At 45.5% G+C, this 144,179-nt stretch overlaps 1 protein-coding gene, 4 long non-coding RNA genes and 1 pseudogene across 6 annotated transcripts; 1 reads left to right on the forward strand and 5 right to left on the reverse strand.

Moving 5' to 3' along the window:
- The first annotated feature begins 6,483 nt into the window (after positions 1–6,483).
- On the forward strand, positions 6,484–8,988 carry LOC139357253 (uncharacterized). The gene is made up of 3 exons (XR_011610152.1): positions 6,484–6,673; positions 6,781–7,410; positions 8,090–8,988. It is a non-coding gene; the product is annotated as an uncharacterized lncRNA (long non-coding RNA).
- A 14,212-nt stretch (positions 8,989–23,200) lies between these two features.
- Positions 23,201–47,727, reverse strand: LOC105473870 (uncharacterized). Its single transcript, XR_982544.3, has 3 exons — positions 41,934–47,727; positions 29,544–29,594; positions 23,201–23,547 (listed from the first exon to the last, which is right to left on the reverse strand). It is a non-coding gene; the product is annotated as an uncharacterized lncRNA (long non-coding RNA).
- A 3,471-nt stretch (positions 47,728–51,198) lies between these two features.
- On the reverse strand, positions 51,199–75,926 carry LOC139357254 (uncharacterized). Of its 2 annotated transcripts, none has more exons than XR_011610154.1 (3): positions 75,377–75,926; positions 55,848–59,718; positions 51,199–51,284 (listed from the first exon to the last, which is right to left on the reverse strand). It is a non-coding gene; the product is annotated as an uncharacterized lncRNA (long non-coding RNA). The 2 variants fall into 2 exon arrangements; XR_011610153.1 differs by lacking the exon at positions 51,199–51,284 and adding an exon at positions 51,970–55,654.
- Positions 66,311–69,344, reverse strand: LOC105473872 (10 kDa heat shock protein, mitochondrial pseudogene; annotated as a pseudogene).
- Positions 75,927–87,176: 11,250 nt separating the features above from the next.
- On the reverse strand, positions 87,177–91,530 carry LOC105473869 (uncharacterized). Its single transcript, XR_011610155.1, has 3 exons — positions 90,049–91,530; positions 88,040–88,116; positions 87,177–87,188 (listed from the first exon to the last, which is right to left on the reverse strand). It is a non-coding gene; the product is annotated as an uncharacterized lncRNA (long non-coding RNA).
- Positions 91,531–105,984: 14,454 nt separating this feature from the next.
- Positions 105,985–107,944, reverse strand: LOC105473868 (ARF like GTPase 4C). Its single transcript, XM_011728014.2, has one exon. It carries the CDS (start codon positions 107,425–107,427, stop codon positions 106,849–106,851), a length of 579 nt encoding a protein of 192 aa, XP_011726316.1. The 5' UTR covers positions 107,428–107,944; the 3' UTR covers positions 105,985–106,848.
- Positions 107,945–144,179: the final 36,235 nt, after the last annotated feature.

Genomic DNA, 144,179 nt, shown 5'->3' on the forward strand with positions numbered 1-144,179 from the left:
CTCTTAATTGCCTTATAATTTTCATTCTTTCATTTCAAATTCCAACCAGGGAGACACACTGTTTTTGGCCTGTTCCTCTTCTTCTCCTGTGCATAGGTTGTTGGGCCTCTTGGAATGATGACCCCAGTATAAGCAGCTATGTCAGAGGAGAAAGGGGGTAAGAGGGACCATGTCATCCACAGGGAGCTACCCCTTCCTCTGAGCTGCTGTTTTATGCAGGAGGCACCACATGCTGGTCACACCTCTACAGTTCCCCAGATGGTGCTAAGGGATTTTGTTGGCCACCATTGGTCATTGGCCTTACTGGGGACAGACTCCAGTCATTTAAGGTCAAGTGTGTAGCTTCCCTTATTCCAAACCAGTCTGGCCCCTGTGATAGATGCAAATGCTTCCCTGTGAGGAAGGTGGGACGCATGCCTGGGGACAGACCCTTCCAGCTCAGGTAATTCATCTTACGCAACAAAATCAAGGTGAAGGTTGCCCCTGATACCCTCCCTAGACTGCCCACTAAACTGATTGTGAAGCCAAAACAAACCAAATAAAAACCTCAAACTCCACACAGCCTGAAAACTAGCAATAATGATGAAACAGTTGGTAGAGTTTGAAAGATGGTGTATTAGTTTTCACTTGCTATACCAGGTACAAAAAATAAACTCAGCTAAACCCTTCGATCATATGTTCACAGCCAATTAAAGGCTAAAATGTAGACAAACCCAAGTTATACAAATGTCAGAGAAAATATCAGAGAGGAAGAATCTGCTGTCTGGAAGGGAAGCAACAGAATTACGCAATGAAATCATTCAGAAAAAAATAAGTCATAATTCTTTTGAATTTAAAAAAATGGAACATGGTACTGGTGCCAAAACAGATATATAGACCAACGCAACAGAACAGAGACCTCAGAAATATCACTACACATCTACAACCACCTGATATTTGACAAACCTGACAAAAACAAGCAATGGGGAAAGGATTCCCTGTTTAATAAATGGTGCTGGGAAAACTGGCTAGCCATTTGCAGAAAACAGAAACCAGACCCCTTCCGTACATCTTATACAAAATTAACTCAAGTTGGATTAAAGGCTTAAATGTAAAACTCAAAACCATAAAAACCCTAGAAGAAAACCTAGGGTAGAAGAAAACCTAGGCAATACCATTAAGGACATAGGCATGGGCAAAGGCTTCATGACTAAAACACCAAAAACAATTGCAACAAAAGCCGAAATTGACAAACGGGATCTAATTAAACTTCTGCAAAGCAAAAGAAACTATCATCAGAGTGAACAGGCAACCTACAGAATGGGAGAAAATTTTGCAATCTAGCCATCTGACAAAGGTCTAATATCCAGAATCTATAAGTAACTTAAACAAATTTACAAGAATAAAACAACCCCATGAAAAAGTAGGCAAAGGATATGTACAGACACTTCTCAAAAGAAGACATTTATGCGGCCAATAAACATATGAAAAAAAGCTCATAATCACTGGTCATTAGAGAAATGCAAATCAAAACCACAATGAGATACCATCTCACGCCAGTTAAAATAGCGATCATTAAGAAGTCTGGAAACAACAGATGCTGGTGAGGATGTGGAGAAATAGGAACGCTTTTACACTGTTGTATAAATTAGTTCAACCGTTGCAGAAGACAGTGTGGCGATTCCTCAATGATCTAGAACCAAAATACCATTTGACCCAGCAATCCCATTACTGGGGATATACCCAGAGGATTATAAGTCATTCTACTATAAAGACGCATGCACACATATGTTTATTGCAGCACTATTTACAATAGCAAAGACTTGGAACCAACCCTAATGCCCATCAATGATAGACTGGGTAAATAAAATGTGGCACATATACACCATGGAATACTAAGCAGCCACACAAAAGAATGAGTTCATGTCCCTTGCAGGGACATGGATGAAGGTGGAAACCATCATTCTCAGCAAATTAACACGGGAACAGAAAACCAAACACTGCATGTTCTCAACTCTAAGTGGGAGTTGAACAATGAGAACACATGGACACAGGGAAGGGAACATCACACACCGGGGCCTGTCAGGGGTTGTGGGGCAAGGGGAGGGAAAGCATTAGGACAAATATCTAATGCATGCAGGGTTTAAAATCTAGATGACGGGTTGATAGGTGCAGTAAACCACCATGGCACATGTATACCTATGTAACAAACCTGCATGTTCTGTGCATGTATCCCGAACTTAAAGTAAAAAAAATTAATAAATAAAAATAAGTAAAGTAAGATAAAATGAAACAAATGGGACAAAAGGTAAAAAGAAGATAAGAAGCCAAAACCGAAGACCAAAACTCTTGGAAAAATGCTTACCACAGATAAATGGGGATGTAAGATTAATATTATTCATCTATACCAAGTACTTACAGAAAAACATGTTAATTATAGGCTTATTCAATATTACAAAAATGTAAAAACAATTAAAATATCCAATGATAAGAACATTAAATTTTTCTCCATGATAAGATGACATGCTGGAGTATAAAGGCTTTTTAGGAACATTTAATGACATGTTAAAAGTCACATAATATAATGGTATTATGGTTTGAACGCGTCTCTCAAAGTTCACATGTTGGAAACTTAATCCCCAGTGTAACAGGGTTGAGAGGTATGAGGCCTTTAGAAGGTGTTTACATCATGAGGGCTCTGCTTTTATGAATGGATTAAGGTCTTTATTGTGAGAGTGGGTTTGCTGTGAAAGTGAGCTTGGCCCTCCCTTGCTCTTTTGCCTGCTGCCATGGGATGATGCAGCAAGTCCAGGCCCTCAGCAGATGAGGTCACCTTGACCTTGTACTTCTCAGCTCCAGAACTGTAATAAATAAATCTCTGTCCTTTATAAGTTACCTGGTCTTAGGTGTTCTATCCTAGCAGCACAAAGCAGACTAAGACCAATGGCAACTAGAAAAAGAGGGAGGAATTTATGTACAATGCACTCAACTGTGTGTGCATGTATGCCTGTGTGTGTGTATATGTGTTTTGTGCATGAGTGTTTGTGTATATGTGGTGTGTTTGCATGTATGTGGATGGGTGTGCATGTGTGTACATGTGTATGCACCCATGTGTGCATGTGAATGTGTATGTATGTGTACCTTGGCAAAGCAAAGCAAAAAACATCATGAAGAAAATTATTATACCAGAATAATGACAGTGGTTAACTCTGCGTGATGAGATTACAGAGTGACTTAATAACTTTATTTTTTTACACCTTTTACATTTTCTGCAATGACAATGTACTAGTGTTACAATCAGAGGGAAAAGCTTCATAAAAAGATTTTGATACTGGAAGTTAAAAAAAAAATTACAACTCTCAGAGACACGTGGGCAAATAATGCACAAAGAGATAGAGAAAGAACCGTTGAAAATCTTCTCCAAAACAAAGAAAAGTAAATCAATACAACTTGGCATGCACGTTTTCTTCCATTGTGTTAGTAAACGTATTCATAAAAGGGGTCTCTGATGCTGCTGTGAATGCATCAGAAGTCACTTTCATTACCTGTCGGGTAGAGAACAGAACCTTTGAAAAATAATTTGGCAATATGCGTTAAGAAACTTAAAAACGTTCATGACCTTTCTCTTCTGGGAAGCTACCTAAATAAATAATATGAGAATCAAATACTGATGTATGCACCAAAATGTAAATCACATCATTATAGTAGCAGAAACTTAGGAGTCATACAAATGCCCAGTAACTTTCAAAATAGTAAAATGTTTGTAAAAAAAACTAAAGTATATTCACCTCCTGAGTATTATGCAGCCAGTAAAGTTATGTTAAAGGTCAGTTTTAGTGGCATGGGATACTCTCTGTGTATTCAGTTGCATTGTATGAATTTTTTTTTCTTTTTTACCCTTTTGTTCTTAAGTAGTGTATCAGCTGGGACCCAGCCTCCCACGTAGCTTCGGAAGTCTGCTTGGGGTCTAGGTTATTCTCTTCCTCATTCTCACCTGTGTTGCCCTCCCATGATATTTTGCTTCTAAAGAGTGTCTAGAAAACTGGTAGTGGTTGCACACACACAGAAATCCCAGACTTCTAATTTGGATTAAAAGAAGGAGCTTCAGTGTTTGCTGTGTGTATTAGTTTCTTATGGATGAGCTGACAAATTACCACAAATTTGGTGGCTTGAAATCACACACAGCAGGAAGCGATGACTCCCACCCAGCACTTTGGGAGGCTGAGGCAGGAGGCTCACTTGGGGCCCAGAGTTCAAGATCAAGCCTGGCAATATAGTGAGACCCTCATCTCTATAAAACATACAGGCCGGGCACAGTGGCTCATGCCTGTAATTCCAGCACTTTGTGGGGCTGAGATGGGTGGATCACCTAGATCAGGAGTTCGAGACCAACCTGACCAACATGGTGAAACTCCATCTCTACTAAAAATACAAAACTACAAAAATGCCACCAGGCTTGGTGGCATGTGCCTGTAATCCCAGCTACTCAAGAGGCAGAGGCAGGAGAATTGCTTGAACCCTGGAGGTGGAGGTTGCAGTGACCCGAGGCCACACTGGTACACTCCAGTCTGGGCAACAGAGCGAGACTCTGTCTCAAAAAAAAAAAAAAAAATTAGTAGACCTGGTGGTGCACACTTGTAAACCCAGCTACTTGGGAGGCTGAGGCAGAAGGATTACTTAAGCTCAGGAAGTCAGGGCTGCAGTGAGCTATGATCACGTCACTGCGTTCCAGCCTAGGAGACAGCACGAGACCCTGTCTCAAATTAATAAATAATATAACAAAATAATTTTAAAAGTTAAAAGTTTTAAAAAATAACTTATTCTTCTATAGTTCTGGAAGAGGTCAGAATCTAAAATCAGTTTCGTTAGGCCAAGACCAAGGTGTCAGTGAGCCTGCACTCCCTCTGGAGGCTTTGGGGGAGAATCATTTTCTTGTCTTCTCCAGCTTCTAGAGCTGTGTCCCTCATATTCCTTGGCCCACGGCCCCTCCTTCCAGCTTCAAAGCCAGCAGGGTAGCATCTTGCTTCAGTGTCCTATTTCCCACTTCTTCTGTGTCAAATTTCCCGCTTCCTCCCTCTTACAGGGTCACTTGTGATTACATCTAGGACCTACCCAGATAATCTTCCCATCAAAAATTCCTGAACTTAATTAATCACATCTGCAAAGTCTCTTTTGTCACGTAAGGCAACATTCAGAGGTTCCAGGAATAGGACTTAGATATCTCTGGGGGCCATTATTCAGTCTACCCCAATGTGACACATGCAAGGAATCCTGTAGCATTTACCTTCTGCTCATGATCTGCAAAGCCTGTTCAGGAAATGTGCCACACCCCTGGGTTCCTGCTGGCATATTATGAATATAGGATAACCCCCTGTTTTAATCTGTTTTATGTTGCTGTATCAGAATATCTGAGACTGGGTAATTTATAATGAACAGAACTTTTACTGGCTCATAGTTCTGGAGGCTGGAAAGTCCAAGATCGAGGGGCCAGCATCTGGCAAGGGCCTTGTTTCTGCAACATCCCATGGTGAAAGGGCAAGAGAGAGAGAAGAATTGTATGAATTTCTGTTTTCTCAGTGAAGACGGTCAAACATTGGCAAATTCATATGGTTCATCTTTATACAGTGCAGGTCTCAATGGTTTGTAAAATGCATGGAAGGAAATGCATTTGAATATTGACCGTAGTCACTCCTGACTTGTCTCTGAGTGTTAACATGATAGCTGACGTTAATCTTCCTATCTGTGGTTTCTCAGTCTAATCTAACATTTCTGTAATAAACCGTATGATTTAGTAATCAGAGGAAGAAAAGCAACACCAACACCTGCCTTCCTCCCAAAAGTCTGCTCTTAAAACAAAGAACTGCTTTTTCCTGCCTTTCCGTGAGAATTTTTCAGATAGGCAGAAAAGTAGAGAGATTAGTATACCCGTCACCTGTAAGTCTTGGTTTAACAGTTGTTGACATTTTACCACTTCTAAAAATCTTTCATTTCTGCTGAAGTATTTTAAAGTCAGGCATCATGATATTTTACACCTAAATGCTTTGGCATGCCTCTTGCAAAGATGCAGACATTTTCTTACATTTCCATTATCTTACCTAACAAAATGATCACTACCATTTGTAGATTTAAAACCTTGAAAAATTATCTTCTTGCACTTCTGTGATTTCTGGTATGTTTAACCATCGCAACATGATATCACTGCAGTTCCTTTTTTTGCTTTCCCTTAATTTTGGAGGTAAAAATTTAAAGTGAAATGGAAGATGGGAGGGAGTTTATTTCTGGCATTGCGCAGTGTGAGCCAGCTCTAAAATTCTATCTCAACAATATGCAGTTCACAAAACAATGAATATGAAGGTCACATTTCTAATGTCACACCATGCGGGAACCCAGGCATCCTGCTGCTTCGTGCCTCAGCATCTGCATATAAATATGTTCATTTCACATTTTGTGGTCTTAAGGACGGAGCGGGGAGCATGAGTACAGGTAGCAGTGGCTTAGCACACAACGAGTGGTAGAGACATGATTTTGTATCCTGTGTTACATCTTGCCAGTGGGGCACAGTTTCTTTCATAGAATAAATACATCCGGTGTTTATTACAAGTAGAAGTAACTTAGAAATACCCTTGTCTTCTCACACAGCTTAACTATGGCCCAGGAGGCCTGAGAGGGCTGGCGTTGGGTCAGGGCATCCTATGTAAGCCATGTGTCATCCATTGATTTTTGGGGTGGAAGAAATTATATATATATATATATATATATATATATATATATATTTTTTTTTTTTTTTTTTTTTTGAGACAGGGTCTTGCTGTGTTGCTCAGGCTGGAGTACAATGGTGTGATTTTGGCTCACTACAACCTCCATCTCCCAGATTCAAGTGATTCTCATGCCTCAGCCTCCCAAGTAAGTAGGACCACAGCTGCACACCACCACACTCGGCTAATTTTTTTTTTTAGTGGAGATGGGGTTTCACCATGTTTGTCAGCTGGTCTCAAACCCCTGACCTCAGGTGATCTACCTGCCTCAGCCTCCCAAAGTGCTAGGATTATAGGTGTGAGCCACCGAGCCCGGCCTTTGGGGTGAAGGGAATGCTCTTTGTGCTAACTTCTTTCTCCTTCAGTGGCCCTTCCAACATTCTATCCAGGGGGTTCACCTTTCCAGTTAGGGAACCATCTGTCAGTGAAAGATGTTTCGCTACCACAAGCTGGGAACCGCTGCCTCCTTCTTCATCGAAGCTCTCCAGAAGGACTCTTGAGGAATGAAGAACTGGAACCTGGAGATGGAAGGACTGGGCCTGTGTCCCCAGGAGCAGCTGATAACATTGCAGATTGTGCGAGATCAGTTCCTTTGGCCCTCCAGCAGGTTGGCCTCCATCGTCTGGTTCATTTGACGTTGATGCTGGCTTTCCCATCGATGGAGCAGTCCCTACAGGTTAGTCACGGCCCCCTTGGCACGCTGATCTCTGGAGTTGAGGTGGGGGCACTTCCTACACTGGATCCAGGGGGTTTTGCACGTGTTTGGGATTTGGGGAAAGATAAGTCTGGTTTGGAGGATGGGGAGGCGGCTCCCTTGGTCCCAGGAGAAAGGAAGCAGCTTTTCTGACTATGCTGGGGGAGGAGGTTCACCTAGCGCCTCCTGCAGCACCATCAAAGGGATCTAATCAGACAGGAGGAGGTTCAGGAAGTGGCCAGACTCAATGCCAGACAGGTGGTAGTGTTTGGGATTCTGAGCTGGCCCCCAGCCAGGGTAACTGGAGCAGCTGTGCTGTGGAGAGATGGGCTGATGTATACCACAGGGTGCCAGGCCTGTGCAAACCGCCTGTGCGTGCAGAGAACCTGATTACCTCCGGAGCCTCAAAAGGGCAGAGATACAATCCTGGGCATAAGAACCCATCTGAAATGCCAGGGCAGGAGAAGGTTGCAGCCTGGTGGGCTGTCTATCACCCAGACTCACGCCAAGCACACAGGGTCAGATCATGGCCTCCAGACCTGACACGCAAACTGACAGCTGGAGGAGGCAGACCCCTCTGTAGTCCCTGTCCTGCTGCTGGTGAGAAGGGCTAATGTGCTGGGCTGAGCCTGCCATTTCCAGAACATCTTAATGACCACAGCTCCGCAGGCCGGGATCGCATTACTGCACCAGGTGCTGGGAACACCCAAGACTGTGCTTCTCAGTGTGATCTCCACACACCCCGACAGCTCTGTCCTCTGTGGTAAGTGAGACGTTGACTCCATCAGAATAGGGGCAGAATTAAATGCATAGTTTCTGGAGCTAAACTGCCTGAGTTTAAGGCCAAACTCCACTCCACACTGGCTGCATGTAAACTGTAGAAAGCTACCGTGTTAGCGATCTGTGGCTGTCGAAGAAAATACCTCCTTAGTAAAACATTCAAATAAAACAGAAGAGCTGTTCAGAAGTAACTGGAAACGCTGTGGAATGCTACCTCACGCATGCTCATCGTTTTAGCATGATTTGCTAAAATGGTCTTTAACTCTGAAATATTTACTTAGAAACACACATACACACATAACTAATGGAACATGTTACTGTGCATTGTTAACACATGCTTTCCCCATGCTCAGAATGCCGCCAGCTCCGTGGGCTGCTTGCACACCCTGCCACAGAGCTCCGGCTCACTGCACGGCAGAACCCCTCGGCGACAAGCTCTCAGCTCATTACATTTGCGGTGATTTGTTCCACCAGCAAATGGGAAAGTCATGCCCTCACTGATGGCCAGGATCCGCCAGCGCACTATCCACATCCCTAGAGCTGGGATGGGTACATGGACCTTCAGGATTTCATTTCCTTCATTGTAACACACTGGGCAATAAAAATTTCTTTTTCTATTATCTAAGATATAGTTTAACTAACCAGTCCCTTCTCAGGCTGGTCTACTAATACTTCCATTCCTAGGCATATACAGAAAATTATCCTAAGGGATTATAAGGCAAATCTGCAAATATATAAATATAAGGTAAATATGCACAAATCTGTCCTGAAACTCTCCATCATCACTTGCTTTTTGTTTTTTCTCTTTCAGAGATGGGGTCTCACTCTGTTGCCCAGACTTGAGTGCAGTGGTGCGATCACAGCTCACTGCAGTCTTGCACTTCTGGGCTTAAGAGTGATCCCCTTGCCTCAGCCTCCCAAGTAACTGGAACTGCAGGCACACGCCACTGTGCCGGGCTAATTTTTTTTACAGACAAGGTCTTGCTTTGTGGCCCAGGCTGGTCTCAAACTCACAGGTGTGAGCCATTGCACTGGGCTTGGTACTCACTTTTTGAAAAACATTGCTGTGGAGGGTTTAAGCGGCATAGCACCGTGAAGGAGGACATTTCAAGGCAGGAGCCTTCCTAGAATCCCCAAAATAATCCCCACTGGCTGACCCCTTGCTCAAGGAAAACCTGCAATGAGCTTGACAAGATGGGTGCTTCATCTCTTAGATGGGGGCTGTGAGTGGCAGGGCACGAAGCTCTGGTTGCCCCTGAATCAGATGAACTTTGTGAGTGGATGCAGGGTCAGCGAGGGAATGGCGAGGGCTTGGCCATCTTCAAGGGTCTATGCTCCCGTTACTCTCAGGAGATCTGACCATCCGGAGAGCTTCCAGGTGGCAGAGGCCATCTTCCTTATCTCAGTCCACTGTGGGATGCAGTGTCAAGCTCACGGTCGGCGGCAGGAGATGCTGGATGACTTAAATTTGTTTGGCAAGCGGGATCCCCAGGAGTTGGGAGCAGCACAGGCCTTCCCTGAGTCTTGCTACATAACACAACCATCCACTGTTGACATCCTAAAAACTCAAAGAGGATTTGCTAATGTTCCCTAAGAATGTGCATCTTATGGGATATGGGTATTTCCCAATTCAGTTAGAGCAAACTCAGTGTTTTTTCAAATAAATGACAAAAGCTGCAATGCTATTTCTTGTTGTCGTTGTTGTTGTTGTTGAGACGGAGTCCCAGTCTGTCACCAGGCTGGAGTGCAGTGGTGTGATCTCAGCTCACTGCAACCTCCGCCTCCTGGGTTCCATTGATTCTCCTGTCTCAGCCTCCTGAGTAGCTGGGACTACAGGCGTGCGCTACCACGCCCAGCTAATTTTTGTATTTTTAGTAGAGACGGGGTGTCACCATGTTGGACAGGATGGTTTCGATCTCTTGACCTCGTGATCTGCCCGCCTCAGCCTCCCAAAGTGCTGGGATTACAGACATGAGCCCCCACGCCCGGCCAATGCTATTTCTTAATGTTAAACCTGGGTCTGGCAAATGGAGTTTGTATTCTGAAGCATCAAAGCATCTGAGAATTTAAAGGGCTTAAAGGAAGAGAGGCACAAAATGTTAAATCAGACCATTCCCAAGAAATCTAAGCGCAGTGGTTCACCACTCACTTCTGGAGTTTCGGCTCTCTCTCTGGCTGCTCCTTGTGGAATCCGTGGCCAGATCTGCCCTATCTCATTTCCTAAGCATTGTCTATTCAGCCTCCCTTCCCACCCTCATCCTTCCACTCTGGGTGCTCTTCCTCCTCTGGTGGGGTGTGGGCAGCTGCAGCCCAGGGAGAAGCTGCTCAACAGATTCTCCGGGTTGGCAGCTAGGAGTGCGTGGGCTGCCCCACCCCCCACTGACTGCTGGGCCAGGAGACCAGGTCTCTAATCACGGCTTGGCCTCACCATCAAAAGGTCAGAAAAGACCCATTCTCTGTCCTTCAAAGTCCCAACCTCGAGTATAATTACTAGGTGCTTTCCCTGTGGGGGGAAAAAAATGGAAATCCTGCTGCATATCATCAGCATCCTCAAGCAGTCCTGGGCTATAATTTCCTCTGCCTCAGTGCTGCGAGGGTATTGGCAAGGGATTCAGACATCCAACCTCAACCACAGGCACCAACGCGAGCGCTACAGCTCAGCACCGATACGTCATTTCTTTCTTTCTTTCTTTTTTCTTTTTCGTTTTTGACACCAAGTTTCACTCTTGTTGCCCAGGGCTGAAGTGCAATGGTGCGATCTCGGCTCACCGCAACCTCTGCCTCCCGGGTTCAAGCGATTCTCCTGCCTCAGCCTTCCTGAGTGTGTCACCCTGCCCGGCTAATTTTGTATTTTGAGCAGAGACGGGGTTTCTCCATGCTGGTCAGGCTGGCCTCAAACTCCCGACCTCAGATGATCCACCCGCCCTGGCCTCCCAAAGTGCTGGGATTACAGGCATGAGCCACCGTGCCCGGCCCAATGCGTCATTTCTATTGCCACTTCCCATGCAACATGCCTGCATCCCATTAAATTGCACGGGGAGCTACAGCACCCTGGAGACGAGTCCAGTGATCCAAGGCAGAATTTAAGGTTGGTGTTTGGAGAGCTTGGTCACAAAACATCTGAGGCTTGAATACAATGGTGGGTGGGCTGCATCATCCTGGGAGCATGGTCACAAACGTGCACCTTGGTCAGAGGAACCCCAGGACACCAGGGACCAGTGAGGGAAGAAGATGAATTTGAAAACCGTGGAGATGGTTAAAAGGCACGTGAGAGCGTGAGGGCAGATGGGTGCAGCGTTGTTAGGATCTGCCCCAGATGCAGACTCCAAACCTGCTATGCTCACAAGCCTGGGCCTTCTCATCTCACCCAGGGCAGGAATGCCTGGAACAGCGCCCATTGGAGGTTTCCTGTGGGGGTTGAAAAAGACGGTGTGTAGAAAGCCCTGCGTAAGGCAGAGCTGGCACCAGGAACCACTCAGAAATGCAGTCCTCTGTGAGTCCTAATTTCTGTTTGCATCTGGCCTGGTCACGGGTGCCCCTGAGGTTTCAGTTCTTGAGGCCCAAGTTTTCAGGGGATCTCAGAATGACCCATGTGCTTGGTTAAATGCAGATTCTGGGGTCCACCCACTACCCTGGGCCAGCTAAACTGGAATCTCTGTGGTAAGACAGGAATCTGCATCCTCAAATCACTTCCTAAGAGAATCTCATGAACATTAACATGTGAGAACCGCTGGAAGAATGCCACATTCCTCTCTCTATTCAAAGCAAAGATGGAAAAATGAATAAGGCTTTTTACATTTCCCTGACACAAAAATGGTGCAGTCATGATAGTCCCAGTGTCCCCAGATAATGTTGGGGCAGCAGAGAGGCACTGGAGAGAGAGGGAGGCAGCCAGAACCCTGGAGTTATTATTCGTCTGGGACGCGTGTGGTCTGCCCTGTATCAGGGCCCCCTACCTGGACAACTGTCAGGGGTACTTGATCTTCATCCATCTCAGGGTTAAAACCAAACATTCTCTGAGATGTTTTCCTAAATCCACGTACAGATAACCATAGTAAGAATTAAAGTAATAAACTCAGGTGGTTGAGTGTTTCCTGAGATTCAGGACAAGGATTTCACCTACTTTATCCATTCGATCGTCCCAGTTTTCTTATCCCAGTCTGTAGCTGAAGAACCCAAAGTTCTAACCTGCTCCAGGTCACACCAAATATCCATTGACAAATGGAAAATGGTTGTGGGGGGGGAACTAACCACCAGTGTTCTTGATAACCAAAGTCGCATTCTTCACAGTTTCCAAAGCACTTAGCCACTCCTGCCATGGATGATTTTCTGTTCCTGTGTTAGTTTGCTAAGGATAATGGCCTCCAGCTCCATCTACGTTTCTGCAAAGGGCATGAGCTCATTCTTTTTTATGGCTGCATAGTATTCCAGGCTGTGTATGTACCACATTTCCTTGATCCAGTCTATCATTGTCGGGTATTTAGGGTGATTCCAGATCTTTGCTATTGTGAATAGTGCTGCAATGAACATACGCATGCAAGTGCACACATACTCCTGAACTTGAAAGTTAAAAAAAGAGAGGGAGAGAGAGAATGGATGAATCAGTGCAGGCCCGTGAGCTATCTCAGAATCTCTCTTGTGGAAAAATAATCTCCCTGTTGGAAAGGAGTCAGGGATGCAGAGTAAAATAGGGGTTAGGGATCAGGCTCTGAAGGAGGTGTGGCTGGGTTCCAATCCCAGGTCTTCCGTTTAATGGCTTAATTGTTGTGTGGCCTTAGGCTGCCTCTACTCCTTCACTTCTTTATCTACAAAACTGGGGAAGAGGGAGTAACAAAAATAAAATTATTTGGTTTTGTTAGCTTTAAGTGAGATTATGTCAGTCCAGTGCCTAATATATTAGAAAGTACTCTTAAATCTTGCCTTTCTTTCTGGAGTTAGAGTCAAGAGAAACTGGGCGTAAGAAATTTTATGATGTAATTTCTTAGAATAAGTTCGTAAAAATGGTCTTCCCAATGAAAATTACAAGTATCTGTAGCACGGTCTGGCCCACATCCTCAGGCCTTCAACATTCTCAGAATTTAAGATCACTGTGAGTAATCTGATTGCTGAGTGGAAAATGCAGGTGTTTAAAGGTGATGACAACCATACACTCATACACTCTGTGATCCAAGGCCATCATTAGGATCTGAGCCATCCCCAGGGTTCTTAGGCGGATATTGGGAACTCTCTGGCTTGACATTCCTTCCTTCCTTTTTATGTTTGATAAACGTCCATTTGGAACGTATGTTGAGAGCATGGCACATTTTGCATGCAGAACAATTACAACCAGAAGGCAAACATTTGGAGGCCATTTTATTGTTCCAAGAAACACCTCAGTGACTGATTTCATAATGATGGAACCTAACATTGATGATGTTAAAATTAAAACTACATGTGGAGACTACAGCCAGAGTGGCCTCCTTTTCCTGCCGTAGTTAACTGTTTTCTCATTTTGTAGTTGGCATTCATTGTTTTCTTCTCTAATTTGAAATACATGAAGAATTCACAATTTGGCTTCCAACTGTAGAAACAAAATCCAATTGAATGCACAAGTATTTATTGGGAAACTAGGGTATGAATAGATGTTTTTCCACATTTCCAGTATGGCACGGAGTCAAAGGTGCTCTTTTAAAGGAGTGACTATGGAGTAAAAGTGGTGAAACAATCCCAGACTTCCCAAATGGTCATTGATCAAATTGGATTTACTCATACTGAAAGACTCACCCATGGCCAAGCGCAGTGGCTCACACCTGTAATCCCAGCACTTTGGGAGGCCAAGGTCAGGAGTTTGAGACCAGTCTGGCCAACATGGTGAAACCTTGTCTCTACTAAAAATACAAAAAAATTAGCTGGGCATGATGGTGGGCACCTGTAATCCCAGCTACTCGGGAGGCCAAAGCAGGAGAATTGCTTGAGCTTGTGGTGAGCTGAGATCACACCATTGCACTCCAGCCTGGGCAACAAGAGCAAAACTCTGTTGAAAGAGAGAAAGAGAGAAAGAGAGAAAGAGAGAAAGAGAGAAAGAGAGAAAGAGAGAAAGAAAGAAAGAAAGAAAGAGAGAAAGAAAGAAAGAAAGAAAGAAAGAAAGAAAGGAAGGAAGGAAGGAAGGAAGGAAGGAAGGAAGGAAGGAAGGAAGGAAGGAAGAAGGAAAGAAAGGAAGAAAGAAGGAAAGAAGAAAGAAGAGAGGGAGGGAAGAAGGAAGGAAGGAATGCAGGAAGGAAGGAAGGAAAGAAGGAAAGAAGGAAGGAAGGAAAGAGAAGGGAGGGAGGAAGGAAGGAAGGAAAGAAAGAAAGAGAAGACTCACCCATTTACTTGTCTTCTCCCTTCTTGAGCTAAAAGTCTGGGTGTGATATGGGCAGGGTGGGGTTACTGAGAGTACCTAGCCAGGAAGGACAAGGACCACAGAAAACAAGTCCACTGCTGGAGGATTCACTGCAGTCTCCAGGACCTTTTTAATATGTTACTCAGAGCACAATCCTGTTACTTCCCTGCACCAATCACCTTGTGGCACTCCAGGGCAATAAGAAATAATTGCATGTCTGGGTTCTGCCCACCCCTCTTTCTGTCTGTCTGTCTGTCTGTCTCTCAGTCTCTTTCTCTATCAGTCTCTTTCTCTATCTCCCTTTCCATCCCTTCCCTATTCACAGATTCCCTGGTGTTTCAAATCCCCAAACTTGCAGAGCTCCTTCCAGCTGTGGGGGCCTTTGCATCTCTCTGGGAAGGACTGTCTCTGCCTTTTCCATCACAGTGGATCTTGGCCAGAGATGTCACCCAAGATCTTCTTGGAAGTCCCCAAATGTGCATGCCCATCATGTCCTTCTGCACGAGCTCCAGAGAGTGAGAGGCCAAGAAAGCCTGAGTTCGCTGGAGGCCGACCAGCTGGTCGACCCAGCTTGCTCACTGCCCAGTGACTGGACCCATGCTGCAGCCTCAACACACGTGATGCCAGTTAGCTCTGGCTGTCCCTGTCCCAGGACCGCATGTTCCTCCTTTTCATTCCGGCAGGTTGTCTCCCTGGAGCAGCCTTCTCAGCTGAAGTCTCCTTGCTCCCAGCGGCCATCCCATCACCCTGCTTTCCCGTCTTATAACTTGTCACTGAGTGCCTCTTGCCATCTTCAGGGGGCCAGTGCAGCATAAGGAACAAGCGAGCTGGCTGGCTCAGAGGCATCCCGTCTGAGTGTAAAGCCCAGCCTACCCTGCTTGCTCCAGATGCGTCTTTAGACAAGCAGCTTCACCCTTCCGTGCCTCAGTTTCCCCACATGCAACATGGGAGGCACCTCATTTGGGGTTATTGTGAGGATTACATGGAATAATACCCAAGAAGCACTGGCCAGAGGACGAACATCCAAGAATGGGAGTTCAGGAGAATATTCCTCTCTCCCTCCCTCATGCTGGGGCGCGCACATTTCTCTTTCTTCTCTGTTCAGTTTCCTCTCTTTGTGAAGCAATGTGAGATATTAGAATGAGTATAGCTTGGGTCTGATCTCTCCAGTTTACTAATGGGTAACTTAATCCTTTCTGGACTCCAGTTTCCACAATTCTACAATGGCAATAATCCTTCTCACATAGTTGTTGGGAGGACAGAATGAGGGGACAGTTTTTGAATACCTTCTGTGGCTTTTACTGATTCTTATGTTAAAAGACATGTTCAGTCTGACAAATATCGGTCCTCACCATGGTGTTAATCATGGCAATACCTTACCATGATTAGCACCATTGCATTCCAGCCTGAGCAACAAGAGTGTACAATGTATGCTGCGTAGTACAATCAATTCAGTTGCTCCAGGAAAAAGAAATCTCTGCTTTTAAAGTGAAATTAAGTATAATGTTAGGCTTTTTTTAAAGCTCTTAAAAACTCTAAATTCCATGTAACATCTCCACAAAAGCCTATTGACTTTTCTTTTTCTTTTTGTTTTCTGAGACAAAATCTCGTTCTTGTCTCCCGGGCTGGAGTGCAATGGCGCAATCTCAGCTCACTGCAACCTCTGCCTCCCGGGTTCAAGCGATTCTCCTGCCTCAGCCTCCTGAGTAGCTGGGATTACAGGTGCCTGCCACCATGCCCAGCTTATTTTTGTATTTTTAGTAGAGACGGAGTTTCACCACATTGGCCAGGCTAGCCTTGAACTCCTGACCTCAGGTGATCTGCCCGCCTCAGCTTCCCAAAGTGCTGGGATTACAGGCGTGAGTCACCGTGCCTGGCTGCCTATTGACTTTTCATTGCATTCTACATTTGAACAGGTTTTATATTGAGTTTTACTGGGGTATGATTTTAACATTGCATCATTACTAATGATGTCACTGCATTGCATTACTACCTTTTTCATTAAAATGGTCTGTTATTTGAGGTTATATTAGATGAGCTGTGTGGACCTACACTTCTATGGAAAAGGGGCTTTCTGGTTTCCAGGTAAATCGACTAACAAACGAACCTTCTGAAAACTTGCTTTGTAAGGAATTCAAATTAAATTTATTCTATGAATACCTGTCAATATTTCTAATCAACTGGCTGGCTTGAGGTGATTTCTCGTAAGAAAAATAACCAGGGATCATCTCCATAATCACTAAGGTAGATTGCAAGACATGTCATCCGGATGGGGTCTTTGCTATTAGTCTACAGATGCCCTTCAGCAGCACCTGTCCCATCACAAGACTTCCGGGAGGCTCCAGGGCTCAGCTCCAAGGAGGGCGGGACCCTTCCTGATACTCAGGCTGAACAGCAACGGAGGCAAAGAAAAATTAAGAGCTTGACCGGAAATAGGGGAATCCCTACACAAAAGAAGGAAGTTTGAACACAATAAGAAATGAAATGAGTTCCACGGAGAGGAAACAGGAGTTCTGCTGTGTTGATATAGAGCCTAGAGGAAGAAAAAAAAAAAAAAAAGAAAGAAAAGAAAAGAAACTGCTCCGGATTTTCCCCCAACAGGAGGAAAAGTTTGTGCGACCTCCAGCCAGCTGCAGGTGAGGCTGGTGCCTGCCGTGAGGCTGGGGAATGACCTGAACGCATGGTCAGTCAGTTCAATGTGAAGCTGACATGCCAGAAAAGCAAGCACCTGGCAGGCCTGAACTTACAGCTCTAAGGTCCAGCTCCACCAAGGACACCTCCACGAATGGAACGCGTGACTCTCATCACAGCCAGACTGACAGTACTTGGAGCCAGACTGACGGTCATCAGTCCTGGCTTGACCACTCTCTAGCTCTGTTACCTGGACAAGGTGCTTTCCTTCAAAGCACTAGTTTTCTCTTTCATAGGATGGGATACTAGAAGTGCCTACTTCATATAGAGTGTAGGAGGGATGAATCACAAATGAACATAGTACTTACTGCTGGGTAAATGTCAGCATGGTTATGATGAGGACTGCTGGTAGTACACTCATTCCATTCGGTAATTAGCAGAGGGGCTGGGGCAGAAGGAAGAATAAATAAGGCATAACTTAAGGACCCTACAGTCTGGTCAAAACAGTCCCTTTCCTACAACAAGTGGTGGAGGGCATGAACTCTTAGAGAGACACCTAGAAGGGAGAGAGTAAACATTTCCATAAGGTGAGGTCATTCAACCTGGCAAATGAATTCAGTTTTTTTTCACGTGGAGACAATAGGGGAAGCCGCATATATGAACACTTAACTCATGACAAAGATGGCGTTCTAGAGCACTGGGAAAATGGTCATCTTCACAGTAAATTATTCCAAAACAATTGGATATTCATATAAGACAATATATTAAGCTGGTACATGACAAAAACATAAACTTCGGCTATCTGGATCAAAGAGAATGTGTGGTCACTCTACCTGCAACCACCTACCTCTAATTTCCCTTTTAGGCATATACCCCAAAGAAATGCTTGCACAGATGTTACAAGAGATGGACAGAAGCATGTGTATAGCAGCATTATTCACGAACGCCACCAGCAGGCAACAATACAAACGTCCACCAACCCCACGATGGATGAATACATCGCAGTGTATCCATACAATGGAAGACAGCACACGCAGTCTTTATTGTCAAAGCTCTATGAGAAGTAACATGAAGTCCTCCAACATCGTTCTTCAAGTTTGTTTTGTTATTCTTGGCACGTCCATTTTCATAGTAATTTTAGAATCATTTTGTGAATTTCCCAAAAACATAAGTGAAAGAACACATAAAAAAAAGTCATTCTGTGTGTCTTCATTGATATAAAAGTCCCCTCGAATAGGAAGAACTAAACTTACAATGTTTAGAGATACAAGTTCAGAGAAATAATCACAAGGAAAGGTGAGGATACTGTTGCCTTGAAAATGGGAACTAGGCCGGGCGTGGTGGCTCACGCCTGTAATCCCAGCACTTTGGGAGGCCGAGGCGGCGGATCACGAGGTCAGGAGATCGAGACCATCCTGGTTAACACGGTGAAACCCCGTCTCCACTAAAAATACAAAAAATTAGCCAGGCGTGGTGGCAGGTGCCTGTGGTCCCAGCTCCTCGGGAGGCTGAGGCAGGAGAATGGCGTGAACTCGGGAGGCGGAGCTTGCAGTGAGCCGAGCTCGCGCCACCGCACTCCAGCCTGGGCAATAGAGCAAGACTCTGTCTCAAAAAAAAAAAAGAAAATGGGAACTAGAAGGGAGGAGAAGCAGTGACTGGTGCAGGCTGCTGGCTGTGACTTTCCTTCTGACATGAATGGAGGTTGCAAGTATTCACTCTGTGATAGTTCACTAAGCTGTACATTTGGTTTCATGGGGTTTTTTTTTCCTCTAAATGTGCTTTATTTGACAATAATGTTTTTATTTGTTTTTTTTTTTTTTTTTGAGACAATAATGTTTTTAATCTGTGGATATAAAATTTAAAAGTTTTGTCCTAAAAGAGACACCATAAAGCAATAAGACAAAATGTAAGACAGGGAAGATATCTGTAAAACATAAAACTGATAAATGGTTGTTGTGCAGAATAAATAATGAATGCCTATAAATCTATTATCAATATATAGTCAGTGTCAAGGCCGAACCACATATACAATGATCATCCCATAGGATTATAATGGAGCTGGAAAATTCCTATCACCTAACAGTGACGCCATAGCCATCTTCATGTGGCACAAGACATCATGGTGATGCTGGTGTAAACAACCTAGCATGCTGCCCGTTGTATAAAAGAGTAGCACATACAATTATGTACAGCACACGGTACTTGGAAGTAGTAGTAAATGACTATGTTATTGGCTTATATATTTACAACACCCTGCTTTTAATCATTGTTTCAGGGTACACTCCTTCTACATATATATATTATATATATAAAATATATATTATAAATATATTATAAATATAATATATATTATATATAAATATAATATATTTAAATATAAAATATATAATATATTATATTATTTATAAAATATATATTATATATAATATATAAATAATATATAATTATATTATTATAAATATATAACATAATATATATTATATATAATATACACACATACACGTATATATGTATATGTGTATATATGTATATACACATATATACACACGTATATACATATATACACACGTATATACACATATACGTGTATATACATGTGTATATACGTGTATATATGTGTATATACACACGTATATACATATATACACACGTATATACACATATACGTGTATATACATGTGTATATACGTGTGTATATATGTGTATATACGTGTATATATGTGTGTGTATATATATAAAAAGTTAATTGTAAAATAGCTTCAGGCAGGTCCTTCAGGAGGTATTCCAGAAGAAGGCACTATCATCACAGGAGATGACAGCTCCTTGCATGTCATGGCCCCTGAAGACCTTCCAGTGGGACAGTATGTGGAGGTGGAAGACAGTGATATAGATGATTCGGACCCTGGGTAGACCTAGGCTGATGTGTGTCTTAGTTTTTAACAAAAAAGTTTAAAAAGTAAAAAAAAAAAATTGAAAATTTTAAAATAGAAAAAAGCATATAGAATAAGGATATAAAAAATATTTGATACGACTGTACAATGTGTTTGTGTTCTAAGCTAAGTATTATTAAAAGAGTCAACTTTTTTAAATTAAAATGTTATAAAGTAAAAAAATTACAGTAAGATAAAGTTAATTTATTATTGAAAATGAAAATGTTTTAGGCTTTTTTTTGAGACAGAGTTTTGCTCTGTTGCCCAGGCTGAAGTGCAGTGGCACGATCTCTGCTCACTACAACTTATGCCTCCTGAGTTCAAGCAGTTCTCATGCCTCAGTCTCCCAAGTAGCTGGGATTACAGGCATGCGCCACCACACTAAGCTAATTTTGTGTGTGTGTGTGTGTGTGTATTTTTGGTAGAGATGCATATTTGCCATATTGGCCAGGCTGGTCTCAAACTACTGGCCTCAAGTGATCTGCCCGCCTTGGCCTTCCAAAGTGCTGGGATTACAGGCGTGAGTCACCGCACCCAGCCAGGAAAATGCTTTTATAAATGTAGTGTAGTCTAAGTGTACAGTGTTTATAAACTCTACAGTGCACAGGACTGTCCTAGACCTTCACACTCACTCACCACTCACTGATTCACCCACTCAGAGCAACTTGCAGTCCTGCAAGCTCCATTCGTGGTAAGTACCCTATGCAGGTGTGCCTTTTTGAGATGGAATCTCGCTCTGTCACCAGGTTGGAGTACAGTGGTGTGATCTCGGCTTACTACAACCTCCACCTCTTGGGTTCAAGCGATTCTCCTGGCTCAGCCATCCAAGTAGCTGGGATTACAGGCACCCACCACTATGCCCAGTTAATCTTTGTATTTTTAGTAGAGATGGATTTCACCACGTTGGCCAGAATGGTCTTGATCTCTTGACCTTGTTATCTCCCTGCCTCGGCCTCCCAAAGTGCTGGGATTATAGGCATGAGCCACTGCGCCCAGCCACCATTTTTACCTTTTATACCCTATTTCTACTGTACCTCTTCCACATACTAACAATTGCATTATAATCACTTACCATATTCAGTGCACTAGTACAGTCACATTCTGTGTAGGTTTGAAGCCTAGGAGTAACAGGCTATCCCATACAGCCTAGGTGTGGAGTTGGCTAGGCCATCTAGGTTTGTGTGAGAACATGCTATGATGTTCACACAATGACAAAGTCGCCTAACAACACATTTCTCAGAATGCATTTTTGTCATTAAGCAACACATGACTGTGTATATACACACATACATACACACATGTGTACATGGATGTACATACAGACATGAATATACACATTTGTGTACATGCATATATGTACATACCTATATATACATCCATATATATAAAATTAGACAAAATCGTAGGCAGCCGTCACAGAACGGGAAAGATACCTAGGAAATAAACATATGGAACCATGTACAGTATTATTAAAAGTCCGAGAAATACAAATTATAACTGAAGGGAGATGCCATTTTACTCTTCCTAGACTGGCAAAATTCAAAGGTCTGGTGACAAAGGAAAACGGAGCAGCTTGGAGAAGTGGCTGATCCAGGCAGGTGAATGAGCCTGGGTATATTGTGCCAAAGGGCAAGGCAGTTATTAAAGACCACAGCACCAGGCGCAGTGGCTCATGCCTGTAATCCCTGCACTTTGGGAGGCCAAGACAGGCAGATCACTTGAGGTCAGGAGTTCGAGACCAGACTGGCCAACATAGTGAAACCCCCTCTCTACTAAGAATACAAAAATTAGCCAGGCGTGATGGTGGGCGCCCGTAATCCCAGCTAGTTGGAAGGCTGAGGTGGGAGAATCTCTTGAACCGGGAGGCAGAGGTTGCAGTGAGCCAAAATTGCACCACTGCACTCCAGCCTGGGTGACAAAGCAAGACTCCATCTAAAAATAATAAAATAAAATAATAAAATAAAATAAAATGTAAGATAAAATAAAAACCACAGTAAAGCCTTAAGGACTCAGCCATCAACTTGAAGAGGCTCCTACCTGCCTGCAACACAACCATCTGTGCTTTAATAAAAACAATACCACAATAGATAAAACTCAGCAAACATTTCAATCCATGACTTCCTCCTGATGCCCAAAAAACATAATTGATCCCCATTAAAAACCTAATTGATCCACATTAGAGGAGGATGTAGTGAATATTACATAATAATTTTTAAATCAGTAAATATATGTGAAATTAATTGGATGGATTAACCTTAGACGGCAGGGAGTAGAAAGAGGCAGAAACAACATGGCCCGGGGAACCGAGAGTCACCAGGTCTGCTAATGGAGCTGGCTTTTGAGCTGGGCACTAAAGGATGAGGGCTTGGGCGGGGGTCCATAGGTCCAGGGCAGGGCGTTCAAATGTCAGAGGCAGGAGAACCTGTGTTGGCCCCAGCACAGAGCCCGGTTCTCTAGAATGCAGTGGACCTGCAGGGACTTTTAGGGCAAGCAGTGGAAGCCACAGCCTGAAGAGCCCGGGATGGTGGTGTGAGGTGGCCCGGGATGGTGGTGTGAGGTGGCCCGGGATGGTGGTGTGAGGTGGCGGGGCTCAGTGCAGTCCCCAGAGATCCCTCTGTCCTAGGCCTGGAGAAGTGGCCGGCAGGGCTGCAGCCGGTGCTTCTCCCTGCCTCAGCCTTTGATTTGTTCCCACAGGAGACACTCAGGACGAATAGAGCTTCCAAGATTTCAGTCGCTTTTAGATTTCAGTTGCTTTAACATTTCAGTCGCTTTTAGATTTCAGTTGCTTTAAGGTTTCAGTCGCTTTTAGATTTCAGTTGCTTTAAGGTTTCAGTCGCTTTTAGATTGCAGTTGCTTTAAGGTTTGTCACTTTTAGATTTCAGTTGCTTTAAGATTTCAGTCGCTTTTAGATTTCAGTTGCTTTAAGACTTCAGTTGCTTTAAGATTTCAGTCGCTTTTAGATTTCAGTTGCTTTAAGATTTCAAGATGGCGGAGCTCAGACTCCTCTGGCGTATTTCCTGGCAGAGTGGAAAGTCCGCCCTGCCAGGGCTGGGATCCCGCTCTGCATCCTGGGGCAGGTAATTCCCCTTCTAAGCATCACTTTCCACAGTTGTGAAAACCTGAGCAAGTGAGTGAGAAGCACAGGAAAGGTGCTCAGAATGTAAGTCCCCTCCACCACCCTCCAGAGTCCACCAGCCCTGCAGGGCTCTCCAGCTGCTCAGCCTAACAATCCTGGTCTCCTGGAACCTGATCCTTACTCTCTTTTAAGTTCTGTGATATCCATCATGTTTATCTTCTGCTTTCAAAGCTCCAATTCCAGGGATGTCTTTTTCTGACCCATGGGTTGAGGCTGAGAGGTGAACACATTCCTCGTTCACTTCTCTGCATAGCTCACATTCTTTCTCTGAAGTCCCTGTCCTAGAAAGGATATAATCACTATTGTCAGAGACTTAGCCTGGCCAGCGCGCCCAGGAAAAGTTCATCTTAAAAATTGACTCTATCTCTTTCATCACTCTGGCTGATGGATAAACGTAAGGGTTTAACTCACACATTCTCAGATGTGTTCTAAATATTATTAACTTTCTACTTTCCAATGAAGACTGATAAGCTTTCTCATACCTGGCCCAACTCTTATATTTGTGTGTAGCTCACGCCGACTCCAAAAAGAATTAAGAATCCAATATAAACCATGTAAGAAATCCACTCATCCCAAATCATGGTTAAAACTGTTGTGTCAAAACACTAAAATGCATTTCAAAAAAGATTACATGTTAACTACAATAAACAGGTAGGATTTCAATCACATAGCAGTACAAAAACAGAGAAGAGGTCACTCTTTCCCCTCTTATTTAAATGACTTTCCAGCTAGTCTAAAAACATACAACAAGTGGGCCGGGTGCGCTGACTCACGCCTGTAATCCCAGCATTTGGGGAGGCCGAAGTGGGTGGATTACAAGGTCAGGAGTTCGAGATTAGCCTGACCAACATGGTGAAACCCCATCTCTACTAAAAATACAAAAATTAGCCGGGCGTGGTGACAGGTGCCTGTAGTCGCAGCTACTCCAGAGGCTGAGGCAAAAGAGTCACTTGAACCCGGGAGGCGGAGGTTGCAGTGAGCCGAGATCGCGCCTAGGCATCAGAGCAAGACTCTATTTCAAAAAAAAATAATAATAATAATAATAATAAATAAAAACAACAACAACAAAAAGAAATACAAGTGTCAAATGTGTGTAGAAGCTCTAACTAGGATAATTCATTTAGTAAGTTCATTTTTTCTAAGACTTCATGTTGTATTTCAAACAGATTTCAGTGCCCACTGCTCACCCCTAAGTTGGGCTTCTAAATTGAAATTCTGGGACCAAAATGCAAATAATTATGTTGTAATATATTGGGGCAGCAAAGTAACTGATTTAAATATCCCAGCTACTTTTCAGGGAAACCTGGGCTCCTTGGAGTCCCCAAGAAGCCATCATTTGTTGAGCTTCATTTTCATGATGGGAAAGGGTTTTTTCTTGCTGCACAGTTGTTAGAAAATGCAAGCCATGTTGATGCAAATTTTCATAAGCTGTAACAGAAGTGTCCCTTTCTTAAATGAGTGATCAGTACATAAAACTGAACTACTTTGAATGTGGCTTAGCAAAGCCATTGATGAGCTGTGTGGTCTCAGCCTTCTCTTTTCCCTCAGAGCCTTAAATGCACTACTCTCTGTGGCTCTTACAGATCTCAGATGCTGAGATTCTCTGAGGTTCCTCCACTGAGACTGATGATTGGAAGCTTTCAAATAGGACAGATTTCTGGACCTGACAACAATCCACTGAATTTGTGTCTCTAGGGGAGGGCCCAGGAGCTGCATCTGTAGGAAGTTCCCAGGTGCTGCTATTAGGGAGTTCTGGAGGCAGAGGTGTGGGCCATCAGCCATTCTGCAGTGGACCCCCTGGATGATAAATCCTGAACTGATTTTGATTCTACATGGAGAGATGGACATAAATAAAGCCAAGAGGAAATCTCTGTTAAGCTGAGAAAGTATGCAGTTCTTTCTCAAGACAGACTGAATGGGCTGTGTCTGTAGGAGGAAAAAACTGTAGTATTCTCAAATTCATTTTCTTTGTGATGACTCCTAAACAAATCTGGTGGGAGATTTTCCTGTTGTCATCACATTTTTTGGGGGGTGGATAGCTTCAATGTCTCATATTTTCACATTAAGAAGGAAAGGCAGATGCCAGGCGCGGTGGCTCACGCCTGTAATCCCAGCACTTTGGGAGGCCGAGGCGGGCGGATCACAAGGTCAGGAGATCGAGACCACGGTGAAACCCCGTTTCTACTAAAAATACAAAAAAAAATTAGCCGGGCGCGGTGGCGGGCGCCTGTAGTCCCAGCTACTCAGGAGGCTGAGGCAGGAGAATGGCGTGAACCCGGGAGGCGGAGCTTGCAGTGAGCCAAGATTGCGCCACTGCACTCCAGCCTGGGCGACAAAGCGAGACTCTGTCTCAAAAAAAAAAAAAAAAAAAAAAGAAGGAAAGGCAGAGAGAACATAGTACCATATAAAAATGATAATAACTCTAAAAGCTTCTGTTCTCTAAGGTGGGGCACATTCCAGGAAATTATAGGAAGGGAACCAGTTCATGGCCATCTGATGGGAGAGGATCTTGTCCCGGAAGGGAGGCGTACCTCAAACTCCTAGACATTAGCCAGAGTAGTCGCTGGGTGTGAACTCCATCTAAATTGCTGGCTTCCTGTCATGTACTTAGATCCAGTGCCAAGTTTGAGGATGATTCCTACACCATCTCTCTGGCATCGTGCACAGATATGCACAGGGTGGAGAGAGAAACATGCGATGGGGCCCCAGAGTGTAACACTGACCCATAGAGGGCTATCCCAGCTTATCTTCAGGCTGCCGGAGACACACCCAAATCTGCAGGGCCGAAAGTCCATGTGTCAAAGTAGACAGAGAAGGATGTAACCTCACCCTTTGGCAGGGTCTCCTGGCTCAGAGAGACAGTGCCAGCAAAGGAGGCAGATGGAAAGTGGTCAGCATCATCTATGGATTAATTAGTACTGTCCACTATGGATTAATTAGCCCAGTCAAATGGAAGGTTGCCCAAGTATCCCCATGGTACTGTGCAGCTAATGTGATAAATGATTTAGACGGCATACCAGGCATGCTAACATGGACGCAAATGGCCAGCGTGTTTTATCCCTGTCCAGTTATCCCTGGAATTATATAATTTAAGATCAGAATAAAAGAAAAAGGAAACACAATCAAAGAATCACCAAGCTCTAGCTTTACAAGAATGATACATTTGAAGCCAAAATATAATTTGATTTTGCAATGGATTGAAAAATTGTTCATGCTACCAAGTAGCCCTTTGTTGGTGAAATAGTCTCAGGTGTGCAGGGTCCCAAATACTACACCTATGGATAACTTCCTGAATGAACTATTAAAGATGACACAAAGATAAAAATGAGAGGTTGGGAGGGATGTTGTTAAAAGACTGACAGTGTGCACTGAGATCAATTAAACATGTATAATTACTGTACTTTGATTACAAAATGTACTAAACTAGAAAAAGTCCTTGTCATAGATTATCTGTATTATTAAAAAAAACCAAAACCAAAACCAAAAACAAAAAACCAGAACAAAATGTGAAACAAGCAAACAAGACAAATAAAACAATTTTTTTTTTTTTTTTTTGAGACAGAGTCTCGCTCTGTCCCTCAGGCCAGAGTGCAGATGCACAATCTCAGCTCACTGCAACCTCTGCCTCCCGGGGTTCAGGCGATTCTTCTGCCTCAGCCTCCTGAGCCTGGGACTACAGGCATATGCCACCATGCCTGGCTAATTTTTGTATTTTTAGTAGAGACAGGGTTTCGCTGTGTTAGCCAGGATGGTATTGAACTCCTGACCTCATGATCTGCCTGCCTCGGCCTCCCAAAGTGCTGGGATTGCAGGCGTGGGACACTGTGCCCAGCCATAGAAACAATTTTTAAAAGCAGGCTATAGGCCAGGCATAGTGGCTCACGTCTGTAATCCCAGCACTTCAGGAAGCTGAGGCGGGTGGATCACCTGAGCTCAGGAGTTGGAGACCGACCAGCCTGGCCAACATGGTGAAACTCCATCTGTACTAAAAATACAAAATTTAGCCAGGCATTGTGGCTCGTGCCTATAGTCCGAGCTACTTGGGAGGCTGAGATGTGAGAATTGCTTGAACCTGGGAGGCAGAAGTTGCAGTGAGCTGAGATCGTGCCACCGCACCCCAGCCTGGGTGATAGAGTGAGACAACATCTCAAGAAAAAAAAAAAGCGGGCCATAATCCCAATAACAATAATGGGGTGAAGATGTCACTTAATTTCTTATATTCTGTAAAACAGTTCAATTTATTATTTTACAGCATAAATAGAAATGTATGGGCGTAAGAATGGCTTTGAAAGGTTTTGTTCCCTCTGATAGAATTTAATGGAAGGTATAGATTTTCCATTGTACTATACAGCGTAATGGCAAAGAAAATCCAGCATATATGGTAATCGCGGAGAAAGGGCTCTTAAAATGTAGAGGAACAGACCAAATGGTGGTGCATGTGAAACATCCAGTAACATGAGCTCTGACATTATAAATGAGGAGCGTTATAATTAAGATGTTTTCTAAGCCAGCGTAGATTTATGCTTACCCTTCTGATAAGAGCTCTGCCTGGCATTTGGAGCTACAGCTAGCATGCCGTGCTAAAGCTGATCGCACCCTCACCCATCTTATCTATGCTAATGCCCACAGGAAGTGAAAGATACCACGCTTCTGTAATCTTACCCATGGATACATCTTTTGATGAGGAAGAAGGCAAGGGCTGATGCAGGCAATACAAGTTATGAACATTTCTGTAAGCAGTGCAATAGCATCCCCAGATACCACGTCATTTCTTTATTTCACCATTTCTTTTGAGCAATGACATTGGGTTTTCAAGAGAAAGACCCTTGCTCCATTTGAACCAGCATTGTTTGCCATAAGGCAGCCAATAAACAAGCAACCGACCTAGCAATAAAAACATCCATTGGTGACAGAAGCTATAAATAGAACTGCAATAAGGTGATGTAATAGAGTGCTATCCTAGCTGGGTGGTGAAGGTGACACTCTAAGAGATTGCAACTGGCAAAATTCCAAACAAGTGCCAGCCAGGTAGGTAGAAAGGCAAGGAAGAGCATTCCAGGCAGAGGGAAGAGCTGATGCAAAGGTAACAGGCAGGGAAGGATCCTGCCATTGAAGAAGAACCGTGGAAAGTGTGGAGGGCCAGAGACAACACAGAGCATGGCTGGAGAGGAGAACAAAATGTGTTCAGAGATGGAAGCTGAAGTCAGGCTTACCTTGGTAAGCCGGGATGGGACTTTAGATTGTGTTTGCGTTTTGTAGATCCATCAGTAAGGTTTACGCAGAGGACTGCCATGATCTCATTCCAATGTTGTAAAAAATCATGAAAATGTGGAGACCACCATTTAGTGGGCTCTGGGAGACAGGAACAGAATCCAGGAGGCAGGGTAGGAAGCCACTTCAGTAGCTGAGGTGTGAAAGACTGTGCCTTACACCAGGATGGTAGTGGTGGAGATAGAAGTAGATGAGTTGGGGGCATGTTTTGGAGGCAAAGATAATAAGACTTGTTGAACCAGATACAGGGAGTGAGAAAAGAAAGGTGATAAAATCTGGGGAAGGAGCAGGTTCGCAGGGTAGGAATTGTTTTGACTGTGTTGAGCTGGAGAGGGCAATCACGCATCCATGGGAGATGCCAATTATGTAGCAGACACAGTGTCGGGAGTTGGGGGCAGGGGGAGACAAACGATGTGGAAGTCATTTGCCAATGGATGCTTTTAAAAGTCCTGGCACTAGACAAGGATTCGAGTGCGGTCAGAGAAGAGAGATGAGTCCAGGATGGAGAATCACATCAAGGGAACAGTCAGGGGAGAGCCAGGAGGTGGCATCCAGTGCAGAAACCAAGAAGGAACAGCAGGGAGGAGAGAGGGAGACCAGGAGAACATGGTGATGAAGACACCGAGACAGGGAGGCATTTCCAGAAGGGAAGGCATCTGTCTGTGGTGTGCTAAGAAGCTGAAGTGATGATACCAGCAAAATGGACAGTATCACCACTCATTTGAATGAGAGAAAAACATGCAAAGTTGACCTTTGATTGCAACATGAGGTTGATATCCACTTAGTCTTCCAAGGAATATATACTCAGTTCCTTTATGAATTTTATAAGGGGATTTAGAAAAATAGGCAAGTGCTGCAAATTGAAAGAAAAATACTTCATTTAAAAGTTCACTTTAAAAAGTTGGAAAAGCCAAATCTCTCCCCCTTATAATTAAAACACACATAGACAGACAGACACACACACATGCACAGAAAGAGATTTGTAAATAGGTGTTTTAATACTCACATATTTATAAGGCACTTCATATCTTGATAACATCTGCACGGTGTGATTTACCTGCAAGCAAATTTGGAAAGGATGTTATAAGAATCTGACCAGATGCACAAGGGTGTGTCCCTGTGTACCATGTGTGGCTGTCATCCCTCAGTGTACTGTGGCAGCAGAGGCTGAGACAGTCACTCTGGGGTGGTGCCCAGGTGTGGCCGTGGGGCCCTCTCAGTCCTGGCCAGCCACTCTGTGCTGTGAGCTGAGTGGAGTCTGTAGTGGGAGGCTGGCCTCACCTCTGGAGCTGATGGTTTTGCCATGGTTTTTTTTTCTTACCAGTTTGACCTGTTTTCGCTTTTAGACAACAGGTAAGCTCTGTGGGGAATTTCTCTAGTTTCTGCATCAAACATATCATTATTGTGATATTAACATCAGATGGAGAATGATAGTAGCATGGCCAACTACTCCAATGGGCTGCCAATGGACTGGCAGCGCCATAACTTCTGCCCCAGCCTGCCCTCTTGTCCACCATCATTTGCCACATAGCATGAGCAGAAAGATGCATCCTGTCAGTAGAACATTTGAGTTAATTTATTTATAGCAGATGCACCAAAATGACAAAATTGTTTCTTCATAAGTGAAATAATAACCTGAGAAAGAGAGAAATGGCGTCATTCAGAGCTAGGGAAATAGAAGTGAAGACAATTATAAGTAAACTTCAGGCATTCCTCTTCCGTGGAAAATGTTAATGTCTTTTGCCAGCATTAGAAAATATATTTGCAACGTTTACAGCATCCACAAAGTAATTAAGCTCCTGGCCATATAAAAATTGCTCACATTGACTTTGCTCCAACTGTGTGCATTTGGCCGCAGGAAATGAGATTTGAGGCCTAAACCTGAAGCCAGTCGAGTTATTAAGGGCTACTTAATGGCACATCTAATTATGCATAGAAAAATGTGTTTCCAGAATTGCATCAAGCAGAGCTAACAGTGACCATAATGGCATTAATATAGATAGAAAAGCTTTACATGTGAGAAGACCCATCATTATGTCATCTATAATGGCAAAAACAAAAGAAAACAATAAAAACAGGGGAATGAATACATTATGGCATAGCTATGTATTGGAATATTATGCAGATGGAGGATTTTTGTGGACTATTTTAGGTTATGGGAAAATATTCATTATATAATAATACTTTTCTTTTTGAGATGGAATCTCACTCTTTTGTCCAGGCTAGAGTGCAGTGGCACAATCTTGGCTCACTGAAACCTCTGCCCTACAGGGTTCAAGCAATTCTCCTGCCTCAGGCTCCCAAGTAGCTGGGATTACAGGCGCCCACCACCATGCCCGGCTAATTTTTGTATTTTTAGTAGAGACAGGGTTTCTCCATGTTGGCCAGGCTGGTCTCAAACTCCTGACCGCAGGTGATCCACCCCCCTCAGGCTCCCAAAGCGCCAGGATTACGGGCATGAGCAACTGCACCTGGGGAATAATATCTTTTTTTAAAAAAGCAAGAAAGAGCAGCATAAAAGATGGCAGGAAATATACCAACAGGTTAACAAATGTTATTGCAAAATGGAGGGAGCATGGATGATGGTTTTTTATTCTTTTCTGTATTTCCTAAAGTGTCAAGGATGAATGTATGTTTTATAAGTCAGATGATGCCATCTTAGGATGGTGATATGGTTTGGCTATGTCCCCACCCAAATCTCATCTTGAATTGTGGTTCCCGTAATCCCCATGTGTCGTGGGAGGGACCTGGTGGGAGGTAATTGAATAATGGGGGTGTGTTTTTCCCATACTGTTCTCATGGTAGTGGATAAGTCTCATGAGATCTGATGGTTTTATAAATGGGAGTCCCTCTGCACACACTCTCTTACCTGCTGCCATGTAAGATGTGCCTTTGCTTCTCTTTCACCTTCGGCGATGATTGTGAGGCCTCCCCAGCCATGTGGAACTGAGTTCATTAAACCTCTTTCCTTTATAAATTACCCACTCTCAGGTATGTCTTTATCAGCAGAGTGAGAATAGACTAATACAGATGGCTTCTTGTTGCAAGGGAAAAACATCCCAAGCTCGAAAAGGGATCTGCATAGACACCCCTGCCTGCTTCTTTCCTCATCTCATTCCATCCTCCCCTTCCCCGCAAGTCATGGGCCTCCTTTCCATTTCTCTCCATGAGAGAAACTCTGTACCAAGAAGGCCACACACCTGCTGTTACCTCTGCCCAGAGCAGTGTCCCTAAGCTCCTCTGCCCTGCTCCTCATCTTTGGCTGGTGGCTCCCTCTCATCCTTAAATTCCTTGGAGGATCTTTTCTCTGCCTCCTCATCTGAAAATACCTGTCCTTTGCCCCATGTCTTCCACAGCACAAGCCCAGCTCCACCTGTGTGCTCCCTTGGTCCTTGTCTCTTGCTGACCTATAGGCTCTTTGCTCATTTTTCCCACCACTATGGTAGCAGGTGGCAAACAGCAAGCGTTCAACACACATTTGTTGAACAATTTACATGTATGACAAGTAAAGCAATATACTTTAAAATCAACTGTATTTTCTAACAGTTTTAGATTTACAGAAAAATTGCAAATACAGAGTTCTCATATACTCACATCTAATTTTTTCTCTATCATTAACATTTTATATTAATATGATTTATCACAACTAATGAACTAATATTGATACATTATTACTCACTACAGACTATGCTTTATTGATGCTTCCTTAGTTTTTCCCCTGCCTCTTTTGTTCCAGGATCCCATCTAGGATCCCACATGACATTCAATTGCCCTAGCTCTGCAGGGTTCTCTGGGCTGTGACAATTGTTCTGACTTTCCTTTTTTTTTTTTTTTCCTGATACGTAGTCTTGCTCTGTCACCCAAGCTGGAGTACAGTAGCATGATCTCGGCTTACTGCAGCCTCCACTTCCCAGGTTCAAGCGATACTCCTGCTGGAGTAGCTGGGATTACAGGCACACATCACCAGACCCAGCTAATTTTTGTAATTTTAGTAGAGATGGGGTTTCACTATGTTTGCCAGGCTGGTCTCGAACTCCTGACCTCAAGTAATCTGCCCACCTTGGCCTCCCAAAGTGCTGGGATTATAGATATGAGCCACTGCACCCAGCCTTTTCTTGTTTTTGATGACCTTGACTCCTTTGAGGAGTGTTGGTTAGGAGTTTCATAAGATGTCCCTCAGTTTTGGTTTGTTTGGGGTTTTCCTCACAGACTGGGGTTAAATATAATTTTAATATACAACTCAATGTCTTTGAACGGTGTATTAGTGTTCTTCAGAGAAACAGAACCAACAGGATCTATGTACATAGATATATCTGTATATCTATGTCTATCTATAGACAGAGGTAGGGGAGAGAGCGAGCGAGCTTTATTTTAAGGGATTGGCTCCCTCAATTGTGGGGACTGACAAGTCTGAAATCGGCAGGGTAGGCTGGCAGGCTGGGGCCTCAGAGAGCGGATGCTGCAGCTCATGTCCGAAGGCAGGGTCTGGAGGTAGAACTGGCTTTTCAAGTTTTCAGGAGGATCTCAGCCTTTTTCTCCTTTTTTTTTTTTTTTTTTTTTTTTTTGACAGAGTTTCACTTTCGCCCAGGCTGGAGTGCAGTGGCGTTATCTCGGCTCACTGCAACCTCTGCCTCTTGGGTTCAAGTGATTCTCATGCTTCAGCCTCCCATGTAGCTGAGATTAGAGGCACGCACCACCACTCCTAGCTAATTTTTGTATTTTTAGTAGAGATGGGTTTTCACCATGTTGGCCAGGATGATCTCAAACTCCTGACCTCAGATGATCCACCCGCCTCAGCCTCCCAAAGTGCTGGGATTACAGGCATGAGCCACCATGCCTGGCCCTCAGGCTTTTTCTCCTAAGACCTTTGGATTGGATGAGGCTCACCCACATTACAGAGGATTACTGGCTGCACTCAAAGTCAGGATGATTTAAATGTTTGTTGTTGTTGTTGTTGTTTATTTGTTTGTTTTTTGAGACGGAGTCTTGCTCTGTCGCCCAGGCTGGAGTGCAGTGGCATGATCTCAGCTCACTGCAAGCTCCGCCTCCCAGGTTCACGCTATTCTCCTGGCTCAGCCTCCTAAGTAATAGGGACTACAGGCGCCCGCCACCCCACCTGGCTAATTTTTTGTATTTTTAGTAGAGACAGGGTTTCACCGTGTTAGCCAGTATGGTCTCAATCTCCTGTCCTTGTGATCTGCCCGCCTCGGTCTCCCAAAGTGCTGGGATTACAGGCGTGAGCCACCGCGCCAGGCCAGGTGATTTAAATGTTAATCACACCTAAAAAGTACCTTCCCAGCAGCATCCAGATTGGTCTTTGACCAAACATCTGGGCACCATAGCCCAGCCAAGTGGAGACGTCAAATTAACCTCTGTCAAGGGTGGCCCCCAGAAGTGTGGTTCCAAACAAGAGAGCAAGGGACAGAGCGGGGGCTGTGGGTGGGAAGGAAGGTCTGTCAGTAGCAGCACCACCCAGTTCAGGAACAGAAAGCTGCTGCCTGATTGTTAACCTCTGAACTCCATGGCTGCAGGCCCCGAGTTAAACTGCTCCTTACTAACCACAAACCAAACAGGACGTCAGCCTGCTTGCAGTGCAGAGGCTACGAGGAGATAATATTTAGAGAATTCTTTGATTTCCTGGAGAAAAGTCGGAATCTAAATTGACGGGAATATAACTTCAGAATATGTAGACTCTTGCCGGGCGTAGTGGCTTATGCCTGCAATCCCAGCACTTCAGGAGGTTGAGGTGGGTGGATTGCTTGAGTTCAGGAGTTCAAGAACAGCCTGGGAAACATGGTGAAACCCTCTCAATACAAAAAAAAAAAAAAAAAAAAAAAAATAGCCGGGTGTGGTGGTGCATACTTGTAGTTCCAGCTACAGGTTCTGGGACTGTTGTGCCCGCCTCGGCCTCCCAAAGTGCTAAGATTACAGGCATAAGCCGCTGTACCCGGCCTGTTATGTGGTTTCTTAAGAAGCTACTCCTCCAGTTCCGGCAAGGCAGCTCACGCCTGTAATCCCAGCACTTTGGGAGCCCGAGGCAGGTGGATCACCTGAGGTCAGAAGTTCGAGACCAGCCTGGCCAACATGGCAAAACCCTGTCTCTATTAAAAGTACAAAAATTAGCCTGGTGTGGTGGCATGTGCCTGTAATCCCAGCTACTCGGGAGGCTGAGGCAAGAGAACTGCTTGAACCTGGGAGGCAGAAGTTGCAGTGAGCTGAGATCACGCCACTCACTGCATCCTGGGCAACAGAGTGAGACTCTGTCTTGAGAAAAAAAAAGAAAAGCTACTCCTCCAGCATTTCTTAATTATTTCCTGAGTGGTCCTTGGGGGTTCCCTCTCTCCCTCTGGGGTTGCTTGAGTAGTAATAATTGCCCTGCTTGGCATTAATATTGAGCCTTCAGATGCCTTCCACAAGCATGATTCCATTCTATTTTTTACATGATCTCCCCAGGACTATCACATTCAGGTGGTCCTACATAGGGAAGGCTTAACAGCAAAAAAAAAAAAAAAAAAAAAAAAAAAATAGAAGTATATCAGCAGAATGAGTTTGATTGCAAATAACAGCAAATCTCAGCTTGACACGGTTTGAGCAATAAGGTATTTGTATTTAGTGGGTAGCGGCACATGCAGAAGTGCAGATACGGTATTGCCAAGTCATCTTGTTTTGTTTTGTTTTGTTTTGTTTTTTGAGATGGAATATCGCTCTGTTGCCCACGCTGGAGTACAGTGGTACGATCTTGGCTCACTGAAACCTCCGCCTTGCAGGTTCAAGTGATTCTCCTGCCTCAGCCTCCTGAGTAGCTGGGATTACAGGCGTGCGCCACCATGCCTGGCTAATTTTTGTATTTTTAGTAGAGACGGGGTTTCACCATGTTGGTGAGGCTGGTCTCGAACTCCTGACCTCGTGATCCACTTGCCTCAGCCTCCCAAAGTGCTGGGGTTACAGGCATGAGCCACCGTGCCCGGTGAGTGCCAAGTCATCTAAATGGAAGTATGCTCAGAGAGCAAGCAGGGGAAATGGACTTCCGTGGCTTTGCATGATAACTGGGTTATGAGGACCAACTGTAAGCCTATATGTCAATCAGTTTATATGAGGTTAGACTGATTTTTACTTTGTGCAGCCTCTACAGGAGCATTTATACTGATTTCCTTTTTTTTTTTTTCTTTCTACCTGTAGACATCTTTAAGATAAACAAGCTGAACACCATTAACTATGGTAACCTGTGCCATGCTGTCTCTGTTCCTTGAGATCAGATAGAGCCTGGACAGCAAAGAAGCACACGGCCCTGATATTAAGTTACAAGCATGCCAACAGCTTGCATTAGTATTTGTGGAATGGATGAATGAGTCATGATATATTTCCCCAAGCTTCAACTGGGTGTGTTTTCCATGTAACCATTACTCATAAAGTGTAAAGGTCAATTATGTTAGGAAGGAAGGACTTTTGTCATCCATGCATAGGACACTCAGGTCTGCTTCCCCGAGCTTCACAGAGCATGGCTTCCCTGAGACCACTCCTGCAAAGGCCACGCCTATTCACGAATGTTGACATTAACCAGAAGGTAGAGATTGTATATGTGAATTGAGCTTAAATATGAGCTGAGGAATTCTATGATATGTAACTTCAAACATGTCACTGAGTTTGAGTTTACCATAATGCATAGGACTATTTCTAAGACTTGTAATCGTTTCTGTTTATTTACAGAGTTTGATGCATATTTGAGCATTTATTTACTTATTCAAAATTCAAAAAGTTCCAAGAAGTATAAAAATGGCTGAACAGTGGCAATAATTTTAGAAACCATAGAAAAAAAGCCGATGTTATTAGGGAACAAAACAAACAGACTAGGAGATAAAAATGAAGTTTTGTGTTGCAGAAGCTGGCAGGGATCCCCAGTGAGAGAAAAGAGGTATCAGGATGGGGAGAATGATAACCACAGCCTCATTACATAGGAGAGCAGCTGCTTCTGTCAACAGGGGTGTGTGCTCACAGCTGCAGGTGCTGCACAGCACAGCATGATGCTGAGACAGGAGGTCAGCATGTCACATAATTACAACCATATTATCGTAGATGGCAGGATAATGGCACCCCCTCCCCACCCCCCAAAAGATGTCCATGTCCTAATTTCAGGAACCTATGCATGTGTTATATGACATGGTAAAGAATAAGTTTGTAGCTGGAATTAGGGTTGTCAATCAGCTGACCTTAAAACAGGGAAATCACCTGGGTTATACAGGTGTGCCATCACTAGGGCCCTTAAATGTGGAAGGAGGCAGAAGAGAGGTGGGCACGGTGACTCACACCTGTAACCCCAGCACTGAGGTGGAGGATTGTTTGAGCCCAGCAGTTGGAGACCAGCCTAGGCAACATAGTGAGACTTTGACTCTACAAAAATAAAAAATTAACCAGGCATGGTGGTGCATGTCTGTGGTCCCAGCTACTCAGAAGGCTGAGGTGGGAGGATCACTTGGGCCCAGGGGGTTGAGGTTGCAGTGAGCCATGCCACAATTATGCCTGTACTGAAGCCTGGAGTGCAGAGCAAGACCCTGTCCCCATCCCCCACCAAAAAAAAATTAATAATAATAGGGAGACAGAACGATGAGATGTGACAAAATATCGATGCTCTGTTAAGGCCACCAAAAATAAAAAATACAAAAAGGACACACAGCCCTGCCAACACCTTGATTTTAGCTCATGCCAGACTTCTGACCTTCAGAACTGTAAGATAATAAATTTGGTTTGTTTTAAGCACCACATTTGTGGTAACTTGCTACAGCAGCAATAGAAAACTGATACAATTATATTAATAATTTTGAAGGTGGCATATTTTGCCAGGTAGAGTGAATCATCATTTTGAATGACTTTGAATCCAGAAGAAAATTTACGTAAGGAAAGGGCTTAATTGAAAACTAAAACATGAAAGTTCTTGGTAGCTGTGAAGGTTGTTCCTAGGACTGGAAATCCCCTGTACTTCCCTAATTGGAGGGCCATGCATCGGTCCTTTGGGGAGACAGGTGTCCCTGTTAGAGTCTTCAAGTGCGTGCCACACTTCAGGTGTCTGCAATTACCTTACCCAGGCCTATAAGCTCCTTGAGAACAGGGAACGTATTCGTCTAATTTTCAGGACCAAATGCAACATGCAGCCTCTAATTAGGGCTTAATAGGTATTTGTTGAATAAATATTTCCGGTGTCATTGATGCAATATTCTGACAAGTAGAAAGATCAAAAGCTGTGAAGACAGGGGCTGGGTGGAAGTAAAATAAATGATGTTTTGATTTTTTAAAGGAACAAAAGTTTAGATAAAGCAAGTTTCAAATCATCTTGGCTTTGTTGTGTTTCATCTCTCCAGAATTGGACTTCTGTGCTCAATTCAATGAAAACACTCAGGGCACAGATTGGGATCACTGACTTATTTTCAAAGCATGTTCCCACACATATTAACCATTGCTCAAAATTAACTGTAGCATCTGTTTAAAGTTGAATCAAATTGAATTCTCTATTTATAAAAGTGGAGTTTACATAAGAGAATGGAAACCATGTACAGACATTTAGCATGACACTTCTGCTTACACCATTTCAACAAATAAAAAGAAATTATTGTTCTGGGAGAAATATACATTCCAAATCTTTCCAAAATGAAACAACTTTTTTTTTTTTTTACACATTCTCACTTAGTCATGTTGCTCAGTGCAATGGTATGATCTCGACTCTGCAACCTCTGCCTCCTGGGTTCAAGTGATTCTCCTGCCTCAGCTTCCTGAATAGCTGGGATTACAGGCACCTGCCATGATGCCCAGCTAATTTTTGTATTTTTGTAGAGATGGGGTTTCACCATGTTGGCCAGGCTGGTCTTGAACTCTGACCTCAGGTGATCCACCTGCCTCGGCCTCCCAAAGTGCTGGGATGACAGACCTGAGCCACCGCACCCGGCCAGAAATGGAACAATTCTTAATGAGTGACATGAGCTACCAAACAAAGGAACACTATATAAATTCCAGGGTCCAGGGTCCTAGAAGTGCCTGGAACTGAGCCCCTGCTCCCCAAGTCTGTACACATGCACCCTGGGTGCTCAAGCCACAGGCCCTGTTGTAATGGGAAGAGAGAATTCCCTCTTGCAGGAAAGCATGCTACAAAGATGAAGGGTGGTGGGTGGCAAAAGAGGCTCAGACATACCCTGGGCCCAAGCCTCACTGGTGATGGTGGGAGGGTGGTGGGAAAAGCCATAGGAGATTCTGGGGGAGGTCACAGGGATGGGGGGTGAGAGCGAGCTAAGTGGTAGCCGGTGGCGGGACCCTGGTGGTTGAGTTTTATTGGGAATGAGGCTGGACAGGGAGTGACTATAAGGCTCAGCTGGTCGTAGCAGAGGTGGGAAGGGAGTTTAGGGAACTCAGTCCCTTGGCTCCATGCCTGGGGACACAGCATAGGTGAGGCTGGTGGGCAGGTTGACCTGCTGACGGTCTCTTCAGACCCCTGTCCCAGCTAGTCCCTGGGGACCCGTCCGCTTGGACCTGACTCCTTGGGGGTGAGTTTCCCAGGCTCTGCCCTTCCCCTTTCACCTGGCCATGCTTTAGCATCTTCATCTGGAGGAACGAGGAGGTTTGGATGACCTGCCTGGTGCCAGGGCAGGGCAACTACCACCCTGAGTCACGTTCTGCTGGTGTCTTTCAATTAGGCAGGAAAGCTCACTTCACAAGGAGCTTCTGTGTCACCAGAGTTATATGGAAAGGAAGACATCAAGGCAGCACTCAGGGGCATGCGGAAAGAAGCAGAGGATGGGCCACAGAGGGTCCTCCCTACCCTCCTCCCAGATTTTGTCTCCTAGGCCACTCCACCCACTGCATATGGGGGTGGGTGTGGCGCCCAGTTCCTCACCCTCTGGGACATAGAACTCCACCTACCCACAAAACCCACTTCCTCAGAAGTGTTAGGGCTGCCTTGGTGCCCTAACTGCACGTGTCGGGGGCGGGACTGGGGAAGGGGCAGTTAGGGCTGAACCCAGCAGGTGGGAAGCAAGCTTGCCCAGCTCTAGGTTTCTTGTGAACCCTCAGGACCTGTCTTTGAAGGTGGTCCTGAGACTTCTGGAAGAAATGAAAATGATGACGATTACAAAGACGAAGTGAGAAAGTGTTCATCACAGATCTTCCTCCCCTATCAGGTCGCCCTGTGTCAGTAACAATGACCAAAAAAAAAAAAAAGTCACACACACACCCTGAGAAGGGAAACGCTTTGTTTTTCTGCACTCTCTGAGCTCCATCAGATAATGGAACTGCTGCGCTCTCTGTTCTGCCACTCTGCATTGACGGATTTCATGGCAGAGTAGCACTTTGGAAATGGAAGTTTCTCTTCTACTTCCTAAGTGAGGGAGACCCAGAATCCAAGAAGGGATCCTTGGCTCAGGAAATCACCTTGGTGGCCGGGGGCAGGTGGAGCGTCAGCATCTAACCTGTGTGAAGAAGCTCCCCACGCAGCCATAGGCCCCTCTGCCCCATCACAGTCCCCAAAAGTTTCCAGGAGTGTCAACAGATGGGGGAGGGATCAGCCACTCTCACCCTCCGAACTGTGAGCGTTTCTCTTCCCATTTCTCCAGGAAGCAGTGGCCATGCGGTTGCCCAAAGCAGATTTCAAAAGAGAAACTTAGAAGAGGTTTCTGGGACTAGCAACCCTCCACTCAGGGTGGAACCAAGTTCAGGGAGCGCCTCTCCCCAGACAGCTGAAATTAACGCAGAGGTGAACGCCTTCTCCCTCGGAAGCAGAGCGAGAATGGTTCTTGATTACACTGAGCCTATGGAACAGCTCCCACTGTTCAAGAGCCAAGATTAGTGTGAAGCACCTCTCAATCATTTAAGATTTGATTGTTTAACATGAGGTTTGGGGGGATTCGTCTCAGAGCAGATGTCAATAATCGACCCCATCATCCACATGGCTCCCTAGCTTGCACCATGAGCCAGCCACTGCTGCTTCTGGATACTGGGGTGTCCGGCAAATCCTCCTACCCCCGTCTCTCCCTTCTAGATTTTTCTGAGCTGCCACTTCCTCTCACCCTCCAGGCAGGCAGGGTCTGAAAACCCCTCCCTCAGAAAAGGTTGCATCAAACTTATTTGATTGCACACAAATTCCCCGAGGGAGAATCCATTGACAAGCAGGTTCCGGGGCCCTGGGGCTGGGGCTTGAGAGCCTGGGTCTATAACACACCCAGGCGTGGCTCATGGCCAGGCCACACCAGGAGTAGCCAAGGTTTTAGAGCATTACTTATAGTGGGACTCTCTCTAGCTGGGCCATCCTGGAGGCCATCCTCTTCATTTCAGATCAGTTTGCCCCTCCCTGTTTCTCAAAGCTGCTTACTGTTTGCTGGAAGGGAAGGCTGGACTCCTCCACCCCATCTTCCACCCCTGCCTTCCTTTCCCCTCTGCGCCACACCCATTTCTCTGCTTTCTGGTCTGTTTCCTGTACAACTTTAGGACATTGCCTCCATTCACGTTACCTTGTTGTTGTTTTTTAAATGAGCTCTAGTTAAGATAACCAATTGCTGCAGACAAAACCAGCTCAAAACAATTTAATCCACGCTTGGAGAGAGGGAGAAAGAAATGCACTCTGCAGAGAAACCTGAGGAATGTAGAGCATCATTCAATCAACAACTATTCCAGGCATTTCCCTGAGAATGCAGACTTCCCACCCACCTCAAGCCCTCCAGGAACCTGCCATTATCACCACGTCACTGTGCAGCGTCACACCAGGAAGTACCCAGAAAACTTAGCATGATCCTCCGGAAGCCTCACCCCTTACCGGCGACCACCCTTCTGCTATATCCAGTCCTTTTTCTCAGCATAAGTATTTTACACACTTGATATCCGTGTAATTTAAAATCTATTTCTTGACATTTTTCCTTAATAAGTTTTTAACTGTCACTAAAAATTCCTGAAAAAAATGTTATATAACTCTTTCCGTTCATTTACTTAATCATTTCCCTATTGTTGCAGACATAGAATCCAATTTAGGATTTGTTTTGTGGAACGTTTCTTTGTTGTTTTTTGAGACGGAGTCTCGCTCCGTCACCGAAGCTGGAGTGCAGTGGGGCAATCTCAGCTCACTGGGGCCGTGTTCTGCCTCCCGTGTTCAATCGATTCTCCTGCCTCAGTCTCCTAAGTAGCTGGGATTACAGGCACCCGCCACCATGCCCAGCTAATTTTTGTAATTTTAGCAGAAATAGGGTTTTGCCACGTTGGCCAGGCTGGTCTTGAACTCCCGACCTCAGGTGATCCGCCTGCCTCGGCCTCCTAAAGTGCTGGGATTACAGGTGTGAGCCACCGTGCCCAACCTGTTTTGTGGAACTTTTGAAAGCACAGAGAGGCATGCTCACATCTCATGGGCACAATCCGAGTTAGATTAACTTACCTTTCAAGCTGGAAGTAGAAGGAGACCACGTTTTCATTTGTCCACTCACTCAGCAAATTTCACAGCACATTTCCCGTGTGCCAGGTATTCAGGGACAGTCCGTGGTCTGTCTGAAGACTATTAAGAGGTTAAATGTTCATCAGTCCACTTCAAGCTGGTCAGTCGTCTTTGAGCACGGGAGGTAAGAGCTAACTTGGCAGTAAACTCAACACAGAAACCAGCAAGGGCTTCCACATGCAGCCCCATTCCTGGAGCAACAAAACACAACATCTGCTGCTGTAGACTCTGCCCCGACACAGATGGCCCCCACATTCTTGAAGGCAAGGACTAAGAAAGAGTAGGTCAGGCTCTGTTCAGAAATTATTTTCAGGAAGCTGGTCCTCCGAGGCCAAATGGTGGGAGGTGAAGGGGACTAGACTTGGGCGGGAAGAAACCATCCTCATCCATCCTCATCATTACAGAAACCTGCGTCCCAGTTCCCCGTCTGCGTCTTCAGGTGCCTCTAGTACAAATCTATGTGGATGCCTGCTTCAAGCTCCTCGCACAGAAATGCAGCACTCTCCCCTCTGTGCTGTGGCCGCTTCCAGCTGTAGCCCCCTTGGAGAGACACGAATCCCCCACTGAGTGGATCCACCGCAGCCTCCACGCTATCTGGGTTCCTCTCTCCGTTTCTCCTCTAAGTCAGCAGGTGACAGGCTGGCTTTGCTTGTGCCTTCCAAAGAACAGAGACCCTAGCACGTCTGGCCTTTGATGGGCCGGCCTGGCCTGGCTGTCTCCTGCTTCCTCAATGGTTTCCCGGGAATACCTGCTGGTAGGTGGGGGATGGCCTAATTCCTGCCAGAGACTCCTTGGCCTTTGATCCTGGTGAGCTGTGCGAGTCCACGTGCAAACACAAAGCCTCTGCTCTCTTTTGGAGGCCTTTTGCGTAGCCTGACAGCTGGGCTGGAGATCCAGGCAGGACCGTTCCAACGTGGGGCCATGATTCAGCCTGTTTTTGAGACTCAGATTCTCCTCTGTACACTAGAGATAAGGAGGCCCACCTCACAGGGCTGTTTCAGCAATCAGATCTGTAAAGCACTTAGCATTATGTGTAGGAAGAACTCAATACATAATATTAATGATATGAGTATTATTACTGTTATTCCTCAATGGGCTTCCAGGCCTGCCTGCCCTGAGTCCTCTTGGTCTTCTCTGTTTTATCTCCCCAGCTACAGCACAGAAGTGACTTGCTCTCCACCCCTCCGTCAATGAAAGGGATAGGCCGTGCACTGTTTCGGTGCCCACTGTTCCACTTGGTTTACACCAGAGAAGGAAGGATAATATGAGAAAGTATATATATGGGGTGGGCATGGTGGCTCACACCTGTAATCCCAGCATTTTGGGAGGCCGGGGCGGGCGGATCACCTGAGGTCAGGAGTTCAAGACTAGCCTGGTCAACATGGTGAAACCCCATCTCTACAAAAAATACAAAAATTAGCTGGGTGTGGTGGCACATGTCTGTAATCCCAGCTACTCAGGAGGCTAAGGCAGGAGAATCACTGGGACCTGGGAGGTGGAAGCTGCAGTGAGCTGAGTTCGTGCCATTGCATGATGCCAGCCTGGGCAATAGAGTAAGGCTCTGTCTCAAAAAAAAAAAAAAAAAAAGTATATACATGTAGCATAGTAACCTTATTATGAAAACCATAATCTTGGTCATAATCATGCATGAATGTTAGAAAAATATCCAGTAAAATCCCACATTCATTTTTTTTCACTCTGACCATCAAAATTTTCTTGTAAGTTTTCATCACTATAAGCAGACTTTAAAAATTAAAGTTATTAATGATCTGGATTAAAGATACAAATAATTATTGCTTGCGTATGTGTTGTAGGGGCCAAAGCGAAACCTTCGGCCCTCTGAAGTTTCACTGAAAAATCAACTCATAAAAGGCAGATTAAGGCCTGACACAGTGGCTCATGCCTGTGATTCTAGCACTTTGGGAGGCTGAGGTGGGCAGATCAGTTGAGTTCAGGAATTCGAGACCAGCTTGGCCAACATGGTGGAACCCTGCCTCTACTAAAAATACAAAAATTAACTGGACGTGGTGGTGCGTGCCTGTAATCTCAGGAGGCTGAGGCGCAAGAATCGCTTGAACCAGGGAGATAGATTCAGAGGTTGCAGTGAGCCAAGATCAGGCCAGCACACTCCAGCCTGGGCGACAGAGGAAGATTCTGTCTTTAAAAAAAAAAGGCAGATTAATAAGAGAAAAGGCATACAAAAATTATTCAACGTGTGTATACACAGGGGCCCTCAGAATGAAGACCCCCAACCCCCACCAAGCTACAGAAGCTTAAATATACCATCTTGAGGTTACAGAATGAATGGAGGCTCAGAGCATGGCCAAAAAACAGTTATAGTAGTCAATCACATTCTATTGGCAAGATGGATGATGGGAGGAGGAGAAGAGGAGGGCTGGCTAATAAAGGTGGTCTTGTTATGTAGATGAAACCTCACAGGTAGCAGCTCTCGGAGAGAATAGATGAATGTTTCTTTCAGATCTTTCAAGCTGTCAGAATCTCCTAAGTTAATGTTTCCTAGATGAGGACTAGGGCAGGACTGGTTCCATTTCTGCAGATTCACTAAAGATCTCCAGATGCAAATTTCCCCCACAAAAGACAGTTTTGTAGGGCCACTTTAGTCCGCCAGCCCTGTGGCAGCCATCTCGAAATATGTCAGAGAAATATATTTGGGGGTAAAATATTCTGATTTCCTTTAATGTGTAATAATATACCCAGAAAACTTCAGCGAATCAACTGAAAGTCTGATAGAATTAATAAGAGGCAATCAATACAATGCAAACATGGGAAACAGAACAGCTTTGCATCAGATCAGCACAGAATGGATGTGGGAGAGGAATACTCTTCTCAATAGCACCAATGTACAGAAGCTTAGAATAACATTAGTAAGATGCACATTGGAAAAAAGAAAAACTAGGAATTGTAATGAGACATAAAGAATAAAACTTGAATAAGTGGAGTAATGCATCACATTCCTGATGATGCAACAAAATAAATTTTTCTCAAGTTACTTTATAAGTAACAAAATCCAAATCAAATCTCAAACCAACACTTCATCTTGACAAAATCATTCTATTGTTACCTTGAAAAATAAATGACTGCTCAAGAAACAACAGGTTCCGGTGAGGCTGTGGAGAGATAGGAATGCTCTTACACTGTTGGTGGGAATGTAAATTAGTTCAACCGTGGTGGAAGACAGTGTGGCGATTCCTTAGAGAACTAGAACCAGAAATACCATTTGACCCAGCAATCCAATTATTGGGTACATACTCAAAGTATTATAAATCATTCTACTATAAAGACACATGCACATGTATGTTTATTGCAGGACAATAGCAAAGACATGGAACCAACCCAGATGCCCATCAATGACAGACTGGTTGAAGAAAATGTACATATATACCATGGAATACCATGCAGCCATAAAAAAGAATGAGATAGTGTCCTTTGGAGGAACATGGGTGAAGCTGGAAGCCATCATCCTCAGCAAATTAACACAGGAGCAGAAAACCAAACACTGCATGTTCTTACCCATAAGTGGCAGTTGAACAATGAGAATGCATGGACACCAGGAGGGAAACATAACAAATCAGGGCCTGTTAGTGGGTGGGGGACAAGGAGAGGAAGAATATTAGAACAAATGCCTAATGCATGTGGGGCTTAAAACCTGGATGACAGGTTGATAGGTGCAGCAAACCACTATGGCACATGTATACCTATGTAACAAACCTGCACATTCTGCACATGTATCCTGGAACTTAAAGTAAAATAAAAAGAAGAAAAAGAAAATAAATGACTGCAAATGGGTTTTGTTTGCTTGTTTCTGAGACAGGGTATCACTCTTACCCATGCTGGAGTGCAGTGACTTGAGCATGGCTCACTGCAGCCTCGGCCTCCTAGGCTCAAATAATCCTCTTACCTCAGCCTCCCAAGTAACTGGAACCACGGGTGCACATCACCACTCCCACCTAACTTTTAAAAAAGTTTTTCATAGAGACAGGGTCTTTCCATGTTGCCCAGGCTGGTCTTGAACTCTTGGGCTCAAGTGATCCCCCAACCTCAGCCTCCCAAAGTGCTGGGATTATAGGCTTGAGCCACCATGCCTGGCAAATAGGTTTTTAAAAACAAAGTAAAAAATGTTACTAAATTTTAAAACTTAATAAAAAGAAAAGAAAGTCATCGTGTTTCTCACAAAGGAAAAGTCAAATCAACAGGGCTAAAGACATAAGCCAGACACAGGCCAACCACGTGTAAGAACTTATATCATTTTTGGAAAGAGTCATCACAAACCAATGAATAAAGAACAGATTATTCTATAAGTAGGGTGTGATAATTGACTGTTTGAGGGATAAAATTAGTTCTTCTCCCATGACATAGGAAAATTAAATCCCAAATGCATTTTAAAATAAGAAAACCACAGAAAATTAGGAAAAAATATTTATAGCTTATATTTAAAAACAATATACTTGATTATGTATCTATGGTAAATACAATTCATTAGAAAACAAAAGTGAGAGCATATTGGTAACAAACGTGAAAGACAAAGGGTTAGTTTCCTAATAAAGAACCGATATAGACTGGATAAGGAAAGGGCAGTAATATGAACTCAATGGGAAAGGGTGTCCACAGCCATGCTGGGAACCTTCTGAGAGTCAGCAACTGCTGATGTGGATGTGAACCAGCCAACTTTGCTGGAAAGAAATCCAGCAATTGGTATCAACAGCATTCGACAAACTGATAGCTTTTGACTCAGTAATCCTGTTCGGGAAACATACCCTAAGGAAAGCTGAAATGAGGACGGGGGTTACGCACTCACCCGTTGATGGCTGTGTTATTTTTATGTGGAACACATGGCAGCCACACTAGGTGACCTTCAAGGGAATGTTTAAGTCAAGTATGAGACATCCACTAGAGGGAATAGTTTTTTAAAGCCACTTACATTTTCACATAAAAAATTGTTGTTAAAATGCGACAATGCTTATGATACAATTTTAGGTAGAATAGAAGACAACAGTGTGTAACGATGGGATTTCACATATGAACAAAGGCACAGGAGGATGTGGAGGTGGGTGATGTGTATGAATGGCTCCTGCCTGTGTGTGCTGGGCCCAGAGACAATGGTGGAAATGCTTGCATCTTTTTCTCTTCCTGTATACTGCTAATTTCACATTTTTTTCAAAAATAAGTATATACTGCTTTTATCATAATCAATAAAGAATAAAAAGGTAATCAAGTTTGAAAGATTATGGCGACAAGAACTCAAGGCAATTGTTTGAGCAAAGAATGAAGTCACAGCTGGAGTCAATTGTGGGGCATGTGAGTGCACGTGTGTGTGCACGTGTGCATCAGAGCACTCAAGATTTTAAGATGATAGAAATTTGAGCACGCTCAGTGGGAGTGAGCAAGATTCCACTGGGTAGGGAGAAGTTGAAAAAGAGTGGTTCACACCTGTAATCTCAGCACTTTGGGAGGCCGAGGTGTGCAGATCACCTGAGGTTGGGAGTTCTCAAGACCAGCCTGACCAACATGGAGAAACCCTGTCTCTACTAAAAATATAAAATTAGCCGGGCGTGGTGACACCCGCCTGTAATCCCAGCTACTCAAGAGGCTGAGGCAGGAGAATCGGTTGAACCCGGGAGGCGGAGGTTGCGGTGAGCTGAGATCATGCCATGGCACTCCAGCCTGGACAACAAGAGTGACAAGAGTGAAATTCCATCTCAAAAAAAAAAAAAAAAAAAAAAAAAAAAAGTGTGTGAGACCTACTGGGCTGCATTCCCAGATGGTTAAATCATTCTAAGTCACAGGATGAGATAAGAGGTCAGCACGAGATACAGGTCGTAAATACCTTGTAGATAAAACAGTTTGCAGTAAAGAAGCCGGCCAAAACCCACCGAAGCCAAGATTGTGGTGAGAGTGACCTCTGGTTGTCCTCACTGCTACCAGCACCATGACAGTTTACGAAAGCCATGGCAACATCAGAAAGTGACCCTAAATGGTCTAAAACGGGGAGATATGAATGAACCACCCCTTGTTTAGCATATAATCAAGAAATAGTCATAAAAATGGGCAACCAGCAGCCCTCGGTGCTGCTCTGTCTATGGAGTGGCCATTCTTTTATTCCGTTACTTTCTTTGACTTTACTCTGCGGACTCCCCCTGAATTCTTTCTTTCTCGAGATCCAAGACCGGATCCGGACCCCTTTCCAGTAAAAGTATGAGCCATGACCCTTGCAGGAGAAAGAGTGCTTCCCCCGCCCCCCCTCCCCCCCACCAAAGACTAAAGAAAAAGAGACACCAATTTTCACAGGCCCTCCTGTCTGTGATTTCCAAGAGCACCCTCCATGAGGACTGCCGTCTGTCCTATCCTTCACTCTGGCCCATTGCCCTTCATAGCACTCATCGCCACCTGACTTTTTCTCTGTTTCGCTCTGCCCTGGCGGCCGGCCCCAGAGTACAAAATCCAAGAGAGGACAGCATCGTCCCTCTATCCCCTGATGTCATGTCCACCACAGCGCTGGGACGCAGGAGCACTCTGTAAGTATTTGTTGAATAAAAATGCTTGTGGGCCGGGCGCGGTGGCTCATGCCTGTAATCCCAGCACTTTGGGAGGCCAAGGCGGGTGGATCACGAGGTCAGGAGATCGAGACCATCCTGGCTAACACGGTGAAATCCCGTCTCTACTAAAAAAAAATACAAGAAATTAGCCGGGCGCGGTGGCAGGTGCCTGTAGTCCCAGCTACTCAGGAGGCTGAGGCAGGAGAATGGCGTGAACCCGGGAGGCAGAGCTTGCAGCGAGCCTAGATTGTGCCACTGCACTCCAGCCTGGGCGACAGAGCGAGACTCCGTCTCAAAAAAAAAACCAAAAAACAAACAAAAAAAACCTTGTGTTTTCTTTCCTTTTCCTTCCCCTATTGGATTCAAACCGGAGGATTGCTGGCAAAGACTAGGAGAAACCGATGGTGGTAGTGGGGTGAGGGGCCACTGCTGGCCAGGCAGAAGGCTGAACCCTGTGGATTTCCTACATTGGTTTTAGGTGGAGTTGGAGTTTTTCTGGAATGGACTGGAGGAGGCCTGCTATTCCTTGCAGGGTCTCTGCAGATCAATGGCTGCAGCCTTTGGAGGATTGTCCGCCCAGATTTCAGAGCTCTGTTATCTCTATCCCCAGCAGGCCATTTCCACTTCCTGACACAGTGCCTCCCCACCCCTCCCTCTGACACACACCCAGAGGACAAAAATCCATTTCCTTTGCCCAACGACGGCTTTCCAGGTCTCCCCATGCTTCACTCCTCGGTCTTAAAATCCTTTCTGATTCCTTATCAATCTGCCTGTCTTTGGTTAAATACCGCGTAGACGGCTTTAATGTGCATCGTGAAAATCCATCTCGAGTGCTCCCAGAATATAAAAATGTGACCAGATCCAGTGGAATCGTTTCAGGAGAAGTAGGGCAGTGCCGAGAGGCTATTTTTAAACTCTGCATTCTGGTGGTTTGGTGACCTGCCTGGCTCCTGTTTTCCTGCCCAACGCCAATGCTGAAGGACTTGGTGTTCCGGTTTTGGGTCAGTTCATGGTGCCCGGTGGAGCCCAGCATGGCCCCAGTGAGCTTGGCGTAGGGCTTTTTTTCTGTGGAGGAGCAAAGGTGGAGAAGCCTGAGAAGCTTCCAGGAGGCTGGTGGGGAGATGCTGAGAGGAAGTCCCACTGCTGCAGAGCAGAGACCTGGAAGTTGCTGCGGGGCCTGCGGGAGTGCTGAGGGGTGATGAGCTGCAGAATCAGGCTCCTCCCAAGCAGGTGGGTCTGGAGAAACCACAGCAGAATGCCTGTGGCTCTGCTCCCCACCCCGCTCCCACCCCCAAGTCTCTGCTCCTTCTCCCTTGCATAACAGGGCCCTGGATGTTGGCCCAGGTCGGTGCACACACTTCGGCTGCCCCCCAGGAACCCTCAGGCGCCGCAGTGTACGGGGAGCCCTGGAGTCCTTGTGCTGACTGTCCTGAGCCCCAGACCCCACAGGGACACCGAGTGGGGTGGTCCAGTCGCTCGACATCCCATTCCACCTGCCCTCTCTCTCCTTGACTTGCCTCTTTCTTTGTTAAGCAATGCACTGTCTTGAACTCCAACATCAAAGTGTTTCTTCGACCTCGCCTCCATCCGAACGTAAGTACCACAAAGACAAGCATTTGTTTTGTTTACTGCTTTGTCTCCAGCTCCTACAATCACCCCTGGTATGTAGTAGGAGATCAAGAAAGGTTTGTGGGGGGAAGAAAGGCAAGAAAGATGGAGGCAAGTCAAGAGAGAGGGAAGGGGAAAGGGTGGGATTTGTTGGTTCCTCCTTGAGTGATACCACCCACCCTGGGAGGGGCTGAAAGCCTCACATGCTGTCCCTCCACGGTGACGGGGACCATCCACGCTGTGGCCTCCAACTCAGCTGCCTCCGTTTATAGGCATCAGCCTTGGCTCTGAGCCTCGCCCTGGCCTCTGCTCCCTGGGGGTGCCCCTGCTCGCGGTACCCGAGGGAACACCGCCAGCAGAGAGTGCAAGAGGCAGACCAAGTGAGGAATGCATAACCACAGGCACCATGGCACTGCTTCTCCTGGTGGAAGAGAGAGCAGGGGAGAGCCGCGTCCCCTGTATTTGGTTCCTATCAATTCTCCTGATCTGTCTGCATTCACAGGCTGGGAAAGACCCCCAAACGGGCTGCAGTGGCCACCCTAAGAAGGGTTCTTCTCCTTCTCTTTCAGACCCATCTCTTTCAGGACCATAAGCAGCTCTGCTCCTCGTCTCCCACGCTGTGGACAGGGATCCCTGGTAGGCACTGTTTTCTCTGTCCCTAGGATGCCCAGGTCCTTCGGCTGCAGGCTCCCATCACCCAGTCCTTGCTCCCTGCACAGGGTGGTACTCAGTGAATGTGTGGTGGCTCTTCGTGGGAAGAGAGGGCAGAAGAAAACCTGTCCCCTCCACTTGCTTTCCTGCTGTGGCTTTTCTCAGCTCAAGTGCTTCCCTTCCCAACTGACCACATATGAGGCCTCACTTTGTGCTCCATCCATTCAAAACCAAGCGTCCAAATGATGCTCCCTTGGGGATTTTCTTTAGAACAAAGACAGTTTTCATTAGCACTCTTTTCTCCAGCTCCTGGGCTCTTTCACCTTTCGTGAACCGAGCCCCCTTCTGAAGTAAGGCATGGGCACCCCGAATGGAAATGGCTGGATTAATGCGCATGCATGTCCACACTGGTGCAGGGCACCTGCTTTTCTGGGACAATTGCCATCTGGAATCAGACGCCTTCCTCATTGTGTGCCTATTTCTGGACAAAGAAAAGGAGAACTGGATGAGAAGCTGGCCTCCTCTCCCACATCCTCCAGCCGCCTGGCAGGCCCAACTAAGACACCCGCTCCAGCTCAGGTGGTTTACGTGGCTCTAGTGAGTGGAGCAATTGTGGCGTTTCACCCCAACCTTCTGCATAGCAGCATTAGCAGATCAGACACTCAGGTGTGGGACAACATGTCCTGAAAGGCATCTCTGGGTTCCCCCTCCAGGGCCTTGGGTGCTGCCCTGCCTGCTCTGCTGATGGCTGCCTACTGCCCCCCCCCACCACCAGAGCAGCAGAGTTCCCCTCAGTAGCTTTCAGGGGCTGGAAGGAAAGTGGGACGCCTCTCCCCGCAGGTAAGGCTACCATTGGTCTCCTGGCTCTCGGTGGGCCGGGGGCCCATCCCTGGATAGCAGCTGTGGGGAAAGACATGGCTCTGGAGTTGGAGACGGGAGTCAGATGCTGAGACCTCCAATAATGTCCATTTGTGGAGGCTTTACTATTTATAACATTTTTGTTTTCTACGATGAATAGATAATGCTTTTAGAACAGAAAAGTGAAACGTAAATCAACTCCACAAGAAACAGGAAGCTCAAAATTTAGATCGGACCAAGTCTTTCCACCTAGGGCAGGTCTAGAGATAGAAGAAAGACTGATGCTTTTGGTAGGAGAGGAAATGGAGGTGAGGGGGCTGTGCTGGAGAAGTCAGCACCTGCTGGGGGGCGGGGGAGGGCGGGGTAGAATTTCAGTTCTGCTCTGAATCTTTCCTTAGAATACAATAAAATATTTTCATGTAAGATACTGGTCTGGAGGGCAGGCATGGTGGCTCATGCCTGTAATTCCAGCACTTTGGGAGGTCAGGGCTGGTGGATCATCTGAAGTCAGGAGTTCCAGACCAGCTTGACCAACATGGTGAAACCCCACCTCTACTAAAACTGCAAAAATTAGCCGGGTGTGGTGGCGCATGCCTGTAGTCCCAGCTACTCAGGAGGCTGAAGCAGGAGAAATACCTGAACCCGGGAGGCAGAGGTTGCAATGAGCCAAGATCATGTCATTGTACTCCAGCCTGGGCAACAAGAGTGAAACTCTGTCTCGGCTGGAGGGGGCAGTGCGGTGGGGTGGGGGGCGCGTAGGGAGAAAAGATACTGGTCTGGAGTGATTTATTTTAGAAATATCAGATTCTGTCAAGTTTTTATGTATTGTCTTTGGGAGTGATTATACAAATAGTGCAATGTTTTGAATAATCCAAGATCTAAATGCAAACACAATTTAATAAAATTAGAGACAAGGAAAACTATACATGGGGAGACCATATTACTCTTGACAGGAAATCACTGTGTATGTTCAATTATATTAATGTATTTGTCATTTGTGTCTATCATATATGTATATACATATATATGTGTGTGTGTGTGTGTGTGTGTGTGTGTGTGTGTATCACCTGGGGAAAGAAACTATACACCTAATCAAATGAAAAGTGATAAATTGGACAAATATTTTCGGCACATATGTCACACAAAAATATTCACAAGCCTGTACAAGGAGATCTCACAAGCTGATAAGAAAAACCAGTGAGCAATTAGAAGACAAGGTCAAGGGGAACAAACAGCTCATGCTTCACTTGACTTGGTGATTGTTCAATACCAAGGGATCCCATCCCATCCGTATGAAGAGCTGGCTTCACAGGAACACATGGAACCCTTGTTGGTAACATGGGGAGAGGCCTGGCCCAGGGTGCTGGGGACCGCCAGTGGGATTGAAGGGAAGACTCTTGGGAGCACACAGACAATGGGCAAAGGGGATCTGAAAGACAAGTTTTCTGCAACAAAGTCACAGGGGGATCAGGTGTCTACCAGGAGAATGTGGCTGAGCAGGAAGCAAGTGCTAGAAGAACCTGAAAGGTCTTAATGTCTGTTTCCTTCACAAGGATGCTTCCCAGTGAAGACAGAGACCCTGACTATTTGCTCACCATGTTACTTTTAGCATCTGCTCTGTGCCAGTGCTCCTTAAGTATCAGCTAAATGACCAGATGAGTGAACCCATGAATGAATCCATCAGGTCTCCTGGGCCTGCAGTCTCTGCTGTGATGGAGAAGGCTGCCTAATGTACATGTATTAAAAATACCCCTTATCTGAAGCTCCAATTTTGCATCCACTGATGACATCCCCTGTCATGTGTCTACACTGTTTTTGTTTCCACTGAACTTTCGGTATAAATTTAGCTATTTGTGTGGTATCTTCCCCTCTTCCTCTCCCCTCAAATTTGCTGTTTAGTCCCATAGCTTTAAGAGATTATTTGAATTCAAACAAAACGACAAACTCCTACTTTTGTTTCATTCTTTGAAAAACAAATTCTATATTTCACTGGAAAAAATATATTTCTCTTCCAGTTAGCTTTCTAAAGGGAGAGCTGGCAGGAAGTAAAGGAGCTGAAAATTGCCAACATTCCATTTTTATTTAATGCATGTTACACAGACATGGTCGTGTTTCAATAGATAGGAACAAATGCTACTATTACATGCAAAGGTTAACAATACAAAGTATTATTACCATAAATCTGCATAACATCTAGAAGAAATAAAAACTACTTTCTAACTCTGGAGCACCCATTTCAATAATAGCAGCATTTGTTGGGGCGGCTTGAGCGTATGCCCCTGTGGTTAGGGAGCACGCATGTGTTCTTAAACACCAAATGCATTCACAGTTTTGAGGGAGAGAGGGAATGGAATTCAGCAGAAATATGTATCTAAATAATGCATGGTTATGTCTCTACAGTAAAATATACTACCATCAAAACCATTTAAGAATAATAACCTAAATGCTTTTGATAGGAAAGGTTTGGGCCATGTTTCTTGACATATTGTACTCAAATTAGCTATGGAAATAACCACATAAGAGCTGTGGTGTTTCCCCTATGGGGTCAGAACCGTTTCTTGTCAAAAGCGTACGAGTTACTCTATACCTCTAGCCATGGCTCTGCCAAGGCAACAACCCATAAACAGCAAAAGACGAGGCAGAGCCAAGCAGATGCCAATGGCTCCAGGTTCCTGCAAACCTGTTCCTGTTGCTGCTTGTCTCTTGCCCAGATGTCACAGCCATTAGTACCTGCAGGTCCCACCAGATTGAGACAATGAGACTTGTAAGCGTCATCATCAAAAAGTACACCAAACATAGGCTATAAAAGCAAACTCCATAACTGGCAACTACAGTAGGCTGAATAATGACCCCCAGAGATACCAGGTAATAACTCCTGTGTCCCATAAATGTTACCTTATATGGAAAATGGGTCTTTGCAGGTGTGATTAGGTTAAGAATTTTGAGATGGGGAGATTATCCTGAGTTAGCCTGGTACTCCCTAAAAGTAATCACAAGGGTCCTTATAAAAGAGTGACAGAAGGAGAGTCAACACACACAGGAGAGGAGACGGTAATGTGATCACACAGGCAGAGATTGGAGTGATATGGTCACAAGCCAAGGGATGCAGCAGCCCCAGGGACCTAAAGGAAACAAGGGATGGATTCTCCCCTAGATCTTCAGGAGGGAGTGCTGCCCAATCCACACCTTGATTTTGGCCCAGTGAAACTGATTTTGGATATTTGGTCTCCACACCGTGAGAGAAGAAATTTTTGTTGCTTTTTAGCCACCAAGTTGATGGTGACTTGTTACAGCAGCCACAGGGAACAAATACAGCAACTGACCAAGGCAAGACTCTTCTGTTACAAGCAAGAGAAATCATCTTGGGCTAACTTTAGCAGGAAAGCAACTCACAGGACATTGATTGGAGGGTGCAAAGCATCTAGGATGTTCAAAAGGACAGGGCCGGGCATCTGGACAGATGGCTCCACTGGTGCTGTTGTGAGGGAAGCTGCACTAGAATGGTAAGCTCCAACAACATGTTCTTTCCTCTTAGAGACACTTCCTGTGTGCAGGCACCCTGCAAAGACCTTTCCATCCTCACAAAAGCTTGTAATGGCAGTTAGAGACAGAGAGAATCTTAGGACTCTGAGTCTTACTGCATCAGATCTTTTTCCATTGCATCAACATGCCTCCTTTTAGAAGTGCAAGTAAGATCTGCTTCACATTGAGCTTCCAGACACAGAACACGGTGAGTCAAGTTTCACGGAATGTCCTAAAGCCCAGTCCTCTGTATTAAGATGATTTAACACTGGGGAAGAGAACCTTGGGCTTCATGCGCTTTTTGCATTGCGTGACTCCTTCATTCTTGCCCCGGGTCTTAGGCCTTTTTGTAGGGTCAGGGCTTTCTCAAGCATCCTTAAGCATGTTAGAATCGTGCCTCTGTAGGTAGAGTTTCACCTGTATTTTAAACCTTTACTTGCACATGCTTTATGTTTTTTCCACCTCCTCCTTCTGTTAACAAACACAAATATACTTTATTATAGAAAAACACTGCTGAATTAAAGACTGATATTGAGAGTTTACATTCTGATATAGTGCCTTTTTATTACATCTCTTTACAATGAAAACACATAAGCAAGCTCCCCGAGCTAACATTCCCTGTCCCTGCCTCATGCAAGTCAGCAGCCCAGGGTATATGACTCACCCGACTGAAGGTTCATGCCACAGCACCACTGCAAACTAAACAAATTCTTTCCACGTGAGACTTAGGGTTAAAAAAAGAAGTTGTGTTCTAAAGGAGAGAGATACAGTTTTGAAAGGAGCATTAGAAAGAAAATAAAAAGGAAATGAGACCTCAGTCGACCACGTGCTGAGCCAGCCTGCCGGGCTTCCTTCCTCCATTGCTTCTGCTGTGGCTGCCTGCGAGTGGGGGCTTTCCACAGAAGGCTGTGGGTCCAGGAACTGGGGCAGGACTTACGGACCTCACCGGAGTGTGGCCAAGGACAGAAGTTCTCTGTGCTGAAGAGAAACCTTGTTGAGTATGGAGCTCTAAGTTCTGTACTTAAATGTTCCCTGACAGGGGGTGGGGCTGGCGAGGGTGTAAAACAAAAAATTATTCTGACACTTTTTAAAATGGTATGTAAGACTTTATTCAGGACAATTGCAATTGGTGTACACACTGTCACAGCAGGGGAGAGATCAGGCGCAATTCCCAATACATGAACAAGGAGCCAGACGTGGTGGCTCAAACCTGTAATCCTAGCACTTTGGGAGGCCGAGGCAGACAGATCACTTGAGGTCAGGAGTTCAAGACCAGCCTGGCCAACATGGTGAAACCCCATCTCTACCAAAAATACAAAATTAGCCAGAGGTGGTGACAGGTGCCTGTAGCAGTCCCAGCTACTAGGGAGGCTGAGGCAGAAGAATCACTTGAACCCAAGAAGCAGAGGTTGCAGTGAGCTGAGACTGGGCCACTGTACTCCAGCCTAGGCAACAGAGTGAGACTCCTTATCAAAAAAAATTATAAAATTAAAATGAAAAACAAAAAAGAACAAGGGGCTATTTACAGCAGGTTGAGAGGGTTCAGCAGATGAAGGTGATTTCAGGGTCGGGGTTCTTGCTAAACTGATCAAGGAGATTCTTGTTGAAGGCAGGCCAGGGTGATCCGATATGGAGGATCAAGGGTTCTCAGTAAACTGGCAGCAGGATCCCTGTTGCAACTGAGCTTTGCAGGCCTAGCAAGGACAAGGACCAAGGTCGAGGGCTTGGAGGAGCCTGACTCAAGTTTGGTCAAGGAGAGAGTTTTTGTCAGGGGTTATGTGGACTTTTCCTTCATGTTCTTTTAAAGAGCGTGCCCATCTTCCGGGACTTCCTCTTTCTGTTTAAGTTACTACAGCTTCTCATGCGCTTTATGCGGCTGCAAAGGCAGAGCAAGACAGGCTGCTGGCCCAGAATGGCTAATGATCCAGCAGCCTCAGGCTACGGGTCAGCAGTGAGGAAGCCAGGCTGGCCTTGTGGGTGTGGAGTTGCCCTGAAGCTTCGTCTCTCCACCCAGCCCTTTGCCCCTTGCACTAAACCAAGCCCTGCAGAACAGAGTCTAGGCTCCCGGGAAGGTAACGCTCCTGGGAAGGTAACGCTCCTAGGAAGGTGATGCTCCTGGGAAGAGGACGCTCCTGGTGGCACATGGCCTTCGGGGGCTTCCACGTGGTTTGCCCTTGGTCCTGTCTCTGAGAGGTCTTCTGGTTGCCTCAGTCTCGTCACACCCCCAGGATCCGAGTCCAGGCCTACCTGGCTCCCCGGCATTCCCTGCGTGGCTCCCACCTCCTCCTTCCACAGAAGGCAAGTGAGGTCAGTTCTCCCTTCCCTCCTGTTTCTGGAGCCCTCGCTCCACGCCCAGGCCTGTCCCATGGATGTGTCATGCAGCTGCTTGCTTCATGTTCTTCTAGCTTTCTCCCTGAGCCACAGGCAATGCTTTTCAAAAGCAGTGAAAAGTTTAGCAGTTTTTTTTTTTGTTAAGGTAATAAAATCTGCAGTGATAAAAATAGCTATTAGAAGTTCAGGAAAATGTCATCTTGGAGTGGAAGAATGAGGATGAACTAGGCTAAATAGTGTCCTGACAAATAGCTGTCCACCTAGAACCTCAGAAAGTGACCTTATTTGGAAATAGGCTCTTTGCATATGTCATTCTCACAGATGAAGTCCTCCTGGATTTAGGGTGGGTCCTAAATCCAGTGACTGGCATCCTTATAAGAAGACCACATGAAGCCACAGGGAGGCATGGAGAGGACACCATGTGACCATGGAGACAGAGCCTGGAGTGCAGCATCTAGGACCCAAAGAGAGCCAAGGAATCCTGGCACCACCGGAAGCCAGGAGAGAGCTGGAACATTCTCCCAGAGCTTCCGGAAGGAACCTAGCCTGCCCACACCTTGATTTTGGACTTCTGGCCTTCAGAACTCTGGGAGAAGAGCTTCTGCTGCTTGCAGATACCCAGTTTGTGGTCATTTGTTAAAGCAGTCCCAGGACACGAAGCCACAGCGTAGCCACAGGCTTGGGCTGGGTTCCAGGGCAGCGCTGACTCCCTCCTCACTTTACCTTGTATCACAGCAAAGCCCACAGCCAGGAAGAGAGGGTCAAACTGCAACGGCTCTCACTTCTGAGCATCCTAACGAAAGCCAAAGACAGCACTGTTTACCTAAATCGGACAGCCCACAGAATCTTCCAGTCTGAAATAAGAAATGGCACGCGTTTTAGCCATGGGAATTACAGGGTAGGGCAGATCCTTCCCCTTAACTAGTCGGTGGTTGAAATTTCTTTTGCAGCAGAAATTTTAAGTGGTAGCTTGAATGTTTAATGTTTGCAACATTAGAATGCCCTAGTCTCCACTTACTGATTTAAAGAGTAACAGAAATCTTTACAGGAACAGCAGCAGGATGGCTGATTCCCAAGAGCAGCTTCCTGACACCCCCGCCCCAGCACCCCTGGGTCCAGTCACCATTCAGATACATCTCTCGATGGGCTGCAAGGAAAAGAACAGTGTCAGAGGACAAGGCCGGTTTACATACAACTAACTGAAGCCCTTTGATGAGCTCCCCTCTCATCTCCAATCTAACCCATCTCTGCAAATAAAAGCTATCACCATCGATATGGGTGTGCCATTCTTCCAGTTGTGTACACAAGAGGGTGGGAGTTCAGGGGGGTTGGAATTCTTCTTTTCAAAAACCTGATAAGCTTTTCTGAAACAGCAGCCTTCCCGAAGCTTCTGCTTAGAGCCTATTAATCCTCTATTGAGAGCTGATAATGAGATGTATTTTGCTTTCTTTTCTTTAAATGGATAAAAGGATAATGCTTTTTCTTTCCTTTCTTTTTTTTTTTTTTTTCTTTTCTTTTCTTGGCCTCCAGTGTCTATGCAAGTTATTTTTTGGTCCATTTAAAATGATCATTGTTTATCATGTTGGTTTTCACACGGCACAAAATGATGAACAATGGACTTTTCTTTGTTAAAAGATGGGGGCTTCTCGGGCAATGGTGTTCAGAAGATAAGACTTTCTCCGAGTTCCACACACTTCTTTCTTTTCACACATGTGTTATGTTTATTTTCTGACTGAAGTCTCCAAAACAAACGCTATGGCTGCTGGTGAAATAGATCACATGTTACTACCGTACAAGCGAGGCCAAATCACAGTGGCTGCTTTTGTTTTTAATTGCGACCACCTCGGATGGGTCCTGAGTGCTAAGCCAAAGCTCTGTTTTCCTTTCTTTTTTTTTTTTTTTTTTTTTTTTTTTTAATCTTTTCAAAATTCCTTTGAGGCAGGTAGGGGTAAACCCTCAACTCACTGAGGAAATTCACGTTGTTGAAGAGGATTAATAGAGCAGGGGTGGGAAAAGGAAAGTCTCAGGGGTGTCTTTGAGCCTCATTAAAAGGTCACAAAGCCCTCTGTGTTCTCTCCCTCCAAGGGTCTAAACCTGAATGTCTTTTATCTGCTTCATGGAGCTCTGCACATCTAATCGGGCCGTGAGGGCGCTCCATGTAGCTCCTGAGCACTTGAAATGGGGCTAGTGGGAATTGAGGAGTTCTGTAAGTAGAAATAGGTTTAGTACAAATAAATAAACTGATTAAAAATATCATCAATAACATTTTAAAATTGATGATAACTTGCCATGCGACTTATCTGTGTATTTGCTTGTTGATTGAGTGCCTGACTTGCCCTTCTGGGACCCAGGCTGCTAGAAAACATGTCTCCCTAAGTACCACCAGGAATGCTAATCCCATGACATTCCACAGCAAACAAAAGGCGCTGGGGTCAAACTGAGAAAAACTGCAGCAGAGTTCCACTGGGGATTTGAAAAGACCTGAGCTTATAAAAGGCTCCCGAGCCCTGCAATAAAGACAGGCATCTAACTTTGTTAATATGTTAATATGGCATTTCAGAAATCCATGACCACAGGACTCCTGCCCCCTCTGACTTTTTTAATGCTGGCTTACTACCAATTAACCTCTCAAGAAACTGCCATTCAGGACTTGAATAGCTGCAATGGAAAGAGAAAAATGGGGCAAAGTTTTGGACCCACAGTCCAAAGGGAAGGACTGCTTTTAATCCAATGGGTTATAGCAAGAGCATGTTGGGGACTCATAACTGGGAACTGCAACAGCAGGTGTTTTGTTTTGTTTTGTTTTGTTTTTTTGAGACAGAGTCTTGCTCTGTGGCCCAGGCTGAGTGTAGTGGCGTGATCCCAGCTCACTGCAACCTTCATCTCCTGGTTCAAGTGATTCTCCTGCCTCAACCTCCCAAGTAGCTGGAATTACAGGCACCTGCCACCATGTCCAGCTAATTTTTGTATTTTAGTAGAGACGGGGTTTCCCCACCTTGGCCAGACTGGTCTTGAACTCCTGACCTCAAGTGATCCACTCGCCTTGGCCTCCCAAAGTGCTGGTGTTACAGGCATAAGCCACCATGCCTGGGATTGCAATGTCCTTTTTAATCTTACAAACGTGTGTCCGTGCCTGGAGGACCCAGTTGCAGGGATACACACTTCAACGCGGTCCAATCTCCTTGCCTGCACATTCAGTCCTTTTAAAGCAGTTTGAAACCAATGAAATAAGTGCTTTAACAATAAAGAGTGAAGAGGAGGTCAGGAGGTCAGGAGGTCAGGAGATCGAGACCATCCTGGCTAATACGGTAAAACCCCGTCTGTACTAAAAAACAAAAAAAAAACAAAAAAAACAAAAAAAACAAAAAAAAACAAAAAATTAGCCGGGCGTTGTGTCAGGCGCCTGTAGTCCTAGCTATTCGGGAGACTGAGGCAGGAGAATGGCATGAACCCGGGTGGAGCTTGCAGTGAGCCAAGATCATCGCGCCACTGCACTCCAGCGTGGTCGACACAGCCAAGACTCCGTCTCAAAAAATAAATAAAGAAATAAAGGCGAGTGAAGAGGAGAATAGAGTTTTGTGTTGAAGATCATTTTGTTGGTTCAATATCTTTCTCAACACACAAGCCGTAGGCTGTGTAAGTGGAGATGAACATCTCATTCGTCTCATAATGAATCTTCAGCCCGAAACTTCACAGTCTGGAGCGACAGAGGCTTGAAGGTTGGGTACACTTCCATCTTCAGGGCAGTTGGAGGGAAGGTGGCTGACAATGCAGCTGAGGAGGACAGGCTGAATTTGGTGAGGGCAAGCAGGTGCCAGGTGCCACGACTGATTTCTGAGCCCAGGATGCTCTGCCGGCATTTCCCACATCCCCAGAGAAGACCTGAAGGTGGAGTTCTTGTCTTTTCAGTACCTGGCTGAGAGGAGGTGAGTCTTGGGGGAGAAAGTTGATGCACTTTGGGTGAAGGAATGGAAACTTACTCTGTTTGAATTCCTTTTTCATAGCCTGATGTTTGCTTGGGTTTTGAGAACAGAAACCCAAAAGACACAACCCATACCCCCTTGCCTAAAACTGATTTTTAGATGTGGTAAGTTTAATTCTTGAAAGAGAGAGAATAAAAAGTACCTTTTATAGGATTCATTTTTACCTTTCTAATGCATATGTACATGTATATTTGAGAAAAATATTCCTCTAGTTGACTTTTTACTTGCCCAAGATCTGAACAGGATTGAAAGATGAAAGACCACCGTGATCCTCTTTGACAAACATGCACACACGTGAGCTCACTGCTCCTGCATGTCTCATTCATTATGCTAATTGGCTTTGGGCAGACTTTCACAAACATGTCTTTAGGAGGTCCCTAGTGTAATTCTCAGTCTCTTAATTACATAGACTCGTCTTTGGAGTCTGAATAAAATAGGTGAATGAATTTTCCTCCTGTAAACACTGTGCTCAGGCACCTGCTATTGGCTGCATGATGTGTTAAAGCTCACCACCCCACCCAGATAAACCCCAAATAAACTGACTAGTTTATTTTAATGGTGCTGTCATCTGCAACCCCATGTTCATGCCTTCACATTATCTAAGACTTGGGCACTCAATGGACTTTGGACTTCTAGCTTTTCTTTCCTCAGAAAGGTTCTCCACATGGCCATTCTTAGGGGTGGCCCAGCAGCACCCAGTCTCACAGGGCTGCCTCAGTCTCCAGGTCCTAGCTTTTTGCATCTGAATGCCATTTCAGCCACCATTGTTCATGGCCAAACTGTGGAACTCATAACGGATTGAATGGCACTAGCGCCGATGTTCTGCTCATTCTTTACACATAACACCAACCACAGAGGAAGCAAAATCTAATTAGCTGTTATGTGGTGCAGTCAACAGCAAGAGGGCAGAGCCCTGGTGGTCCCTATGTTGGGTTCCCCTGTTAAGAGCTTGCAGGGAAGACCAGTTGAAATTCTTGAATCACTTCATGCTACTGTCTTGACATTTGCTGTGACCTGCTAACAGCCTGTAGAGCAGGGTCCCTGTCTTGTTCTGGTTTTCCTTGAGCCTAATTGGGCTCCTTGAATGGATTTGGGTGTCCTTGGTATCTAGATCATTGCTGGGACTTGACTCAAAATCCTGGAAGAAAGGTCTTTCGCTGTTACCTCTTCCTGGGCTCTGTTGTTCTTCAGGTAAACACAGCTGGGAGCAGAATGAAGGTGGGGATGGAGAACCAAACAGCCTGTTAAGTGATGTTGACTTTTGCGCTGTGCTTTTCAGCTACCTGGGGACCCAAGTGTTCATTCCAAAGGGATCAGTTGAAAAATTTAATCTCAGCATTTACAAATCAAACTCAAAATACAAGGATATTCAGGCACTAAGAAAGCTAGCTCCTCAAATCCTAACTCATAAGAAAACTATGTGCACCGGGATGAGGGTGAACTTATCTCTTGTGATTCATAGTATTTGCCTGAGAACTGAACCAGCCTTCAGCTGGAGCTCACTCAAAGGTTGAACTACAGATGGAAGCTTGGGGGATGATTACAAAATCACGATATATAGTGCTTAATGTTCCCAAGAGGGCATTTAATCCCCCTTAATGGATCAATCGCTCTTATTCTTCTTGAATAATTTTTCTACTCCTAGAACCAGGTCTGATCCATCACCTAGAATCAGAATGTTCTCTACCTTTGGCAAAGCTAGTTGCAAAGTCTTATTGCTACTTTTTTTTTTGGCTGTAGACTCAATGTCAGCTGCTGCTTATTTCATTTAATGAATCAGCAAATATCTTTGTGTGTGTGTGTGTGTCTGTGTGTGTGCGTGTGTGTGTGTGTGAGAGAGAGAGACAGACTATAGGCTTTATTGATGCACTTGTAACTGGAACTCTCTTCTCACCTCTTAGACCTCAGCTCTCTGCAGAGAGACCCCTTAAGTAACTGACCAAAAATAACCAGCCCTGTTACTCACTACGATGCCGGTTTTTTTTTTTTTTTTCTCATCATGAGCCATGATGAACTTGTTTGCCTGCTCCTTTTCTACCTCAACCTTCTTGAAGACAGAGATCTGCTTTCTTTTTTTTTTTTCTTTTTTGAGACAGAGTCTTCCTCTATCGTCCAGGCTGGAGTGCAGTGGCACCATCTCGGTTCACTGCAACCTCTGCCTCCTGGGTTTCAAGCAATTCTCCTGCCTCAGCCTCCCGAGTAGCAGAGACTATAGGTGCCTGCCACCATGCCTGGCTAATTGTTTTTTTGCATTTTTAGTAGAGACCAGGTTTCACCATGTTGACCAGGCTGGTCTGGAACTCCTGACCTTAGGTGATCCACCTGCTTTGGCCTCCCAAAGTGCTAGGATTACAGGCGTGAGCCACTGTGCCTGGCCGAGATCTGCTTTCTTTATTTTATGTTTAATCCATGTCCAATACAGTGCCTGGCCTAACTCAAAAGCTATTTATTGAATGCACAAAATGTACATATGAGACATTTCACAAGAAAAGTGGCTTGGTAGGATTTGGTAAACGAAGAGGCTAGATCTATGAAAGTTCTCACCAATCACAGCGGTATCCTCAGAGGACGCTAGGGAAAGACTGGGAGAATTTCTTCAGGAATGTGAGGAATTTTGTAGATATTTGGCATCTCTGCCCTCATGGTGAGTAGCCAGAAAGCAACAATAGGAGACAGGGAACAAGAACATAGAGAAGATAGCCGGGATTGAGAAAGTGGCCAGTGAAGCCATGAGAGCAGGTGCAAATGCCAAGACAGCCTCAAGAAAAACAGGCAAGAACCAAGCCCTGGGAAAGTAGCACGTCAGGCCTCGGCTTCAGGGACAGGGGTAAGCCCATCAGAGCCCCTGCATGGCTTTCAGACTACACAGACTTTAACCCAGCAGTTTACCCTCACCCCAAACCTTTACAAATCACCTAAGAGCTAGAAGGAGCCTATAGGGTATTTTGTCCAACACTCTTATTTTGCAAATGAAAAACAATGAGTTAGAATCGGACCTGGTTATTGACAGAGGTGGGTCTACCATCTAACTGTGCCTTCTCGTCCAGCATTTCCTCCACTTCCCATGTGTCTAGAACTTTGAATTAAAACAACTGACTGGGCACGGTGGCTCATGCCTGTAATCCCAGCACTTTGGGAGGCCAAGGTGGGCAGATTGCGAAGTCAAAAGATCAAAACCATCCTGACCAACACGATGAAACCCTGTCTCTACTAAAAATACAAAAAATTAGCTGGGCGAGGTGGCACGTGCCTGTAGTCCCAGCTACTCGGGAGGCTGAGGCAGGAGAATCACTGAAACCTGGGAGGCGGAGGTTGCAGTGAGCCAAGATCGTGCCACTGCACTCCAGCCTGGCGACAGAGCAAGACTCCACTTCAAAACAAAAACAAAAGCAAACCATGTTCTAAGTATTTCAAACATCTGTCTATTGTCTGTAGGATTCTCTCCTCTCTGGTTTCCTAGCAGAGAGAGAAAATAGTCAAATCAGAATGATAACCAATTATTTCAATACTGAAACCACATTTTGAGGAGTTCACTGAACCAAGGACCTAAGCTGGTCTATTCACTATAAGCAGACTTCACACATGAAAAATGGGACATTTTCTAGATGACTGACACTGAATTCAACTTGGACAGTGAGCTAGCATCCAGGAGAGCTAGTTACCTTGGTTTTAATAAACCCCAGAGACCAGACTTCCAGTCCTGTCTACTCAGTAGAATCAATTAAAGTTAGTTTTCTCCAGCTACAAATATCTACAAATGTTAGATAAAATAGGACGTTTATTTAAAATACATAGTTGAATTAACAAAGACATAGACCCTCAGATGCTAGAAACAAAGAGACAATTAAAAGCCATACCAATATAGTGTGTGTCAAAGGTATAGTCATCAGGGCTTAGAGCAGGGAGTTATTTGACCCAGAAATAGAGTTCTAAGTTAGCACCCACATGAAGACAGGAAAGGAGGTTTGGCGTAGAGTCGGAACGGAGACCTTTACATAAAGCTGAGATCTTTGAAACTCACCACCTTCAATGAAGAGGAAACAAAACCAACCCATCGATGTGCCACTACCCAGGGCTCAGAAAAGAAAAAAAAAAAAAAAAAGTCTGAATTTAAATTACTTGTATGGGGCAGGAAACTCTAAGTTAAGCTTGTAACATATAAATTGGCCCTGGGTTGATAATACCCCTGTAGCAATTCAAGATATTGAGGTAATAAAATTATCTTAAAATATTAAAAAATAAGTATGTTTGAATTTATGAAAGTGATTTCAAAGAAGAAATAGAAAATGTAAGGAAGAACAACACGTAATGAAAACAGGACAGATTGACAAAAGAAACACATAGAAGCATGAGGGATAGTTTGAATTGAGGATAGACTGAATAGATTTAGCTATGTGTCATTATTTTTGTCATTAGTTATTATTAGTTTATTATAAAAGACAGATTTATTTACATGATGAAAGATTTTAGAACTTCAGTGGAATAGGCAGCTTCATGTTGATGTCATTTAATAGTGACTTATTTCAGTCTATATACTTTCCAAGAACGCACCATCTCTTTTTTATGTATTTATTTTTTTGAGAAAGAGTTTCTCACTCTGTCACCCAGGATGGAGTGCAATGGCATGATCTCGGCTCACTGCAACCTCCACCTCCTGGGTTCAAGTCATTCTCCTGTCCCAGCCTCCTGGGTAGCTGGGGTTACAGGCGTGCACCACCATATTTGGCTAATTTTTATATTTTTAGTAGAGACAGGGTTTCACCATGTTGGCCAGGCTGGTCTCGAACTCCTGACCTCAGGTGATCCTCCCACCTTGGCCTCCCAAAGTGCTGGGATTACAGGCGTGAGCCACCGTGCCCAGCCAGAACGTCACCATCTCTAAATAAGAAATAATCCTTGTCATCTGGCACTACTTTGGTGCCTCCATATTCTGGAAGAAGAACTTTATCTCCAACTCTCATGCTAACTGGTTGAATCTCTCCACCCTTTCTTTCCTTTAGAACCTGATCCAACAGCTATGACTATTGCTTGCAATACTTTTCCTTGAGATTTTTCTGGAAGTATAATGCCCCCTTTGGTTACAGTTATGGTGGCACTCCTTTCAACAAATGCTCCCTCAAAGAGTAGAAGAAACTTTCTAAACGCTTGTCCTGCCATGACTGCCTCTGCCGCAGACTCATACTCCGCTCTTATGCAGCACCACAAGGAGAGATCCCTCTGTTTTTAATTTATAATGACATCCTCCTTTGTTTTTTTGGTTCCATAAAGGGTCTCATTAAAAACAAAACAACTACAAAAAAACAGTGAAATGTTGAACTTTTTAAAAAAAATTTTACTTTAAGTTCTGGGATACCTGTGCAGACCGTGCAGGTTTGTTACATAGGTATACATGTGCCATTGTGGTTTGCTGAGCCTATCAACCTGTCATCTAGGTTTTAAGCCCCACATACATTAGGTATTTGTCCTAATGCTCTCCCACCCTTTACCCCCCACCCCCCGACAGGCCCTGGTGTGTGATGTTCTCCTCTCTGTGTTCATATGTTCTCATTGTTCAACTCCCACTTATGAGAGTGTTGAACGTTTTACAAGGTTGAATAATGTTCCTTTAAAATTTATGTCTACCTGGGACTTCGAAATTGGCCTTTGCACACAGGATCTTTGCAGATGTAATCAAGCAAAGATGAGGTCATATTGGATTAGGGTGGTCCCCATCTAATGACTGGAGTCCTTATAAGGAGACTGTGTGAAGACACAGAAATGCAGAAAGACAGAAATATGGAACACAAATCCACATGATGACAGAGGCAGAGAGGGGAGCAATACAGTTGCAAGCCAAGAAATGCCAAGGACTGCTGGTGTAGGGGTCAAGGGAACTTTCCTTCCACCCTCTGAAGATGCGATGATTTGAGTCTCTGAAATAAATGTCACAGTAAACAGATTAACAGGAGAAAAGGCACACAAATTTATTACATGCATAAGGCAAGGGAGTCCCACAAAATATGAGACTCAAAGAAGGGCCAGGTGGTTGAAGCTTAGGTAGCATTTTAAGTTACGGAAAGAAATGGAGGCTTGGGGCTTCTGGTGGGGGGAGTTGGCAACAGGTTATGGAAGGTGAGGAGAGGAAATATTTCATATATTGTAAATTAAAGGTTGTCTTGTTAGGCAGTTGTCTCTCAGGTGGCAGCCCTGAGGAAAAAAGGGAACACTCTGTTGCAATCTCTGGACTCTGTCTGGGCTGCTAATATGATCTTTCCTAGACCTGTCTTTAGGCTGATAAGAAGACCTCAGAGAAAGCTTCTGCTCGCATCTGCCTGTTGGTTTACTGATGTAGATAGATGTAAATTTCTTTTACAAAAGGACAGCTTTTTAGAGCTATTTCTGTGTCTGCAGCTTCTCTGAATAGCTATCTCGATATATGCCAAAAAAGTATATTTTGGGGTGGCATATTTTGGTCTCCCACACTGGCAACCGCCAAAAGCTCGGATTCTTCCTTAGAGATTCAGAGGCAGCATGATCCTGCAGACACCTTGATTTTAGATGTTCAGCCTTCAAAACTGAGAGAAGTAACTTTCTGTTGCTTTAATCAACTCAGTTTGTGGCAATCTGTTACGGCAGTTCTAGAAAACTAATGCAAACATACATTCAATAAAAATTCAGACGGAGGAAACAGAGAGGTTTCAAGCAAGGCAATATTTGAAGAACATAGAAGTGAGAATTTTCCAAGGTAGACAAAAGACAAGATTCATCAAATTTCAAGTTGTCAAATTCAGCAAATATAAAATTAAAATATAAAATTTCCAGTCAAATTTGAATTTTAGTTAAGCAAAAAATAATTTTTTAATACAGGTATGTTCTATGCAATATTTGAGTCATACTTACCTAATTCAAATTTAACCGGGCTGCCTGTAATTTGTCTGGAAACTCTACTCAAATTGGACAGAGAGTCCTGAACAGGACACATGTAAAATAAATATATGCCTAAATGAATCACCACGAAACTGCTGAGCAATGATAACAAAGAGAAAAACCTTTAAAAACCACCACAGAAGCCAAAACATTCGATGACAGAGATTTATCTTTAATGATAATAGAAACCAAGGAGAAGTGGAATTAGAAACTCGAAGGGCCAAGGAAGAGCTGTCAAATGCATTCAGATACATGGTCATTCAAGAGTAAGGACAACCTAAAACGTTTTATTACAAGGCCCATCACAGTGGCTCATGCCTATAATCCCAGCACTTTGGGAGGCCAAGGCAGGGGGATCACTTGAGGTCAAGAGTTCAAGACTAGCCTGGCCAACATGGTGAAACCCCATCTCTACCACAAATACAAAAATTAGTCAGGCGTGGTGGCACACACTGATAGTCCCAGCTACTCGGGAGGCTGAGGCAGGAGAATCGCTTGAACCTGGGAGGCAGAGTTTGCAGTGAACCGAGATCATGCCATTGCACTCCAGCCTGGGTGACAGAGAAAGACTCCATCTCAAAGAAAAAATAATAATAATTATGACAGAGGCAGAATATTTTCCATTCACAGGCCTGGAAGGATTATTCATTGTTATACTAGGAAGTAATGCAAGGAGAGAAATTGCTGAGCATGTGGTCAAGTTTAAATATCATTGCAGATGGTCTTATAATGGGCTTCCCAGTCGGGTCCACTCCTTGATGCCTGTGTACAACTTCTCCTTGAGTGTGGACTTGCTTCTAACATATATAATGCGGCAGAAGCAATGGGAGGTCACTTCTAAGGTTAGGTTATAAAAAGGCTATGGCTTCCATCTTGGCTGCTTGCTCTCTTTCTTCTCCCTCTCCCTTCTCTGTCCTTCCCCCTGGTCCCCACCACTCAGATCACTCATGCTGGGGAAAGCAAGCTGCCATGTTGTGATCAGCCCTGCGGAGAGGTCCACGTGACGTGAGGAGGAGCTGTGCCCTCAGTCCAGCTGCTCATGAGGAACTGGATTTTGCCAAACCACACGAATGAGCTTGGACATCAGATGCTTCAGCTCCACTTGGGCCTTGAGATGGCTGCAACCCTGGCCGACAGCTCGACCACAAGTCTCATATGAGGCTCTAAGCCAGAAACACCCAGACAAGCAGCTCCCAGGTTTCTGCTCCACAGAAACTGACATAATAAATGTTTGTTGTTATAAGCTGTTAAGTTTTGGGGTAATCATTATGCAGCCATAACTAACTAATACAAATATTTGTAAACAATAACAATAGCAATGACTAACACTGGATCACATAACATGAGCAATACTGCAAGTGACTAGAGTCCGCGTGTTCTGAATTCCTTGTATTATTGATGAAGGTAGAGATATCGATTTATTTTAAAATTTGTTAAGTCAAGAGGTATATATAAGCTTTAGGAATAACCAGTGAAGGAATAAAAACATTACTTCCAAACCAGTGGAGAGGAGGAAAAAAGAGATAAGGAAAACCAGCAATTCAAGATAAGGCAAAAAAGGGAGAAAAATAGAAGCATAGCAAAAGCATAGTGAAAAGGGCAAATAAGCTGTTAAAAATTAAAGGACATATCTCATATTCCATACATTCTAGAACTTGTCAGTTTCTCCTTTGCACCACTCAGAGAAACTTCTAAAATACAATCTGCTCATAAATTGTGTTCTTTTGAGGAAAGAGTATGCTGACAACAGTCAGAACTGATGACGTAATTAAACTTGCTATGGCCAATTTGAAGCTTGGAGTAGGGGAGAATGAATTGTGGATAAAGTCAAGAACTGGCTGCAATACTCTCTAGCTTTGTGACCTTGGGTAAGCATCTTAGTTTCTCATTTGTAAAACGGAGGGTAATACTTGCCTTGAGCTCTTTGCTGGATATTTGTGACACTCATAAAAGAACAAATATGGAAAAGTAGACTATAGTTTGGATATAATTTGTTTGGCCCCACCAAGTGTTATGCTGAAATCTGATCCCTGATGGCACCTCACGGGAGGAAGGTGGGGTCTAATGGGAGGTGCTGGGGTTGTGAGACGGGTCCCTCACAATGGCTTGGTGACCTCTTGTAGGTAATGAGGGAGGCCCTGCTCAGTCAGTTCTCATAAGAGTTCTCCCGAGAGCTGGTTGTTAAAAACAGCCTGGCACCTTCCCTTCCTCTCTCTTGCTTTCACTCTCCCCGTGTGACCTCTGCACACCAGCTCCCCTTCAGCTTCCACCGTGATAGGAAGCAGCCTGAAGCCCTCAACAGAAGAAGATGCTGGTTCCATGTTTCCTGTAGAGCCTGCAGAACCATGAGCCAAATAAACCTACTTTCTTTATAATTACTCAGCCTCAGGTATTCCTCTATAGTAATACAAAAATAGACTAAAACAAGGCACATAGTAAAGTTCCATACAGGCCAGGCGTGGTGGCTCACTCCTGTAATCCCAGCAATTTGGGAGGCTGAGGCAAGAGGATTGCTTGAGCCTAGGAGTTCAAGATCAGCCTAGGTAACATAGTCAGACCCCATTTCTACTAAAAATTTAAAAATTAGTTGGGCATGGTGGTGCACACCTCTGGTCCCAGCTACTTGGGAGGCGGTGGTGGGAGGATTGCTTGAGCCCAGGAGTTACAGTCTACAGTGAGCTTTGATTGTGCCACTGCACTCCACTCTAGTCTGGGCAACAGAGTGAGACCCTGTCTAAAAATAGAATTAAATAAAATAAATTTAAAAAATAAAAAGAAGAAGAAGAAAACAAGAAAAGTTTCATTAAAATATTTAAGTTATCTATAATACAGTCTAGCGTTTATTGCTAGGAGCTGAAGAGTAATCCATGATATTTTTCAGTTTCAGTTTTACTTGTGAAATACCATCCTGGCTATAGCAGGCTACCTTGGACCCAGTTTTAAATCAAATGTCATTTTTATCTCTTTGTATCCCAGATTCCCAGGAATTTGCAGTACAAGACTGCAGTTTCCTAATTCTTGGGTCATTCATTCATCATTTAATAATCTATCTGCAGAGCATGCTAAATCCATGGGGAAGGGATGAGGAGGTAAGTGTGAGAAGGGGCCAACTCCCTGCCCATGCACACCGCTTCCACCAGACCCCTCCTGACTCTGAGGACAGCCAGGGTGGGGGCTGTGGGGGTTTTCTCCCTCACAAACCTTAGAGTTCCTCCTCCCAAGTCTACATGTTCCAGGCGGTATAAAAGATCATCAAAGACACTGGAAACTTGATTTGCTTGTTTATCCACAAGTGCCAGCCTCAGTACATCCTACATTTTCTTAGGCTCTCTTCTTCTCATTAATTGGCTAAATTCTCCTGAGAGTTTATCAAGATGGACTTGTTTGGCAGCTTGTCTCCACACACAGCCCAAAGCAGCCGGTACCTCTGCCTCAACACCCCAGGTCCCATAAATAAATCAAACCTGCCTTCTGAATTGTGTCAGTGAGTATAGTTGGCCAGTGCTTGCCTGTACGGTGGAACCCTTTCTGTGACTGGATGGGCCTCCTGGGAGGAACTGAAGGGGGCGGGGGAACCTCAAAGAATCCAGATGTTCAGTTAGGGTTGATGTTCCCAAAATCCACGTCCTAACACCTTGATTCAAAATTTTTTAATGGGCAAAAATGGCTGGAACTACCACCAAAACTCATATAATAAATGAATGGTCCAGAAACTCTTTCGTTATAAAATATGAAAAAATACTTAGAAATTTCAACTTCAAAAAAGTTCACTCTTATAAGTGGGTTAAGTTCCTCTGAAGATTATAAATGAGGTCATATATGCAAAATGCATCAAACAGTACCTGGTTCATTGTTAGCACACAAATATAAGCTTTTGGTATTATCAACTTGCTGCTTACAAATATTTTCTGGACTCACTGTATAAAACACACACACACACGAGTTTTGTTTTTCTTTGTTTCTAATCAAATTTGCAACTTGTTTATAAACATCAAATTCCTATTCGATTTTTAAGGAAATTCTATATCTTTTAGAGAATGTAAGACTTAAGCTTTTTGTTTCTTTAAAATAAATAGATGTAAACCAGCTTGTTATGCGGTATAAATTTAGTGGTGATTTTAAATTTGTAATAACAGAAATAGGAGATACATAGGACTCACCTAGTTCAGAGATGAGTATACGTGTAGGAGTTAATAGCCAAAGGTTGAGTTTCTTTACAGTAGGATTTCTCTAGAACTTAAAAATCTAATTTCCCTGTTGTAGAGTTAACCCTTAAAATCAACCTGATGGGCCGGGCGCAGTGGCTCACGCTTGTAATCCCAGCACTTTGGGAGGCTGAGGCGGGCGGATCACAAGGTCAGGAGATTGAGACCATCCTGGCTAACAGAGTGAAACTCCATCTCTACTAAAAAGAAAAAAAAAAAAGAAAAAAAAAATACAAAAATTAGCCGGGCGTGGTGGCGGGTGCCTGTAGTCCCAGCTGCTGGGGAGGCTGAGGCAGGAGAATGGCATGAACCTGGGAGGCGGAGCTTGCAGTGAGCCAAGATCGCACCACTGCACTCCAGCCTGGGTGACAGAGTGAGACTCTGTCTCAAAAAAAAAAAAAAAAAAATCAACCTGATGCAGAGCAGAAACATAACCACCACGATGGATGAATCAGTGAGAAGTCATTGTAACTTCTAAGGGCTGAGTACAGCCCAGGACTGCATCTGGGAGAGCACCCCTTGAATTGCTCACCCCCAAAACAACACAGGAGGACATGCATTGGTCAGGCTGGTACAAGTTTCCAATCCACTTGACTGGTATGGCTCTTCCAAAAACCAGCCCATTGGCATTATAGTCTTGAACAGTTCTTGGTCCCTAAAACGACAAAGTTCCTGAGCCTTCAGGGAAAAGGGTCACATTCTTCATTCCAGTTGCTTCCCCAGGTAGGTCCCAGCCTGGCTACCAGCCAGCTTCTCCAGGCAGCACATTGCACACTCTGGAGCAAGACGGCCTCCAAACTCAACAGTCACCTTCATGGGTACATCGCTGGCCGACAAACCCACGTTCCCACCTCATCTCCAAAGTTCTGATGATTGCAACATTTGCACTTTCACTCAACCTTACCACTTTGGGCTGTGATCCTCTTAGGGGCCACAGTGGGTGCAAAGCTTAGCCAGATGGGTTTGGCCTCACAGCAAGACTTGTCTACAGTCCCTGTAGCTGCATCCGTCCTTATGACTGAGCTCTTTCCACACACATAGGAGCGTGTTTCTCCTGCTTCAGTCAGCAGCTTTCCTCTGGACAGCCTTCTAGGCTTCCACTACTGCTCCCCTACCCCACTGCCCAGGGTTCAATAGTTGCCATTTCCAACTGGTCCTTCTGGTGTGACCTGGAGAGCATTCCCTGGGCCTACCCAATCTTCCAACTTAAGAATGCTCTGCAGGCATCACTCTGGTTGCTCAAGGTGGGGCAGTAAACTTTTATTTACAGGTCATCTGATAACCTTGAACTCTAGCCCAATGACCCGGAGAAGATGAAAGGCAGCTGCATTGCTCAAGGTGAAAAAGAGACACAAGCCAGCAGAAAGACACACAGTGAATAACACCATCAAAGGAACGGATGCATGGGAAAAGGAGAGATGGCGATGCCAGTCAGATGTGGCCATGAGTTGGTGTGTCCTCTAGCCAGCAGTTCCAGTGACACCTCCTCCTGAGGGCTTTCCAGGGTGCTCAAATCGAACAATGCCATCCTCTGAGCTCCTCTCATACCTCTGTCCATTTTCAGAGACTGCACACAGTACGTGGTTTTGGAATTGATTTGTTTTTCTGCCCACAGCCACCTCCAGGCTCTCAGGGTATTGGGGCCTCTTCCTGGTACATCCTTCTACTCCAAATACCAAGTACAGTGCTTGGAACATGGTGGCAGATCTTTAAAATTGTATTTTTTTTCTTTTTTTTCTGTTTTGTTTGTTTGTTTTTGAGATGGAATCTCACTCTGTCACCCAGGCTGGAGTGCAGTGGCACGATCTCGGCTTACTGCAACCTCTGCCTCCCGGGTTCAAGCGATTCTCCTGCCTCAGCCTCCTGAGTAACTGGGACTACCGGCGCATGTCACCAAGCCCAGCTAATTTTTTATTATTAGTAGTGACGGGGTTTCAGGCCTGCTAGGGACCCTCAGAATTGTCCTGCTGCAGGGCACAGATGCCCTATATTCCTCAACTTCCCCTGGCACTCGAGGAGTTTCTCAAACTCCTGACCTTGTGATCCGCCTGGCTTGGCCTCCCCAAGTGCTGGGATTACAGGTGTGAGCCACCGCACCCGGCCTAAAATTGTATTTCATTGAGTGAAATCTGTGCCTAAGGAATCACTTTCCAGTGAGATCAGCCGGGCAGTCCTTCCTTCAGACTCCCCCAGACCCCATTCCACATACTTTTTTTTTTTTTTTTTGAGACGGAGTCTCACTCTGTTGCCCAGGCTGGACGGCAGTGGCCAGATCTCAGCTCACTGCAAGCTCCGCCTCCCGGGTTTACGCCATTCTCCTGCCTCAGCCTCCCAAGTAGCTGGGACTACAGGTGCCCGCCACCACGCTTGGCTAGTTTTTTGTATTTTTTTAGTAGAGACAGAGTTTCACCGTGTTAGCCAGGCTGGTCTCCATCTCCTGACCTGGTGATCCGCCCGCCTCAGCCTCCCAAAGTGCTGGGATTACAGGCTTGAGCCACCGCACCCGGCCCATTCCACATCCAAGGCTTCCCTCTGACAATGTCTGACTTCCCCTTGTTCCTGGGAGGAGCTCAGGGAGGGACATCAATTCATTATGACACTGACTTTTCTCAGCCTCGTGGAACCACCTCGGCGTTTCCCTGAGAAGATACGCCTGGGCTCCACCCGTCTGCGCTCATTTCTAACTCCCTTAGGCTTCCTTGTGTTGGGTAAGGCGTTCTCCATTTGGGTTGAATTTCTAAAGTTTACTACTCAAAAGTATCACTTACCAGGTCTCCAAATGGTCTAGGCAAATGCATGTTCACGTTAGCCACTGTCTTCTAGGAAAAGTTCTCCTAAAGTATTATTAAAAATCTGCTCCTGGATGAGTGATCGCTTGCTTTCTCTTTCCCCTTCTTGTAATGGTTTACTGTGCTCCGAATGTTTCCAAAGGCACAGGTGGGAGTCGTTCTCCAGCATGGGAGGGCTTGTTTTTCACATGCGTTTCCACCGTGCGGTTGAGAACTGATGCTATCACAGCTGTGCTATCTGTGGTTTCTGTGAGCAGGTACAGAACGGATGGAAGTGATACACCAAGCTCATCGAACCAGACCCAGGCAAATGCGGCCCTCAGGTCATCACGGGCAGCTCTCTTCTCTCTCTTCTGCTGGTGTCTGCAAAGCATTCTAAGAGCCCGGCTTGAAAACGCTTAAAAGCACAGGGTGTATGTTTGCAGAACAAAATTAATCCACCCAGTCTGCACAAACATCTCCAAGATCTTCTGCGATATAATTGACATATAAGTCATAATCATAAAAGTAAATCAGCCATGTCCCTGAAACACAGTCGGAGATGAGGTGCTAACTTCTTGAAGTGGTTGCATGAGTTTTCTTTGGCTGCTGTAACAAATCATCACGTTAGTGGCTTAAACAACCCGAATCTGTTAAAAGTCCAACACAGGTGTCAGTGAGCTAGAATTGAGGTGTTAGCGAGCTAGAATTGAGGTGTCAGCAGGCCTGTGTTCCTTCTGGAGAATGCAGGGGAGAAGCTGTTTCCTTATCTTTTCCAGCTTCTAGGGGGCACCCACATAGTTTGGCTCGGGGCCCCTCTTCCACCTTCAAAGCCAGAGATGGTGCCTTCCCCTGCATTCCTTCCAGAGCCCCCTCTCCCTCTCCAGTTCTACTGCCCTCTAATCCTTGCAGGATCCTTAAACTTTGGGCCCATTTGCACAATTCAGAATAATCTCTCCATTTTAAAGTCAATTAGTAGCTTTAATTTTATCCACAGCATTAATTTCCCTTTCCATGTAATGTAACACACTCACAGATTTTAGGGCCTGTGACAGGGACCCCTCTAGGGGGCTATTTTTCTTTGGACCAGTGGTGTCCTACTTATCCAGGGATGTATCTCACTCACTGCCCAGCAGTGCTGGAGCCAGGTGGCAGGTGCCAGTTTGCCTGGAAGGTGAAGAAGGTGTTTGCATCTGGACCTGGCCTTGGCACTTGCCAGTGGGTACCCTTGGGAAAGTCACTGCCCTTCCCCGTGTGCCAGTTTGGATTCCTAGGATTTGGGGCGCAAGGTGTTTATTTTGGAAGTGATTCCAGGAAGCACTGCGAGGGTGTGGCGACATTCATCAGGGCAGGAAGCTAAAAAGGAATAAGCTATGAGTAGGTGGCCACTGTGGGCAGTGGGGCTCAGGCCTGCTAGGGACCCTCAGAATTGTCCTGCTGCAGGGCACAGATGTCCTGTATTCCTCAACCCGCCCCCTCACTCTGCCCACCCCGCTCAATGACTGAGGGCTGCTCCTGGAACCCCTGTCCTGCCCTGGTGTGGACCGAGCCTGCTCCCGGGGCCAGAGGACATCCTGAGGCCAAAAAAAAAAAAATGACACAGGAAACTGTCCCCAGTTGGCAGGTGGCTCTGAGCAAGCCGAGTTTACATGGGTGGGGCACGGCTAGCAACCACCACATTCTCTGAGCCTCAGTTTCCTCAGCTGTAAACGTAGGAGGATAATGATACTATGTACCTACACTGGGGTCATTGTGAGGATCAACTAGGACAATACAAGCTCATTAATTAGCACAGTACCTGGCACACACTCGGCACCCAAGAAGGCATGCCATGGTTATTATTCTATCGACTCCCCGGCTGCACGGCCCACGATGAGTCACCTCGACCTCTCCTGCTCTGTTTCCTCACCTGTGACCTGACGGAGTTCATCCATTCATGCCTCCCACCCCTGGGGAGTCAGGCACAGTGTGAGATGCTAGGACACTGAGTGACACAGCAGACACCATCCCCGCTCATGAGGCCCTTCCAAGCCTGCTCTGAGAGACAGATGACAGCCAAACAATCCTACAAGTAACAAGAAGATGCAGCTGGGAAGGCGCTGAGAGAGAGGGGTACACGATGTCGGGGGACATGCCAGGGTGGGAACAGTGGGGAGGGTTGGGGGGCTTCTGTTAGCAAGCTGAGGCTGCTTGAGAGCCTGAGAGAGGAATCCCTGAGGACAAAAGAGGAAGGAGAGCTCTTCGGGCAGCAGCAACACATGCAGAGGACTTGGGGCAGGAAGCAGCCAGGTGAATTCAAGAAACAGCACCAAGGAAGGGGTGGTGTGGTTTGAGCAAGAAGGGCAGGGAGTGGTGGGCACAGGGTGGGCCGAGGAGTAGTCAAGGGCCTGGCATCTCAGGTCAAGTTCAGTCTTATCCAAGGAACTATGAGAAGTCACTGAAGTTGGACTTATGTTCCGGAAGGTTCCTTCCAGCTCCAAATTGTAGTGGGTAACATAACATCTAAACACCTGCCTATAAAGCAAGACAGAAGGAAAGGATGCTTTGCTTCATTTTGTGATTAACCTTAGATTATTTTGCCAGTTATTCTAATCATTTCTTGCCAGCTCAAAGCCCTGGAATGATCTGAAATCAATCAGCCAATCAATCATTTTCTTTAAAAGAATATAAAGCAGACAGCCGAGTCTCCTATTCAACGTTGAGCTCAGCATTTGGTGGGGAGCAATTCATGTGTGGACGTTCATAACTTCACCATGGGTTGGGGAGGCTCTGCTGATGGGGGAAGGCGGCCCCACGGGCACGGGCTGTCTTCGTGCCATCTTATTTCTGACCCTGTGCTACAACTGGGGTGCCTGTGTGTTGTGTTTGGTCAGGCAGGTCCATTATCTTTGTCCCAGTTCAATTCAACTCCAATCAAGTCCATAACCTTTAACTGAGCAGCCTACCATCGTAGGGTCACAGTGCCTTTCCACAGGGCCTGGGAACTCAGACCAAACACAGCTTTACCTTACGTCTCGATGGATTCTCAAGAACGTTCCAGCCAGATGGTAAGGAGAGCTGGTTACTCATTATAATGCCCTGTGACCATCAGGTGAACAATCTGGAAAGACCCCTGCAGGCCAGAAGGAAGGGGAGCTCCTCCGGGGTCAATATGTGCAGCCAACGTTGCAGTCCACAGCTCCAAGCTGGACCTCTGAGTCCTCTGGTGTGCTTTGTGGGCATACCAGGAAGTACTGGTGCTAGTATGAAATGGACAACATAGTGTTAGGAGCTGCCTGCATGTGCCCCAGCACCACATTCATATGTTAAACCTCTCATGAATCTCCAGTGTCATGCTACATAGAGATGTTCTTGGGTTTAGATGAGGTCATGAGAGTGGGGTCCCTATGATGATATTAGTATCCTTATAAGAAGAGGAACAGGGACCAGAACTGTCCTGCTCTCTCCTCTGTGTGAGGACACAGCCAGAAGCCAGGAAGTGGGCCCTCGCCAGGAACCCGATTGGCTGGTGCCTTGATCCTGGATTTCCAGCCTCCAGGACTGGGAGCAATAAAGGTCTGCTGTGAAGTCACCCAGTCGACGGCATTTTGTTATAGCAGTCTGAGCTGACTCATACACATGGATACATACATCTGCTGGGATTCTTCTGATAGATGGGATTACATTTTATTAGAGAGGCCGATTCTGCTATGGCTCAACTTCATGAACTTTCTTCTGTGGCTGCTATTATCCCTGTGATGCTGGAGGTAACAGGGTCTGTGAGACAAACGTAGAATCAGGCTGGTTAGGGCAGTCAGTGTTCTCAGTTCCCCAACATTAGGGCTGCCTCTCCATCAATGCCTTCAAGGGAATACAGTTTGGGATACAACCACAACCAGTCTGCCCTGCCAGGGTTATGGATGCTGACCTCGGCCTTCCACTGCTCTCTTCCAGGATGCCTCTCTGAAAAGGAGCAAGGGCTGAAGTTACCAGTGAGTGGCATGTGCTGTGCAGGGGACAGTGGACTTCCTTGGGTATTGTGGGAGTTTCTTAGGACACCCTTTCCATTCTCCACTACTGCTGGTGACCTCCCGTGGTCCTGAGGTGTTCACACGTGGAGTGACGGCCACTGCACCCATGAAATGGACTGAGCATGACAGGGCCATCGCTTTCTGAACCAGAGCAGCATCTTCCAGAGATTCCAGAGGATGAGCTCGCTGGGAAATCTAAGTCAAAATGTTTCCTGTTCCCAGGCCCCAATCCAGACCAACTGTAAAACCTGATAGTGTGCATGTTTAACAAGCAACCAGGAGACACGTAGAAGCAGGGGTGTTTTGGAAACACTGACTGGGCATCCCTTCATACCAACCTTTCCACATTTGCAGCTATACATCTTTTATAAAACTCCTTTATTTCTATCCAAAGCAGCCCAGAGCTCCACAGGCCTGAAGTCAGGCCTGGATTTTCCAGCTGTCACCCATATAAGCCTCTCTAGGCCTTACTGAAGGGGATATTGGTGTGTCCTCCTGGAGGAAATCATTCCCTGATGTCTGTGCTCCCAGGAGTTTAGGGGACCCCGACTCTGCCTGTGGCCCCTCAGGTCCCCATCCTGCCCTATGGTAGAGGGTTTTACTTCTACTCACCACCACCCTTCCCCACTCCCCTGTACCCTACTCACCACTCACTTTCTCCCTGTAGCTTTGCTCCACCACTGACTCAGCTATTAGGTGGCCTACACTGAAAATAAGTGCATGTTCTTGGTACGCACTGGGCACACCAAGAGGATGCATGCCAACCGCGGAACTCCTGCTGCTGCAGGGAAGACAGGCACATAGCAACAGGCCAGGACTCCGCAGGACAGACCAGGCAGGCCCAGGGGCACGTGATAACTACTCGTCCTATTTGGGAAGGAAAGGGATGGGGAAGATCCAGAAGCCTGACACTGAATTTGTTTGGGAGACACAGTTACTAGTAATGTTCAATGATTCTAAACTTTATTTGATTGCAACCAAATGCAGTAAGTGCCTATGCTTTGCCAAGCCATGAGATAAGGAGACAGAGACAAACGAGATACTATCCTGGAGGGACTTACAGGCTAGCGAGGGAGAGAGACTCAGACAGAGGGCATCTCTGTGAGATGTGGTCAGGGCCCTGATGGGCGTGTGAGCAGGTCCCTGGACACCTGAGGGTCTGTGCTGAGGTCTGTATTGACTCCTCCCTGAGAGGACGTTCATTCTTTCAGGGAAGGAAATTCATCATGCATTGTCTTGCTTCCCTCTCAGTATCCTGAGACAATTACTATGCCCAAAGGAAAGGTGGAAGAAACTCATATTAAATATGGCGCTCACCTGAAAGATTTATAAATGAACATTTGGGAAGGAATGGATATCTTTTGATGTAAATTTTTGATTCCTAGCTTCTAGGTATCCTCAGAATTATTCAAACATAGATTCTACAAGTTGTACTCAAAATGAATTAGCTTTAGATTTGAGCTGCTGACAGAGTAATGACAGAGAATAGTTCAAACAGGTTTGTCTGGTCATAAATATTTTACTTGCTAGGCTCAGCAAGCTGCGGGCAGACACTTGCCCTCATAAGTAAGTATCGATTAAATTCTGGTCTGGAATCAGGACGCATAATTGATGGTTTGATGATTTGAGAAATCACACTCTGCAAATGAAAACAGACATTACTTGAGTCACATTGAAGGAGGTACTTATTTTATACCAAAACTCAAGGGGAAGCAGGGTTGTCGTATGAGTCAGTTAGGCACAAAGGTCACATTGGAGAGTCTGGCAGAGTGGGTCTTCACGACTGCACAGAAGCATAGAATTCTTCCCGAGAAGCAGAGAATTTTAGAGCTGGAAGTTTCCTTGGGCTCATCCAGTCTAGCTTCATGCTAAGACAGGCATCATTCTCTAATACCCAACAGATGACTGTCCATTTGTGAACACTTCTGTTCTTCAGATTTTTATTTCTGGTTGGGACAGCAGAAGGCAAACCCTGAACAAGCACATAACCAAACTTAGACTTTTTAGTCTACATCTTCACACGTCCCTTCACTCATCAACTAACCGTCGCACAAAGAAAGTCTATTGCCAGCACTCCATAGTGACTTAGCTGAAAGGATTTTTCTGTTGGCGCTCAATAGGATACAAATTCAGGATATTTCAAGGCTAATAATGAAGTCGTAGATCCAGTGAAACACGTTCTGTCTTTCAGTTATCCTTTTTGGGTTTCACAAGAATATAGTTTTGGGGAGGAAACTGGTATGGAGTCTACACAGACTCAGAAGCCCGGGACGAGACACTGTGATGGTATGAACTTGAGCAAGACTTGCGGGTCAGGAGGAAACTAGCCTGGTGTTAGTGTGTTGACACCCACAGGGAATTAGGTGACCAAACAAGGTGTCTCTGAGTTTGGTCAGGTACTGCCTGCCTGTGGCCTCCTAGGTAATCTGGGGCCTGTGTCTCAGCCACACTAATAATATTTTTGTTCTCTCTCTCTCTCTTTTTTTTTTTTCTGACAGAGTTTCACTCTTGTTGCTCAGGCTGGAGTGCAATGGCACGAGCTTGGCTCGCCCCCACCTCCGCCTCCCAGGTTCAAGCAATTCTCCTGCCTCAGTCTCTCGAGTAGCTGGGACTACAGGTGCCCACCACCATGCCCAGCTAATTTTTTGTATTTTTAGTAGAGACGGGGTTTCACCATGTTGGCCAGGCTGGTCTTGAACTCCCGACCTCAGGTGATCTGCCTAGCTCGGCCTCCCAAAGTGCTGGGATTACAGGCGTGAGCACCGCGCCTGGCCTTGTTCTGTTTATATCAGCAGCATCAGGAGTGATGAGGGGTCCTTCTCTTAAGGCTGTGTTAAACTCTACAGCCCAACTCTACTTCAGCAACCACATGTAGCTGCATTGGGAAAAGATAGAGATGCCAACTGTGTAGTAACAGAGGCCACTGGTAGTGGTGATTTCCAGGACAGAACTCTGGACAGCCACCCTACTCAGGGATCAAGTTCCAGGTCCCAAGGAAACACCCAGCTCTAGAATTCTATATTCTGTGCACTTGCAGAGAGACCCATTCTGCCAGATTCTCCGATGCGACCTTTGCCTCTGACTCATGGAGGCAGAGTTGCCTCTGCTTCCCCTAGAGTTTTGGTACAAAACAAGTGCATCCTTCAATGTTACACAAGTGATTCTGTCTTCATTTGCAGGGTGTGAGTTCTCAAATCATCAATCCATCAATTATGTGTCCTGATTCCAGACTAGTGCTCTCACAGAACAAACAGGGATAATTTGTACCTTTTATGTAAAAACTAACAACAAATACTATAAGAAAGTGCTCCTTGGACTTAGAAAGAACACCACGTGCCTGTGAAAGCCCAGGTAACTCAGGACACAGGAATGGGCGGGGAGGCTCCTGTTCCTCTGCCAGGTTGGGCACAGAGTCTTCAGTGTAGGGCAGAAAAGAGAGGCTCAGTTTCCGAGGGTGGTCTGAGCCTGCATTTAAGGTTGTAGAATCATCAGAAGCCAGGAGGGCCTTGGCCACCTCCAGACAAACACTGGGCAGACGCTCAGCCTGCTTTGAGGAATTAAAAAACAAATTCTCCTGCGGATGAGCCTTCAAGTCACTTGGAAGAATGCAAAGGGGCCATTCCAGGGAGAACATTACAGCACCTGCGCTATTGTCTAGAGTCCATCTCACTGCTCTCGAGAGACACTGAGGAGCAGAGCTGCGGGCAAAGGCAGTGTCATTACCTGCCATGGAAACCTAAGCCTAGGGCCAGCTATGTAATTTGTGGGGCCAGGGGCAAAGTAAAAACATGAGGCCCTTCTTTGAAAGTTATTAAGAATTTTGAGAGAGCAAGAGAGCGAAACACTAAACTCAGCATTTAGGCTTGCATTTGTTTCCTAGGGCTGCTGTAACCAATTACCACAAACAGGGCCGCTTCAGAGAACAGAAACGTATAGTCTCATGGCTCTGGATCCCAGAGATCCAAAACCAAGGAGCTGGTAGTGTTGGCCTCTTCTGCAGGCTCTGTGGGAGAATTTGTTCCATGCTTCTCTCCTAGTACCTCGTGGCTGCTGGCATCCTTGGGTTTCCTTGGCTGGTGGCTGCGTCACTCTGATATCTACCTCCTTTTTTTTTTTCTGTTGCCCAGGCTGGAGTATAGTGGTGCAATCTTGACTCACTGCAACTTCTGCCTCCTGGGTTCAAGCAATTCTCCTGCCTCAGCCTCCCGAGTAGCTGAGATTACAGGTGCCACCACCACGCCTGGCTAATTTTTGTATTTTTAGTAGAGATGGGGGGTTTCACCAAGTTGGCCAGGCTGGTCTCAAACTCCTGACCTCAGGTGATCTGCCCGCATTGGCCTACCAAGGTGCTGGGATTACAGGCATGAGCCACCATGCCTGGCCTCTACCTCCATTTTTATATTGCTTTTCTCTGTGTGTGGTTTTGTGTCTCAAATATTTCTCTCCTGTGTTTTATGAGATCTCAGTCATTGACTTTAGAGCCCAGTCTAACTCCAGGATGATCTCATCTCAAGGTCCTTAACTTAATTATGTCTGCAAAAATCCTGTTTCCAAATAAGGTCACATCCGAAGGTACTGGGAGTCGGGACAGAGATATATCTTTTGGGGGCCACCATTCAACCCATTACATGGTCCTTCTGGGCACAACGATCTGGGCACCCGCACAGGTTGGACGCTCATGAAGTGGGCACCGCCTAACTCCCTGGAAATCTCAGCTCCACGCAGAGGATTAGAGCAGAGGCCACGCCAGGAGTCCCTTATTTCCAGCCAGTGACCTCTTGCAGAATCAATTTCTTCTCTACAGCCCCAGCCCGTGGTCTTTTCGGGCAACATGGGTCTAGCAGCCATCGGGGAAGGTCTGTGGTTGCCTGGATCCCAGTGGGCCTGACAAGCCAGGATGACACAAGCTCATACTCCAAAGGGAAGACCCCACCTCTCTCTGGAGGCTGCTCTTCTCGTAGGAGAGAGGGTGCATTGCTGGCTTCTTCATTATGACACATGCCCTTCCATCCATTACGTTACTAAGCCACCCTGGCCTAGGAAACTCTAGGCTTGAAATTACCCCAAGAGTCTGGAGCGAGGCCTTTCTGGGATAGTGCTGCTCCCATCCAAAGCATCTTTGCTCTGGGCTTCCTCTGCCTCCGTATCTGGTCACCTAGACCTAACCTGAAGCCATAATGGAACCCCCAGAGCCCCTCACCCCCAAGCTCTGGGCATGCCTGCCTGATGCACCCATGCCAGGGGAAGCAGCATGAAGCTTGCTCCACTCATAGTGCACCACACTCCTTCCCACAGGTTCCGGCTCACCCTCCGGCAGCACCCTGCCTGTCTGCCAGCCTCCATGCATGGCTGCATTCCACATATGCCCTGGCCACCGGCCGTCATCCAGCTGGGACTCACCAGGACCACCATTCTGCTTGTTACTGTGAAATCTGTCCATGCCAAGTTGGCCAATAGCCCCTGCCTGATGCCCCTGCTCCTACTCAGGGACCTTGGTAGGACTTAGCAACTGCAGAGGTGACACCTGGCCATACGGAGGCCTCCAGACCCTGCCCCAGTGGCACAGGTGACCTCTGCTTGGATTGGCTGATGCCTGCGGTGGGCAGAGAAACGCCCCCTGAGGATGTCTACATGTGTATTAGGCCATCTTTGCACTGCTGTAAAGGAATTCTTGAGGCTGAATAATTTATAAAGAAAAGAATTTTAATTGGCTCATAGTTCTGTAGACCATACAGGAAGCACATTGCCAGCATCTGCTTGGTTTCTAGGGAGGCCCAGGAAGCTTCCAATCATGACGGAAGGTGAAGGAGGAACACGTGTCTCACATGGCAGGAATGGGAGTGAGAGAGAGAGAGAGTGGGGGAAGCGTGACACGCTTTGAACAACCAGATCTCCTGTGAACTCACTCATGACCAAGAGGATGGCCCAGGCCACTCATAATGGACTCTCCCCCTGACCCAAACACCTTCCGCCAGGCTCCACCTCCAACGCTGGGGATCACATTTCAACATGAGATTTGGGTGGAGACAAACATGCAAACTATATCAACATCCTAATCCCCAGAACCTGTGAAGATGTGGGCTTACATGGCAGTGTCTTACCCTGGAGGTGATCCTGGACTACCTGGGGGTAGGGAGCAATGTAGTCACCAAGGTCCTTATGAGAGAGGCAAGAGGGTCAGAGTCGGAGAAGCAGATGTGACAATGGAAACAGAAGTTGAATTTGAGGAAGGAGCCAGGAGTCAAGGATGCAGGTGACCCCTAGGGCTGGAAAGGATGTAGAATGAATGCCCCCCTGGAACCTCCGGAAGGAACCAGCCCTGCTGCCATCTTGGTTTTAGCCCAGTGAGACTGACTTGGGGACATCTGACCTTTAGCATCGTGAGATGATAAGTTTGTGCTGTCTCAAGCCAATCACTTGTGGCAGTTTGTTACAACAGCAACAGGGAATGAATACAAAGCCCATGCCATACCCATTGTTAAACATTTTGAATATCACCCCCGTTCTCATCCATTCATTCCCAACAGGCCCTCCCATGGGCACCCTGAGCCTGTGCCTGGAAGATTATCTGGCATTGGCCAAAGCAGCACTAGGGCAAATTAAGAGCCAAGATGCAGTGTCAAATAGACTTGGGTTCGAATCCCAGGGGAAGCCACAGACCCTCTCCAAGCCTCAGCACTCATTTGTCAAAGCACATAATAATTCCTACTTGCACTACGTATTTTCTAGTACCCACCCCTCTTCTTGTTCTAAGAGGCCCAACTTCCATAGGGTGGGCACATACCCTAGATGGGCCACTCTATGGCCACAGGGATCAGCCCAGGACTGGCCCCTGCATGCAAGCAGGACATAAGAGTCTTTCTCTAGAATGTTTCAAAGTGAACACTTGAAGAGATCTCATGATGGGAGGGGAAGTTGTGTGCTTTTTCACTATATGAAGACCTTTCCACTGCAAAATGAGGAAAAAAAGGCAACATCTAGAAGGGAGCAGAGGTGGGGTGTGTGCTGATGGTGACCTACTCCTGCTTCCTAGTCACCAGGCCCCTCGGGATGCCTCAGTTTCTGTCATTCTCCTCCAATTCTCTGAGTAACCCCACCGTACTTCCAATCCTTCCCTATTTTGAATTTGACCTGGTTTGGTTTTTGTAACTGAGAGACCTGACTCATATACTGCCTCCCGGGGCTGACGTAAAGATGAAATGAAATAAAAATACAAAGTGTTTAGCAAGTTCTTGAACATAATATGGCCTCAATAAATGATGGCTCCTATTATTATTACACTAAACTTCCAGGGGATTCCCTGACACCCTTGCACCTCAGGGAGGTCTGACGTCACCAGATTTCAAAGGCTCCTTAGCATCTAATCCTCTCTTCTCGGCCTCCTTAAGGTCAGGCCTCCAAGCCTGCTGGCCTCAGTGCTGGTCCCCATAGCCCAGTCCTACTGCCAACTCCAAGAGATCCCAGAACCTTCCTGCCCATGCTACCATTCTCTCCTGCTCCCACCGGCCTCTGCCTTCATGCTAGTGACCTTGATCACAGACATGTGGCCACCAAGATGACCCCAGGCCAGATGCTGTGTTCCACAAAGAAGCTGCAAGTAACCTCCCACAGCTTCCCCTCTTGGGAATACCCACTACCTTCAGGACTGAATAAGAAAGACCGTTGTTAGCATCCTGCTAGAACAGAGGCGTGCAGGTTTCTAGCAGGCTTGTGTGATCAGAAATCCACAGCAGCACAGGAAGGACACCAAGATATTTGTTGATTAGGAAGGCGAATGACGAGGGTCCATGCTCAATGTTCAGCTATTGGGAGAGAATCAAATTGGGTCAAGTGTCAAGTGCATATGACATCCATCTTCACACACATTTTCCTTTTGTCAATCATCTTTCATAATTGTGTTACAACAAGTGAAATTAAATTATAAAAACTCACAATGATATAATGAAGTTCATTCTGTTCTAATCTCAATGAGTAAACTGTGACATGGCTGTAGTCAGTACCCCCAGGAAGATCAAGTGTGGGACCCACACACCTTCTGTTCCTGGAAGTTCAGTTACTTTGAGCAAAATGCTTCTTGACAAGGGTGCCAGGTTGGTCGCCCATTGCACACGCCCAGGGGTTCAGGGAAGCCTGCCCTGTGTCCCTCCACTTGGAGAATAAGTTCTCTGGCTTCCCATCAGATGTTGGTGCTTTGAATTGGATTCCCAAAACCACAACACACAGACTAACAAAAACAAAAAGAGGCCGGGCGCGGTGGCTCACGCCTGTAATCCCAGCACTCTGGGAGGCTGAGGCGGGTGGATCACTTGAGGACAGGAGTTCAAAATCAGCCAGGCCAACATGGTGAAACCCTGTCTCTACTAAAAATACAAAAACTTAGGTAAGTGGGGTGGCGGTGCGTGCCTGTAATCCCAGCTACTTGGGAGGTTGAGGCAGGAGAATCCTTGAACCTGGGAGGCGAAGGTTTCAGTGAGCTGAGATTGTGCCATTGCACTCCAGCCTGGGCAAAAAAGCCAGACTGTGTTTCAAGAAAAAAAAAAAAAAAAGAGGGAGAGAGAGACAGTCACCACAGCAGTGTGCTGCTCCTCAGGCAGAGTGCATGTTAAGACAGGGTCCTCTCCCAAAGGCTCACAGGATGACACCTTGTCTATACCGTGTCCGGATACAGTCGGCCTTCTATATCCTCCTGCTCCACATCTGAGGATTCAACCAACTGCATATCAAAGATATCTGGGAATAAGAAGCAATAAAAATAACAATATGATAATTAAAGTAATGCAAATAAAAAATACAGTATAACAGTTGTACTCAGCATTACAAGGCATCTAGAGATAATTCCTTATAATACAGGAGGACGTGCATAGGTTATCCGCAAATACTACAACATTTTATATAAGCCACAAGGCTCTGCAGATTTTGGTATCTGAGGGGTTGTCCTGGGACCAGCTCCCTGCAGATACTGAGGGATGACTGTAATTTACAATGAGAGATACATAGAATGGGCTTGAGCCAGATGGTGTCCTCTCAGCTTACAAAGCTCTGTGAATATTTCAATAAGTTGTTTGGGTTTTGCCTCTTCTCATTGGCTTCTGTAGCAGGTGGAGTGGTGACCTCCTAAAAGGTATGGCCACCCAGAACCTGTGAATGAGACCTTCTTTGGAAAATATGTCTTTGAAGGTGTAATGAAGTTGAGGATCTTGACATGAGGTCATCTTGGATTTAGAAGCAGCCCTGAATGCATTGACCCATGTCCTAGTAAGAGAAGAGAAGGGGTGAGAGAGATACAGAGAAGGTCAGAGATTGGGGGGATGTCACTTTAAGCCAAGGAATGCTGAGGGCTGTCGGAAGCCCCCAGAAGCTGGAGAGAGGCCTGGAACAGTGTCTCCCCCAGAACTTCCAGAAGGAACCAGCCATGACCACACCTTGATTTCAGACTTCTAGTCTCCGGAACTGTGAGTGGATTCACCTCTTATTGTGATTCTGTTGCTCTGTTGTTGTACCCAATGTGTGGTCATTGCTACGGCAGCCACAGGTAGTGAATGCACCTCCCAAGACAAGCTTTCACTGCCCACTGACCCCCAGCACCAGCTTTGATACTAGTCTCATTTGTGGTGGAGTATAATCATACATGCCGGCCAGCGAAACAAAAGATTGAAATAAGCTTGATGCTTGCCTGACGCTGACCTTTGAGAAGCATTGCCCTCGATGCCAAAAGATTAAGAGGACCTGGAAGTGCCAGTGGGCAGTGCACTGTGTCACAAAAAGTAAGAAATAGGCCAGACTTGAGGACTTAGGCCTGTAATCCCAGCACTTTGGGAGGCCAAAGGGGAGGACAACTTGAGCCCAGGAGTTCAAGACTAGCCTGGGAAAGATGACAAAACTCTGTCTCTGCAAAAAATTAAAAATAGCTGGGTGTGTTGGCTCATGCTCGTAGTCCCAGCTACCCAAGAGGCTGAGGTAGGAGGATGTCTTGAGCCCAAGAAGTTGAGGTGGCTGTGAGCTATGATCATGCCACTTCATTCCGCCTGGACCACAAAGAAACACACCCTGTCCCACACTCTAAAGAAGAAAAAAATGTTTTTAAAGTAAGAAATAGAAGGTGGTTGAACAAGACCCCTGAGAACATATGCCCAGAAATTAGAGAAAATTTTGCATGCACAGACTCTTTGTCACCAACCATCTAATAACCAACAGCTGGCCTGGCATTGTGGGTTCTTGTGGTGGTCGGTGGAGTGGGTACGTGTTCAACGCTAATCATGCTAAGCTTTGCTATGTCCACAGATAAACTCTAAAGTCTCAGTGGCACAACACAACAGAGGTTTTTGTCTAGCTCACATCACAGTTGGCAGCAGACTGAGCAGAGTGACTCTAGGAAGAAGTGACTCTGGCTTCCAGGCAATTCTCATCTTGCCTCTCAGTTATATTATTTTTTATTTTGTTTTATTGTTTTTGAGACAGTCTCACTCTGTCACCCAGGCTAGAGTGCAGTGGCACGATCTCAGCTCACTGCAACTTCTGCCTCTTGGGTTCAAGCAATTCTCCTGCCTCAGCCTCCCAAGTAGCTGGGACTACAGGTGCACACCACCACGCCCAGCTGATTTTTGTATTTTTGGTAGAGACGGGTTTTTGCCATGTTGGTCAGGCTGGTCTCAAACTACTGACCTCAAGTGATCCATCCACCTTGATCTCCCAAAGTGCTGGGATTATAGGCATGAGCCACTGCACCCGGCCTCCTTCAGTTATCTTAGAATCCATTGCTCTCCACTCCCCTCTCCAGAGGGTAATGGAAGAAAGGAGAATGGACATTCTCTTGGAACTGTCCTTTTTCCCTCTAGTTACATTGGTAAGAGCCAGTGGTATGATCCGATCTCAATCCATGGGCTGAGAAAGGGGAGACACGTGAGTGTGCAGGGGCACAGGGAGATTCTGCCTTGGTGGGCGTGGAAGGGACCAGGAGGGGCCGTGATGTCGGGTGTAGGTACTGACTGCCAGTATCTCTTGAAACTGCACATTGCCTCGGGTCATGCATGCAGCTATTCCAAGGTCCAAGTGTCTTAACATTCTAACAAAAACAAAAACAAAGGGTTAGGAAAGTCATGGATACTGAGAGATGTCCTTGAAATCTGACAAAACAAGTCTCATGAATATGTGAGGCCACACTAGCAACCAACTGGTATTGCTATTTCCCTTCCAGCCGTGTGTGCTGGCAGAGGCCATTGCAATATCCACTTCGTGAAGGCAGAGCTGCACATTTTCCAGGTGCTCTCCTGGTATGGGCATGCATTTCCCTTCTGTAGCATTCACCCTTTACACTGGGCTCAGCAAGGGTACATGCGAGGGCAGCCTATCACGCATTGCATCTGTCTTCTGCAATACAGAAACCATGGCTTTGTTCCTTGCTACTCAGACCAGCAGCATTAGCATCACCAGGCAGCTTGTTAAAAGTAAGAAGTTTGGGCCCCACCTGGGCCTAATAAACAAGACTTGGTGTTTTTTAGCAAGTGCCCCAGGTGAGTCCTTTGCGTATTACAGTTTGAGAAGCAAAGATCTGTAGAATGTGTTCATTCCGGAGCAAGTCAGTAGGAGCAGCAGATTAATGTCTGACTTGAATGGTGTTGATCATAATCCTGAAAGGGAACCAGACAGACAAGAGTTAATCTGAGTTTAAGATCCAGACACAAAGAGTGATGTGCACAGCAAGGAAGAACAGCTTGGAAACTCAAGAACCCTTTTTATAGACTGTTGAGTCCTTGGCTGATTTACAATGATGAATGAGTTCCTTATAGGAGTCTGAGAGTGTAAATGGGCACACAGGTAGACATTCAGATGCTTTCATTTGGCAAAGCACCTGCAATCGGAATCAGCATCCTAACTTTACTGTAAGACAAACTGCAGAGTCACAGCCTGTACCATGGAGTGCTGTTCTGGAATCAGTGCATATTTCTGGGAGTGTGAAAACCTAAGATCTGAAAGATGAAAGGAGAAATGTTAGAAATCATTGGTCAGTGGCACCAGGCTGGTTTTTTTTTCTTTTTCTTTTCTCCCAGGCCTGTTCACCCTTGAGTCTTACCAGAGGAACCCTCTAATGTGATTTAGTACTCAAGAGCCCAACTGTAGCAATTACAGTGGATAACAGAAACTCAAACAAGCCCTCATTAAGAACTTAATTAAATCTGCCTGGGATATCATTTTCCTTGGCTGTTCAAAGTTAGTCGTATAAGAATGGCACTCTCTACTGGGTACAAAAAAGTAAACAGATATCACTTATCATTCTCATCAGGCTGACTAGAAAGGAATCCGTTCCTAAGGATCTTTCAAGATGACAAGTCTCATCAGATAAGGTACTATGTTTGATGGGTTTTTTCTTTTTCAATTTTTTTTATTTTTAGTTTTTGAGACGGTCTCGCTCTGTTGCCCAGGCTGGAGTGCAGTGGCATGATCTCAGCTCACCGCAACCTCTGACTCTTGGGTTCAAGTGATTCTCCTGCCTCAGTCTTCTGAGCAGCTGGGATTACAGGCATGTGGCACCACGCCCAGCTAATTTTTGTATTTGTAGTAGAGACAGAGTTTCACCATGTTGGCCAGGCTTGTCTCAAACTCCTGACCTCAGGTGATCCACTAGCCTCGGCCTCCCAGAGTACTGGGATTACAAGCATGAGCCACCACACATGGTCTCTTTTTCAATTTTAAAACTTGAGATATAATTCACATAATATGAGATTCATGCTTTTAAAAGACAACGTTGTGATTTTGAGTGCATTCATAATGCTGTGTAGTCATCATCACTGTCTAGTTCTAGAACATTTTCATCACCCAGAAAAGAAACCCTGTACCCACTGCCATCAATCTCTCCCACCCACAACCCCTCCAAGCCCCTGCTCACCACTCATCTACTTTCTGTCTCTCTGATTTCCCTATTGTGGACATTTCCTATAAATGGCATCATACACTATGTGTTCTTTTGTGTCTGGCTTCTTTCACTTAGCATAATGTTTGCTAGGTTTATCCGTGTTGTAGTGTGTGTCAGTGCCTCATTCCTTTTCATGGGTGAATAATATTCTGCTGTACAGATATACCACATTTTGTTTATCCATTCATTAGTCAATGGACATTTGGGTGTTTCCACCTTGGGGCTATTATGAATAATGCTCCATGAACATATATGCACGAGTTTTTCTGTAAACACATGCTTTCAACTTTCTTGGGTGGAGACCTAGGCAAGGGATTGATGAGTCCGTTGGTAATTCTGTTGATTTTTTTGAGGAATGGCCAAATTGTTTCCACAGATGCTGCACCATGTAACATCTCATCAGTACTGTATGAGGGTTACCAACGTTTGTTTTCCTGGTTTTTGTTTTTTATTTTAAAATTATGGCCATCCTCAGGGGTGTGAAATGGTGTCTCATTGTGGTTTTATCTGCAATCCAGAAATGACTAATGATGTTGAGCATCTTTTCATGTGTTTATTGGCCATTTGTATATCATCTTTGGAGACATGTCTATTCAAATTCTTTGCCCATTTTTAAATTAGGTTGTCTTTGTTGCTGAAGATAGTATTTTTTTGCGTCATAATTGGTTAAATTAGCTAAAGGTAAATGATTTTTGCTTATATCACTACCTTTAGCAGAGACATTTTCACCCTGCAAAGTGTGTAAGAGACAACCTAATGGCTGTCTTATACGCTGGGTTTCTATTGCCACATCTATAAAAGTTTCTCTTGAGATGAAGAGTATCTTACTGAGTTGAACAGGGAGAAATTCATGTTGAGGGTTAACTTGATTTTCTCACAAAATGATTTTATAGGCAGGGCAAGGTGGCTCATGCCTGTAATCCTAGCACCTCGGGAGGCCAAGGCGGGCGGATTACCTGGGTAGGGAGTTTGAGACCAGCCTGACAACATGGAGAAACCCTGTCTCTACTAAAAATACAAAATTAGCCAGGTGAGGTGGCACATGCCTGTGATCCTAGTTACTTGGGAGGGCTGAGGCAGGAGAATCGCTTGAACCCTGGAGGCGGAGGTTGCAGTGAGCCAAGATTGCGCCAGTGCACTCTAGCCTGGGCAACAAGAAATTCCAACTCAAAAAAAAAAAAAGATGTTATACTCACTAACATTACTAACAAGAGGAGTGATCTCCATGTCTTAGTTTTAACATTTCCATATAAAATAGTAGAATCTTATTTGCATTTATTTTTGGAGCAGATCCTCCAATCTTGTTGAAGAATTAACATCCCACCAAGGTTTAGGGGCTGTCACAAATGTCACATACACGGTTCCTTCAGGAGCATCTGTGTCTCGTGATAGGTTATTCTTAGTACCTGCGGCTCTGTGAGGTAGGTCCTGTGCACCAATTTAAATATAGGGAAACAGGCTGAGTGAGTGTCTGACAATTTGCTCAGGGTCACACAGCTAATAAGTGACAGGAATGGAATGAAAATATTGTTCATTTATTTAGCATCTTCTACGGATGTGGACTCTGAAAAGTTAAGAAAAATTACCCTGGGTCACACAGCAGTTATGAACCTGAGCTACAGTTTGAGTGTACACAGGCCTGATTCCAAAACTGCCACCTGCTCTGAGGTTACACTGTCTCTCCTGGCATTTTTGTTAATTCATACCATATTTCTCATTTTAAGTAAAAATCCATCTAAGCATGGTGACATGCATATCTCCTAGTTATCTCCTCACTGTGGGATTTGACTTACCTCACTCCTGGGATAGCAGGCTTATTTTTCTGCATTCAAATATTTATGCCAATATGTTACATCTCAAGATAGCATTTTTTTTTTTTTTCCCCAGACAGAGTCTCGCTCTGTCACCCAGGCTGGAGTGCAATGGTGTGATCTCGGCTCACTGCAACCTCTGCCTCCCAGGTTCAAATGATTCTCCTGCCTCAGCCTTCTAGGTAGCTGGGATTACAGGCATGCACCACCATGTCTGGCTAATTTTTGTATTTTTAGTAGACAGGGTTTTGCCATGTTGGTCAGGCTGGTCTCAAACTCTTGACCTCAGGTGATCCACCCGCCTCGGCCTCCCAAAGTGCTGGGATTATAGGCGTGAGCCACCACTCCCAGCCAATGTAGCATTTTAGCCCAGATTTTTACCCTGAAACTCAGCTATAAAACATGATGGAATATCAACAAGATGAAAGCTCCCTGCGAACGTAGGAGGCGGAATGGGAAGTGGGTACCGGGCCAGGTGTAATCAGTGAACAGGCAGCTGTCCTCAGTGCATTCTGTGAGGATTTCCCTATAGTTCGTGGTTTCCTGGTGTCTCGAAGCTAATTAAACTTGGAGATTCAGATTCACGATGTCTCAATTCACAGAAATCATGAGTTATGGTTGAATGGCATCCCCTGCAAAAGATACTGACGTCTTAACCCCTCGTACTGTGAATGAGACCTTATTTGGAAATAGGGTCTTTGAGGATGATCAAGTTTAGATGGGGTCACTAGGTGAGCCCTATTCCAACATGATCACGTCCTCACAAAAAGTGAAATTTGGACACAGAGACATGCACGCAGGGAGAATGTCATGTGAGGGTGGGGGTGATGCTGCCGCAAACAGGAAAACCAGAGATTACCAGCAAACCACCAGAAGCTGGGGGAGAGGCCTGGAACACACGCCCTGGTGGCCTCAGAAGGAACCAGCCCTGCTGACACCTCAGTCTCAGGCTTTTAGCCTCCACAACTAGGAGACAACACAGTTCTGTTGCCAAAGCCCTTCTGTTTGTGGCACGTTGCCATGGCAGCCCTGGGAAACTAACACACCAACTCACAAACCAAAATGTCCGCGGGTTAATTTGCAGTTAGAGTTGTACCTACCAAGGGGGCATTTATTTGTGTCTGCTGTCCAGGCTTTCTCACCCCACGTAGGAAAGCCATGGCAGCCATCGGTGGCCACACTGGCTGTTGAAAGAGTGAGGTCTCTGCTGCCAGCGTCTCTTGGGGTCTCCTGTTTTCCACGCTTTCTTGGCTGGCCTGGGCCTTGTGGGTGGACACCATCCTTATGTGGATCCACTGACTGCTTTGTCCAGCTCTAACTCTGGCCAGGACAGTAGCCTGTCTCTTTAAGTTTCCTTCTTATATATCGATACTCATCCACAGCAAATCGACATTAAGGTTTGACCTTTACAGCTGAGCCATATTTTCAAGGTGGGGGGGGGGTGTCTTCTGTTGCTTCCAGTGTTCTATTTATTTCTTCTGAAAACCAATGGTTATTCATCATCCAATACATGAGTATTGCTAAGTACCAGGCCCCGTGCTAGGCTCTGGGGATTTAGAAATCAACACGTTAGATAAAACTCTCTGCCTCCGTGGTGCTTTCATTCTAGGAGGGGGTGGTGGGCAGAATAATGATCCCCCAAATGCTCATGTCCTAATTGTTGAAATCTGTGAATATGTTACCCCACATGGTAAAAAGGACACCGTGGGTGTGATTAAGCTGAGGACCTTGAGGTGCGGAGTTTGTCCTGGATTATTTGGGTGGGCCCAATGTCTTCATAAGGGTTCTTATAAGAGAAAGGCCAGAGTCAGAGAGAGATTTAAAGATGCAGAAGAGATTTGCGGCTGGCTTTGAAGATATTAGGTTGGTGCAAAAGTAATTGCATTTTTTACCGTTAGTAACTCCAATTACTCTTGCACCAACCTAATAAAAGGGAGGCCATGAGTCAAGGAACGTGGGCAGCCTTCAGAAGCTGGAGAAGGCGAGGAACAGTCTGCCCTGGGGCTGCAGAAGGAACAACCTCTGCTGACACCTGGATTTGAGGCCATCTGATTCCTAGAACTGTACGAGAATGCATTTGTGTTATTTGGGGCCACTAAGTTTGTGGCCATTTTTTTACAGGAGCAGTGGGAAACTAACACATAGGAGAGACAGGCAATGAACAAATAATTGAGGAAAATGCATATTATGTCAGTGGAATTATGTTCCATGGAGAAAAATGATGCAGGGAGGGGAGAGACAGTGAGAGATGGGAGTTACAATTTAAAATGAGGCTGGGGAAGGCCGTGCCCGGAAGGGGAAGTTGGAGCAAAGACCCAAAGGAAAGGAAGGATGGAGCCAGGCAGTCCCTTGGGGGACAAGTGTCCTAGGGAGAGGGAACTGCCAGTGCAAAGACTTCCTGCTGGGTTCCTCGACCTTAGTGCTATTGACATTCTGGGCCAGATCATTGCTTGGGGGGCTGTCCCAGGCACTGTAAGATGTTCAGTGGCATCCTGGCCTCTACCCACCTAATGCCTGTAGCCCCCTCCCCTTAGTGGTGACGCCGAAGCATGTCTCAGGATACTGCCATTGCATCTGGAGGACAAAAATCACCCATGGTTGACAGCTGCTGCTTTAAAGGAACCAGAGAAACAAGGCTGAGGCACGAAATCTTCTGAGGTGTTGGCATGATACAAAGCCAAGGTCTGGCAACTCCCGAGGAATGAATGAATGCTCTGATGCTTGCATTCAGGGAACAGCAGCATCAGGCTCACTGGGAACTTACTAGAAAAGCAGAATCTTATGACACACCCCAGCCCCACCAACTCAGGATGCAGGATACAGCAGAATCCCCAGGCAGGCAGTAAGTATGCCCATCAGATTTGAAAGGCGCTGGTTCAGAGATCCCTGTGCGGCCCTTCTCCGCTGCAATGGCGGACGCTGCACCAATTAGGAGTCCATTCATGAGACAGATATCCTGGGGTACCTGCCATGTGCCAGTTTCCAGCTCAGGGCCATGTAGAACTGCCTCATGGCAGGTGCACAGGCTCTGAGGTCAAACTGCCTGCGTTCAAATCCTCACTCTGCATAGTAGCACTGTGACCCTGGCAAGGCACCCAGCACCTCCAAGCCTGTTTCTGTATCTCTGTAGTGAGGCTAATGATAAAACTAGTCCTGATTCCATGATGTTTATTGTCAGGGGTAAGAAGAACAGCCCATCTAATGTGTTTGGCTCAGTGCTTGACACTCCAAAAGTGGTTGACCTTTGTTTTCAAGATTATCTGTCTGTCTGTCTGTCTATCCAAAGGAGGCAGCTGGTGCAGACAGGAAGTATATGCCTACCTCATAGTGCTTCAGAGAGGATTAAATGTCTCTGAGATGACTGTCAAGTGCTCAATTCAGCATCTAGTATAAAACAAACACTCCATGAATGGCAGTAATTAATATTATCAGAATAATTTCTTTTGAGAAAATGAGCAGTGGTAAAGGGCTTAACAATGAATGACGTTCTCAGCTGTTTACTCTGAATTACACTCTTGTGGCCAGAACATCCTTGGCTCCTTGGCAGTAATTGTCAAACGAGGCTGGGAGCAGTCAGTCCTTCCACTCCCCCAGACTGGGCCAAGCAAGGCAGGTTTCCATCTGCTTGTGACCTGTTGTCACACACAGAGGGGGTGGAGAGGCTTCTCTCACGTGGCAGCTCTTGTGGGGAGCTCTCATTGTTTTTGCAACGTCAGGGTTGGTGATGGTGTCTGAAGGATAGCTGAAATCCCAAGCCCTGAGTTCAGGCAGTCCTGGGTTGGTTATTTCAGCAGTTCGATGACATTTTCTAAGACCCACGTTCCTTTCATATTTCCTTTCTGCCATCCTTAGTGTCTGGGTTGGCTCTCCTCATGGTATCAGGATGGCTGCAGTCACTCCAGGCATCACATCTTCATTCACTGAAATTCAGAGGCAGCAAAGGAGAGCCATATGGTCTCTATGTCTCATTTTCCAAAATAAAATTTTTTTTTCCAAAGCCCACCCACTCTCTCTTCTACAAAAAGCCTTTCCTTTCATCCTCATTGGTCAGAATGGCAACATGGCCTATCCTAAGCAAATTGCAGGCAACAGCAATGATTGATTTTATGCTTGATACTAATTTCTCTTAAAGCTGGGGATAGGGTAGCCTTTTCTGAATACATAACCATGAGACAGAAGGTGCCATCCAAGCAAAATCAGGGTCCTGCCAGCAAGACGATAAGATATTGATCTGTATAGATTACCTGCAGTATCTCCTTCTGAGGCCTTCACCCCACATCAGATCCTTTAATCTCTGATTCCAGCATCCAATTATCTATACAACCAAATGCAGGAAGAACAGAATTAAGACACAGCCTGGATTTCAGGGGGAAGTGGTCATTCTCAATACTTCTGCAGGAAATTCTTAACTCTATGACAGCAACCAGATTGCAGGCAGACCACACATCTCCCTTGAGGTTGATGGAGCCCTGGTTTAGAACCCTGAGCTGGGCCCAACCAAGATTCCCATCCATCCCAGGATTTCTAATCAGCTAAGGCATCTCTTGGGAAGAACTCCATGGAGGGGACTAGTGGGCTGATACACCCAAGAAAGGCTCCAGGAGAGAGAGCCAGTGTCAGATAAAAGGCGGATTCTGGGATGGCACAGCATTAGACACTCAGATAATCCCTGGGCTCTTTGATTCCTGTGTTCCTTGTGTGCAAGAGCAGACACTGAGGAGCCAGGCCCCAGAAATACCTGCTGGACATTGAGAATGGGGCAGACCCAGGTGGGGTCACCAGTGTTTGGGACCAGCAGTTTGGGCCATCATGCTGACCATGATGATCAGCTTCTCAAAAACCTGTAAAACTCCCTCCAGGAGTCAGGGCAGGAAAGGAAGTGGAGGAGGCTGAGGACACATGTACAATGAACATCCCTCCCTGCCCCAGGAAATCTCTGAAAGAGTTGGAGAAGGATTTTGAGGGGGGGCAGAATTCTTCACATTGCAGGTACCGGGACCACAGAGTAATACGCTTTGGGAACGTACATTGCTTCCGGCTCTACTCCAAGGCTGGTGTGGCTTGCAATGGTGGGTTTGGTTAAATGTGTGACTTTCTCTTTGGTAAAATGATGGATGCTTTGCACTGGAGTCAAGCACCTCACTTGAGCATTTAGGCCTGACTCACCTACCAGAATATCAGCCCTCTGAGGACAAGCACTTCGCCTATATCACAGTCTCCCTAATATTGTGGGTGTCACAATTGGCTGTCCATACTGTTTTTGGAAGCCTTTTTTATTCAATAAACACAGCATCCCAGCACAATTCAAATTACATAGCAATGCAAATTTTCATTCATGTAATGGATTCAAACACATATTTATGAAATAAACTGTTGCAATCATCATTACTTACCATGATGCCTTTTAAATGTCACAAGTGTAGTTTTTTTAGTTGTTATGTGGCATAGGCAGTTGAAATTAACTGCACAGTGAGTTAGCGTTTAAGGAAATGGAAACATTCAGGAGTAGCCATTAGAAGAATCAGAATTCTGCAAACCACAGAGAGAGGAGGCTTGTTTCCCCCACAGTCACTTACTGGAAACTTCCACTAAAGATTCTAAGCCCAGAATCTCGCAAGGAGAGATGTTTTCCCTTAGGAAGTCTCCTTTGGTTTACTCTCCATGAGCTGGAAGTCTTATCAGTGAAAATGAAGAGAGAGCAAGCACTAGGGCTGTTTGGCCTGTCTGTGAAAAACAGACCAGCAGAATTCCCCTACAAGCAGGAGTGGGCATCCTGCCATCAGCGGGGAGAAGGGGTCACAGCCGAAGCATCATATGGATCCCTGCCGTGTGTATGACTTGCCTTGCAGCTTGCACGGTGCTTTTCCATCTAGTGTTTCATTTTACCTTTAAAACAATCCTGAGAGGTAAGCAGGACAGGGATTCTCAGCCTCATCCTGTAGTTGAGGGGTCTGAGGTTGAGAGGAGTTAGACAGGTGATTCATTCAAGATCACATCCCCAAATGCAGACCCAGTGACACCTGACACTCCTCCCTGTCCACCCTGTGTGGGGTAGGCATCGTCCCTGACAAACACTCCTGAAAGGAAAACTGAAAACAAAATTATTCAGGGACAGAATCTGAAACAAGACGGATTGTCTTCTAGACACTGGGATGTGCCAAGGAGAGAAAGCAAGGTGCAGTGCTAGGACGTCGGCAGAGACCTGGCGGTGGGGGAAGGGGGAGGGGAAGGAGGTCGCCCTTTCTGTTATCAGCATGAGGGTGGTGATACAGGCTGGCAACACAAACCCTCCATCCTCGTCTTGCTAGATCCGGAGCACCAGATTTCTTTATTATTATTTTTTTAGACGGAATCTCGCTCTGTCGCCCAGGCTGGAGTTCAGTGGTACGATCTCGGCTCACTGTAAACTCCGTCAACTGGGTTCAAGAGATTCTCATGCTTCAGCCTCCCAAGTAGCTAGGATTACAGGTGCCTGCCACAATGCCCCGCTAATTTTTTGTAGTTTTAGTAGAGACAGGGTTTCACCATGTTGGCCGGCTGGTCTCAAACTCCTGACCTCAGGTGATCCACCTGCCTCGGCCTCCCAAAGTGCTGGGACTACAGGAGTGAACCACCGTGGTTGGCCCAGAGCTCCATATTTTTTTAAACTGCAGAACCTTCCCGATCTAAGAGCAGCAGGTTAGTGGAGCCTCCAAGAGCCCAGCCCTTGGGTTGAAGGGACCTGGGGCTTAAACTAGTTCCACCCTTGCAGAACATTAGCTAATCTCCTCTTAACCTCGGTTTCCTCATCTGTAAGTGCAAATAAAATGAGTTGGTATCTTGGGGCCTTTGGGAGGAAAAGTTATCAAGCATGTGAAGCACTTAGCATGGTACCTAGCATATACTAAGCACTCAGTAAAGGCTGCCATGGCTATTACTACGATCATCTAGGACTAACAGGGACTATAAACTGGGCTGTGCTTAATGGTACTACGTTAGAGTAATTTTAATTAACAAATGCAAATGAGATGCTTGCCTTCTAAAAGGCATGCTATAAAAACAACTTTAAAAATTGCTTGTTTTGGTTACATCTTTCATGCCATGCTGCCATGCTCCATGCAGAATGCAGCCACAGTTACATTCTGCATTAGGAGCAGTTCACGCCCAGAGTTGCATGTCAGGTGGTACCATTCAAAGAAAGCCACTGCATATTCTGAGAACTTAGGTGGAGTAAGTAACACAGATCTTTCATTCTCACTTCTAATCTTGGGGAAGAAACAACAGGCTACTTTCTCAGAAACCCTCACATTGCAAGTTCCTCTCTGAAACTGACGCAGCCCCACGCTTAAGTTCAGAACTGGTGCAAAACAAATGTATAAAATCCTCCAACGTCTTGTGCAAATTCTATTTTAAACGAGTTTCAGCTGAGCCAGGGAGAGCCAGAAGGAGAGGGCTGTTTTAAGGATAAGTGAACATGTACGAGACAGCCGAATGAGGAGAGAAGACAAATGCCTACGTATCAACTGAGATGGCGGATTCCTTCCTGGCAGGCAAATGCCAAGCTGTGGGCATCAGACCTACATCAGGACGCAAAGCAGAGAGGTTATTCAGCTGGGCAGCCAGAGAGCTGCTAAATCAAGGACTGTCAAGTTCTGAGTTTGTTCTCTTCTTACTTTTTTCATGTCAAACCTTTAATGTTCACATCAGTTGTATGCACATAATTTTGTCCTTCCTTGCTACCACATGATCGTGACATCAAAACAGTCTAACAGTTAACGCTGGTAACAGGATCGTTCCAAGAACCCAAGCTCTGGAGACAAGCATAAAGACACAAAACAGTAAGGCCAGGCGTCCCTGGTCTACCAAAAAAAACTTATAAATGAAGAATCAAAACCGTGAAGGAAAAGTTCAGACTGGGGGAAATAGGACAGTGGCTTTGGATTAACATCAACCTCCTTGTTTACTAGTGGTCAGGGATGGGGTCACTTGCAGTTAATTTTCTAGAAAACAAAAAATGATTGATGTTGTCTAAGTATCAGATGTCACTCAGCTCCCCAATAATGTATTTGTTGAATCAAGGTTAAATTAAGGTCGCCCCATAAAGCAAGGGTTTTGGTCTTTGCTTCTTTTGATTCTCAACATTTTTACTCCTAGAGAGCCACAATAGTTTCTAACTGGTTTTTCAGCTGTTTTTTAGGTTTCAGAAACAGCATCCGTGCCTTTTGATGTAATCTAGGTCCCAATAATTAGTTCCTGCAGCAATGTGAATTACTAAAGTCAAGCCATGCTCATTTTTAAAGAAAAACCTCTAAACCCACAAATGTGTTCACCAATGTGTAAGTTTCAACACGCTTGGTTGGAGCAATGATTTATCTCATAATACTGATCTGGAAGAATAATATTTTGTCTATTTTCATTTACATATTTAATAGGAGATAGTAATTTTATTTAATGCCTAAAGTTTGTGACTAATTGACAGGAATTAAGTCATTCAGCCAATATTTACTGAGCAACTGCTATATCCTCAGTACTATGCTAGGCACCGGCAATTAAAGATCTCCCTGCTTTGAGGGAATCACAGCCTAGTGATATGGGATGTATGAAAAGTAATGAATTCAAGAATCTGGCAACCTAAGTTTGACACCTAATTCAGCCTCTCACACCTTTGGAGGAGAAGACCACCTGGGTTGATCAGAGTCTCCAGCTGCTTGTTTTTCACTCAATTCTGGCCCGAACACAGAGTCAGCAGCCTAGGTTTTAGTGGGATGAGGATACCAAGAAGTATGGCTGAAAGGGAGAGTGCAAGGACCTGACTTAAAGGCCTGCAGGAAGGTTAGGTTATCACACGTTCCTCATGTTGTTGGCAGCCAATAACAACAAATCTAAAGCTATTGAGCACTTGCTGTGTGCCAGGCATGGGGCCGAGCGCTTCACCTGTATTATCCTGCTGCATCCTCCCAACAATGCTTTGAGGCACAATTATGATCCCATTTTACACATGAGAAACTGAGGCTCAGAGGGAAATGACTTGAGCAAAATCACAGGGCTCTAGGCACTTGAGCCAGAATTTGGAACTGGCTCTTTTGGGCTCCATGCTTAAGAGACCCCACACCCCATTGGGGTCTTAACCATCACTTAGTAACAAGCCTGTCACTTAACACCTGCCAGGTGCCTCCAGGTGCTACCCATTGCACCCATTCAAGGTTCTATTGGTTCTGGCCCAGTCGCATTTTTCTCTAGAAAGTGGACCTTTTCTCTGCAGTCTACAGAGTGTGAGGGTCTTACTACACCTGCTATTTTAGAGAGCTCAAGCCTTGGACTCAAAAATCATGGACTCAGCCCAGGTACTGAGCAGAGACACAGCCAAGATAGAGTAGCTTTGTAACTTCCAGCGTTCTTATATTAGCACATAGCTATTTCCAATTTTACAAAATTACATTTTTGAAGTAATTACCAATTAATGACCTTTTTAGTAAATGAGAGTGCTGAGGAAGGGCTAGACATTGAGGCCATTTTCCTAAAGGATTTGGGATGACTCAGTGGAAGGCACCCAGCCGAAGGGCAGGCTCAAGTGAACGAGTCTCAAATGCATAGAGACTCCTGCATTTTAGCGTCCAGATCCACCATTCACGGCAGACCTAGACCCTGATACCAAAAATCCAGAGATGACTGATACAGCCCTAGAACCGATTAGAACTCCAGACACCATCTTGTGATCCATCCCCTCACTCAGCAGAGGTCTAGAGAATGAATACCAGCGACGTCAAAACAAAAAACAAAAAACAAAAAAAAACCCACAGAAAATCTCCCCAGTCGTTTGATTGTATAAATAATTTATTTCTGTTCACAGCATCATATATGCATTATAAAAGGCTATGGAAACAAAAAGGAGGATGATGAGACAGAGAATTACAGCAGTAGAAAGGAAAACAGAAACCAGGGCACACAGTCCCAACACCAGAACAGAGAATTTGGGAAGATAATTGCTCTGAAACAAAACTGGCCTCCCTGTGTCTATTAGAAAACACTTCCAAAGCTCACGAAGGGAGGCCAACTTCCCCTATGGGAAACCCATTCACTCGCCAAAGGGCAGAAGGCATCATAAATCACCCATTGATACATTGGTGGGGGCTCCCTGTCCCCCCGGTGACCACTCCAAGGTGATTTGATCTGTGCTTCCTCTGTTAGGTCAGAGACAAAATGGGTTAATATTAGGTCAAACATTACAGAAATCAACTGAGACTCTTAACTAGTAGTTGATACACCACAGGGCTTTACTTTACTGCACAATTACTAACAGTTGATTGCACCCTTAAGTATTGATTATGCAAAAAACAAAATCATCTCGCATCAGTTTTAAAGCATGACAGGGTTTGAACAGTGATGTTGAACCTAAGTATTGTTATCACGAGAAGGTTACAGTATTTGGCATCTGCAATGTCACAAAATAAATATATTATTCTCTCAATAGTGTGGAACTACCAAAATGTCAAAGTGCTTAAGAAATTGTCGCATGTGAAGAAAATAAAGAAAGATGGATTTTTTTTTTTTAATAATTCTATACAGAATCTTCAGATGATGGGACCAGCCCATTTAGAAATCAGTGAATATGCTGTCGATATGTAAACTGAAATCTTGCAGGCTTTTCAACACTGCTTAGCTAGACTTTCTCTACTGAGTTTCTACAAAAAGACCAGCATTGGAGGGGTACCAAATACACCAACGAAAGAGAAAAAGCAGCTGGGCTGCTAGGTTTCTGCGTTTAAAAAATTTCATATAGGAATTGGGTTTCAAACAGGAAGCCAGAACTTCTGCCTCTGGTTCTTAAATTAACATTCGGTGTGTAATGGACAATAGGCATGGCCTCATAATTTGACGAACTCACATGCTCAAGCATGATCATGTCCCATTTCTACAGGTCTCCTTTGTAAAGAAATGTGTAACAGTGGGGGGAAAGTCATAATTCTATCTGAAAACATGGATTGTAAGAGGGACTAAAAAAATCAAACAGTATGTTTTAAGTTTCCCTTTTGATACTGTGTTTCAGGGTAAATGACAGCTCCTGCAAACCAAGACTGAGTCCTGATTCTAAAGGATTTTTAAAATTACATTATTAAAAATATGTATTTATTCTTCTTTCACTTTATCTATTTTCCAAAGCCTCTTTCAAGTAAACTGTGAAGTGCCTGAGTACCAGTGACCATGACGTCACACTTTCTTTTATCTCAAGCACTCATTGTTGTTTGCATTTGCCCAAAGTGCTGGCTGGCTCCGAAGGCCAGTTCCCACAAGAATGAATTCAGAAGGGCTTCATCCTTGTGTTTTTCCTTCTCTTTTAATTCCATGCAACGAGGTCAGCTTTTGCAAGGTGGGGTTTTATTTTTTTGGTGCATGACATCAAATACTCTAACGAGACATTTTGAATGAAATACTTAAACCAGATAGGCCACAATGAACCAAATTAGAAATCTGAACATGTCGCCACTTGCAGCGTAAAGGAATATAAAAGGGCATAGCAAAGTCTTTTTTCCTAAGGTGAATATTTCTAAGGTAAGTATTCATTTGTAAACGTTTTTTTTTTAAACATGTCTGAAAACCCATCATCACGCGGTTAGTATTACAAGACATCCCTTGGTTAAAAAAAAATACCATCTTGCAATTCAGCACACATCTGCAGCTGGTGTGCTCACCCAAACCAATCAGTAGGCTGAGAGAATTTAAAATTCCATACATATGAGTCTAGGTATTAATGCCGATTACACAGTACAGAGGGAGGTCCCTATATCCACACACACACACCCCATCCAGCATTTACACCAAAAGCCTTACCCTTTAAACACCTTTAACTATCCTGCAAACAGTAAATGCATCATTGGCCACCACCTCCAATAGTTCGTCTTTTTTTTTTTTTTTTTTTTTTTTAATTTTTATTGGTCTCTTTGTGTGATAATGACCTACACATGGATAGGGTCCAAACCATCTGGAAGATGTCTGATTCCAGGCTGAAAAGCAGTTCTCAACAACACTGGTCTTCTGCAGCCACCACAAAGCACCAGGAAAAGGGCATCTCCGCGGCCATCCCCAGCCAGGCCAGCACAGCGCTCCGTGCCCGCTGCACCATCCCAGGCAGTCCTCTGATGACCCAAACCATCACCTCCTTTGGGCCCAGAGCAGGACAAATGAAATTTCAACAGGGGCCTGCCCTGCGACCGAAAATTACTCAGCTTCACGGCCCCTGAATGCAAGGAGAGATGGTCCCCCCAGAGCCAACATGCCCCCCAGGTGGGTACGCCCAGGGTTCTGGGAAATGCATACCTCAGGTAACTCACAGGTGCGATCCCCCAGTGGGGGCGGGGCAGCCTGAACTTCTGGCCCAGCAGGAGTAGGAAGAAATCGCTTTTGTCTCTCCAACAATTGAGCCTCGCAACTGGGGCTGGGAGGGCGGACAGCAGGACCGGCACTTCCACTCCCCACCACGGTCCCCCGACCCCTTCAGTAGCTCTGGCGTTCAGACAAAAGGTCCCCTGAGCTGGGGGTGGGGGGCAGGTCGAGAGCAGGCCGGTAAACCAGCCTTCGCAGCTCCTTAAGTCACCAGTCCTGCATTTGGATGCAGAGATTCCGTTTTAAAAATTCGAAGCATCGCTTTGGTTCGCTGTCTTTGTTCGCGGGCGCGGGTTCTCGCTCATCCATCCATCCATCCATCCACCCATCCATCCATTCATTCTTGACGCACTCGCTCGCTCCCCGGTCGCTCCGGGCGCATTACCGCTTCTTCTTCTGCTTGAGGGACTTCCTGCGTTTCAGGATCATCTCATAGAGCTTGTCCATGCCCTCGGTGAGGCCCTCGCCGATGATGGCGCACGCCGGCTGGACGTGGTAGGTGGTGGCCGGGATGAGCTCGTGCAGCGCCAGCTGCTTCTCGATCTCGGCCACCGGCAGCGACTTGGGCAGGTCCTGCTTGTTGGCGATGACCAAGAGCGGCGTGCCCTGGTTCTCGGCGAACTTGGTCACCTTGTGCAGCTCCGTCTTGGCCTCCTCCAGCCGGTCCACGTCCACCGAGTCCACCACGTAGATGATGCCGTCCGTGCAACGGCTGTAGGACTTCCACAGCGGCCGCAGCTTCTCCTGGCCGCCCACGTCCCAGAAGTGGCAGCTGATGCCCTTGGCCGTGCCGTTGCTCAGCTTGATCTTCTCGGTGTTGAAGCCGATGGTGGGCACAGTGTTCACGAACTCGTTGAACTTGAGCCGGTAGAGCACAGTGGTCTTGCCGGCCGAGTCCAAGCCCAACATGACGATATGCAGGGACTGAAAGGCCGAGATGTTGGAGGAGATGTTGCCCATGGCTCCTGGCTGCGGCGCCGGCCACTGCGGCTGCGGCGGGAGGGCGCCGCCCCCCGAGCAGTCACGGGCCCAACGCAGCCGGGCGCACCTGGGCCCCGCCCGCCGCCGCCCGCACCGGCCCCGGGCTCGGCGTCCCCCCGGGCGCACGGCTCGGTGCGCTCAGACGCCGCGGGCCCCGCGCCCTCGCTGGCCGGGCTCGCGATCGGCGGGCATCGCTTCTCTAAGCGCGGCTTTGTCTCCCACGAAGCCGCCTCGGATGTTCGACGCAGGAGGCTCGCGCCCGGCGCCCTCCCCAGGCCTGGGCTCGCTCTGTCGCTTCCTCGGGCCGCGCCCCCGCGCTCCGGCAGCGCCCGGGCTCTCCGCTCTCCCAGCGCCCGGCGCTCGCCTCTGGCCTGGGACGGCGCCGCTCCTGCTCTAGTTCCCGCTCCCGGGGCGCGGGCTTCCCCGGGAGTCGCTGTCCGCGCGGCCGCCTCACAGTCCCCGCAGTCCCCGCGCCGCCGCAGCAGCCGCCAGCCTGCAGCGGCCGGAGGGCGCCCGGGCCCGCCCCCTCGCGCCCCGCCCAGGACCCGCCCACGCCCCGCCCCGGGCCCCGCCCCGCACGCCGCCGGGGGTCAGGCGCGGTCCTCCCCGCCCAGCCGGCCGTTTTCGCGCGCTTCGCTGCGTCCCAGCCGCCACCCCCCGGCCCCTCCCGCGCCGCGCGGCGCGGCGCAGACACAATGGGCCCGGAGCCGGCTCTTCCTCCCCAGCGGCTGACGCGTTTGCAAAAATAGCTCTCGGCTCCCGGAACCCCCGCCCGGACCCGAGCCCTGCCCGGCCGGGCCGCAGCGGTGGGCGACCAGCCTGTCTGAGGGAGTGGGTTCCCGGGTCCCAGCCCTGGGCGCGAGGCGGGGCGGGGCGGGCCAGGGTGACTGGGAGAGCGCCGCGCTGAGGAGTGAGGGCGGCGAGGTCGGGGCCTCCAACCCCAAGATGGGACTGGACGGGGCTGGCCTCAGTGAGCCGCCAGCCTGCGCTCTGGATCCAGAGGCGCGTCCCCACCCACCCTCGCGCCGCGGCAGTGGCCGACCCCGGCCCCTGCCCCTAGTGACGCCCAGGCTCGCCTCCTGCCTGGGTTCCAGCGGGCTGCACCCGGCCAACGCCGCCCTCCGGAGCCCAGGCCTGTGCCCAGGGCACCCTGGAGGCCTAGCCTTTCTTGCCCGGTGGCAGCGGTTGGGGCAGGGGTCGGACCTAGGCCGCGATGGGGGATTAGAAGACCTCCCTGCCCCAAGTAACTCGGACAGCTCACCCTCCCAGACACTCGCCTGGGCTGCCTCATTTCGTCCGTCCCCATCGACTCTGCTGACATCCCGGGGGAAGCGTCAGCATTTCGGGAGAGCACCCCTTGCCACCCGACTTTGGGAACTGAGAACCACCTGCCCGCAGGTGAACTACTCCGCAGAAATGGCAACAGCAGCCCCGAGGGCTGAAAGAAAATGTGTCTACAGCTTGGAGCTGGTGGCATCGTGGGTTACAAACACTGATATTTCACGGGTTCCACCTCCTGTCACCCCGATTCAGTGGTTTTATTCTGGTTTGCAAACACGTAACAAATGCATATCCTCCCTGGGTGCGGAGAAGTATATTATGGCAAACACACAGATCTGGGGAGAGCTGCTGCGCAGGAGACAGCCGGCCACAGCATGGGCGACCGCATCTTCCCAGCTCTAGCTTGTGAGACAGAAACGATGGAAACGGGGTCAAGGGAGAAGAAAATGAAAATGCTAATCATTTATGAATAAAAGCTAGAATTTTAGACAAATACTTTATGACCTTCCGTTCACAAATCACAGAAAAACATTTAATGTCGTTGGTACCAAAGCATGTGAGAAGACCCCACCTGTAAAAGGAATGACAAGCCACCACCACCCCTACCCTTGGAATTCCCAAGGCGGCAGTCGGGGCGATCATCCACTCTCCTGAGTGGGTCCGGGGGTAGGAACGGAGTGTCAGGCTGGAAAGGGCCCTGCCTATCATTCTGCCCAATGCTGCCCAGTGAGGTAACAAGGCCTAGGCGGCTGTGACGGCTAAGGCAGAACCTAGAGGCCCACCACCTGCTCCAGGACCAAGGGTCTGTATGCACAGAACTGGGCACCTGCCTGCCCTCTTCCACACACCCCACTCTATCCACATGCTGTTTCCTTCAATGAGGATTAAAGTGAGCCACCCGAAGGATAGAATTCAACAGAAAATATTGGCTGCACTGTGCCACTTACTTCATTGTAAATAAAAATGGAAATGTATTCACTGACTTCACTGAAAAGTTAAGGATAAAGGTCCTCTTCAGGCATGGCTAGACCCAGGAGCTCAAAAGGAGTCTTTAGGGCAGGTGTCTCTCCAGCCCTCCTCCGTGTTCCCCTGTGTTGATTCTTTTTCCTTCTGGCAGCCTTGGACTCACATCTTTGGTTTAGATCCTGGAAAGGAAAAGGTTCAACTCTTTCCCAATAACTCTAACCAAAGCCTGGAGCACCACTCTGGATCAAGGACTGCAGTCCAGGAGGAGGGAACACATCAGTGGATGTGGCCCAGGGGTTGAAATCGGGAAGGGTGGTTCTCCAAGAAGAATCCAGGATCTGTCACCAAAAGAGCAACTCTAGTGAGGCAACAAAAACAACAGATGTTGGCATAATTCATAATGATGACGTTTCAGTTATTGGGAAACCTGGGGAGACAGGATTTGGTGTTTTTGGAGTGATTTTCTTGGCTCTCTTTAATGCCTGCCCCATAGATAGCCACCTTCTTGTGAGACTATTTCTTCTTTCTCTTTCTTCTCTGCCATGGACAGGGCCGAGGCTGAGCCCTAGCCCAAGATAAACCTTTGGTTTAGTAGGCTGGGACCTGAACATTTGGAAAGAGACAGATCAGACTGGAAGCCTCTCCCTCCGGCTTCCACAAATTACCTTTGTGTTACTTCCTTTTCCCCTAGTCAAGACTTGCTTTGATTTTAAGGTGGTAGGAAGAAGATGTTTTAGTAAAGTATCTGATATTTTTTTGGTGCTATGCTAATTATTACCAAAAGCCTCAGTATTTTTGACTGCAGCCTCCACATTTTGCACCACCATGATGGGGTTTAGCAATAAAGGGCTGTCTGCTGTCCAATAGAAAAAAAAGTCAGATTAATAGACATTAATAGAGCCTTGCAGAACAGAGCCATTAAACAGCAACTCACCATAATTGAATAGTAACCACTCTACCTGCTAATTTCATTCACCAGGTGATAAGTTAATTTTACAGTTGATAATAATTTAACTTCTAACACATAAAAATGTAATTTGGTTGAGTTGACTGGTAACTTTCCTTCAAATACGGATTTTTATTGAAAAACACCGGAATTATGAAAAGGAAAGTAATGTTTACCACTCACATCAGACATGCAAGGCCTACTTTGAGGCTGTTTCTTCATGGACATACATCATGGCGAAATTCCACTGAGTGGGAAATATTGGCTGCACTGTGGCACTTACATCATTTTAATTAATCAGAAGGAGTCATTTTTTCAAAGAATAGCATGTACTTGTGTCCTGCCTGAGATGAATTTCTCTTCCAGCCGCAGTGATATTTCAGGTCCTCTCCTTTCTATTCTTCATCAAGATGACTGCATCCAGAGAAGAACTCAATTATTTCAAGCAAACAGAAGGCAATAACTTGGCAGTAATTTTGAAATTGCATCCTAAAATATTCTCTTCTTTTTCCCTTTAAGGGCTTTGAAATAAAATGTGCCACCAATTAAAATGACTTTTGAGTGAATCCGGTGACTAGAGCAATACATCATGGCATTATTATCTTTGCTTGAGTAAGGCTAATAACCTAAAATGCAAAAGGGAGCATCCCATTTATTCTTGAACATGATGAGTAAATAAAAACCAGAACATGGGCACATGTGTTCACACACACACACACACACACACGTAAGTGTGGGGTTATTTGCATGTTCTCACTGCAGACCTGCTGTGGAACTCTGGGTTCAGGTTCACTGCCCCGGTGCTTAACTGTTATAATACAGGAGTGCCCTCTGCTGAGCTTCTCGGATAATAGATGAAGGCCTCTACAGAGGCACATTGGCCTAGTGCTTAGCAAATGTTCAGTCCATAGTTATGGAATGAATGATGGATAAGTGACCCCCTAATATTCTTCTCTCTATGGAGATGCAGGAATAGAGCCCTACTGGTTAAACTGAGGAAGTGCCAGGGGCCCATGGGTGCTTTGCTTGGGGCTCAGAGCTTGGAGCCATTGATGCCAGTGTGGGTCTTGTCTGTGAGACCTGCCGGTTATCTGCCGGGAGAGAGAAGCCAGGAACCTGGCAGAGCAGGAAGTTGCTTTACCAGGAGAACTGTTCAAAGAATCACAATTGATGGAAGAGAGCAGAAAACAACATCCAGGAAACCCAGCTGAGACCAGAGGAGGGAAGAAAACTGATTTTTGCATCTAATTCATAGGCAGGCATGAGCAGCTGTCAATGAAGAATGGGGCTGGGAGTCAAGAATGAAGGAGGCCAGTTGGCAGACAAGGTGACAAGGCCTGAAGCTCCCGAAGCCGGGTGGTCCAGGATTGAAGCCTTTTATTTGTCAGGAGAGGTTCCTTAAGGAAGAACCAAATCAATACTTTCAGAAGCCTCAGGGCGTGCTGGGCCAACCACTCACCATCACTGCAGAGCCACCCCTTCAACTCCAGGAGAAACGCCGGCTCAGGCTACTTAACAGTGGAAGCCACTAAGACACTGGTGCCAAGGGAAGTTTTGTGGACTGTAGATTTGGGGGGGAGATAAATGAGAATCTGTGATGCTTGCAAGCTCCTGCTTTATTCCAGTGGTCCAAAGTCTGAAAATAAAAAAGATCCACTACTCTATTGGCCATTCAAGTTTATAATTCTAAGAAAAAAAAAAAATCAGGGTGCCTTATTTTTTATTTTGCTAAGCAACAGGGCTGAAACAATTCAGGTTTTTATTTTCCCAATGATCACCACTGCTAGTGTTTTGTGTGGTTATTGTTGTTGTTGCTGTTTTCTTCAAGAAAAAAGAATGTTTTAAAATAAAAAGCTAAAAGGCTCCCCACCTTCAAGTCTTCCTTAATAATTGTCAATCTCTATTACATTCTTGAGATAGATATAAAATTTTAGAAGCCATTATCTGGGCTGGGCATGGTGGCTCACGTCTGTAATCTCAGCACTTTGGGAGACTAAGGTGGGAGGGTCACCTGAGGTCAGGAGTTCGAGACCAGCCTGACCAACATGGTGAAACCCCATCTCTACTAAAAATATAAAAATTAGCCAAGTGTGGTGACAGGCATCTGTAATCCTAGCTATTCATGAGACTGAGGCTTGAACCCGGGAGGCAGAGGTTGCAGTGAGCCAAGATCGTGCCACTGCACTCCAGCCTGGGCAACAAAAGTGAAACTCCTTCTCAAAAAATAATAATAATAAATAGAAGCCATTATCTTTCCTATCAGTAATATTTTCAAATATAATTCTTATATAACACTATTTTACATCTCTCCCTAGTATTTACATGGCATATATTAAATGAACCTTTGTCAAGGATGTTACCACTCAAAGCTTTGGAAGTCAGCACTCAGGCATACCAAAGCGACAGAAAAGTTCTTAGATTAGTGCCAGCAGTTTCAGTTCAGGGGGAAGAAAAGGCTTAGTATGCAAAGGTATTTCTGAATCCTTTAATAATTCAATCACAGTAATTAAATTTCTACTCTAATAGCTACGGTGAAGGAAAAAAAAAAAGTTAACAATAAATATCAGGTGATTAGAGAGCTGCACTATGAACCAAAAAGTATTTGATGGAAACTTGGATTACTTTCATTCCTCTTCTCCTGCCTCCACAGGTGAACTGAAATGCTATTATTTTCATTTAATTAAGCTTACTTGGCTGGACCCCAGAGAGATGAAAACAGTCATGCTTTTGTGCCCCTATCAAGCCCTATTGACTTTCTACAGTGCAGCAGGGAGGATGCGGTGTGTTGCCAGTGCCCCCCTCTCTAATGTGTGGTCACTCAGGATGACTCTTCCCTTTAATACAACAGTTGGCTTTTGTAGAACCATCCTCTGTGTGGATGCAGCACAGCATCTGAACAGAGTTCCTTGGCTCATTGCTGCTTCTGTTGGAATAATAGCCACTTGAGATGATCATTTCTTCCTTATGAGTCACACGGTGCTTATGTAACCTGATGCTTTGCTCCATCAATCACAGAAAATCCCTTTTACTCTCTTGCTTCTGCCTCTCCCAGTCTCCTGAAGCTGCTTTCTTAAGGTCATTGATGACCAGTGGAAAAATCCAAAGGGCTGATCTGTGTGGATGGCTGTCTAGGATGGAGATGCTCATGGGTTAGAGTCACACCACCCACCGGGACCTCCAAACATGCGTCTTAGAAAGCTGTGCTCTCCCTGTCTCCCTGATCACTAATACTACTTTTGTGTGAGTCTTCTCATTAGTCATCAGCCACAGGCTGTGGTGGTCCTCAGTGTTGGGTCTGTGGTGTTTTCTTTCTCTCAGTATCTAATTCCATCTAGCGCTCCTGATTTCTCAATCTCTGTCACTGTCAAAAGTCAGAAGGGAGGAACATGGACTACTGGACTCAGAGCATGCTCTTTTTCTCTCTTACTCGGTAGATAGGTAGATGATAGATAGATGATAAACAGATAGATGATGGATAGATGATAGATGATTGATGGATAAATGATTGATGATATAGATAGACGATAGATCAATAAATAGATAGAAAGAGATTATCCAGCAAACACGTCAACCAGCACTAGATAATAGACAAACTCATCGTCTTTCCCCTCCCTCTGCTCATCCTCTGCATCCAGTCAACCCATGTCCAGATGATTCTACTTTGGAAATGGTTCTTGAAATTAAAATTGTGAGCACTTTTAAACCACATGTACTGTTTCTTCTTCATGACAGTTGCCTTTATGTCCTTAATAAATGCAGTATTTACTTCCATTTTTGCATGTGGAAAAGAGCAAACTTCACCAAGTTCACTAGCAAGGGCCTTTATCCACTCTGCTTGGGTACCAGGGAGGAGGGTTGGTCCAAGCTTACTCACAATCTGATTGGCCCAAGCTTAATACTTCATTGGTACCAATTTGATGAGTGCTCAATGAAGGGATGTGCTTCTAAGGGCAGGCTTAGTGTCCCCTTCTCTACCTGTCACGGGCAGGTAAGCTCTGCAGGATTGGCCGCCTTATGTTCAGTAGAGAAGGCACAGCTGGTTTAGATCCTCAGCCTAAGCTGCTTGCTTCAATCTACCAGATATTGTTAAGTAAAAAAAGCATGGTACACAAATGTTTCCATCTCTATGAAAAAAAAAAAAAAAGTGTGTGTATGTGTGATAGATATATGATATCCATGATAATTTCCCCCCAAAAATACACAAATAACTACTGGTATTGATTATCTGGATGATGGAACTGAAGAGGAATAGAAAGCAGCCTCATCTTTTATTGTAAATCTTTTTGTACTGTTTGAATTTGTGTTCTCTATGCATGAAAGTATTATTTTCATAATAACAAAAAAGAAAAAAATGTAGTTAATGAATGCATGCACAAAAAGACCTGCAGCCATATGCAGATTTAAGAAGCTCTAAACTTTGTACTGCATTCTAGAAAGAATTAAAGTACAAGTGTCCAGAGAGTGAATCAACACACCAGCGAATGTCAAATATCCATAAATAAGTGATTTCACGTTCAGCAGCATGAGATCCATAAAGGTAGCCTTCAAGCATGACTGAGATGTGCAGCTGAGCTTCCAGGGAGGGGCAAATTGATGGAGATCATCCTTTTTCTCTAGAGCTGCTATCCTCCTTCCTCAAGGTCAGGCTGACAAGGTGAAATGAAACATTAACATTTAGAAGTGCTTTCCCGTGGAGGTGGAAGTGCAGAAATTTAGCTCTTCTGAAACCTTTAACCTTCCCGGAAGGTGTTAATACTGCCAACATCCCAAGTTCTCAGCAGGTTTTCAAATGATTTTTTCCAGGGCAGACCCTGAGTTATAAAACAATGAACTACAACAGGTCCAGGACACTGCAGATATTTTGTGCTGTTACTTAAGAATTAAAATTCTTCCATTCTGCTGTTTGTGCATACAAATTATCTTTCCTAATGACATTTAATATACATATCATTAACACTTTATCACATGAAAAGGTTGGAAAATTAGTTTCCCAGCAGAGTTTCCATAGGTCATGGAGCACTGGCTTTGCATATGGGCTTTTCGTACATTCTGTATGGGTGTGGGTAGAACTAAGTGCAGCGATGTTGCATGAGGAGCAAGTAATGAGGAAGAGTTGAGTCTTTTACTTTTGGTTCATGGCTCATGGCTATCTAGGCAGTTTCCTGTGTACAAAAGGACACCTTTCACTTCAGAAGGACGTGTTATTTATGTATCAGTCCTTATCAGCCCCCAATAGAACCACCTTCTATTTTACTAAATGTGTACAATAGCAACAGACTCTCTTCTCTCCTTCAAGCCTCAGTGCCTCTTGTTGAAGGAACATTTTCCTGAAGAAATCATTCTTCCAGACCATTTTTAATTATCAAATTCCTAATGAAATTGTGCGAGGGACTGAAAAGTGTGGAATAACACATTGTAATTCTGGAAACAATTGAGTACGTCGGGGTAGTCAAACATGTCAGCATGACTGGTATCGATCTTGTGTGCACACATCAAATTGATCTTTGAGTTCTCCACAATAATTTCAGTAAACTCATTCCTTTTATTTTTTTCAGGGTATTGTAAAGACCCAAGCCAAAGAGCTTAGTCACCATGTTTGATTCACCCAGGTCCCAAATATAAAGTTATTTGTCACTTTTTCCTTTCTAGAAACTTCTGTTATAATAACCAATATGTAGAATTGAAAATTTGAAAGTGTTGTAAAAATGTCAGAGGATTCTCCAAGGCATATATGCTTCATGTGATCTTATAATCAAGTTGATGATGTCACCATTTCTTCTGATTTTTAAGATATTTTTCCTCTTCTTCATTTTTGTTGAAGTAATTTTCCTGGTAAACACCTTCTGTATTTAAAAAAAAAAAAAAAAGCTATTATAAAAAGTCCTGTGTTTAGAGTGCTTGAGATGGACCTAGGGGGTATACATATAATCTCTGAGAAGTCAACACTGAAGGAAGGAGAACGGAAGTATCAATATAGGTTGCCAAAGATGATTATTTCCATAGTTAATCCTGCTGCTTTAAATGCACCTGGTCTTTATTTTCTACTCCTCAAGATACTTGAAGTGAGGGAGCTCCCTTACTGGTTGCATGAATTACTGAGCATAAAATACTCATCCAGGGATTGTGGCTAAACTGTTCATCCTGCCCCCATATCCAAACAAAAAGCCCAAGGACTTTCAGACGGGTAAATGATAGACAGCCCAGTGTCCTAGGCCATGACACATCCTTCTGCTGTGTGAGGCTGTAAAATCATGACTGTTCACATGATAGACACATGCTCTGGAGCTACTATGTAATAGTCCATGTGTGTAACATAGGAGAGAGTTCAAGTATAAAAAGGAAATGCATCAATCATCATTTCAATGAGAAATACATTCTCTGGGTAAATGATTCCATATCATTCATTTAAGACAGCTTGTGAATATACCTGCTGTGTCAGGTGAGGGAATCATAAAACACAGTCCTAATGCTCAGTGTTGACAGACAACTGACGATGCAGCCACATCACAGGCAGGAGAAATAGAGTAGGGTAATCTGCTCCCAAGGGAGGGATGATCCCTGAGCATGGATGGGGTGGGAGTGGGGCTTGGGGAATAGAAGGTAGGAGGGATGCTGAGGCAAATATTACCAAGGAAAGCTTCCATGAAGATGACTTCTAAGCAAGAAATATAATTAGCAGATATTTGGGTAAGCAAAATATCTTGCCAGCTCTTTGGTGTCTGTGATTCTGTCCCCATATCCATCCTAAGGCACTGTGGTCCCCTGATGGTGATGAGGAGGAGAGGTGTCATAAACTCACAAAAGAAAACAAAGGAGCTTTGCTTATTCAGAAGGACTCTGGATAGTAGCTCTGGGTAGAAACAGACCACAGGATAACAGCACAGATGTGATCCAAAAGCATAACTGGGGACAAGACCCCAGACAAGTCCAGGTGGCAACCAAATCAGCAGCTTTCTCTTGGACTCCCAAGGGTCTCGGTGTACCAACTTCAAGAGGGGGATTTTAAAAGGATACTTATAATCTCAAAACATATTACTCACTGAAAAGGCCATCCATGAATATTTACTGCATCAAAGGATCATAGTGACAACAACACAAGAAGCTCCCATTAATACAGTGTATATTATATTAGTTAATTGATAACATCTCACAGTTACACTTAGCACTTTATATCTCAAAGATCTATTCTGATAATGTAAATTTAATATTAAGTAGATGTATATTAAAAAAAACAAGCCAGGAGAATTATGAGGCAAAGAAAATTTGCTGTAGTCTAGGCGATGTTAAGACATTTGCATGTGATAATAGAGAAGGCCATGAAGGTGCCTTCAAGTGTACTGCAGACCCTTCCAGGTAGATGCATGAGGAAAACATTCCATCATCATTCCCACGGCTTTGTAATCATAAATAAACATTTTCTTTGCTGTCTACTTATCAGATGTTGATTGAGCTTTCACTGTGTGTAGGGGACACTCTTGGCCACAAAACACAAAGATTTATAAATATTTGAAATATAGCCCCTATTCAAGTCTCAGCTGTCTCAACTCTCTCTCCTCATCTCTCTCTCTGTCTCCCTCTCTCTTCCTCTCTGTCTCCTTTAGATTTGTGTAGCCCTCTAGCGATTGTCCTACAGTTTTACTCCTTCCCTTCTCAGAGGGTCTCTGCTTCTCTCACAATGCAACTTTCAGTCTGCTCATATCTGTCACGCCCTCCCCCACTCTCTGAACCTGTGCTGGCAAAGGTCACCTCCTGATTGCTGCACAGACTGGACCTATTTTAGTCCTAATCTTACTTATTGTCCCAGTTGCATCTGGTGCTGTTAACCACATTCTTTTTTCCCAAAACTCTCTCTGACTTGCCTTTCTTTGGCTTTCATTGTAGTCCTTGCTCCCAGCTCTCTTGTACATTTTAAGGTTCTCTTACAAAGTCCTTTTCTCCCATCTACCTCTGAACTGTGAGTATTTTCTGAGCCCTCTGCTTGGCCCATGTTCCACACCATGCCTACCTTCAAGGGACAGTTTTGCTGCTCCAGTGAATTCTCCCTCCTCCACAATATTTTTGTTGTGAGAAAATACACATAACATAAAACTTACCATCTTAACCAATTTTAAATGTACAGTTCAGTGGTATTAAATACATTCAGAATATTGAGCAAACATCACCACCATTCACCCTCATAACCCTTTTCATCTTGTAAAACTGAAACTCTACCCATTACTAATAGTGTTTCATTACTTCCCCCTCCTCTCAGCCCCTGGAAATCACCATTCTACCTTGTGTGTTTATGATTTTGACTACACTAAGTACCTCCTATAAATGGAATCATACAGTGTTTGTCTTTTTTTGACTGGCTTATTCCACTTCGCATAATGTCCTCAAATTTCATCTATGTTGTAGCATGTGTCAGAATTTCTTCCCTTTTTTAAAGTGAAATAATTTCCCGTTTTACATATGTGCCACATTTTGTTTACTCATTCATCTGTCAACAGACACTTGAGTTGCTTTCACCTTTTGGCGATTGTGAATAATGCTGCTATGAACATGGGTGTACAGATATCCCTTCAAAACCCTGTTTCCAATTCTTTTGGGTATATATCTGAAAATGAGATTGCTGGGTTGTGGGGAAAAGAAAGAAAGATCAGACTGTTACTGTGTCTATATAGAAAGAAGTAGACAAAAGAGACTCCATTTTGTTCTGTATTTGAGATGCTGTTAATCTGTGACCCTACCCCCAACCTTGTCCTTGCAAGTGATATGTGCTGTGGTGACTCAAGATGTAACGGATTTTGGGCTGTGCAGGGTGTGCTTTGTTAAACAAGTGCCTGCAGGCAGTATGCTTGTGAAAAGCCATCACCATTCTCTTAATCTCAAGTACCCAGGGACACATACACTGCCAAAGGTCACAGGGACCTCTGCCTAGGAAAGCTAGGTATTATCCAAGGTTTCTCCCCGTGTCTGAAATATGGCCTTGTGGGAAGGGAAAGACCTGATCGTCCCCCAGCCTGACACCCTTGAAGGGTCTGTGCTGAGGAGGACTAGTGTAAGAGGAAAGAAGGCCTCTTGGCAGTTGAGATAGAGAAAAGCATCTGTCTCCTGCCCGTCCCTGGGCAATGGAACATCTCGGTGTAAAACCCGATTGTATGTTCTGTTTACTGAGAAAGGAGAAAACCGCCTTAGGGTGAAAGGTGGGACTTGCTAGTGCAATGCTGCTCTTTATGCACTAAAAAGGTTTATGAAGATGTTTGCATATGCATATCAAGGCACAGCACTTTTCCTTAAACTTATTCATGTCACAGAGATCTTTATTCATATGTCTTACTGCTGACCTTCTCCCTACGATGATCCTATTATCCTGTCAATTCCCTTTTTCTAAGATGGTAAAGATAATTATCAATAAATACTAAGGGAACTCAGAGACCGGTGCCGGTGTGGGTCCTCTGTATGCTGAGCGCCGGTCCCCTGGGCCCACTTTTTCTTTCTCTATACTTTGTCTGTGTCTCATTTCTTTTCTCAAGTCTCTCGTTACACCTAATGAGAAACGCCCACAGGTGTGGAGGGGCAGGCCACGCCTTCACTGGGTCATGTTGTATTTTTGTGTTTAAGCTTTGTAGGAACTGACATGCTGTTTTCCATAGCAGCTGCACCATTACAATCCCACCAGAAGTGCACAAGTTTCCAATTTCTCTGCATGATCACCAGCATTTGTTATGCTTTTTTTTTTTTTTTTTTTTTTAATTCTAGCCATCCTGATGGGTGTGAGATTGTATCTCATTGTGGTTTTGATTTGCATTTCACTAGTGATCAGTGATGTTTAACATCTCTTCTTGCACTCATTGGCCATTTGGATGTTTTCTTTGGAGAAATCTCTATTCAAGTCCCTTGTCCCTTTTTAAATCTGGTTGTTTGTTTTTGTTGTTGTTGTTGAGTTTCCAGTGGATTCTTTTCCCCAGATATTTGCTTCTCCTGTGCCTTGAACTGTATCCAAATCTCTGTTCATGTTTCCATTGGGTTGTCCCATGGACACCCCTAGACCATTCCAACTGATCTCACCTTTGCCCCTACTGAGTCACTGTTCCTCCCCCTATTCCTCTTCTTACCTCCTTCACTACCATTGACTCATTCTCACAACCAGAACCCAGCAGAGAAGTGGGAGGCTGGTGAAGCCCTGCCACACGCCTTTTAATAGAATATCTAAGGACACAGCCTCCAGCTTTAGGAGAGAATAAGCCCATTTCTCTGCATTTGGTTGGGAATGAGCTTGATGGTATCATCTGGGCCCACAGGTGGTGGGAGCCCTGCTGCCCCTTGGACCAAGGAGACCACTCAGTAACTGTCCATGTCCTCTCCCCCCAGGCAGCATCAAGGGTGACTGGCTGACATGAAGGATTCAGCCAGGTATGGCCGGACACTATGGGACCTTGGCCTTTAAGGTGGGTGTGGTAAGGGGGGGGTTGGCCCATCAGAGGCTCCCACTTTCAACCTACTTTAACCCGCAATACTTGCAATAATAACTTCAATTTAAGAGTGCTATAGAATGGCTAATTGTAATGTAATTTGAATGTGAACATTACAAAATTGGAAATTAGTTGTTAACTAGAACATCACAGTTTATGGTAATGCACAAAATCAACTCCAAGTTGCCTAAATGATGGTAGAGAAGAAAATTTCCAAAATATAAAACCCAGATAGGGGACAAAGATGGAACCCACAAAACATTACCTGTAATGCTCAGTAAGAATTATCCACTGCACAGAGGACAGAGATGAACAGGGCCCCTCCCCTGAGCTGAAGGGAAGATGTGACTCCCTGAGCTAGGATGGCCAGGGTGAAGCAGGGAGCAGAAGACCAGCATTTGGACTGTTGACCTCATCTACAAAGTTGCAATAGCTCAGTGAGTCCAGTGGATACAAATCAGGAGCCTCCCAACCTACAAAGAACGATTTCCCAGACCCCTTTCTCTGGGGTTCCTGATGGCACACCCTCTCACCTGCCTCGGGATCACTGGGGATGCTTGGGAGGATGTCACCTGTGGTGCCATCCTGCCTGCATCTTGCCCAGCCCTAGGGAGTGGCAGCAGAGACTGCCCTGGTTCCTAAGACATATGGAGGCACAGCCAGGGTGAGAAGGAGCAACAAACACCATTTGAAGGAGGTCTTGAACCCCCACTTTTTTCTCAGACCATCTTTAAAAAGCCTTGGGACAAAACTTTCTAATATAATTGGATAAATCTTTTTTTTTTTTTTTTTTTTTTTTTGAGACGGAGTCTCACTCTGTCGCCCAGGCTGGAGTGCAGTGGCCGGATCTCAGCTCACTGCAAGCTCCGCCTCCCGGGTTCACGCCATTCTCCTGCCTCAGCCTCCCGAGTAGCTGGGACTACAGGCGTCCGCCACCTTGCCCGGCTAGTTTTTTGTATTTTTAGTAGAGACGGGGTTTCACCGTGTTAGCCAGGATGGTCTCGATCTCCTGACCTTGTGATCCACCCGTCTCGGCCTCCCAAAGTGCTGGGATTACAGGCTTGAGCCACCGCGCCCGGCCAATTGGATAAATCTTAACCAGGATTTTTAGATTTAAGCTTAGCTAAAAAGGCCCATTGGAAGCAAGTAGCCAACCAGGGGAGTGGGTCATTAGCAGGGTGGCCACTGGGGTCCCAGGCTTCTGCTCTTACTTCCCAGGCCTGATGGGTCCTTCCAGAAGCCCCTGTTGAGTGAGCCCAGGTGGAGACGCAGCCGCACACAGTGGGTTAGATGGACTTCTTGGACCAAAGCGCAGCTGGAAAGTTCCAGATGGTCCAGAGTCTAGCCCCATGGTGGTCTGGGTAACTAGGTAACGGCAATGGAGAAGCAGCAGAAATCAATGGAGAACAGTGTCTCAGCTACGTCAACCTGTAATTACGGCACTGAGTCATTATTGAGGAAGCTTCCCCAAAGCCTTTCCCTGCTCAAAAACAGCACCAGTTGGTATTTGAGTACAGACTCTTGAATGAACAATATTCGTAATTGTTTGAGTGAGATTTCATCAAAAAAATTTGTCCCCCCCCCCAAATTCAAATATCTGTCACAACTAAATGCTTTATTCACTTACTTGGAAGACATAGGAGTGGGGAAATATTTTGTATTTTATTGGTGACTCCTACTTCTCTGGGAAGAGCGTTCAGCTTAGGTTTTCATAGCAATGCTCCCGGAGTCAGTGAGATATGGGCCCTAATTCCACTCAGTGATATGCTGTGGGGTGACGGCCAGCCGCGCTAGCTGCAGTCTCCCCATCTGTGACGCGGAGATAATCACAGTGCCTCACTCACGAGGCTGCAGGGACAGCTGTCGGAGCCTGGGCATTTCAGGACTCAGCCCCACCCCTAGAGAAGAGCAAACACTCCACAGTATCAGCTCTCGTCATTTTCTCTTGTCACATCAGGCCATACTGTTCATCTTAGTTCTATGCATGCTTATTTTGCATGTAAGTCCCTAAAATAACCCTTTACCAATGTGGTAGAGGTCACTTTTCTGGCTTGTAATTATTTCAATAAATGGTTATCTGCAGATTTATCTAAAAATATATTTCCTGAGTTTAAGAGAGAATAAGGAGTTGTTCTGTCCACTTTCGATGGGAGACTGAGTGTATTTCTGGCGTCTATTTAGTTCATGTTCCATAGATATGTGAAATTGGTGCATATTGGACATGTATATTCAAATGCCTTTGTTATGAGAGCCCTGATTTTATCTACTGAAACCTGCAAAAGATCATCTACCTCTGACCTCTGAAGTCCTAAGTATAATTAAATGACTATAAAAATGATTGTTTTGTTACAGTAGTTACCTTGCTTAGCAATTTAAAGTCAGTACCCCACAGGGGTAAAATGATGTGTTTCTTCTGCCTTTAACTTTTAAGGCAACATATGAAGTGAGATGTGTGTATGGTGTGTGTGGTGTGGTGTGTAGTATGGTATGTGTGTGGTGTGTAAGGGAGTGAATGTGTGATGCAGTGTGTATGTGTGATGGAGTTTGATGTGGTGTGTGTGGTATAGTGTGTGTGCGGTCTGTAGTGGCATGTGCTGTGTGGTGTGGTGTGTTTGTGTTTGTGGTAGGTAGTGTGTGTGGCTAGGTGGGCATTGTGTGTGGGCTAGGTAGTGCGTGCAGTGTGTGTGTGGTGTGGTGTGTGTGTGAGATGTGGTGTGTTTGTGTGTGTGTGGTAGGTGGTGCGTGTGATGTGTGTGTAGTGTGGTGTATGGTGTGTGTGTGGTATGTGGTGTGTGTGGTGTAGTGTATGTGTGTGTGATGTGGTATGTATGTTTGTGGTGTGTGGTGTGTGTGTGGTGTGGTGTGTTTGGGTGTATGGTATGTGTGTAGTGTGTGTGTGTAGTGTGGTGTGTATTCAACCAATTCATAAGAATGGTTGAATTCCAGGAAACTAATGTAATGCCATGCTCAGTGGTATGTGTGCGTGTGTGGTGTAGTGTGTATGTGTGTGTGGAGTGTGCTGTGTATGTGTGGTGCAGTGTATGTGGTGTGGTATGTATGTGTGTTGGGGGTGTGGTGTGTATGTTTGTGGCATAGTGTGTATGTAGGGGGTTTGATGTATGTGTGTGGTGTTTATGTGTGATGGGTGGTGTGTGTGCGGTGTGGTCTGTATGTGGTGTAGTGTGTATGTGTGATGTGTGTGTGTGATGCGGTGCATTTGTGTGTGTGGTAGGTGGTGCATGTGGTGTATGTGTAGTGTGGTGTATGTGTGGTGTAGTGTGTGTGTGGTGTGGTGTGTTTGTGTGTGTGGTAGGTGATGTGTGTGGTGTGTGTATGGTGTGATGTCCATAAGTGTGGCATGGCGCAGTGTGTGCATGTGGTGTGTGTGTAGTGCGGTGTGGTATGTGTGTGGCAGGTGGGGGGAGTGGTGTGTGTGTGTGGTGTGGTGTGGTATGTATGCATGTGGTAGGTGGTGTAGGTGGTGTGTGTGTGGTGTGGTATGTGGTGTGGTGTGTGTGTGGTGTGGTGTGTGTGATGTAGTGTGTATGCATGTGGTAGGTGGTGTGTGTGTGGTGTGGTGTGTGGTGTAGTGTGTATGTGGGTGGTGTGTGTGTGGTGTGGTGTGTGTGTGTGGTGTGGTGTTTGTGTGGGGGTGGTGTGGTGTGTGTGGTATGGTGTGTGTGTATGGTGCAGTGTGTGTGGTGTGGTGTGTTTGTGTGTGGTATGGTGTGTGTGTGTATGGTGCAGTGTGTGTGGTGTGGTTTGTGTGTGTGTGGTATGGTGTGTGGAGCGTGGTGTGTGGTATGGTGTGTGGGGCGAGGTGTGTGTGATGTAGTGTATGTGTGTGGGGTGTGAGGTGTGTGTGAGGTAGTGTGTTTGTGTGTTTCTGTGTGTGGTAGGTGGTGCGTGTGGTGTGTGTGTAGTGTGGTGTATGTGTGGTGTGTGTGGTGTAGTGTGTGTGCGGTCTGTGTGTGGTTTGGTGTGTGGGGTGTGGCGTGTGTGATGTGTATGTGTGTGGGGTGTGGTGTGTGTGTGAGGTAGTATGTGTGTGGTGTGTTTCTGTGTGTGGTAGGCGCTAGGTGTGGTGTGTGTGTAGTGTGGTGTATGTGTGGTGTGTGGGGTAGTGTGTGTGGTCTGTATGTGTGTGGTGTAGTGTGTGTGATGTGTATGTGTGTAGGGTGTGGTATATGTGATGTGGTGTGTGTGTGTGGGATGTGGTGTGTGTGTGGTGTGTAGAGTGTGGTGTGTAGGCGTGTAAAGGGGTTGTGTTGCTGAGTCAGGGATGGGCATCGGCTGCGCCCCACACTCTCAAGGCCCCGTCTGGGGGATTGCGGGCTGTGTTCCCAGTTCCTCCATGTGGCGCTGCCTCACTGGGAGGTCCCATGCAGGCTCTATGGCCCTTTCCTGGGTCTCTCATAGGCCCAAACTCCTGGCCAGGGGCCGAGGCAGCCATGGCATTGTGCAGAAGAGAGTTAGCACCACAGGCCTGAGGCGGCTGTCCTGTGCTTGAAAGAGAGCGCTTGGCTGGTGTCTGGAACCTTCGGTTTGGGGAGGCTTCCCACCACTCCCCAAGCTGGTCAGAGGGCTCACTGTGCCTACACGGTTTCTACGAACAATACAGTTTATGTTGAGCACCGGCTTTCCTCTGGGAGTCTGGAATGTGAGTGTGCCAGGCAGAGGTGTCATGTGGCTGACCCAGTAAAAACCCTGGGCACTGAGTCGCTAGTGAGCGTCCCTGGTAGAAAAGCTTGCATACATGTCAGAACTCATTACCGGGGCAGTCGAGCACTTCCTGGGTGCCTCTCCTGAGAGAGAACTCTGGAAGCTTGCACCTGGCTTCCTCTGGACTTCCTCCGTGAGCCTCTCTTTGCTGTGAGTATGACTGTATGTTGAGTCCCATGAGTCCTCCCAGCAAATCATCAGCCTGGGGGGGGTCCTGGGGACCCCCAACATAACCATCTGCCTCAGAGATGTGTAGGGATGAAGTGAGTGACTCGAAGGCCAGTGAAAACTTCTCCAGTAAAATATCTCTTCACGCCAAGACCTCTTAGGCAGTGCCTGGGTCTGAGTAGTCCAGGTGTGACGAAAGAACCCTCCTTTTTTTTGAGACAGAGTTTCACTCTTGTTGCCCAGGCTGGAGGGCAATGGCAAGATCTTGGCTCACTGCAACCTCCGCCTCCCACGTTCAAGTGATTCTCCTGCCTCAGCCTCCCAAACAGCTGGGATTACAGGCATGTGCCACCATGCCGGGATAATTTTGTATTTTTAGTAGAGACAGGGTTTCTCCATGGTTGTCAGTTTGGTTTCGAACTCCCGACCTCAGGTGATCCGCCTGCCTTGGCCTCCCAAAGTGTTGGGATTACAGGTGTGAGCCACCACGCCGGGTTGACCCCTCTATTCCAATGTCATCTCACTACTAGTTTCAGTAATGCTCACCTAGGAAAATTAGGTTGCTTTAAACATGAAAAGTCTTATTCTCTAAGCTGGAACGTGGAATAGGCAGAAGAGAGATTTGGGATCATGATAGACAAGACACAAAGCTGCCCAGAGGGACTAAAAAACCTAGGGAGCTTATTTTTCTAACATTTTTATATGTGACAATGCTTTTAGCATTTATTTTTTAATTTTTAAAACACTAAAAGTTTTTACGATAATTTATTACTGTTATAATTAAAACACAGGATGCTGAAAAATTTAAACATTCACATTAGCAGATTGTTAACATGTTTTGAAAAATTAAGCCTTAAATGTTAGAACTTGTACCCTTTTGAAATAATATAAAAACCTACTGCTTTCTACCTACTGCCTAAGAATCACAATCCCATCGCAAACCCAACCTGAGCATTTGAGAAGAGACATGGGCTGGCTTTTCTTTTTTTTCTTTTTTTTTTTTCTCTTTAATGGATAAAATCTCTGCAGGTCAGCAATTCATAAGGATGGCTGAATTCCAGGGAACATTCCAGCACGTCAGTGCTGCTAGGATCACAGATTACTGATGACCAGACATTGCATTTACTTGTAGCACTGTGCTAGAGTTATAAACATGCATGTGCACATATGAGCACATAAGCACATGTGTACACACACACAAACATGCATATACACATCAATCCCAGAGTAGCTGAGAGCATAGGTTCTGGAGTCAGATCTAAGTGGAAATCCTGGATTTCTACCTGCTGGTTTATGATCATGGAGAACTTTCCTAACGGGCCTCAGCCTCATTTTTCTTGTGTATAAGAAGTGCACAATTATTCCAACGTTCTGTAGGTGCTGTGAAGATTCAGTGAACAAACTATCCAGGAGGCACTGTAGCCATGAGAGGTGGGAGGGTGGGCGGACTGCGGAGGGGCCTTGCGAGAAGCCTCAGGGGATTCGCATGCTTACGGACCGGTGAAGGTAGACTGGGCTTCATATCTGTAATAAGGGAGGGGCCCCCTCTGCCCTGAACAGGACTGAATTATTCTCCATGCCTCAGTTTCCTCAAATGTAACATTAAAACACTGGTATTACAATCAAGTCTACCTTATGTGGCCCTTTTGAGAATCACATGAATTAATCCAGGCAGAGTACTCGGAGGAGCACCTGACCCAGCCTCAGCACTCAATAAATGTTTGCTACTATTATTACTATTATCCAAAAATACCTCAGCGCTACGCTTTCCTGACACCTTACTTTGCACAATTTCTTGCGTACAATCTGTTTCCTTCATATCAAACAGATTGCGAATTTTTTTCTGAGAAATAAAAATGAATTAAGAGAGTGTAGTAGTCTAGAAAAGAGGGGGGAGAAAGGAGGATTCCAACTGACGTACAAAAAAAGAACTGATAATACAGAGAGGAAAGAGGAAAGGGAATATCATCCGGTGGGGATGAGGGTGCAGAAGGGACGACCTTGACACCAGAAGTCAGGAAAAGCAGAAGCACTGAGACTCAAAATGGCTGCACCATGGTGAGAAGTACCACTCTGAATGTGTCCACTGTGAGACTGAAGGAGAGAAAATTCTTCTCTTATCATGTATATACAGCTGATATTCTTCAAGTATGTCATTTTTCTTGTTCAGGCGGGATCACCTAGGAGACCACAAATGCCTGGCAGGTAAGGATCATATATCATCTTCATCTAGAATCCTCCCCACAAGGGGCTTGAAGGAAGAATTGAAGCGAAAATACGCTTACCCAGTATCGGGAGGACATACAGGTGAACAATATCAGCTGTTTTCCTTTATGTTAACAAGCAGTGTCCAAGACACAGGGCTCATGAGAATCCATCAAATACCTTCCAGTTCCTCTAGAAATATCACTAGTGAATGGATCATCAACAGTCATTCTGCATTCGGCACCAGCTGCACCCTGGAGTATACAAGAGGTCAGCTTGGATAGAAATTCATGATGTGCATGAAGAATATGGCTTATCTGTGAGAGAAATGTTTATAGATTCTACAACTGGCTGCCTGAGAAATTGTAAGTGAGAGAACAGAAGGTGGTGGCTGTCTACGCTATGAATGAAATAGAGGGGACTACGAGACATGAAAATGCAAAGCTTCATCGCACAATGTCAGAGTTCATGTCTTCTTCCAGGTCCTTTTAAAACAAAGGCTCGGAATCATGTTGAGTTGGAAGACAAGTATAAGTCAGCCCTCACATGGTTTGAAAGTGAATTGGCGGCTGGACGTGGTGGCTCATGCCTGCAGTCCCAGCACTTTGGGAGGCCAAGGCGGGCGGATCACTTGAGGTCAGGAGTTCGAGACCAGCCAACATGATGAAACCCTGTCTCTAATAAAAATACAAAAAATTAGCCACATGTGGTGGTGCATGCCTGTAATCCTAGCTACTTGGGAGACTGAGGCAGGAGAATCACTTGAACCCGGGAGGCGGAGGTTGCAGTGAGCCAAGATGGTACCACTGCGCTCCAGCCTGGGCAACAGAGTGAGACTCCATCTTATGAAAAAAAAAAAAAGTGAATTGACGATTCATTTATTCATTTATTTGTTTTGTTGTTCATCAGAAAGCATTTACTGAGCACCAACTCTGTGTCTGGCTCTGTTTGCAGAGCTGGGGCTACCTAGAGCCTAAAGGCAGCAGAGCCTTGCCTGTCTGGGGCTTAATGAGTTAAGAACATAGTCAGCAGTGACCTGTAAGTCCAGGTTATTGTTCAGGGCAGAATTTGGCTGAAAATAAGTATGCTGGTAAACAGGTAAGGAGGAGGAATGTAGAGAATTACATCTTAAAATGGACATTATCTTATTCTGTTCAGGCAGCGACAGCACAATAGACTGGGTGGCGTGTAAACAACAGACAGTTATTTCTTGCAGTTCTCTGGAGGCTGAGAAGTCCAAGGTTAAACCACAGGCAAATCTGGTGTCTGGTGAAGGCCTGTTTTCTGGTTCACAGAGGAGGCCTTCTGGCCATGCCCTCAGATGGTGGAAGGGGCAAGGCAGCTGTCTGGGAAATGTTTTTGTTTTTGTTTTTATTTTAGACAGAATCTCACTCTGTCGTCCAGGCTGCAGTGCAGTGGTGTGATCTCAACTCACTGCAACCTCTGCCTCCTAGGTTCAAGCAATTCTCGTGCCTCAGCCTCCCAAGTGATTGGAATGACAGGCGTGCACTGCCACACCTGGCTAATTTTTGTATTTTTACTTAGAGATGAGGTTTCACCATGTTGGCCAGACTGATCTGGAACTCCCACCTCAAGCAATCTGCCTACCTCGGCCTCCCAAAGTGCTGGGATTACAGGCGTGAGCCACCACGCCCGGCCTGGAATCTCTTTGATAAGAGCACCACACCCATGCATGAGGATTCTGTGCCCACAAAAAGGTCTCACCTCCTAAGACCATCACATTGGAGATGGGGATTTCTATATATGAAGGTTGCAGGGACACAGACCTTCAGTCTATGGCACACATAAATATAAAGGATTTAAGGTCAGGCTTCTTACACCAGCATATAGGAAGTCTGTTTAGAAGCATAGGAAGTCTGAATAAATGTGAAGCATCTTCATGGAGCATCAGTTTTACTTGAAAGTTTGAGGAAGAGAAAAACACACAATTTTTTAGTACAGATAAATTATACTGGGGAATACAAAATTTGCACTAATTATTATGGCGAAAACCAACATTTCAAAGACATTTCCTACTTGTAACAGCACCTTGGGACTGTGATCTCGAGTCGCACGGGCATGTGCTTACTCTCCTCTGCCACTAGGATAGTCAGTGAAAAAAATCCAAGGAGTCCTGTTTCAGTGTGTTTTTCCTATTCGTAAATATTCTGGTTAAACATTTTCACTGAATTTATAAACACTACTTTTTGCAGTGGAATGGCTGTGCTTTAGAAGGCAATAGTATTTGACGTTAATGAAAACAAGACAACTGAGGTCTTGGTAGGTTTTCTCAGGTGGGAAATTTATGACTTGTCATTTTTTATTGTTGTAACTTGAATGTGAAAGCTGCTCCAAGGAAAACTGTCCAAATGTTATGTTACTTTTTAACAGCAAAACCCTCATAAATAAGCTGACGTTCAAATACACTAAAGTAATTGGTTTGGGGAACATTCAAGGAAGAGGAGGTGTTAACTGATCCGAATTTGTTTATGAACTGTGGTCACAACAATAGATCATGAATGTATTGACTGGTGAAACATACTATTGGCCTATAGAGAGGAGCTGAGAGCAAGCCATTTGAATCATTTTAGAAATAATGAGATTAGTTTAGGGATCACGGTTGGAAGGGTCCCTACCAATCCTTCAAGTTCACTATGACTGAAAATTGCCAGATACTTGGTAAACATGCAGATTCCTGGCTTTCACGCCTGATGATTCTGATTTAATACATTTTCCATCGGTGTTGGGAACATGAGTGGTTTTTGATTTTTTTCTTTTTTGGAGACGGCTTCTCGTTCTGTCACCCAGCCTGGAGTACAGTGGCACAATCTCAACTCACTTCATCCTCCACCTCCCAAGTTCAAACGATTCTCCTGCCTCAGCCTCCCAGGTGACTGGGATTACACACGCCTGCCACCACGCCTGGCTAATTTTTGTATCTTTAGTAGAGATGGGTTTCACATTGTTGGCCAGGCTCATCTCGAACTCCTGACCTCAGGTGATCTGCCTGCCTCAGCCTCCCAAAGTGCTGGGGTTACAGACATGAGCCACCATGCCCAGCTGAACATGCATGTTTTAACCAGCACCTCAGGAGATTCTGATGCAGGGGATTCTAACTCCCTCTTGAGAAGATCGGGCCTTAGGTGTCCCATGGATAAACCTTATTGTGGTTCCTTGAAGCCCTGAGATAGAAATTCAGTTTTATGTGTTCATTTTCCTGGAGAGAGGATCTGCATCTTTCTTTGGATTCTCAAAGGGGTTCTGATTAAATACCATTTCTGGCATGTAGGAGGGGACCCTGTAGCTGGACTCTGCAGCTGGCAAATAAGGAATGAAGACTTACATAAATTAGCGTGGTCATTTTAGCTTATGAATAGAAATAAATAAGTGTGGATCTTAAAATAAATTAAAATATTAGACAAAAAAAAAAGAGAGACGAAGGTATTTTATGGATGTCTCAGGGATGGGCAGTCAGTGTCTTCAGGATCTCCGCTCCATCTCCTTGTCAACAGATGCCCTGTTGTTATGACAGCTGGGAGGAAGCACGTAGCAGCTGCTGGAGCTGTTGCAGGCAAATGAAATGTGTCCTCAGACTTACAGGTTGTTATTAACCTCCTTGAAAGACTGACCGAGAGGTCCAGATGCTGGAGTGATCATAATTACAGGGACAGAGATGTATGTTACTGGGTTTTAGGTCTTCCTTCCATTCATTGGTGCTCTCAAGAGCTATACAAATAGATGTCAGAGAAAGGCTGAAACGCTGAAGATGACAGAATTTAATTATAACCCAAAAGAAAAGAGTCAAGGAAGAAAAAGAGAAGGAAGGGGAAAGGATAGTGCTTATATTCCTGAAAAAATGGATTTCTCGTTCAAAGAAATTGTCTTATGTACGTGATCAGACACTGTGAATGGAGCTTCCTACAGAAATGTTGCTATGAGGTTGCTATGCACGAGAGGGAGGCTCTGCTTGTGCTGGCTAGAGAGAGTGTACCTGGGCCCCAGGCTGGAGCCATGAAGCTGGAGGCATAAAAATTCTGATGCCCTCCTTCTCTAGGGCCAGGCTTGCAAATGCTGACCAGCTGCTGTTGCAATTTTGAGCATACCAGGGCCCCTAAGAAGATGGTAAAGCCACCAGATGGGTCTCCTGAGATCCCCCACCTCTGAACATGGCCTCAGCCCACTGGAACAAGGTGGATAGTGGGTGAAGGGACTACTCAATGCTTAACAGGGCCAGGAGGGCTGATGAACCCATGATGGTGTGGAGCCCTGGGAGGGTTTTGGTAGGAGCTGTAGCCATGGAGGTACACAGCCTGTGACACAGCCAGGCAGCAAGGGGGCAGAGGGGAATAAACAGGCCAGCCTCTCTCCTGGACTCTCACGCTCTCCAGTCAGTGGCTTCTATTGACCAAATCCATTCAGGAGCCAGAGGACAAGGGCGTCCTGGGGAGTCAGCCTCTAGAGCTCAGCCTCCTGGGCCACAGAGCTGGGCACTGACGGATGGAGAAGAGACGTGTATCTGAGAGGGTGAGGCTGTGAGAAAACAGGGCCCAGCACTAATACATAACAAGGAAGTAGAGGAGAGGCTGTAGCCACGGCACCAGCCCCTGAATGAACCTCTGTCTGCACCTACTGATCCAAGGTTGCTAGGAGTAAGTCTCCCCATGTCTGAGTAGTTTTGTGAAACAAGTGAAAGACAGTTGATATGACTTGAATTTGTGTCCCCACCCAAATCTCATGTCAAATTGTAATCCCTGATATTGGAGAGGGGGCCTGGTGACAGGTGATTGGATCATGGACGTGGACTGGCCCCTTGCTGTTCCTGTGATAGTGAGTGAGTTCTCACAAGATCGAGATCTGGTTGTTTCAAAGTATGTGGCACCTCCCCCCGACTTCCTCCTGCTCCTGCCAGGTAAGACGTGCCTCCTTCCCCGTTGCCTTCCGCCATTATTGTGTTTCCTGAGGTCTCCCCAGCCATGCTTCCTGTACAGCCGATGGAACTGTGAGACAGTAAAACCTCTCTTCTTTATAAATTACTCAGTCTCAGGTAATTCTTTATAGCAATGTAACAACTGACCAATACAATGATGTTATGATCTGAATTGTGTCCCCCACCCAAATTCATATGCTGAAGCCCTAACCCTTAATGTGACTGTATTTTGAGGGAGGGAAACCAGAATCTATTGCTGCAAAATATGCCTTTTTGACACAAGAATTATTTTGACTGGGCGTGTTGACTGTAATCTCATGCCTGTAATCTCAGTACTTTGGGAGGCAAAGGCAGGTGGATTGCTTGACCGTAGGAGTTCGAGACCAGCCTGGGCAACATGGAGAAACCCTGTCTCTACAAAACATACAAAAATTAGCCAGGCATGGTGGCGTGCGCCTATAGTCCTAGCTACTTGGGAAGCTGTGGCGGGAGAATTGCTTGAGTCCGGGAGGTTGAGGCTGCAGTGAGCCATGATGATGCCACTGCACTCCAGCCTGTGTGACAGAGTGCAACCCTGTCTCAAATTAAAGATCATGTAAAAAAAACTTTTTACAAAGAATTATTTTGAGCTAAAGGCAATTAAGAAGTAGCCAACGCAGGAAAAGCTCTCTTTATCCTTTCCCTTTCTGTCTAAAGATGGAACATAAACTCTCCTCTACTGGAGACTACTCTAAACAGCCTGGAAATGCCACCAGATGAATCTGCAAACCAACTTTACCCCTTTAGTTGCTTCCCATGGATTTATTGACTTGCCCTCAGTTGCCTGCCCTTGGAAACCTAAAGCCACTCTCCTTGGTTCCGTCCCTTCTCTACCCCATGCTGTGCTTCATGGTACTACATAAGCTGGAGCAACTGGTCTCTGGGCACCCTCATGTGTCACATGCCTCATATACATGGGAATAAACTGCTGTTTGTTTTTCTCTTGTTAGTCTTCTGTTACAGGGGCCCCAGCTAAGGACTTAGAAGGATGGAAGAACAATAATTTTTTCTTCCCCTGCAAAAGATAGGGCCTTTGGGGGTAATTAAGGTTTGCTATGAGGCCGGGCATGGTGGCTCAGGCCTGTAATCCCAGCACTTTGGGAGGCTGAGGTGGGCGGATCACGAGGTCAGGAGTTCAAGACCAGCCTGGCCAACATAGTGAAACCCCATCTCTACAAAAAACCACAAAAACTTAGCCGAGTGTGGTGGTACGCACCTGTAATCTCAGCTACTCAGAAGGCTGAGGCAGGAGAATTGCTTGAACCTGGGAGGCAGAGGTTGCAGTGAGCTGAGATCGTGCAACTGCACTCCAGCCTGGGTGACAGAGTGAGATTCTTTCACCAAAAAATTAAAAAGAAAAAAAGATTTGCTAAGATTCAATTGTATATGTTCCTCCAAAATTCGTATGTTGGAATCTAATACCCAATGTGGCAGTATTAAGGGGTAGAGTCTTTTGGGAAGTGATTAAGTCTTGAGGGCTCTGCCCTCATGACTGGGATCAATGCTCTTATGAAAGAGGCTTCAGAGAGCTGCCTGACACTTCCATGTCCTTTGCCATGCAAGGACACAGTGTTCTCCCCTCCAGGAGTTGCAGCAGCAAGGTGCCACACCTTGGAAGCAGAGACTAAGCCCTCACCAGACACTGGATCTTTCAGCACCTTGATCCGGGACTTCCCAGCCTCCAGAATTGTAAGAACCTATAAATTACCCAGTCTGGGATATTTTGTTATAGCAGCAGGAATGGACTAAGACAAGATTAAATGAGTTTACAAGGCTGGGGCCCTGGTCCAACAGGATTAGTGTCCTTATAAAAGTGGAAGAGACATCAGAGATCTTTTTCTTTCCATGAACTCACAGAAGAACGGTCATGTGAGGCCACAGTGAGAAGGTGGCTGTCTATAGGCCAGGAAAAGGGCCCCTTCCAAGCACCAACCTTGTTGGACCTTCATCCAGGACTTCTGGTCCCCAGAACTGGGAGAAAATAAGTGTCTATTGTTAAAGCCACCCAGCTTGTGGTATTTTGTTACAGTAGCCTGAGCTAGGACAGATGGCAGCTCCCCAGAATAGGGTTCAGACACTGGTGTGGAAAACAGCCAGAAGCTGTCTAATGGCAAAGTGAGAGAAAATGAGAGGCCTTTGCTGACCACCTTCTGGGTAATTATCTTGGAATTCTGAATTTTTCACTGTCTAAAAGGAGACCTATAAATGATTAGGGGCTTGGCAAAGAAATGCCTTCTTTGATCTTTGATGAAGATTTTTCTAAAAATAGCAGAAATGAGCAATGAAGAAGCCCTTTGGATCAGGAAGGGTTCAGGCACCCTGCAGTGAGCCTAGAACATCTGTGTTGGACACAGAAAAAGGAGCAATTATCAGATGAGGGAGGTGACCCTCTTTTGAGTCATCCGATTTCAATGCCAGCTTTTAGGCGGAGTAACCCAAAACATCACCGTGGCTCCCAAGAGGAGAGGTCACCGGGGGCAGCAGCGGGAACCTCCCTAGGCTATCAGGTGGCCTGCAATGTCTGGGCCATGAGGTCATAGCTGGAGTTGTGTTGTAACCAAGTACTCCATTTTTAAAGTTTTTTCTTCCACATTTTTTTTTGCTCATTCCTTATTTTCATTTCCTAGTAATGAAATAATAACCTTTATTATTCTTCTTTCCACCAAGCACCCACTTGTACTGTTAGCTTATCTAACTATGTATTTGCTTAGAAGTTCCAGAGACTGAATCTTGAAACAATCCAGGCACCTATGGAATTATAACCCCACCCACCCACACCCAGAGATTTCTTCAAGGCTACAGTTAATTCACAGCCCAGTTGCACCCAAGATGGTGCCAGCCCATCCACCAGATGGGACAATAACTTGGGTCATTGGAACAAGTCCTGTAGACCTGTACCACTTCACCCTTCCTGTGTACCTCTCGTGCCAAACTTCCCTTTGTAAACCCTTGTATTCTGCCCCAAAATTTGAATTTTTTTTTTTTTTTTTTGAGACGGAGTCTCGCTCTGTCGGGCGGGAGTGCAGTGGCCGGATCTCAGTTCACTGCAAGCTCTGCCTCCCGAGTTTATGCCATTCTCCTGCCTCAGCCTCCCAAGTAGCTGGGACTACAGGCACCCGCCACCTCGCCCGGCTAGTTTTTTGTATTTTTTTTTTTTAGTAGAGACAGGGTTTCACCATGTTAGCCAGGATGGTCTCGATCTTCTGACCTCGTGATCTGCCTGTCTCGGCCTCCCAAAGTGCTGGGATTACAAGCTTGAGCCACTGCGCCCGGCCTTTTTTTTTTTTTTTTTTTTTTTTAGCAAGAGGAAGCCTAGACCATTTCCCTACTACTAGCTTTGGTAAATAAAATCACTTTCCTTCTACCACACCTTATCCTTGTGATTTGATTTTGCAAGCAGCAAGTGGCCACACAGGTTCGGTCACTAGCTGCTTGCAAAATCAAATCACAAGAAATGTAATGGGTAGTTCATCAGCAGGGCCTGTCAGATCTCAAGCCATCTGGAGGTGGCCGTCAAGGTGTCCTTGATGGAGGATAGTGCCAGATTGCCCAGGTAGAAGTGGCTTGATGTCTAATTGGTACCTGGGCATTGGAACCTCCTTTCTTGGGCCTTTTTATTTGGGGTTTATGTTTCAAACAATGTCAGCTTGAACTCTTCCTAGTGTCTTATCATGTAGCAGATTGCTTCTGACTGACAGTCATTTGGCCTCTTATTTTCACCTCTATTTTACTTACTCTGGAGAGAATTACTATCCGTCTCCTGGACGTACCCCCAGGTAACACAGTCATGTGCCCCATGACCAGATGTCCCAATCTGCTCTCCCAATTTAGCTTTAAAAAATGACAACTATTGGCCAGGCGTGGTGGCTCAAGCCTGTAATGCCAGCACTTTGGGAGGCCGAGACAGGCGGATCACAAGGTCAGGAGATCAAGACCATCCTGGCTAACACGGTGAAACCCCGTCTCTACTAAAAAATACAAAAAACTAGCTGGGCGAGGTGGCGGGCACCTATAGTCCCAGCTACTCAGGAGGCTGAGGCAGGAGAATGGTGTGAACCCGGGAGGCGGAGCTTGCAGTGAGCTGAGATCCGGCCACTACACTCCAGCCTGGGCGACAGAGCGAGACTCCGTCTCAAAAAAAAAAAAAAAAAAAAAAAATGACAACTATTTTCACATGATGCAACAACAAACGGATACTATTAACTTGTTCATAGAAATTCCCTATGATAAAATTCCCATGATAAACTCTATTTAGATTAGAGATGCTATGGTTTTAATATACTACTTAACTCTTTTTGCTAAGATTCTATTTAGGATTTTTGCCTCTGTATTTGCAAATGTGATGAGTGTAGAGTTTCCATTTTGGCATTGTCTTAGTCAGCATTTGGTACAGAAATTATGCTAGCTTTGTAAAATGTATTGACCTACATGAAGAAAACTACAAAACTTTACTGAGAGATATAAAAAAAGGTAAAACAGATAGACTGAGATATCCAACACTGGATAGGAAGAATATATTTTAAAATGTTAATTCTTCCCAAATTAATTTTTTAGGTTTAATGCATCATCGCCCCATTGGAATTACCTTTTAGCACTTAATAAAATAACTATAAAATTCATATGGAAGAAAAAATAGAGATAAGAATAATTTTGGTATTCTAGATTCTCAGTGTATTTTCTAGATAGGACATTATATGAGTTTAATTCTTTTAGTAGATAATTTTTTGTGTTAAATTTAGCCATTGTTGCTAATTTCACCTTATATGAAGAAATTATCACAGTGATCAGGGAATGTGACCTGTGAAATTTCTGCTTTTGGAAATTCAATGAATTCTCTTTGTAGCTAGAATATAGCAACTTTTTATACATGTTTCTTTGTATTTTTTTTTTTTTTTTTGAGGCGGAGTCTCGCTCTGTCGCCCAGGCTGGAGTGCAGTGGCGTGATCTCGGCTCACTGCAAGCTCCGCCTCCCGGGTTCCCGCCATTCTCCTGCTTCAGCCTCCCGAGTAGCTGGGACTACAGGCGCCGCCACCACGCCCGGCTAATTTTTTTATATTTTTAGTGGAGACGGGGTTTCATTGTGTTAGCCAGGATGGTCTCGATCTCCTGACCTCGTGATCCGCCCGTCTCGGCCTCCCAAAGTGCTGGGATTACAGGCTTGAGCCACCGCACCCGGCCTTGTATATTCTTTGTAGGTAAAAAATTTTAGTCACATTTACACACATAGAAATTTTAAAATTTTCAATGTATTATAATCTTATGTTTTTCTTCTATTTGTTTGGCCATAAAGTGACAGTTATGTACGAAAAGCTTCCACTACAACCTGGTTTCAGTCACATTTTCCTTGTGCTTTGGAAATACTTGCTGTATGATTTATTACATGTAAAGATTTCTATGAACACAAGCCCTTTTATTTATGCTGAATCTTTTACTAATATAAAATTATGTCTTTTGACCTTTTTAATGCTTTTTTCCTACATCCTCTTTTGCCTGTTTTTGAACATTTTTATTCCTGCTTCCTTTTCATTTATGTCTGCCAAATATATCATTGCCTTATTTTTTATTTTTAACCTTTATGAGTCATTTTATTTTTAGATGTGCCTTGTAAGCAGAATATCTTTAGATTTAAAAAAAAATCTGTTTGCCCTTTTGAAAAAAATTTAATCCATGTGAACTTACTATAATAATAGATAACTCTGATCTACGTATGTCGTTTTTGTGTTTTGCTCTTTTTAAAAAATTTGATCAGTCTTGGGGGATTGTTTTGTTTTTTGAGACAGGATCTTGCTCTGTCACTCAGGCTGGAGTGCAGTGGGACAACTGTAGCTCCCTGCAACATCAATCTCCCAAGTTCTAGCGATAGTACTTCCTCAGCCTCCCGAGTAGCTGAGACTACAGGTGCACACCACCATGTCCAGGTTATTTCTGGTTTTTAGTACAGACAAGGTCTTGCTACATGGCCCAGGGTGGTCTCAACTCCTAAGTTCAAGCAATCCTCCCACCTCAGCCTTCCCAAATGCTAGTTTTTATTGTCTTTTGCAACATATACAAGATGTTCTATTTGCTGTAATATTCCATAGTAGTTTAGACCTTGGGTTCTGCATTTTAATTCTACCAGTTATAAATTGAACAACTTACCAAAATAGTTTGAAACACTAACCCAATTAATTACCAACATTAGTACAAAACTATTTTGTCTTTTTTTGTATTTTATGCTTACTTTTCCCTTTTTTTTTCCTTCTATCCCGTTTGTCATTTGCTTTCTGTGCCTGGGGTGGGTTGAATCCTTGAGTTAGCTCCAACGGTGGACAGCCTGGCAGGAACTGAGCAAATTCTGATGATGAGAGAGCTATAAGTATTCTAAGAGCTGCAGGCAAACCTCACTTTTGTCTTTTCCCAGCTGGGGACAAAGCTGCAGTCCCACCTCAGGAAAATACCAGCCTGACTAGAGCCCCAAACCATTCCTCCTAAATTGTTTTCACTCAAGGAGTGAAAACCTTCCTACCAAAGGAAATACAGAGTAAGGTAGAAAAAAGTCTTTGTGCTAATCTGTGAGAGAGCCTGCAGGAGACTGAGGTGGTTCAGCTTTGCATGCAAGAGGAGCCCATATGGTCAAGTGGAAATAATGTGTTATGCCCTGAAGATGCAAGAAGGAGTAAATATGCATGAAGGATAAGCCCCCACCTCAAGGTCACATGGTGTCATTGGAGCCAGTTAAATGCATGGGCAATGATAGCCTGAGTCTGGCCTGTGCTGCACAGGGGGAGCACATGGAGGAGTAACCTACCCAGATGTGGTGAGACCTAAAGAATCAAGTGGTATTAGCCATGCTGGGGATGGCTGGGGTGTGAAGGGGGAAAACTGCTGGTGACAGAGGGAACAGCAAAGGCCTCAGAGCAAGAGAGAGCTAGAATTGGTTGTTCCAAGTGGAGGGTACCAGCCAGGGTTTGGATGCAAATGACAGAAACTGATTCTATCTTGGACAGAAGAGGAGTTTCCTGGACAGTCATTGGGAGGTCTCAGAGAATCAAAGGACGGCTGGACACTCAGGCTGGACAGAGCTTTGGCAAGATCCAAAGGGCTAGGAGCTCACACGGAGACCAAGTTCACAGTGCATCATCACTGGCCAGTGGATGCTGTCACTGGAAGCGCTGCCACCGGAACCTGGAGGCCACCAACTGGACTGGATTCTATTGCTGCCTCCTGGATTTTAGTGCCATTTGCTCCTGGTGCCTGAATTCCAGTATCTAAGCCCTATGCCCTGGCACAGGCTGCCTCTGTCCAGAGGAAGGGGCACCTTTGCTCGTTTGCAGGGAAGCCTGGGACTGGACATCTAGTTGACCAAGCCCAGGTCACACTGCCAAACTGCCAGGGTGTGAGCAGAGCCAGCATCCAGATATGTGAGGTCCTGCAATAAGAGGTTGGTGCTATCTCCCACCAGACCTCCTGCTGTGGGAATTCCCCAAAGGAAGAGAGTCAGCAGCCAGGTTTCCAAAAAATGTTAAATGTCCTCTGCAGCAGGAGGACAGAGGGCAGAGGGAAGGGCCACAGGTGGGAGGGGGAACTGGATTAGGAAGCAGATCATCCTCTTGTACTTCATGAGCAATACAATGGACCCTCAAATAACCACAACAAATGGTGACTTTGAAATGGACAAAGAGATGCTGTAGCCAGTATCATCCTCTCCTCATGTGTCACTGGTCATACGAATGGTTCTGGGCAAAGAGGGCAGCCTGCCAAGGTGTTGCAGACTTTTCCAACAGCCTGATCAGAGTGATTCCTCGGGGCTGTCTGTTCAAGGACTGACCCCTCTTCAAGACCCCTGTTCAAGAACAGACCCCAAGGGCCTGCAGGGAAGGATCCTGGGACCTGGAGTTGCAAGTAGCAACTCTGGAGGCTGTATTCTGTGTCTGTGGACAGAGTGGCCATGTAGGGAAGGTGCTGTCACTTCCATGCCTCACAGGGCATTCACCTTAAATTTAGGAAATCTATTCCTATGTGGGTGTGTCTCTACATAAAGGGAAGGCACACACAATGCAGCACTCAGAGGTTAAGCCGTCAGAGCTAGGATGGAATCATGAAAGGGACATCAGCAACGGGCTGTTTTCCCTGGGGCTGACCCTTCTGTCTGGAGCCTTCCAGGGTCTCACCTCTAGACCCTAGTCCTTAATGCCAGGAAGGACCTGTAGAACCAGAGACAAGAGGTTGGATTATGCATCATGCATGCAGCTTGTGGCTTGATTGCACTGCCTAAAGAACAGTATGTTTCATGGGCTTAAATAAATCTATCCAGTAAACCAAAAACAAAATTCTAAGCCCCCTAACCACCTGAATAGACCCCTCCTCTCAGCTGAGGCATTCCAAAGTTAACCTGAAAAACCAGTTCAGGCCATGATGGGAGGGAAGAGTTGGACATGCCTTATTATTCCTCCTCCCTTTTGCAATGCAGACACAACTAACCAGCATTAACATTAAAACAGACCTTAAGACTGACAGAATAGACTCTTTAAGTCTGATAAGAAATATCTGCAATCTATTCTCTCTGAAGCCTGTTTCCTGGAGGCTTCTTTATCTGCATAAGAAAACTTTGGTCTCCACAACCCCTTATCATAACTCAGACATTTCTTTCTAGTGATTCCAGGTCTTTAGATAATAACTCAACCAACTGCCAATCAGAAAATCTTTGAATCCACCAGTGACCTGGAAGCCCCTGCTTCCAGCTGTCCCACCTTTCTGGACCGAATCAAGGTACATCTTAAATGTATTGATTGATGTCTTATGTCTCCCTAAAATGTATAAAACCAAGTTGAAGCCCAACCATCTTGGGCACATGTTCTCAGGAGCTCCTGAGGGTGTGTCAAAGGCCATTCATCACTGATATTTGGCTCAGAATAAATCTCTTCAAATATTTTACAGAGCTTGACTCTTTTCATCAACAGTACTACCATGTGAATAATTGTAATTTTTTTGCATTAGAAGCATTAATTTGTTCCATGTAGACTTTTAGAATATACTACAAACATAGTAATCCACTTTTGGCATTTTTCTATATTCTGGAGCTGCAACCCTGGAAGTGCACTGGGTCCATCTGGGCTTCAAGGGGCCCAGCTTGGGTGGGGAGGTCAAGTGGGTCAAAACTTAGCCTTCTCTACAGTTTTCTGGGTCCCTGACACTTGTGGACATCATGGGTCTGCAGGGTTCCCTGGAATTCTGGGTACAAGGCCAGTGGGTTCCAGAAGCCTGCAGCAGCCCCAGGACCCAAAACTCCACTCTTAGGTTCTGGGTGTATGTGAGAGAGTCCTCGAAGAGAGGTGAAAAGGGCATTTCTTCAATTAACTGGAACTTTCTAGGACTTCTTCCTCAGAGGGTTACAGACTAGAAGAGCTGGGATGGGGGAAGGAAGATGTTTTGAAAATGCCCAGCCGAGTCGTGGGCATAAGCAGTGCCTCCCCACTGGGAGGACCGGCCCTCTGCCCTCATCGTGCACCCTCCCGTTCTTGCACATGTGGGCTCCTGTGCTTTTTCCAGGAGTGGGTTTGGCTTGAACTTCTCCCCTGCCCTCCTGGAACTGCTGAACCAGATAGGCTTCAGTCCTGCAGGCCTCAACCCAAACTCCTACATCACAATGTTTTGGATCTGGCACACACCAAAGGGGTTAGAAGAATTTGATGAGCAATTAACAGCCCAGGGTTCACATATAGTTGCAGCTCTTATGAGTTAGCACCTGTGGTTTCGAGGCTATTCAAGAAAACAACCCATTTCAAATGTAAACCAGTACAGCCTCTATGGAAAATAGTATGGAGAGTCCTTAGAGAACTAAAAGTAGATCTACCGTTCAATCCAGCGATCAATACTAGGTACCCAGTGATACTGGAAAAGAAGTCATTATATGAGAAAGATACATACACACACATGTCTATAGCAGCACAATTCACAATTGCCAAGATATGGAACCAACCTAAGTTCCCATTGGCCAATGAGTGCCTAAAGAAAATGTGGTTTATATACACCATAGAATACTACTCAATCATAAAAAGGAATGAAATAATGTCTTTTGGAGCAACTTGGATGGAGCTGGAGGCCATTATTCTAAGTAAAGTAACTCAGGAATGGAAAACCAAATACCGTGTGTTCTCACTGTAAAAAGTAAAGTAGAAGTTCCTCTTCAAAGACTTTCCTCCTCATCTAATTAAAAATAAATAGTAACTTCTCTTAAAAGCAAAATTTATTCAAAGACCTGTACTAACATTCTTAAATACCTGCTAGCCATAATAAAAAATCAATGTACTTTTTGTTCTTAGCTCCCACAATTGAGCTTAAATATTTGCTCTGACATGCTTATACTGGTCCAAGCAAGCATTAGGTCATAGCCTGTTCCTCTTCCTTATTTAAAGGTATTTTTACCTTTCACAACATTCCACAAATTGCTTCCTCCTTCTTTTGTTCGCCTCTGCCTTTGCCTCTTTTAAAAAGTTCTAAGTTGCTAGCCAATCCAGGCAAATACAGAATGTGAGGTCCCATACCAGCCAATAGAAACTGGACACAGCAGTAAGATTATAAATGACCCTATCTCCTTTGTTCAATGTACTCTTGTGACAAAACTTCTAGTGAGTGTACAAAAAATTAATGTTCAAATACTATTTCTTTCTGGCACCAAGAAACAAACATTTCTAACATCACTTATAAGTGGGAGCTAAGATATGAGAACACAGAGGCACACAGAGTGATATAATGGACTATGGAGTCTCAGAAGGGGGAGGTTGGGATAAAAAACACCACATATTGGGTACAATATACACTACTCAGAGGATGGCTGCACTAAAATCTCAGAATTCACAATATCATTCATCCATGTAACCAAAATGACTTGTATCCAAAATGCTATTGAAATAAAAAAGTAAAAAAAAAAAAAAATCCCAAAGACACCTGCGTTATTATGGAGACTGTAAACTTGCAGACACCCATGTGAATGTTAAAACACGGATGCAGTGGGTTTTCTGGGGTGGGAGGATGGTAATTCAAT

The sequence above is a fragment of the Macaca nemestrina genome, chromosome 11 (genome assembly GCF_043159975.1).
Source record: "Macaca nemestrina isolate mMacNem1 chromosome 11, mMacNem.hap1, whole genome shotgun sequence".
Lineage (NCBI taxonomy): Eukaryota > Metazoa > Chordata > Mammalia > Primates > Cercopithecidae > Macaca > Macaca nemestrina.

What these genes read in the sequence shown, in the direction of transcription:
- LOC105473868 (XM_011728014.2), bottom strand. Translation starts at nt 107,427, where the DNA reads ATGGGCAACATCTCCTCCAACATCTCGGCCTTTCAGTCCCTGCATATC.